The following is a 144,179-nucleotide window of genomic DNA, read 5'->3' as shown; positions in this document are numbered from 1 at the left end:
AGTCACTACCTGTAGTTAGTGTGTTAGTCTGGGTTCCCTAGGAAAGATGATTCCGAAGCAAGACTTTCTTGGCAGGTGTAATCACAGGACAGCCACAGTGAAAGGAAAGGCAGAGGAGTCAGGAGGGTGGGAAGAAGACGTGCACTGATGCACTGACCATACTGGAGACTGGTCTGTAACAAGCAGCTGCTTGGCTGGTGTTGCCATTTGGCCCTGCGGGGCACACCTGGACAGATGCAGTGGAAAACCATGACTCAGAACAGTCTATGGTCGGGGGGAAAAATAAAGAAGGAATTTATCTGCAAGCTCCATCCTGACTTCTACTTTTCACTAATCAAAGTTCATTCCACGAATAGCTTATTTCCGTGAACACCCAGGTTGCGGCCCCTTCAGCCACCAGTAGGGAAACAACCAATCTGGAAAGGTCAGAGCGACCAGAGGTCCTGGGCGTTCCTCTCAGGTCAGAGAAGTGCAGGGACCCACAGAGAGTCCTTCCCCACAGCGGCTACAGGGAAGATCCACAGCCCTGAGGCATTGGGGGTCAGGTGAGCTGCACAAATGCATACGGGATAGCCAATGTTAGCCAATGGTAGTGGATAGAAGCTTCTTGAATGCACAGCAATCACAACCACAAGAATACTAATATTTATCATTTTCTGAGTACCAGCTACTGTCTCAGAGTCTTCATTTACATTATTTCCTATAATTCTCATGATGACCTGCAAAGGCAGTGTTATTTTTTTTCCCCATTTTACAGATAAGAAAACTTCGAGGCTCAGATATTAACTAATTTGGCCAAAATTACACAGCTAGCAAGTGCACCCTTCATTCTGGACCCAGATTTCTTTCCACTGACCCAAACTCCTTGTATTGGCAAAGTACATTAAAGCTGACAAAAACAAATTAAAAAAAAAAAACTGACAAAACCATGTTTTTTCACACACACACTAGCTCTTTTCATCCTAATCATGACCTACTTTCTGGATAAGGAAATTGAGGCTCAAGACGTCGAGTTACCTTTTCCAGGTTCACACAGCTATGAACTGTCAGCGCTAGGAGTTGAAGCTTAGCTGGATTGTTGGTTTTTGGTTTTGTTTTTCAATCTCTGCCTCTCCCCAGAAACTACCAAATGCTTGGTTGAAACCCCGACTGTCTGTGTTCCACTCAGTGTTTGTTGATCTATCATCATGGACACGCTACCTAAATATTTGTTTCCACAAAATCCTGTTAAATTAAAAAAAAAATCACTTAAAGCAATTGGCTTCACAAGTTCCTATTCTGAATTGATGAGAAACCTCCATGTTCATCGAGATAAGTGGGATTTTATGTGCGGCCCTCGTGAGGATTGGAGAGAAGAGGGCGATGAGAGTGGAGGAAATGATGGGACCCATCCAGAGACGCCGAATGTGGGGGGATGGCAGCCCGGATCCCCAGAGTGGCTGCCGGCTTAGCAGGAGACCTGGGCGACTGTGGGAGGAGGGGAGATAGAACTCGGATGCTGGAGATGAACAGCGACGAAACCACACCATCCAAGCACTTGAATGGACTGAGAGGCACACGGAGAAAGTTTTTGTGAAAAGTTTGTTACTTTCTTCGAATATTTATTAGAACTGGGCTTGGCCGCATCAAACAGATCCAAACAACACTGGAAATAAGATTAAAAGTTTGCAACTCTCACACAGCAACTAGAAATTGGCCGTTCGAGGCTGGTATGGAGTCTACACGGTGTTAGAGACCCGGTACCCTCCCCGGCAGCCGCTCGGTGACTCGAGGCTTCCGTGTGCACCGGCACCTCGTGGCCCCGGCTGGCTGCTGGGGTTCCAGCCTGACACTTCAGGCCACAGGAGGAAAGAGGGGGAAGAGAAGGGTCTCCTCCCCCCCTTCTAATGACATTTTCCAGAAATAACTCCCCACTTCCTCTCATATATCACTGAGCACAGTGGACACCTCGTTGCAAAGAAGGCTGTCCTTGTGCTGAGTATATTGTCCCCCACTGAAATGCAGGTTAAAGGGGCATCTGGGGCTCAGTGGTGGAGCGTCTGCCTTCCGCTCAGGGCGTGACTCCGGGGTCCCAGGATCGAGTCCCCTATCCATCGGGTTCCCCGCAGGGAGCCTGCTTCTCCCTCTGCCTGGGTCTCTGCCTCTCTCTCTCTCTCTGCGTCCCTCATGAATAAATAAATTAAATCTTTAATAAATAAATAAATAAATAAATAAATAAATGCAGGGTCATGTTACTGAGGAGAGAGAAGGGATCTTGAGGTGTGCAACTAGCAGATTCTGCTACAAATAAGTTAAAGGATTAGTAATAATAATAATAGTGACAACAAAAATAATAAAACTCATTCAGCCCACCTCCCGGCCTCCTCAGACATGTCCACAACAGCACACTCCAATGCCAAACGTAAACTGGCACCACGGTACCATTTTCTATTTACAAAACCTTTAAAGTGAAATCAATTTAGATCCGTCTGTAGCAAGCTTGGTGGGGATGGATTGATTATAAAGCCAAAAGTGAGAAAACTTGAGTTTTGCATTATGCTAAAATCACAGTTTTCCTCTAATCTGGCAGTTGGCTTTTGTTCTCAGGCTGTGGTGGCTGGCAGCGTGTGATAAGACGCCTTTTACGGTCAATGTCATCTGTATGAGCGCGTTGTTGTGCTGCCGATTGCTCGAGTCGAACTTGCAGCCGCCTTCTTTTCTACTTAACTGTATTCATATTTCAAGCCAACACAGCTCACATTTCAGGGGAAAACTCTATCAGAAATGATATTCCACCCTTCTGCATTCAAAATACTGCGGAGAAGCTGAATGCTCACCTCTTTCTAAAATGGTATAGAAATAAGCCATCAACGGGAAGGAAATTGTGGGAAAAACAAGGCGTCTGATGCATTCCTGTGCAAAATTGAATGTTCTTTTCATTTCTAATAAATGATAATAGTAGCGAGCATTTATTGAGTGGTTACTATGTGCGGAGAACAAAGGGGAGCACGTTGCTCTATTCATTCATAAACTGTAAGAAGAGCCTCAAGTCTGTCTTCTTAAATTTTTGCTCCACAGGCTCTGCTGTTCGTTCATCCTTCCATAAACATTTGCCAGACGTTTGTTATGCACCTAGCACTACGCTGGAAGATAGAGACAGAGATTTTTAAAAAACAGAATTTTTTAATTAATCTAAGGACATTTGCTTTTTTTTTTTTTTTCCAAATGAACAAAAGGAGAAATAAAAGGAATACATTTCAATCCCTGCCCGCTTGGCTTTCCAGACAGGCCTTCGGGTTCACATCCTGACTCTGAACGCCTAGCCGAGGGGCTCACGGCAAATCTCCTGACTTCCCCAAGTTCCCGTTTCCCCATCTGAAAAATGGGACTAGCAGAGGACCCCACAAGACCAGCCGCGGCAGCCCTAACTCCCTGCTGGGTGAGGTAGGCACCCAGTAGGTGTCCGTGGTGATGGCTCCTTAGGGTCGCAGCGCCCAGGGTGCTAACGGAAGGCGCGAGGCTGAGCTCAGCCACCGGGCAACAAGGCCTGATGATAACACCCAAGGCGAGGGTCTAAGACGTATACCCCAGATATCGTCCTAAATTCTCAGCCCTCGGGGGGCAGCCCTGTCTCTAGTGCCCAAGTCGCCCTGACGCCCGCGCCCCTAAAAGCACAAAGTCTCCTCTCTCCGCGGGCCGCCCCTCAGGATCACAGCCAAAACCCGAGGTCTGGAGCTGTTTCAGAGGCCCCTGGGCCCCGCCAGACGCCCCCTCTACACGATGGCTCCACTCTGCGCAGGCCGGTCCCCTGTCCCCCGGCTGTCTCTGCTCCCCTGGCCCTGCTTCCGGCCCCAAGCAGGCACAGAGCCTTCTCCGTCGAGGCTTCAGGGCTCACCCAGGAGATGCCGTCCCTTTGAACAAGGCTCTGCTGCAAGAGTGGGGAGGACCCACGGGCTGGGGCTCTGGTCTTTCCCAGCGGGGGTAGCAGCCGCTGCACCCCGTGCACAGGACCTCTCAGCACCTCTATATTCCAACATCCAAGCTCCGTCTCCCTTTTGGTGCCAGGGAAGATGGAAAGCCTCTCTCCCCTGAGGCTGAGGCCCTTCTGTCTCCCACCTCAGGGTGGCAGGTGCATGGGCATCCAATTTCTTCAGGGCGCATGGCCGTCCACTCAGGGTCACAGGTGCACAGTCAGGTGAACCCACAAACATTGCCCCCAAATCGACATTATCCATCTTCGCCCCTAGACAGGAGATCAGCGGTTCGGTCCATCTGGTGCTGCCTCGAGGTGATCTGGGTCCACATCACAGAGGTGGCCTCGAGACGAAAGGAGGCCCAGGCCTGCATGAACTTGGTGGCTCCTCACCTTGTACACACGTGGCTTGGACAGCACTACACCCAACTCTACCAACACATCCCTCCAGGCAAAAAGGACACTGTAAATCCAGATTTAGGAAAATCCGCTTTCATTAATTTGCTTTACATTATTAAACAGAACATAATAGGAGCACGTGGATGGCTCAGTCGGTTGAGCTGTCTGCCTTGTTCTTTGGGCTCAAGTCATGATCTCAGGGTTCTGGGATCGGGCCCCACGTGGGCTCCAAGCTCAACGGGGAGTCTGCTTCTCCCTCTGCCTCTCCCACCCCCCACCCTTGTGCTCTCTCTCACTCTCTGTCAAATGAACAAATAAAAGCTAAAAAAAAAAAAAAGAAAAAGAAAAAAGAAAGAAAGAAAAAAGAAAGAAAGAGAAAGAAAGAAAGAAAGAAAGAAAGAAAGAAAGAAAGAAAGAAAGAAAGAAAGAAAGAACACAAGAGGTTACTCTGAAGGTTTTTGCATTTGGGGTTATTATCCTACTTTCCGGGCTTCCCTAAGAGAAATGGATCAGTGTTTGCCTTACAGATGCATTTACTAAAAAGAATTCATTCAAGTGGTCCATCCTCAAACAAATGGAAGTCTCACCGCAAAGACAAATGTTTACCTGTCAAATGTCTCATTTCCTCAGAGCCCTGCTCACAGACAGATTTTATGTTAGGTATATTTTGCTTTTCCATAAGTGTATGCTTCAGTCGTTTAGAACAGAAATAGCCCAGAGCACTTTACAAGCAATAAAGAACTTTCTTGTTAAAAGGCATTTTAGTATTCTATTACTAGGGAACACAATATTACTTCTTGGCCAGAAACTCTTTCAGGGACATTAGTTGTATAAGGTAAAGTCCCCATCTGGAAACCAAGGAGAACCACTTTTTAAATAGTCGAGAATCATTCAGCATTTGGACACGGACCCAAAACGATTTGTATTAATATTACTCAAGCAATCGTTTAAGAGTTAGTGACTCTTACATTCCTAGAATCATTAGCTGGAGTGTATTGTGCTAAGCAAAACAGAGAAAGACAAATACCGAATGATTTCACTCCAACATAGAAACAAAACAGATGGACATTGGGGAAAGGGAGGGACAGAGAGAGAGAGAGAGAGAGAGGTAAATCATGAGAGACTCTTAAACGATAGAGAACAAAAGGAGGGTTGATGGAGGGAGGTGGGCGGGGATGGGCTAGATGGGGGATAGGGATTGAGGAGAGCACTTGTGATGAGTCCTGGGTGTTGTACACAAGTGATGAATCACTGAATTCTACCCCAGAAACCAATATTACACTATATGCTAACTAACTAGAATTTATTTTTTTAAGATTTTATTTATTTATTCATGAGACACACAGAGAGAGGCAGAGACACAAGCAGAGGGAGATGCAGGCTCCCTGTGGGGAGTTCGATGCAGGACTCGATCCCAGGACCCCAGGGGTCACGACCTGAGCGGAAGGCAGATGCTCAACCACTGAGCCACCCAGGCGTCCCAATTAACTAGGATTTAAATAAAGACTTGAACTCAACCATCCAACCAACCAACCAACACATCTCTCCTCTGCTTTACATGGGCAAGTTTAGACAAGTTCAGACTTTCCCACCAATAAGTCAAGTTTTTTGTTTCCTCTCTGTGGTAGGGAATTTCAGAAAATACTTTTGTTGCTATTGTTACTAAATAACTGAAATGTTAAAAATAGTTTTTGCCAGGTATTCCAATGGATTGTTGGAAAAACCAGCTGGGCTAATAGGGTGACGCGTAGAACAACTTTTAGGAAACTGTAGACCATGTATGAGTTATTATCATCATTGCTTTGTTAAAATCAGAGGAAGGTGGATAAGTGATTATTGTACACATGGCTTTAATACCCGGCCTGGGGCGCTGGAAGTAAGAGGGGCTAACTCATAAGAGACCAATTCTGTAATCACTTAGTCTGCCTTAATCCTTCATTTCTAACCTATGAATTAGATATTTCTATTTTACTAAAAAAGGAAACGGAGGACAGGAGGGGTTAAGGGACTTGTCTTATGGCCCCATGACTCATAAGAGCCTGAATGGGACTCAGACTCAAAGGGGAGGGCTCACAAAGTGTTAGCAGAAGAGTAGCAAGAATGGGACTAACATGCATCTCACTGTTGCCCGGCCCAGCCTCACCTGATTCCCCTTGCCAGTGAGGAATGTGACCACCCTCTTCCTCCATCCCTTCCTGCTCAGCCTCAGCCCCCAAGATCACCCAACCAGGCTGAACCCTTGCCAGCCAACAGCGAGAAGAGGACCTGCACATGGAGTTGCTGTGTAGAGCGGCTGGTGAACCTGCCCCGAACCCCTGCGCATCCAGAGACCCACGGAGCTCTAGCTCTCTCCTGCCTCTACCATATTGCCCAGGTTGTAGAACTGGGATTCTTCTGGGCTTTCCACCCTTCCCATTTCCATGCTGGGGTTGCAGGCCTATCCTGAGTTTCAGGACACTACCTTCTCCCAGGGGGTTGAACTTGCCCCTTGGACTCTAAGACAAGCAAATAGGCCATCTTGAACCCATGCATTGTCCCTCATCAAATTTTTAGTATTGCCACCAACCAGGAACTCCTGTTATGCTGTCCCATCTATGAGACGATCTCCTCGGGCCAGGATTCCTGGCTACGTCACTTCTGCATTATTTGCTTTGGCTTTTGAGATGTTGCACGTTGGCTAACAGCTAACGCCTTTGGATCCAGACTAACCCCCTGCCCTTCCTTTACTCTCTGCCCAAGCTTGTGACGTCTCGGTGTGCCTCATGGCTAAGCCATCTGAGTTAGGGCAGAGCGAGGCTTTGCCTCATCATGAACGGTTTGCCATTAAGTGAAAAATGCCTGAGCTGAAAATGGGCAACATGCCGCAACCACCCAAGAGTGTCACAATCCACCAAGACATGGCCTGACTGGAGAGTCACAGATTAAGAACAGAAGTTTGAGAAGACGTAGGCATGAGGAGCTTGCTCCACTTACTAGCTCTGCGATCTTTGGCCTCCGTCCATAGTGTCACTATGCCTCACTTTGCTCATCTATAACATAAGGGCAAGGATACCTGTGTCACTAGGTTTTTATAAGAATTAGTTGAGATGATGTTTGTCAAGGATCAGGAACAGAGCCTGGTAATAGTAGACACGTAGCAAATGCTGTATATAATTGATCCTAAGATGCACGTTTGTTTTCACATTTTAACACTCTGAAATTGGAAGGAATCTTATATTGTGTCACAGTTTCATCAACAGATATTTTTTTTCTTCTTTTTTAATGGACATAAAATAACAGTGTATCTTAGAATCGGTGGCGACTTAAGTTCAATGAAATGCGGTCCAGATGGTCCCCAACTTACCACGGCTCAACTTACAATTTTTTTTTTTTTTTTACTTCATTGTGGTGTGAGAGTGACATGCGCCCAGTAGAAGCTGTACTTCACATTCTGAATTTGGATCTTTTCTCCAACTGGCGATGCGCAGTAGATATTCTCCATGATACTGGGCAGCGGGTCCATCAGCCATGTGTGCATGACCATGAACAACCCATACACCAACGAGCACTCTGTTTCTCACTTCAATAAGAAACATCAATAAGTTACTTCAATAAGTTACATCGGAGCCAAACTTAAATACAAAATAGGCTTGGGAAGCCTGGGAAGCCTGGGTGGCTCAGTCAGTTGAGTGCCAGACGCTTGGTTTCCGCTCAAGTCATGACCTCATGGGTCATGGGATGGAGCCTCAAGTGGAGCTCCGTGCTCAGCAGGGAGTCTCCTTGGGGTTCTCTCTCCTTCCGCCCCGTGCCCCATTGTTGTGCATGCTCACTCTTGCTCTCTCTCTCTCAAATATAAATAAACCTTTAAAATAAATAAAATGCACTTTATGCTGGATGACTTGCCTAACTGTAGGCTAGCGTAAGTGTTCTGAGCACATTTACGGCAGGCCGGGTTAAACTATGATGTTCCACCGGATACGTGTATTCAATGCATTTTCAACTTAGGATATTTTCAACTTACGTTGGGTATATCAGGATATAACCCCATCTTAAGTCAAGGAAGATCTGTACTATCTTTCTCTTGCCACTGTGGTCTCCAAGACCTTACTTTATTCCTTCCCAAACCTGACAAGTCACACAGCACTGTGATGGATGATGCCTTATAACCATTTAGAACAATTGAGAACAATTTTCCCTATTTCCCCTGACAATTCCACGCATAGGGCTGTGAAAGGAGCACTGAGTTCTTTGTGAAATAACAGGATCTTTAAAGAGGGCTCTTCATTTTTGCATTTTCCATGGACAGGCCTTGTTTTTCCAAAAAACAATAATTGCTAACTCTAGATAATGCAGCTCTGTCAGAAGAAATATGTTCTTCTTGTTTAAAAATGTTGCACTGAGGGGATCCCTGGGTGGCGCAGCGGTTTGGCGCCTGCCTTTGGCCCAGGGCGCGATCCTGGAGACCCGGGATCGAATCCCACGTCGGGCTCCCGGTGCATGGAGCCTGCTTCTCCCTCTGCCTGTGTGTCTGCCTCTCTCTCTCTCTCTCTCTCTCTCTGTGACTATCATAAATAAATAAAAATTAAAAAAAATTAAAAAAAAAAATGTTGCTCTGAGACCCTACTGGTTGGATCCACCAAATCACCAAACATTTCTAAACAGATTGAATTGTTTGGGTCCAAGTCCCGGTTCTAAAACTGATTCATATGAAGACAGCCATGAGTGAATGAGCCCCACAAACACACCTACTCTCTCACCAGTCACTGGTCCCTTTCTTCCTGGAATGCCCTTTCTCCTTGCCTCTCCATCTGCTGAATTCTTATCCAAGAGCCAACTAATGAAGCAAGAAACCATAGATCCTTCGAGCTAAACTGAAGCATTCCCAGATACCACCAACTCAGAATCAACTGCTCCTCTGTTGGGTTTCCATAATCCTTCAGCCTTATTTCCACTCCAGTATTTATCTGCCACAATTATGGTTTTAGGGAGTCTCTGTCTCTTTTCACTTCTCCTCATTGACGCTCAAAGTCCTGAAGGGCAGGGCCTTATCTTTGGCTTATCTGCATCTCCACAGCACCTTACAAAGTACCTGAAATACAGTCATTGTTCTAGCTTAGCTGAAATGTATTGAATTAAGTGGGACTTATGTATAAGTGCTTTTCATCAAATGCAATGGACTCTGTCAGTACTGTTATAATATGGATAACATCAGAGAACCCACATAATCACCAATATGGGTCCTGATTAAGGAACTGGACCTTCCCTGAAACTCGGTTGGTCTTACGTGCAAGACTATTCCCAGAAAACCCTAGATCCTCCATAAATATTGAATGAAGGAACATCTACTCTACCTTGCTTCTTACGATCATCTTATTTTTCCAAATATTCTTCTAGGGAGTTATAGCATTTTCCTTTTGTCTACTCAAGCAGAAAACAGCTGCCTTTCTTTAATCTCCACATCATGACCACTGTGGCTGTGACTGTCAGAGCCTGACACCTGTCCACAGTCCTCTTTTTGTTCCCTCTCACCCTCCAGTGCTACAGCTCTAGGCTGTCACAGCTGCTTATAAATTTTGCTAATGACCCTAACCAAGCCATGTATAGATGGATGATAGATGATAAATCGATAGAGATATATGGAAAAAAGACATATATCTTTTAAAAATATTATAATAGGGATCCCTGGGTGGCTCAGCAGTTTAGCACCTCTCCTCGGCCCAGAGCATGATCCTGGGGGCCTGGGATCGAGTCCTGCATTGGGCTCCCCGCAGGGAGCCTGCTTCTCCCTCTGCCTGTGTCTCTGCCTCTGTGTCTCTCATGAGTGGATAAATAAAATCTTTAAAAATAAATAAATAAATAAATAAATAAAATATTATAATAACTAGAAAAATGGAATAATAAACCCAAAAGTACAATTTTTTAAAATTATCTGTGGGAAAGGGAGAAAATGGCCTGAGACAGAGACAAAAGTTACGTTACTCCAAATACATTTTATTTTGTATATTGTAATTTGAGACCACATAAATATTTTATGTAACTATAAGACAAAATTAAATTTAAGGGTGCCTGGATGGCTCAGTCAATTAAACATCTGACTCTTGGTTTAGGCTCAGGTCATGATCTCAGGGTCCTGGGATTGAACCCTGTGTTGGGCTCCATGCTCAGCATGGAGTCTGCTTGAGATTCCCTCTCGCCCTCTGCCCCTCCCTCAACTCTCACACACATGTGCGGTCTCTCTTTCTCTCTCTCTCTCTCTCAAATAAATAAATCTTTAAAAAAATTAAATTTAAAAATTCCTAAAAACAAAGACAAAATCGAAAAGTTAATTAAAAAGTATTCCAAGTGATTTCACAACAAATAATTTGACTGTACAATTCTAGTAGGATTAAATGACACAGACAACTGTAAAATCATTTTCAGTAACTATAATGTCGGTATGATGTTGATACTGTTATTGTGTTGGGCATGTTTTGTGGGACAGAGCAAATGAGTAATGATGCTGATGTCATTGGGAAGTCATCAACTCTGGCAAGGGAGAAAAGAGATGAAGGTGATGTAAGACTGATAATGGTAAATAACAACTCTGTAATCCTGAGTTTGAATGGGAAGTTATCAGTGTGAATTCGTCATGCATTTTATCTTAAAACTTTTTTCCTGGCTCTGGCCCTTGAAAAAGACAGGAAACCCGATTGTAGTTTCAACGTGACATTTTTACTTGAAAACGCAGAGCTTCTTGGAGAAATGGTTGACTCCAGGTCTGGGGCAGAAAATGCACCAGATGAGGCTGGACGATCACATCATACCACGAGCAAGGAGGTTATAAAAGAGTAACAGGTTGCTGTTCAAAGACGCGGGGCCAACTTCAAGGTTCTCCCACTGGCCAGGGAGGGGACGATTTGGGCATCAGTAAGGATGGAAACCTATCAAATAAGTTTGAATCCAGAAATTCATAATACTTAAAAAAAAAATCCTCACTGGTCACATTTGAAGGATTCTGGCTAAACGATTCATTATTTTGAAAACAGACAAATACAGGGAAAGAAGCATCCATTTGATCTATTTTATGCAGATCATACCTCAGACTACAACAATCATCTTTTACATAAAGAAGTTTCTTCTTCTAGAAATAGTCCAGGTAATAAGTAAAGAATGACATAATTTAAATATAACCATTTCATAAAACATCATGAAATAATGGGTCTGGAAAAAAGAGTATTAATAACTGCTAACATCACACAAAAAAGAGACATTACTTTATCCAGATGGAAGTACCTAAGAGCACTTACAAAGTAGCCACATACCCAATAATCAAACATAAATCTCTCCAGCCTTGATGTTTAAATACCAAGTTACAGGAATAGGAGGAACAGTAGAACATGTTGAACAAAGCCTAGGGATGCAAGTAGCAAAATCCAGACCATGGATAATTCCACGGGACATAAAGACCCAATTTCTCCAACAAGTCAATTGTTAAGGAAAAAAAGGGAGGCGGGGCAATTATACATTAAAAGAGACTTCAGAGGCATCCCAGCTAGCAAGCAGTATGGAGACCTTGTTTGGATGGGGATTCAAACAAATTCGAAAGAAAGAAAGAAAGAAAGAAAGAAAGAAAGAAAGAAAGAAAGAAAGAAAGAAAGAAAGAAAGAAAGAAAAATTGAGACAGAGAAGTTGAAATAACTATTTTATAATGTTAAGAATTGTTGCTAAATTTTTAGGTAAAAGAATGGTATCTAATGTTTTAAAGATTCATATTGAAATATTTGCAGATAAAATGACATATGGTCTGGGATTTGTTTTAAAAGAATGTAGGACAGAGGAACGTTGAGTGGAGATACAGATAAAACTCAGTAGTGAAATTATTGAAGCTGAGTAATGGGTCCATAAGGAGAGGTTCCTTAGACCATTCTCTCCACTTTCAAATAGGTCTGAAATGTTCCATAACGAGAAAAGGTTTTAATGTACCACCATAAAAAGTACTACAACTCATTTCACACCTCAGGTGAATGAATCCTGTAGAATCGTCAAGAAGTACTAGAGATGGCACACATCCGTATACATAAAGTCCTGTTTCTTCAAGGTGGTCAGATATTTCGAGACACAGGACACCATAGTCTGAACGAAGTCCACATTTAGATCCACATAAACTCATTCAGCTCTACTTTTTATCCAAGAAAGGCATCTTTGGATGGATTTGGCTCCAAACCCACCAAATTTTTGTGCATCGTCACTTCCAGAAGATTCTATGATGAACTAACCGTGTCTGGAACATCTCAGAAACCATCATGGGTCCCCTGGCACTACTAAGGTTTTTTCTGGGCATCGGTAGCCCTGTCTGGGCCCCTCAAGTTTAAACATACCCAGGTCCCTCCCAGTTGAGGGCACAAATATCCCTTACATGATCTTATAAAGAAGATAAACATCCCCGGATCCTCTTCGCCAGGATTTTGCTCATCTTTTCAAGGCTGTAGGCAAACAAAATTACTGTATTTACCTGATGGAGGCTGTTTGGCCAGCACATCGGCCCAAATTGGCAGCAGCAACGGGGACACAGCGCAGAAGCAGGGGAGCAGCCCCAGGGGTGGCCCCGGCTGAAAGGGGGGGGCTGTGCAGGAGGCCCCATGGGGCCCCAGGGGAGGCTGGCTTGCCCCCGGCCCCTGGAGCCTGGCTGCGGTTCTGCACAAATACCAACTCTGGCCAGAGGATGGGAAGGAACTACCGGAACAGAGGCAGTAAACTTGGTCAGTAAATTATTACAAAATAAGCGTTTACACATTGACACTGCAAGAAAACATGTCAAGGAGTCTTCACAATCCTTTGGAGAGTTTAGAATCTCCGTTGCAAAAACTGCTTCCACATTGCCAAGCACATAGCCACAGACTCAGACACAGAAAAGACATGTAAAGACTCCGAAATTTTAGGACATTTGACCATAAAGCATACTGCACTCATCTTACCAATTATTAATGAGGCATGATCATTTTAAAATAACTTTTTCCTGGTAGCTGAAGATGCACTGACAGAATGCAGAAACCAGAGTTTTGAATTCTATATAAATCGTGAAGCCATATTTGATTTCTTGTACAACCTCCACAAGTTACGGGAAATGTCAGAGGAAACATTAAAATACCATTGCATAAATTTACATGTAAAATTAAAGTTTAATTTACACGAAACGATTTGTATGAAGAATTAAGTATTTTGAGAAAAAAAAATTGTTCCATGGGAATTATGTGCTCTACATGTATTACAATTTTTATTTCAAAATAATTTATCAGAAATATATCTGAAATGTTGCCACAACTGGTTAAATGCTCTTAACAGCTTCCAACGACAATTGCCTCAGCAGAAGGATCCTTGTAAGAATTTAAAATGACCAAAAATTATTTGCAATCCTTCATGTCTCAAGAGCAACTGTCTCCTTCAACTGTATCAACTAAAAATAAAGTTGCTAACCATGCCTACTTTAATGATCCAGTGCGTAAATTCACAGAAAAACAAGCCACAGAATGGTGTTGACTAATCAAGATATCACATTAATAATATGTTACTTATTGTATTGCATAAAGTCTTGACACCAAAAATATTTTTATACACTTTGTGAGTTATAGTGTAATAGATTTATAGGTAAATCACTATTACCTCTGCTGTATTTTACAAGCAAAATATTTTTATCTCTTCTTTTTGGTTGTTACAAGTAAAATACTTTTAAAGGAGAAGCTTCATATCTAATACTTTTAATGGCACTTCTTTCCTGCTTTTGCATTCTGCACTGCGCTCCTCCAACTATGAAGCTGCCCTGTTCATAAAAAGGCCTGATCTTAAAAAAAAAAAAAAAAAAAAAAAAAAAAAAAAAAGCCTGATCTTACAGGTCTCCTCCGGGGGAGCAGCTGTCCGCAGCAGGTGCCCCCGGGGCCAACGCTCGCCCAGCCGCACCCCCACCAAGGGACAGAAGCTTCTAGGTCGGGCGGGGCCTTAGCCATCAGCAGTTCCCCTGCATGCAACCGCGGCTGCAGGAGGTCCCAGGTGCGGTAGAAGCAGACCTAGAAGTCTCCAGCGCCCCTGACCTGAAACCGCGGGTACTCAGCGCTTCCAACGCGTCCCCAGGGCCCCGGAATCCGCCAGCGACCGCGTCCCGAAGCGCGAAGGGAGCGGTACGGGGCCGACCCCGACTCCGACCCCGGACCCCTGGGACCCCGGACCCCGGGACCCCAGGATCCCAGGATCCCCGGACCCCAGGACCCCGGGACCCCCGGACCCCAGGACCGCCAAGCCTAGGACCCCAGGACCTCAGGACTCCCAGCCCCAGGACCTCAGGACCCCAGGACCCCCAACCCCAGGACCCCAGGACCTCAGGACCCCCCAACCCCAGGACCCCCAGGACCCCCAGGATCCCAGAACCCCCGGACCCCAGGACCTCAGGACCCCAGGACCCCCAACCCCAGGACCCCAGGACCCCAGGACCCCCAACCCCAGGACCCCAGGACCCCAGGACCCCCAACCCCAGGACCCCAGGACCTCAGGACCCCAGGACCTCAGGACCCCAGGACCCCAGAACCCCAGGATCCCAGGACCCCCAGGCCTCCCCATCCCCATCCCCCTCCCTGTCCCCCTTCACGTCCCCCTCCTGTCCCTGTCCTCCTCCTCCTGCCCCCCACCTCCGTCTCCCTCCTTCTCCTCCTCCCCATCCCTGTCCCCCTCCCCCTCCTCCTCCCCATCTCCGTCCTCAGTCCTCGTCCTCCTCCTCCCCCCATCCTCATCCTCCTCCTCCCCATCCCCATCCTCCTCCTCCTCTCCATCCCCTTTGTCCTCTTCCTCGCCCATCTCTGTCCTCCTCCTCCTCCCCCCATCCCCCATGATGCAAATAGCATCATTCCTGGTAAAGTCTTTGCCAGATCTTATTTTCATGGATCCCATAGCAGATTGCTAAAAGAAACAGATGTTTCTTTTAAGGAACAAATTTTAAGAATTTGAGGATACAGATTTTTCTGATCAATCGCAGAATTCTTGAACTTCCTCACGGAATTATTATTATTTTGTTGTTGTTATTGTTTATGTGAGGTCCCTGTATAAGGGACTTTAGTTAGCCTGTTAAGTGGGCATTTTATTAAAATATTTCAATAGTATTTGGAAAGCATTTCTGTAGTATCTGTGTCACGATGTACAAGACTCTGTGGTACCTCTTTTACCATGAGGCCCTACTTTTATTACAGCAGTTATTTTAGATATCACGAAGGCATCTCATAATTAATGTATTTATTGCTTATTTGTTGTTTATTTTTAAAGAGTACCTAAGATCTTAAACCTCTTTTTATAGCAATATTTAAAAGTAAACTGTTTTAAAAGAATACTATTATATTACTTACTATTATATTTTAGTGATTTGAAATGCCCTAGAAAAGACCATACTTTAATCGTTTGCATAATTTGAACAACTGGTAAGGAATGGTCTTTATAAGAGAGAGTGGTCTACTTGTTGTAAAGGAAGCCTGGTCTTTTTCTTTGTGGTAAAAAAAAAAAGAAAAGAAAAAAAAAGAAAAGAGAAAAGAAAAGAAACATAACATAACTTACCATCGTAACCATCTTTAAATGGATAGTTGACTAGTCTTACGTGTATTCCCATTATTGTGAAACAGATGCTAGAACCTTCTCATGTTGCACATCTGAGACTCTATCCCATTAAACAACAACTCCCCTTGCCCTGTCCCCCAGGATCTGGTAGCCACCATCCCACTTTCTGTTTCTGTGAACCTGGCTACTTTAGATCTCATACGAGGGGAATCATGCGTCTTTGTCTCTTGGTGTCCGGCTTATTTCATTTAATGTAAGGTCCTCAACGTTCGTCCATGTCGTAGCATCTGATAGGATCTACTTCCCCTCAAGGCTGAATAATATTCCATTGTGCGTACACACCACAGTGTGTTTATTCATTCATCCATCAGTGGACACTCGGGTTGTTTCCACCTTTTGGCTCTTGTGATTAACACAGCCATGAACATGAGGATGCAAATACCTCTCTGTGCTCCTGCTTGCAGCACTTTGGGATATGTACCCAGAGCGGGACTGCAGGATCATATGGTAGGTCTATTTTTGATTTTCTGAGAAATCTCCATACTGTTTTCCTTAGCAATTGTACCATTTTACAGCCCCACCAACAATGCACAAGGGTTTCACTTTCTCCGCATTCTCACCGACACTGGTTTTTATATATACATCATTTACATATATTCTATTTTTTATATATCATATTATATATTAACTCCTTATCAGATACACAATTTGCAAATCTTTTATCCCTTTTCACTCTGTGTTCTTTGGTGCATAGAAGTTTTTAAGTTTGATATAGGTCATTTGTCTATGTTTTCTTTTGTTTCCTGTGCTTTTTTCCTTGTGTCAGACCCAAGAAACCATTGCCAGATCCAATGTCATGAAGTTTCTCCCTGTGTTTTCTTCCAAGAGTTTTATAGTTTTAGGTCTTACAATTAAATCATTAATCCATTTTGTGTTAATTTTTGTATATGGTTTTAGGCTTCATTCTTTTGCATGTGGATATTCAGTTTTCCCATCACCATTTGTTGAAGAGACTGTGCTTTCCCTATCTAGTGGTCTGGGCACCCTTGTTGAGTACCATTTGACCATATACATGAAGGTCTATTTCTGGCATCTCTATTCTCATCCATTGGTCTGCTTGCGGGTCTTCTTTTTTAGAACCATCAACAAACAGTATGGTCAGCATTTAGTATTACTTTTTATAAAGATTTTATTTATTTATTTATTCATGAGAGACACACAGAGAGAGACACACACAGGTGGAGGGAGAAGCAGGCTCCTGCAGGGAGCCTGATGTGGGACTCAATCCCAGGACTCCAGCATCACACCCTGGGCTGAAGGCAGACGCTAAACCACTGAGCCACCCAGGGATCCTCTAGCGTTTAGTTTTAAAGCAACAAAGAATATTAAGTCAGCAGTTAGTAATGGAGGGTCCAAATATTCTATTCTAAGCATGAAATTAATTATTCTCTATTGGAAAAGGGTAAGAGAGGTACCAAAATAAGAGTATGCCATTGCTGGATGACAACAGGAGAAAAAGGAAGCATCCATATTTTATAATTAGTTAATTGGCCAGCATAAAAATGCTGTTTTTCACTAGCAATACTTACTATATATAATATGAGATTTAAAGATGATCACAGTATATGATCTAAAGGGGGTTTTTTATAATAAATTTATGTTTTATTGGTGTTCAATTTACCAACATACAGAATAACACCCAATGCTCATCCCTTCAAGTGCCCCCCTCAGTGCCCGTCATGAAGGGTTTTTTTTTTTTAAGATTTATTTGTTTCTTTCTGTCTGTTGTCTTTATTTGAGAAGAGAGAGAGAAAGGAGAGAGAAAGAGATAGAGAGAGCACACGTGCATGAGAGGGGTGGAAGGAGAGAGATAAGCAGATGCTGTGCTGGCGAGCCCTACACAGAGCCTCATCTCACCAGCCCAAGATCATGACCTGAGCCAAACTCAAGAGTTAAACCCTTTACCAACTGAGTCACCCAGGCGTCCCTCTCTGAGGAGATTTTAACTTAATTAGTTGATACCCATAATTGTTTGAGGAACTGAGCTAAGCTTTGGCTACTGAATTAAGGGATCAGCTTTTTAAAAATATTTTATTTAAACTCAATTTGCCAGCATACAGTATAACCCCCAGTACTCATCCCATCAAGTGCCCTCCTCAGGGCCCATCACCCAGTCCCCCATCTGCTCACCCTCCTCCGCTTCTGCAACCCTTGGTGTGTTTCCCAGAGTCAGGAGTCTCTGATGGTTTGTCTCCCTCCCTAATTTTTCCCCACTCAGTTCGCCCTCTTCCCTTATATTCCTACTCCTTATATTGCACATATGAGTGAAACCATATGGTGACTGTCTTTCTCGAAACGACTTACTTCACTCAGCATGATCCCCTCCAGTTCCATCCACGTCAAAGCAAACAGTGGGGATTCATCTTTTCTGATGTTGAGGAATATCCCATTGTGCATATAGACCACGTCTTCTTGATCCAGTCATCTGTCGAAGGACATCGTGGCTCCGTAAGGGATTAGCTTTAATACACAATAGGTCTTAACAGTGCCAGGTAGGTGAGTGAAGACCTTTAGAGCATGGCCTAACTTTCTCATATTTGTACAGAAAATGAAGAGTTTATATAATCCAGAAATACGTTTAAGGACTCTGTTCTAATTATTCTACCTATGTTCAGGGAACGTTTTGCCCAGCAGAATTCTAGAACACAGTTATTTCTTGAGTGATTTTTTAAATCATGCATAGTGTAGATCTATTATGAGCCACATCAGCTATACTTTAATTGTGTGTGAGAAAATTTATGAGTTTAAAAAGTCATCTTTTTGCAGTTCCATTTGCAAAGTAAATCCCTAGCCATTAAATTTGTAGGAATTGTTTCACAGAAATGAAAAGAATGTCCTGATAATGATTTTGAAGTGTCAATTACAGGTTGGGACCTCAGAAACAATTGGGATTTTTAGAAATTTTCATTATTTTAGTACTTCCAGGAAAAAAGGCAACTTGTTTTTCCTGACGCCTTACGCAACGCACTGTATATCCCCAAATCTGTCTTTTGTTATCTTCTTTTACCATCTGGCACAACCAGTCAGTTTTACTTAGGGTAAAATTTCTGTTTCTTTCTTATTGAAAGTCTTTCTCAGTTTTTAAACAACTTTAAAATTTTACTCTGACAGATCTGATGTTCCATAGTAAAGAGATTAATGGCAGATGAGTGACTCCCGTAGTGGCGATTAAACTGCATTTGTCCCTCTGAAAGTGTAGAAGGAGAAAAAGGAAGTGTTGGGGCTTAATGTCACCATTGGAGTAGCATCAATAGACACATGTGGATAACTGTCCTGTTTCTTAGCCAGTATGGAACATTGGTTCTTTCAATGATCATTATATTTACAATATCTACATGTATCCTTATCCATAGTCTCCCAATTTTTAGAGGACAGTCTTTTTTAGTGATTTTTTAAACCAGTTGCCAAACACTCTATTGAGTTTCAGCTTATTTACTTCCAAAGTCTCTGGAAATGTCTAGCCACACATTGGATATTTTCTAGATTGGTAATTTTACATTTCAGTTTCTTTTTTATTATCAAATTTTCTATCTCCGATTTGATCCTGTTTGCAAGGGAAAACACATCTCTACTTTAGCTGTGGGTTTATTCCAGGCTCTAGAATATTTCCTGAGCTCAATTTCTCATCTTTTACCTATAATCTGAAACTTTTCACCATCTTTCCATTCAAATAATCACCTCTGAAATTACCTTACCATAGTAAATTTATTTTTATTGCTCCCTTAGGTCAGTTTTTTTAAGAGTTCATTTAACTGAATGATTTAAATCTTTTCTTTCCTATCTTTCTGCTTATTAATGATTTTTCCTATATGAGAAGCTAAGTGTTAGCTGAACAGATCTGCAGTAGAGGAAATGAAATATACAACAAAATATTAAATTCTGCAACAAACTTCTGCCTGAATTCTGAAAGTTTAAGAAAATCCTTAATTATGTTCCTTAACTTGGCTCTAGACAAAAATTCTAATTCAACCTTCTCGTCTAGAAATTTTACAATATAATTGTTCTTTCAAGAAAACCCTGAAAAATGAATAGCTCATTTAGAAGGTCAAGCTCTGCACTTTTTTAAAAAATGCAGAGTGAACAGTTTTCAAAAGATTAAAAAGTCTTCGAGAGAAACTGTCTTGAGTTAAAGGGGTTTTTTTTGGTTTCTGTTTTGTTTTGTTTTTGCTTTCTTAAGCCTTAACATATCAGTGGAAGGAATTGACTATTGATTATTTAGTTTGGCTCCTATAATTTTTAGAGTTTCTCTTAACGATATTAATTTAGAGATTTGGACGTTTCCTGAGAAAAGTGCAAAAGTTAGATTTGCAACACTTGTTAAAGGAAATGGAATCCTTACAGGAAGAGGATGAGACACTGGCAAGGATAAACCCATAACCCACAAGAAAGACAAGCCTTTTGGATGGTACATTCGGATTTTTGAAGGGTTTTGGGCTCCGTAGGCAGGCAGAGACGAGCGAGAGGCTGTATAGTCGATAATCGGACAACCCCTGATGCTTGAGTATAGGCAAAGCAAAGTGAGCCGCTCGCTTTCACAAACCAACAAGAAAGGGGGTACCCTCATGAAGTTTTTGTGGGGGACCCTAGAAAATGTTTGACAAACCCTTTTTTCACACCTTGATGCTGACCCAATAGACCTTTCCAATCATGAGCCCTCAACACTGGCCTGCCTGAGCTGGAAACTTAGCAGGCTTATGTTTCAGCTGTTCCCTTATACATTCGAAAGAAATAAACCAAGCCAGAACAAAACAAAAACAAGGCTTTGTATGTATAGATAAGCAGCAGCAAAAAACAAGGCAATCAGCAGGAGAACACAGATTAATGGCAAAAACATTTCTCAAATGGCACACCTCCAAAGCAAAGGTCTAACACTCTTGTACAAAGACATGGGTCTAATCATTTACCAAAGGGTGTACCTCTAAACCAAGAGGTCTCATTACCACACACGAAGACAAAGACCCATCTGGTTACAAATCCTAGACTAACAAAATAAGGTTAGCAGGATGAACCCCCTAAAGCTGGGAGAGACCAGATTGTTATGGAAACTGACTTACTTGAAAACATATCTGAAGAGTAAAGAGAAACTTGGCACAAGATGCCAGTGAATGCATGGGAAGGCTAGAATCTGGGATTGCCTAGAATGCCACCAAGTGAGAATCTTCAAGATGATTGTGGTGGAACCTCCAAAAATCTCCGATGAGACCACCATGCAACACCTGAAATATAAAGGCAAAACTACCTCACTGCATGTTATGGTAAGAGGTGCCCGTCAGACACGTGTACTCAAGTGGGACAAATTGCCAGTCTCAGGCAAGGTGTAGGGGGAAGCATGATGTTCGGGAGTCGGTGGAGTCCCAGTGGCATAAGTGGGTTGACGTCATCTGTAGAAGCTCGGTTATGCAAGTGAGACTATTGCGAGTTAGGTACCACTCAGAGGTGAGCCGCTGGAGTGAGTCTGTCCTTGACCGGCTGAGTTTCAGGAGACATGGACGGAGTGGTTGGCTTCTAGAACTGTGTTAACCAAGGTGAGTTGTTGTTTGACCTAACAGGTTAAAAGCAGTACGGTGGTCACTTGTTACATGACTTGTTGTTGTTGTTGCATGACTTTAGAATAAGCGGTCTTTTCCAACATTTGTAAGAAATTTTTTATCCTCAAGTTCAAAGATGAGATAAAAGAAGGAAGAAAAAGTAAGAGCTATATTGGAAGCTACTCATGATATCAAAAATGGTGCAATTTTCCACTGTGGAACAGGTGCTTGAGTTCAATAGTGGAGTCTGGTATGAGTGATACTTCTGTACGTATGGTTGTACTTTATATGATTGACCAGCAGAAGAAGGAAAAAAGGGATGATTCTGGAAAAAAAGAGTTGTGATTTCAGTCAGTACATATTAACATGATTTCAAATTTTAATTCCCTACTGTCATCAATCCTTATTGTACACAATAGTCTTCTTAATTAAATATATTTGTAAAACATACGTGTAAATTTGTTGAGAGGGTGTTCTGTATTTTGCTTTTGGATTCCCTTACTTGGTTTTTCTTCTTTATTTCATCATTATGGCAAGATTCTCTTCAGAGAACTCCGTAACTTCACGTTTTTTTAATATTCAATATTAATATCGTAAGCCACTTCTAGTTTTAATTTATGATACCCTCTTCATTTCCCAGGCAACCGGTTATAATGCTATTTGTAATCAGAGAGAACTTGATCATAGAGGTAAACAACAGAGAAGGAAACTCTACATTTATTTTTGGAAAAGAAGAGGAAGAAAAGGCAAAATCAGTATGATTAGCAGCTTAATCTCTGGTTTCAGACAGAAGATATAAGTCCCGACGCTTCTATTTATGAATCGTATGACCTGGGGCATGTTACTCAACTTCTGCAAGCTTTGTGTTCTCATCTGTAAAATGGTGATAATAAATAACACCTACTTTGTATGGCTATTGAGAGGATTAAAAGCAGTAAATTATGTAGAGAGTTTAGCATAGTTCCTGGCACATGGTAGACATCTAACAAGTGGGATATATTAGTTTTGTAATTAATAGGGAAACACATGAAGAACTGTGCTAAAATAGATCATTTTTGTGTTTTTCTCTTCTTGTTTCAATGTTGTGAGTTTTTACAAGTAAAAATACCTTGTAGTATTTTGAAACTCTTTTTCTGATATGTACAACACAAAACCCTACTTAGATCTCCACAGCCCTTTAAGGTAAGAAATATGTTAATGACTATGTTAAGATATTGATAGTAGGAAAGAGCTTTACTCGAGTAAGGTAACAAGGGTTAGAGTATGAGGCCAAAGAAATGTATGAGTTCATTAAATGTGGCTGGCATGTCCAGGGAAGATGGTAATTTATCCTCCTAAAGAACTTTCACTCCAGCCACACTCGGCCCATTTAATGATATAATAAATGGAGCCATGGGCAGCTGCAGGAGAAAATCACAGAGCGCCGGATTAGGACAGGGCCTCTGGATCCTTAGGAATGGCTCAAAGATACAGGGACCGAGAGAAGGTTTGCAAAGGCCAAGAAGAGCTCTTGATGTTGCTGGCTCATTCCATTGCACCCTAGGAAAACCAAAGTTCTGACCAACTCTGGTTGAATAATTATCCATTGAAGGAATGTACTATAACATATTTAACCATTTCCCTCGTGGAACGTGTAGTTTTCCCTCACTTTTTTTTTATAATGTGAAAGAGGATGCCACAAACATCTTTATATATAGAACTTTTTTTCTTCCGCTGAAGCATCATGGTGCAGCCATTATGAGTCCAAACCTGGGAGCTTCAAATCTCAAGCTCTGCCAGTCGCCAACCATGTGATCTTAAGCAATTTGGGCATCTCTCGGTTTCCTCATCTGTAAAATAGGGAATAATAGAAGTAGCTACTCCATGGGGCTACTATGAGGACTAAGTGAGTTAATTTATGTGAAGCTCTTAGAAACGTCCCTGGCACAAAATAACATTCTAGATGGTAATTACTATTCATGGTGAGATTTTGTCTTAGGATGAATCTTTGGTTGTAAAGGCATTTATATTTTTATGCTCTCACTATTTAATGCTATGTCACTTTTCAAGAATTATGGTTATTCCATCAGTTTATACTGACAATAGGAATGTCTGCATTATTATTTTTCTACAGTCTGTTCATAGTTTTATAATTACTTCTTATACTTTAAAGTTCATTAATTGTGAGATATTACCTTATTGTTGTTTTTAATGCAAATGTATTTGCTACTGAAGGTACTTTTTTAAGTTTCTCTTGTTTGAATGTTGTCAGTGCCCTTTTGTTCTATTAGGGATTCAGTGTTAGGCTTTAGCTTTGACTAAAGCCTGATCTATATAACATTTTATTAGCTTATCTGTCATATTTAGCACAAGCAATTCCCTGTTTTCTTTTTTGGCTTCCTTTACAAATTTTCATTCTATAGAGATCTAAAATATTTATATAGCCATATAGATCCATCTTCTATTTTTTCATTTCTGTTTCCTCTCCTGTTTTTCTTATTTTCTTACACTTTGATTTGTTAATATTTAACTTCCTGAGTTTTCTCCCAAAAAGTAGAGACTCAGTTAGTCATCATGGTATCTACATGCCGAGCCCAGTCCCAGCACATGGTGCACAACCCTTAAATATTTGTGGACTGAATGAAGAAATGAAGGGTCATGTAAATTGGCCATAGTAGTTCACAGACCACATAAATCTAGGACTACATACTATGGTCACGTTTCCTTTAGTAGCCAAATGACAATAACCATGAACCATTTCATAGTCTGTCAGAAACCCATTCTTCTTTGGGATTTCTCTCCCACAGATCTATTACATGGTCCCCTAAATCAGTCCTCGGGATCATTTATCACCACTGTTGAAGTCCAAAGTGTCCAACCATCTGATGACCAGCTTCTCCAGAATGCCCTTCTCCCCAACCAGTTTCTCTCCCAGGATGAGCTCTGATTTCTCCCTTAATTCACCAAGGGATGGCCAGGACAAGAGTCAAACAGTTAAAAAAAATATATGTTATGGATTCAGGGAGGCAATAATGATGTACAGGATAGATTATAGGCACTGCTAGAAGATGTTACTTTTAGAACAGCCAGTGTGGCAGTAGCCACTCACCTCCACCCCCAACAGAAAATCTCCAGCCATTGCCACATACTGGAATACGGCACTGAGAACCCCTATGGTGGGAATGGGTGTGACTGTGTTTGTGTTCATCCGTGTGTGTGTGCATGTGTGTATATGCACACATAAGAGAAAGAGAGATAGAGACAGAGACATTCAGTGAGAGAGAGGTCTCCGCTCCAAATCCATGCCCTGCCTTCTATGGCTGTTGTGAAGATGGAGTTAAACAAATTAAACATTTGAAAGTGGGAACACCCACACATTCATAGTGGGATCTGGTTCCCATGGCTCCTTCAAGGCAGTGATAAAAGTCAGCAGTGCATTTCTCAGGTCAGAGATATTCTGTTTTAAATAATACTCTGTGAAAGGCACCAGTGGTCCAAACCAAGTATTCTTGTTGACCAACTCCAGTCTGGCTGATTTCCCCTTTCATACTTTTTATCTCTAGCATAAAAAGACCAGGCCTATCCAACCTTCTTTGAATGGTCCAGTATGACACTCTCCTGTAAGGAATTAGATGAATGAAACACCTACGCCCTATCTATCTATTTATTTATCCATCTGCCTCTTCTAAAAAAAATAAACAGTACTTTGCAAAGACAGTTCAGCCTAAACTCATATTCTGGAGCACTCTAATTTGCATCTGCCCAAAATTCACATGTTGAATACCTAATACCCAACACAATGGTATAGAGCAGGTGGGGCCTTTGGGAAAGGGCATAAATGAGAAGGTGGAGCCCTTGTGAGTGGGATTAGTACCTTATAAACAGAGGCTGCAGCGGCCTTGCTGTTGTGTAAAGATACAATGGAAGGTCTGCCCCCAGGAGGAGGGCCCTCATCAGACAAGGCTGGCACCCTGGTCTGGGACTTTCAGGCCCCAAAACCGTGAGAAATAAACTGTTATTGTTTATAAACTACCCAGTCTGGTAGTTTGTTATGGCAACCTGAACAGCCTAAGTCACCCGGCTGTTAAGTTTTTCCCCGCTCTGATTTCAAAAGGACATACACCAGTCAATAAAAACAATTTATGCTTCGAATTCAAACTTGTCAGCTTAGTGGTGACTTCGGTCTCCTCCAAAAGCAACAATTGAGTACTTGTTCTACATTCATGTAATTACAAGGGTCTATTTTGGTGCTTTTCTCAAAACTAAAGGAGTGTTCTCCAAGGATGAATTGATGACTCCATTTGTACAAGAAGAAAACTGGAAGCTTTTAAATAATGCCAGCTTTCAGAAACAGTAAAATCCTGATGGGCAGCCTCTTGAGGAAGGGATAAAAAGGCAGGGTGAGGTGAAGGCCTAAGATGACTTTTCTTTATATATTAATATCTGGTATTCTTACTAGCTCTTAAATCATCTCCATCATTTGGGTAGACTGAGTTTATATGTTAAACATTTATATAAACTAGGTTTTCTCTTCCTTTTGATTACCCTTTCCTTCATTTTTTTTTAATTTTATTTATTTATGATAGGCACACAGAGAGAGAGAGAGAAGCAGAGACACAGGCAGAGGGAGAAGCAGGCTCCATGCACCGGGAGCCCGACGTGGGATTCGATCCCGGGTCTCCAGGATCGCGCCCTGGGCCAAAGGCAGGCGCTAAACCGCTGCGCCACCCAGGGATCCCCCTTTCCTTCATTTTTGAACTAATACCATTTCCATTCATTTCCTTTAGAAGTTTAGTATCTACCAAATATGGTTCCTCCTTATTGTTCCTTTTTTTTTTTTTTTTCCTAGAGAGTGCTACAGTTGACCCTTGAGGGATTAGGGTCACTGACTCCCTGCACAGTTGAAAATTCACTTGTAACTTTTGGATTCCCAAAAACTCAACCACTGGTATCCTATGGTTGACTGGAAGCCTTACCCGTAACATAAACAGTTGATTAACACATATTTTGTATGTTATATGTATTTTATACTGCATTCTTACAATAAAGTAGGCTTGAGAAAAGAAAATGTTATTAAGAAAATCGTAAGGGAGAGAGAATACATTTGCAGAACTGTACTATGTTTATTTTTTAAGTTTTTATTTAAATTCTAGTTAATTAACATATAGTATAATATTAGTTTCAGGGGTACAATATGTGTACTGTATTTGCTTATTTATTTTTTTAAAAAAATCCATGTGTAAGTGGACCCATCCAGTTCAAATCTGTGTTGCTCAAAAGTTAAGGGTATTTAATAATTCTGTCCATTCATTTTACCAAAACAGTTTTGGAGTCATTTTATTGAGCTCTATAAAGTATTCTTTAGTTTTTAATGAGAATATGTTGAATATATATATTAATTTGGGAAATATCATCTCTGCTATCCCCAGTCATGGTATGTCTCTACATTCATTTGGTTTTTTGAATTCTTTCATTAAAATCTTTTTAGAGTTTACTTTTTTGTGCCTTACACTTTCCACATTAATATCCATGTATTTTATAATTTACTGACATTCTTTATATGATCTTTCTAGTTATCTTTTTACTGATATATAACAAAGATATGTGCATTTATAAATTTATCTTCTCTTTGTCCATGTCACTGAACACTTTTAACATTTCAACATTAATATCCATGTATTTTATAATTTACTGACATTCTTTATATGATCTTTCTAGTTATCTTTTTACTGATATATAATAAAGATATGTGCATTTATAAATTTATCTTCTCTTTGTCCATGTCACTGAACACTTTTAACATTTCAAATAGTTTTTTGTTTAGGGTAGGAATGGCTTAATTTAGGTCTTCTATTTCTTCAAGTAATATTTGTTGCCCCTCCCCCACCCCAACAATATTTAGTTCTCATTTCTTTTGAAGATCCTATAAAAATAATTTTCAGGAGTCCATGGCTGGGTCAGTCAGTGGAGCATGCCACTCTTGATCTCGGGATTATGAGTTCAAGCCCCACGTTGGGCATAGAGATTACAAAAAAAATGTAGGTATATATATATATATATATATATATATATATATATATATATGTATATAATTTTTAACATTATATTGGAAAATACCGGTGACACAGAGCACCTTTGCTTTGTTCATTTTTTTAAGGGAAATATTGCTGGATTTGCTCTATCATTTGTAAAATCAACACCATTTTAAATTCTTAGTTTTTCCTTTTTTATGTAAAGAAAGAACAAGGTTTTATTTCACTTTTAAGGTGTTTAAGATTGGATATTGAAATTTATCAAATACCGTTTGGGGCTTTTATTGATAGGACTTTATGGTTTTATTATTGATATTATTGATATGTGCCTTTTGTTTTGATAATTTCCCTTTGATTGAATCATTTATTAATTCAGACAGAATTCCTTTGATTCCTCAGTCTTGAGTAGGCTTCCATCTCTCTGTCACATTTCTCATTTTATTCTCTTCATGGCAGTTACTTCTATCTGAAATTATCTTATTTGTTTATGTATTTATCATCTGTCCCCTATGCATTGGGCCCTTACTTGTATTGTTACTTTGAAATCCCTACTGGTCACATCGTCATTGCCATATTACATTGTCATATACCCTGATTTAGCATTGCAGTGAGATCATGGAGCTGATGAAATCCAAAGCTGTTTCATAAATCCTAGCTATTCCGACAGATCTGTTTGCAAGTCATCTCTGTGTAGAAGTGGCCTTTCACTGAGCAGAGAGCGCTGCATGGAACTGATGGTTTTCCATTTCTGAGCTCAAGTTCTAAGCTTCTGTTAAGTCTTGCTGCCACTGGACACAGCAACATCAGGGATTTATATATACTTTTATTCAGAGATTGTACAAATAAGAACACATCATCCTTAAATTTTTTTAGCAAAATAAAAACCATTTCTGAGCAAGTAATAAGATCAAGATATCAACACTGGATAAGAAATAACACTTGGACTCCAGCCCAGATATTTTCATTTATTTACCATGTGACCTTGGTCAAGTTATTCATCCCCTTATATTTCTCCTCTGTAGAATGAGGGAACTGCATTAGATTTATCAATGCCTTCCAGCTGCAATTGAAAATGAATAATTTATTAGAGGGAATTTATAAAATTGATATTAATACACTACTCTTTTTATATTTAAGTAGTTAAAATAAACCTTGGTGAGACGTCAGGTACTGTCGTTCTACCAGAATATGATGGTAGCTTAGTGGGATTATTTTCCCCAAACATCAAATTACCTCTTCAAATTAAATCACATGAATCAAATGATTTGGAGAGAAACTTCTGCAGTGGAAAACTCTGAGGTACTCTCCTGGGCCCCACTGCTTCATCTAGAAACTGCTCCTCCCTCTCTTTTTCCCCCTCTCACTGCATTGGACCCACAGCAGGGCAGCCCTTACTGTAACTTAACTCTTCTGGCCACAGTTAATTACCCATGGTCCAAGTTAGACACCTCATTCCTTAAGGACCAGTAAGCCCATCCTAATGAATTTGGGTCTTAGGGAGGAGAGAAATGGAGAGTTGGTCCCTAATGTTTGAAGGCATAAAAAGTAAAGGTTGGGTATACCAGGCAGCCATGTTCCCCATGAAAAAAGATGATTTACAGAAACGGGAGGCAAGCGGAGGATCTGACATTGCTGGTCCAAGGACAAACTATATTACTGTCCCTAGAGGAGAGGAGAGAAGATTTAACTCTTCTTGAGAAATACCTCAGTATACATTCAATAAGTTATTTTTGCCTTCGTTAGCCAAAATATGGTTTTGTGGCTTCCCCCGCCCCTCAGAAATGTAAAATAACACAATTTCTATCAGTCTCTTGTCTTCAGATAATCTCCCTGCCAAGGTTGACTACTCTTCTCATAGCCTTGTTTATCTCTGTGACTTCTATACCGTCTTGAGTTATCTGTTCATATTACTTCTTTTAAATTGAAAATCTCCATTAGCTTAACTAGTAAAAGATGTGCTTTCTAAAGTGCAGCTAAAATGACCTGTATGACTTAGAGATATTTTCACCCTGTTTCTTTCACTTCTGAGCCCTTCTCTTTCAGATTCTGTTGCACAGAGCACTACAGCTTCCTGTAAAAGACAATATGATACACACAGATCAGTAGGTGACCTCTATATCTGTCAATCTATATACTTCCCTTGCACCTTTAAGAAGCGCCTTAATTTTATTTGCTCAGATCTTGATGTGAAAGAAAAAACTAAAAGACACGTTAGAAATAATCATTTGAGGCAAAACAACTCAAGATGTATTAGAATCATGATAAATCATCCAAATGGCAGTGAGATGGCATGCTGCCTCAGCAACCCAAATTCCAGCATTACATACATTTTTAACGGCGTAATTATGTACTCCGTATACTGAAACACAGTTCTGAGGAAGGAACACAAAGTATTTGAGCAGAATTATTACTAACAGGCATAGAAAAAAATGGTTAATGAGGAAATAGGAAAGGTGTTAAGGGATATAAATTAACGGCTTATCCACAACTATTATTGAAATTTTCCTTTGTTTTGGTTTTTAAATGTCTTATCAGTTTATATGTTCCTCAAGATAAAATTCCTGAATGGTTTTTCTTTCTAATTTCTGTAAATATGCATCCCCTCAGAAAAATCTGATTCTAAGTTAGAAAGCTTTCCTTCTGTTTTGTCCTTAGAGACCGAGAGATAGATTTTCCCCCACAGGCAACACAAGTCCTGTGAGATGGAAGCGGAGCTTTTATATCTTGAAATTCGCGTATCTGAATGTACAATCATGACCAGTGTAGGCAAAGCAAACCCAAATTACTACTTCCACTTTAGGCCAACTAGAGAAGAGAGAGCCTTCATTTTAGATTTCTTTAAATTTTCCCTGACAGGAGTACGAGGAAAAGCATAACATATGGAATCACAAATTGGTCTTTTGACAAACTGCCAATCTAGTGAGTCTTAAAGGAAGGCCAACAGTGAGCACCAAGGACAAGACAAGAGTAGTAGCTGAGAGACGCGGCTGAAAATTGAACTAAAAATGCAGAGAAGGGTCGGAGCGGAAAGAAGCCAGTCCAGCTTATATGTAACTTCAGAGCCCCAAAGGAAAACTTCATAAGGAAATCTTTTATTGCTTTAAGATTTATGAATAAATATAGCATAAAGTCCCTGTGGTTTGGTGGAATGCTTCAATATTATAACCCCAGAATTTCTGGTGCAGAAATTAAAAGTTAAAAAAAGATTTTCCTATTTTCTGTCTCCAGGGATGATTTATTTGAAAAGATGTGCATATATATTTAGTTTGTAAGTTGTGCTATGACATTCTACGTCTAAAAACATAAATCTTGGGATGCCTGGGTGGCTCAGTGGTTGAGCATCTGTCTTTGGCTCAGGGAGTGTTCCTAGGGTCCGGGATCGAGTCCCCCATCAGGCTTCCTGTGTGGAGCCTGCTTCTCCCTCTGCCTGTGTCTCTGCCTCTGTGTGTGTGTGTGTGTGTGTGTGTGTGTGTGTGTGTGTGTGTCTCATGAATAAATAAAATAAAATCTTAAAAATAAAATAAAATATAAAAACATAAATCTTCCTGGACAGAATATCTTCCTTATATGAAAGGTGAGGATTCACTTGTAAATTGATTTTGTAAGGAATTTTCATGACACACAAAACATGAAAAATTATAAGGTAGTTTATTTGGAATGATTTAATGTTATCCCCTGTGGGCTATAATAGAATCATAACAGGACTCCTAAGGTATCTGGAATTCAGCCTAATTTTTTTTAATACTTAATTTCTAGTTGCTAACCTAATCTACCGACTCAAATTACATGCACTGAAAATTTTAATTTCTTACTCAAAATTTAAAATGAAACCATGTCCGGTGTATTATCTAACATTTATTTTTTAAAAGCAGGATCAAAAATTCTGGCTTAACCTGTTATATGTATTTTTCTCTCCTCTCTTGTATGAAATCCCCTGAAAATGGCAGTAAAGGAAATTTTCTAAAAGGTGTAAACCCACGAGCACAAAGAGGGCTGCAAAGACACCACTGGCAGACAAGGAATGTTAACAAATCCGTGAAGATGGAAAGCAGATGAAGAAGTGGAAACTGGCTTAGAAGAACAGAGAAAACTGAAATCTAAGTGCCTAATGCAGAACTGAAGCCTGCTGATTCTCTCCCTGGAACCAAGCAAGGGCTCGGGAAGTGCAGGGACTGAAACAGGGGGAGACGCAGAATCGGACAACAGGAGACGGCGCTGAAGTGAACCCTGGAGCCCTGCCTGTACCTGTGAAGCCAGGTAACGACTCTTGGCTCGCCTTAGAAAAATGGGAAGTCTAGTCTCTCTACTAACTGAACTAGAGAGGCCCTAGGGCAGGGATGAGGCACCAAAATGAAAATTAATCAGAGTTAGTCATAAGGACCATTGCGAGCTCCCCCTGCATCCCTGGAGCCCTTTCCAAACCGCGGAACCCCAGAAGGCCGCTTGGCCCTCCCAGTCAAGACATCAGAACTCTTGCCCACTTGAAAGTTGTCTCAATGCCCATCACACAATGAAGACGCCCACTTGTCCATAATTTCTCCATCACAACAGAGCCTCCAGTGCGCTTTTCAGTGCCCTACTCTTAAACATGCTTGAAGGGTGAGCAAAGTCTCACCAGACATTTAAGGAAAGCTCCAAAGTGAAAAGATGAAAAGAGACAAAAATAAAAAGAATCTGGGGGCAAAGGGGAGAATGCAGGAAGTAGAAGAAAACTTCATTTTTAACCTTTAATCAAAATCCTCCAAGAGAGAAGACTAACCCAGAAGATCTCCTGCCATGCTCTCCAAAAAGAGCTGGATTTGGGATTCCTGTAGGTGCCACTCTCCCTAAGTTCTGCCACTGTTTGCCACTATTTCTGCTTTGTTGGGACGAGGCAACCTCCCCAACTCATCTTTATCTTTAGTAGAGTATAACACAATTCCTCAAAGCATTTATCAAGACAGAGACATTTTCACAGGAAAAAAAAAGTTTGCATTGCTCCATTATATGGTTAATAATATTAGAGCAATGAGGATTATTTTCAGTTCACTTAGCAAAAATCATTCCCTGTTCCAAGCAGTAATAATAATAATAATGAGGAGGAGGAGGAGGAGGAGGAAGAGAGCTGGCATGTGTTGAGTGCTGGGCCTACTATGTGCTGTTCACAGCCCTAGGAGGTGGGTCCTGCTATTATTCTCATCCTACAGGTGCAGGAACCAAGGATCCTAAAGGTCACTCAACATCTCCAAGATGGCAAAGGATTTGAATCTACCTGCACCCAGCACTAAAGCTTTGCCTTGAACCTCCACATTCACTGCTTCTTAAAGAAGGAAGAGGAAATCAAAGTTGTATCATGAGGGTGCAAAAGGAAGGGGATTACATGGTCAGTTGGTGATATATGTCATCTGATAGACGTATTCCTCAAAAGTCTTACAAGTTGGGGGCACCTGGGTGGCTCAGTCGGCTAAGTGTCTGACTTCTGCTCATGTCATGATCTCTGGGCTCTGGGAGCAAACCCTGTGTCGGCCTCCACACTCAGTAGGAAATCTGCTTCTGCTTCTCCCTCTCCTTTTGTCCCCCCGCCCCCACTCGTGTGTTCTCATGCTCACTCTCAGATAAATAAATAAAATCTTTTTTTAAAAAGTTTTGCAAGTTGAAGATAAAAATAAGCCTAAAAATGTTACAGAGGAAGCAGAGCTGTTCTCCTAGACAGGGCCTCACACAGGCCCTTTACCTTGACCGGGTATTGATAGGGTTGCCATGGCCCAAAGTTAGGAGTTGTGACTGCTCTTCTAAGAAAAGGTGCCCAGCAAAGTCAGGGGTCACCTGGCAAAACTCTCAATCCAGCGGTAGGTCTGCTTCTCAGGAGCAAACTCCCATTAACCAAATGCAGGGAGACATATGCATTAAGAATCAGAATGTCAGTGAATGTCCCAACATGCCCAGAATGGTTTTTTTTTTTTTCTCCATTAATCAAATTTGTGTGGAAAGCTAAGTTATGATCAGAAAGTTGCTTAGGGAGCATGGAAATAAAGCCAGGGAGTTGGAGTCTCTTCACAGCTAGCTAGCTTCAGCAGGCGTTAGAAGGTAGAGGGGGTACAGCAAAGATTCCCCCAGAATGAGAAGGCACCTTGAGGTGGAGAAATGAAGCAAGCCCCTCCCTACATCGCGTAGAGTCCTGCTCAAGGAAATTTACTCCTGGAGAGCACGATCTGCTGCTACACAGCTATTCTCTGCCAAGTTCTGACCTTAATCCACAAATTTATAGAGCAAAAGGATGTGGTTCTCTAAGGTGGCATCATCCATGTGCCAGAGGAGAAGGAGGGGAGGCTAGCTCTCCAAGTTATCCAAACAACATTAGGGAAGGTGGGAGTAAGCCACCCTGCATTCTGCTCGGGGCAGGCATTAACCTCCAAGGGCCTGGAGTGTGCAGCCCCTTGCAGGAGGTCGTGGCAAGGACATGAGTAAGACGGAGGGCCAACGCCGGAGACAGCACTGCCAGCGCTCCTGGGCCGAGCTAGTCATCCCTTCATCCACTCGCTTAATACTGTTTATTTAGTACTTGATTTTAATGCTGAGGATGTGCTTGTTGATACGAAAGACCGACGTTCCTGTTCTAATGAAGTCGGCATTTTAATGCAGAGTTGGACCTCCTCGAGCAAATGCAGGGCCTGACGTTAGATACCGGTAAGCGCAATGGATGAGATTTCATGGCCAGCAGATAGAGCGCTGATGGGTTGGTTAAGAAATCTCCAGCCAGATGTTTGCGAACTGAGTAGGTGAGAGAGAGACCAGTGGTAGGTCCTGGGGGACAGCAAAATCCAGCGGAGAACGCAGCAGGGTGGAGAGCCAGAGGCGGGAGCAGCGTGGCTGCAGTCAGGTCAGCGGGAGCGGGCCGTGGGAGCTGCGATCGGGACGCAGGCCAAGGCCAGATGGTGTAGGGTGTCGGAGCTATGGTAAGGATTCCATCCCGGGAGCTATGGAGGCCATTGGGAGGTTCCCAGTAAAAATGACAGAAGGCAGTTTCTGAGAGATGCGCCTTGGAGAGGAGTGAGGGGCAAACTTGGACTTTCCTTTGGGAGTGGCGTGAGGCCTAGCCGCTAAACTAGGCGAGTGACATGGGAAGAGTGACAAAATTCTAGCTGATGATAATTGAAAGTGGTGTGTGCAGCTTTCCCAAAAGAAGGCCCTTGCACCACACCTTATTTTTTCCCTCCTTCCCAGTGGCCGGAATGTGACTGTAAATCCCTAAGGCAAAACCTGGGAGCTCACGCTGGACCACGAGAAGAGAGCTTCATGCCGAGGATGGAAAAGCAGTGGGACACAAGAGCCTCCGTCCCTGGTCCTTCTGAACCTTCCAGACCAGCGGCGAACTGCTGACGGTTTACTCCAGAGACGCGTTTCTACCTTGTTGCGAGTTTTCTGTTGCTGGCTACGGACTCGAATCCGAACACACTTGGTCATCGCTTGCATAAGACCACAGAATGACCAGAAATCTGGGGTCAGGACACTTACAGGCGCCTTCCCAGCAGCACGATGCGACACCCTGAACCCTACTCCTAGTTTATCATAGGGAGGTCGGAGCTGGGCAGTGGCGCCCTGCAGCACCCAGCTGCATGGAGGGAGCACCCGGTCTGTCCAGCATCTGCATCTCCTTTCCGGGACCACCCAAACGAAGGCTGTGTTTCTCTGACGAAAGATAGGCAAATGCACTCTCTCTCCAACCCTAGAATTACTTTTGAATTGATGGAATTTTGCATTTTCTCTTAATGTAGGACCCCACCACGCTGACACCTAGGAAAACCATTGCCCATTTAAATTAGGAAACGTTTTGGATCCAGTGGAGAAGGAGAGAGAGAGAGAGAAGGCTTGAGTGGCCTTTGCCGAAGACACCCGGGGCATAGGCCTGCTTCACTCAGTATTCTCTGGAAATCCATCCAGGTTGGTGTGTGTGTCAATGGTCTGTTTCTTTTTATTGCTGAGAGGTATCCCGTGATAACCATTTGTCCACCGAAGAACATCTGCATTGGTTCTAGTTTGGGGCTGTTACAAATAAAGCTGCTGTATGGGATCCCTGGGTGGCGCAGCGGTTTAGCGCCTGCCTTTGGCCCAGGGCGCGATCCTGGAGACCCAGGATCGAATCCCACGTCCGGCTCCCGGTGCATGGAGCCTGCTTCTCCCTCTGCCTGTGTCTCTGCCTCTCTCTCTCTCTCTGTGTGACTATCATGAATGAATAAATAAATAAAATCTTTAAAAAAAAAAAAAAAGCTGCTGTAAACATACAGGCTTTGTGTCAAAATAAGGTTTCATTTTTCTGGAAGAAATACTCAAAAGTGCAATTGCTGGATTGTATGGTAATTGCATGTTTAGTTTTTTTAGGAAAGTGCAAAACTATTTTCCAGGGTGGCTATTCCGCTTTACATTCCCAGCAGCAACGGGTGAGTGAGTTTCTTTGAATCTTCACCAAATTTGGGTAGTGTTGCCTTCTTTTTCTTTTTTCACTGGCCATTCAGATAGGTGGATAGGGATAGCTCATCTCTTGTGGTTTAATTTGCATTTCTCTGGTGGCTGATGATGTTGACTAGTTTTTAATTTTTGTATGTATGTTTTTAAAGATTTTATTTTTTTTATTTGAGAGAGAGAGAGCGCGTACTCTTTTTGTCTTTTTTCTTTTCTCTCAGTCTTGCTAGAGTTTTATCAGTTTTACTGATTTTTCCCCCAAGAAGCGTTTTATTTCATTGATTTTTCTGTCGTTTTTGTTTTCAATTTCAGTGACTTCTGCTCTTTATTATTTCCAGCTACTTTCAGCCTGCTCTTATCAATATATTTTAAATGAGCCTCTTGTAGACAACATATACGTGGCTCAAATTTTGATCCATTCTGTCAACCAAAATACAATGACATTTATACACCATTTATGTTTAATGTAATTATTGCTGTGTAAGGGCTTTAAGTCTGTTCCTTTACCTTCTGTTTTCTGCTTGTTCTATTTTTTATTTTTGTTATTCTGCCTTTCTATGGGTTATTTGCACAGTTTTTGAACTCCATATTGATTTATCTATGTTTTTGAGTGTATCTCTACATCACTTTTTTGACTAGTTGCCCTAGATAAGACATTATATATATGTACATATATAGTTAAAGTTATATATACTCTATGTGTTATATACATAATAAATATTATGAATGTATGTTATCCCAATATACTGGTAGTGTCATTTTACTAGTTCAAGTAAAGTGTAGGACCCTCAACTCCTTTTACGTCTCTTTACCTTCTCCACTTAATACTATAATTGTATTAAATATTTCCTCTTCATACATTTAGAATCACATTAGACATTATTTTTGCTTTAACTTGCATTTCCCTAAAAGCTACTTATTTTGAGCATCTTTTACCATATTTATCATACATAATTTGGAAAACTCAAGAGGAAAAGGAAGGGGTGCGTGGATGGCACAGTCGGTTAAGTGCTGGACTCTTAATTTACACTCAGGTCATGATCTCAGGTCTGGGAGACTGAGCCTCGCATCCAGCCCCACATGGAGCTCCGAGCTCGGTAGGGAGTCTGCTTTTCTCCCTCTCCCTCCCCCGACTCACATGCGCTTTTTCTTTCTATAAAATAAAAATAAGTCTTTAAAAAAAACAGAGAAGGGAAACCTATAATATTTACTCATATTTTTGTTTACCTTAGTCTTCCTTCCTAGTGTTCTTATATTCTTTATTTTATAATTTCCCTTTTGTTTAGAGACCTTCCTTTAGCCATTCTTTTATGAAAAGTCAGCTAGGTACAAAAATCTTTTACTTTTCCTTCTTCTGAATATGTTACGATTTCCTTTCAATCCCAAAGGATATTTTTGCCAGATATAGGATTCTGGGTTGATAGTTCCTTCATCTCCACACTTGAAAAACATACTGTTATTTCCTTTTGGACTCCATGATTTTTTTTTTTTTTTACAGATTTTATTTATTTGAGAGAGAGTATGTGAGCATGAATGGGGGGGCGGGGAGCTGAGGAAGAGGGAGAAGCAGACTCCCCAGTGAGGGTGGAGCCCACGTGGGGCTCTAATCACAGTACCCTGAGGTCATGACCTGAATTAAAGGCAGATGCTTAACCAACTGAGCCACCTAGGTGTCCCAGGACCCCATGATTTCTGTTGTGAAATCATTGTCATTCAAATGGCTTTTCCCTTATAGGTAAAATGTCATTTCTTATTCCTTGTCTTTAAAGCTTTTTTCCTTTATTTTTAGTTTTCAGAAGTTGAACAGTGGGTCTTGCCCACTGTTTATTTTTTAAAATAATAATTGCATTGAGATATAATTTATGTACTATAAAATTTGCCCCTTTAAAATGTACCAGAAAGAGGTCTTCAGTATATTCACAAGCTAGAACAATCACAAGCAAGAATAATTGCATTTTTTAAAATAATAATTGCATTGAGATATAATTTATGTACTATAAAATTTGCCCTTTTAAAATGTACCAGAAAGAGGTCTTCAGTATATTCACAAGCTAGAACAACCTCCACTATCTAATTTTAAACTGCTTTCATTGACTATCCACTGGAAAAAAGACAGTCTCTTCAATAAATGGTGCTGGGAACATTGGACATCCACATGCAGAAGAATGAAACTGGACCACTCTCTTGCACCATACACAAAGATAAATTCAAAAGGATGAAAGATCTAAATGTGAGACAAGATTCCATCAAAATCCTAGAGGAGAACACAGGCAACACCCTTTTTGAACTCGGCCACAGTAACTTCTTACAAGATACATCCACGAAGGCAAGAGAAACAAAAGCAAAAATGAACTATCGGGGCTTCATCAAGATAAGAAGCTTCTGCACAGCAAAGGATACAGTCAACAAAACTAAAAGACAACCTACAGAATGGGAGAAGATATTTGCAAATGACGTATCAGATCAAGGGCTAGTTTCCAAAATCTATAAAGAACTTATTAAACTCAACAGCAAAGAAACAAACAATCCAGTCATGAAATGGACAAAAGACATGAACAGAAATCTCACAGAGGAAGACATAGACATGGCCAACAAGCACATGAGAAAATGCTCCGCATCACCGGCCATCAGGGAAATACACATCAAAACCACAATGAGATCCCACCTCACACCAGTGAGAATGGAGAAAATTAACAAGACAGGAAACCACAAATGTTGGAGAGGATGTGGAGAAAGGGGAACCCTCTGCACTGTTGGTGGGAATGTGAACTGGCGCAGCCACTCTGGAAAACTGTGTGGAGGTTCCTAAAGAGTTAAAAATAGACCTGCCCTACGACCCAGCAATTGCACTGCTGGGGATTTACCCCAAAGATTCAGATGCAGGGAAACGCCGGGACACCTGCACCCACTGTTCATAGCAGCAATGTCCACAATAGCCAAACTGTGGAAGGAGCCTCGGTGTCCATCGAAAGATGAATGGATAAAGAAGATGTGGTTTATGTATACAATGGAATATTACTCAGCCATTAGAAACGACAAATACCCACCATTTGCTTCAACGTGGATGGAACTGGAGGGTATTATGCTGAGTGAAGTAAGTCAATCGGAGAAGGACAAACAGTGTATGTTCTCATTCATTTGGGGAATATAAATAATAGTGAAAGGGAATATAAGGGAAGGGAGAAGAAATGTGTGGGAAATATCAGGAAGGGAGACAGAACATAAAGACTCCTAACTCTGGGAAATGAACTAGGGGTGGTGGAAGGGGAGGAGGGTGGGGGGTGGGGGTGAATGGACGACGGGCACTGAGGTGGACACTTGACGGGATGAGCACTGGGTGTTATTCTGTATGTTGGTAAATTGAACACCAATAAAAATTAATTTATTAAAATAAATAAATAAATAAATAAATAAATAACATGTGGTCTATGTATACAATGGAATATTCCTCAGCCATTAGAAACGACAAATGCCCACCATTTGTTTCGATGTGGATGGAACTGGAGGGTATTATGTGGAGTGAAATAAGTCAATCGGAGAAGGACAAACATTATATGGTCTCATTCATTTGGGGAATATAAAAAATAGTGAAAGGGAATAAAGGGGAAAGGAGAAAAACGAGTGGGAAATATCAGAAAGGGAGACAGAACATGAAAGACTCCTAACTCTGGGAAACAAACTAGGGGTGGTGGAAGGGGAGGTGGGCGGGGGATGGGGGTGACTGGGGCACTGAGGGGGGCACTTGACGGGATGAGCACTGGGTGTTATGCTATATGTTGGCAAATTGAACACCAATAAAAAATAAATTTATTAAATAAATAAATAAATAAATAAATAAATAAATAAATAAATAAATAATAAACTGCTTTCATCACCCCTAACAGAAATTCTGTATCTATTGGTAGTCACTATTTTCTCTCTTCTATTATTTGGAAACCACACATCTACTTTCTGTCTCTGTAGATTTGCCTATTCTAGATAGATGATAGATAGATGATAGATAGATAGATAGATAGATAGATAGATAGATAGATAGATAGATATGGTCTTTTGTATGGATCTTTTCACTAGACATGTTTTCAAGGTAGCATGTATTGTATTAGTACTTTATTCCTTTTCAGTACCAATTGATATTCCATATATGGATATATTTCATCTATTCATTCATCCATTGATGGACATTTGAGTTGTTTCCACTGTTTGGCTCCTATAAATAATGCTACTGTGAATATTTGTGCACAAGTTTTGTGTAGATATCTGTTTTCATTTCCATTAGGAGTGGAATTGCTATGTTTAATTGTTTGAAGAAATGCCGAACTGTTTTCCATAGCAGCTGGAACATTTACATCCCCACCAGCAATGTGAGAGACTTCCAATTTCTCCACAGTTTTGGCAATATGTGGTATAAGCTGTCCCTCTTATAGCTACTGTAGTGGGTGTGAAGTGGTACCTCATTATTTTAACTTGCATTTCCCTAAAAGCTACTTATTTTGAGCATCTTTTTCCCATATATATCAGCCATTTGTATATCTTCTTTGGAGAAATACAGATCCTTTGCCCATTTTTTAATTTGGTTATTAATCTTTTTTATTACTGAGATGTAAAAATTCTTTACTCCAGACACAAGTCCCTTATCTGATAGATTATTTGCAAATATTTTTTTCTCATTCCGTGGATAGCCTTTTTACTTCCTTTTTTGACAGTATCCTTTGAAGCACATTTTAAATTTTGACAAAGTCCAATTATCTAGTTTTTTCTTTTGTTGTATGTTCTTGGTGTTATATCTAACTTGTCTTTGGTTTTCCTAACTGAAGGAAATACTTACTTTCATGTTTTCGTCTAAGAATTTTACAGTTTTAGCTCTTACATTTAGTTCTATAATTCACTGTGAGTTCATTTTTGTATATTATATGAGGTAGAGAGCCAACTTTATCCTTTTGCATGTGGATACTCAGTTGTCTTAGGACTATTTGTTGAAAACTATCTTTCCCCATTTATTGTTTTGGCATCGTTGTTGGAACTCTGCTTAACTTCTCAAGTCTGTAGGTTTACGTCTTTTGTCAAATTTCTGAAGTTTTCAGCTATCATTTCTTTATTTTTTAGTGTCACCCTCTTTCTTTTCTCCTTCCAGGACTCTGAGGACATGTTTGACCGTTTGTTAATTCCATGAGACTCTATTCATTTATTTTTTCAATTTATTTTCTCTCCATTGTTAAATTGGGTCATTTCTAATGGCTCTATCTACAGTTTCACTGACTCTTTCCTATCTTCTCCATTGTGTTGTTGAAACCATCCATTTTTTTTTATTTTGATTATTGTTTTAGTTCTAAAATTTGATTCAGCTATTCTTTACATCTTCTATTTCTTTGCTGAGACTTTCTATTTTTAACCTTTGTTTTAAGCGTTTTATTTCTGCTTTAAAGAAATGTCAGATAATTCTAACATCTCTGTTGTCTTGTTTTTTGTCATCTATCAGTTGTTCTTGTGCAGTTTGAGATCTTTTTGGTTTTTGATATGATGAGCAATTTTCAACTGAAACCTCAACATTTGGGGTATTATGTTACAAGACTGGATCTTATTTAAATATTCTGTCTTGGCTGTTAGAGGAAGTCGGGGTTGGGAACAGACACCACCTCATTACTGCCAGGTTGGAGAGTAGTCTAAGTTCCTCACTTGGCCTCCATTGACACGGAAGATGAAAGTCTCTCTTTCTCTCATCATTGGCCAGTGGGGATGAAAGTTTCGGCTCCCCACTTAACTTCTCTGACCCTCATAATATGGGAGATGGGGTTGGGCACCTTGTTACAGTCTGCTGAGGGTGGAAGTCTAGGCCTTCCACTAGGCCTTTGCTGACTTGAGTGGGGGATGAGGAGAAGCAGTCACGATTTTTTCCTGTGGTTTCTGCTTTTCTTTAGTTTCATCAGTTTTGTCTAAATGGTTTGTTGCTGTTGTTGTCGGTGGTGGTTTCTGTCTGTTATACTGCCTCTTTTCTGATTCTTCAACTTAACAGAGCGGTATTTTGTTGGGGATTATTTTTTTGTCTGAACCATTGGCATTTTCAGGCTGCGAGATCCTTCAGTTTCAAGTTTGGGATATAGGAGGCAAAAAAAGAAACAAAAACAAAGAACAAACAAAAAACCCAGGGAACTAACTATCCTGTCATTCCTTGGATCTTGAGATCCTTGCTGGTCTGTCTTCTCTATATTTCAGGGTCTTCTTATGTTTGTTTTATATGTAATGTTTAGGGGCTTGTAATTGTACTTACTGGGAGAATAGGGAAAAGTAGGTCTACTCTATCTTCCCAGAAGTAGAAGTCTAAGTAGACTTTTTTATAAATAGAATCATGTTTTTTAAAAAAATCATGTTTTAATCACAGAGACATTAATAGTTAAAGGAACTTAGAAGTTAATCCTTTCCCAGATGATAATAACTCTCTAATTTATCCTTTTTGTACATTCAAACAGTATAGTGGTTTGCTTTAAACGAAAAGTATCTCTAGATTATTTATACACTTTTAAGTATCGACCATAACTGTCCTCTTTCAAAATTTGAATTAAATTCTCCTAAATAATTACTTTTAGAAATTTTTTTTCCTTAATGCCAACCTGAAGATATTTCAATGGAAGGCAATTCCTTAAATTGTTTAGTATTGAAGGTTATAATGAGAATTCCTACATCTTTCCAGAAGTATACAGTGGGACAATTTCTCAGAGGTATTCTATTTTAGAAGATTGCCTGTATTATTTCACTTCTTTTACTGTGTTTCTATATATTCACAAACAACTGCCTATTAAAAATATTTAACAATTTTTAGGTTTCCAAACCTATAATTTTTTTTCAATCACCATTTCTCCTTCTTAAACATCTGTTCTTTTATATGTATTAATACCTAGTAATACTATATTTTATTGCCCTCTGTCTGCCAGGCACTCTGCTAATGAGCTCTTAATATACTTTATCTTATTTAATCCCGTTTAAGACAAGTGAAGCTCAGAAAGGCTGAACGGGAAGCATTCATAAGAGGTAAAGCTAGCATCTGCATACAGATGCCTCCCAGTTTCATGCTTGTTTTGACAATGCTACATCTGAGCAAGTAAGCATCTTTTTCTTCCAAGGGTAAAGCTGAGAGGTATGTTTCTCTCCTAATGCTATTTTGTAATTTCTACCATTCTTTCATTTTTATCTTCTTCAATTTTTTCACCTAAGAATTAATACAGAAATTTTAAATATAGAGTATCTGTAGTAGGTTTGGGGGGTTAAAATCTAAGTTATTTGCTATTTTTAACTTAACTCTATGACATTAAAAATACTGACAAAGTTTTATTACAGGAGCTATGCTGTTTTGTGTTTGGGTATAAAGAGAAAATATGACTGGATAGCTACTATGTCATGTGCAAACTGTGTAAATGGTAAACAAAAACAGAAAAAGTAAAAACCAGCCATGTTAATAAATCCTTGCTAATGGTAAGAAGATCTACTGTTTAAAACATGTATTTTTTTTAAATTTTTTTATTTATTTATGATAGTCACAGAGAGAGGGGGCGGGGTGCAGAGACACAGGCAGAGGGAGAAGGCAGGCTCCATGCACCGGGAGCCTGATGTGGGATTCGATCCGGGGTTTCCAGGATCGCGCCCTGGGCCAAAGGCCGGCGCCAAACCGCTGCGCCACCCAGGGATCCCTAAAACATGTATTTTTAATTTAACCTAGAAGGTAAAAACAAAAAGGCTATATGTATAAGAATATCTTCCATTCAAAGCCGAACTGTTTCATACTAAATTTTTAATTCACTTTCATTTAAATTGCATATAAGTATGGATATTAATTTGCTTAGTCTCAAATTCACAACATTTGAGAATCAATACTTTTTTATTCAAAAGATTTTGGTCAATAAATCCTCTTACATACACCAAACAATACTTCACTTTTTAAAGTTAATTTCAATTACTATATATAATAAAATATTATTCAGGTGAATTCCTATTTGCTTTGTCAGAAGTTCTTTACATCCATCATTATTTGTTGAACCTTTACATTTAGAAGGTATTCCTATTATTTTTCTTTAGCAAAGTAAAATACAGATACCACACATCCCCTGATTTGTACAGATCCAGGCTCCCCCGATGTCCCAAAACGTCCCACAATGGGACTTTTCACATGCAGAAATCAGCCCTTTTTGTTATTTGGGTAAATATACAGATTCTGGACAAATGTTCTTGCAGATACACTAAACTACCATTTCGGAAGGTTTACATTAAGTGTTGTTTTTTTTCTTGTAATCTCTTCCTATTGGGAGACCTCGTCTTGCTGTGTGCTCCCGTATCCAAGTGCTATCAAATTAACAGTAGGAAACACCTACCAAACAGTAGTAGGTGGGTTCATAATGACGAGAATTCTAGTTATTTAAAATATTTTTCTTATTATGTTCCATTTCCTAATGATATAGTCCTATACTCAAATATAAGTGAAATCAATTGTTTTGTAAAATAACTTATTGCAAGTGAACATCACTAGCAAGTTTGTTAACAGTGAAGCTATTTTATATTGATATATAAATTTTCAAAACTTTGTAGTATTGGTACTATAATCTTGCTTAGAATAAACCTGGAAGGCAACAACTGCTACACATTTTTGAAACATAATATATACAGCACCGGCCAGTAGGATAGCTGAAACTGCAGGCATTTTACACCCGCTGATCTTATGGGGAAGAGAATTCTCAGCGGCTTCATCACCATAGGCTGTGATGATTATCCAGCTATGCAAATTTAAAATATTCATCGATGGTAAACTTATGGGTAAGAATAATGCGGGGAGGGGAACTGTTAGTTATCGATTCCTCACCATTACTATACCTGAGTATAAAAATACCTACCTCTCCCGTTGTGAATTATGTTCTGTTTAGAAAACAGAAGGCGTTTTAATTTGCCGCAATGGCAGCTAACGGAGAGGAGGGCCTGTTATTTCTAAGAGAGCAGCTGGTTCTCTGTGCCTGTACACCGGGACAGGTGCAAGGCGGCCTGAGCGGGGCTGCAGTTTTCCCAACACAGCGGTTGGCGCCAGACGGGGCCCAGCTCCAGGCGGCCTCAGCGGGCGGCGTGGGAACCTGCTCCGGGGGCGCGCGGCCTGCTCGGTTCGCAGGCTCCCGGGGCGGGCTGTCACCTGGGGAACAGAGGTTCGGGGGTAGGGGCGTCACCCCAGCAGGCCCTGCACCGCCCCGAAGCGCCCGCACTCGCAGGGCCATTTGCGGGAAGCCTCCGGGCGCAGTGCGGGGCAGTGGGGCTCGAGCCACCGAGGTTGCGTGCTGCTGGGCGCAGGTACGCAAGCCCCGCAGGTACGCAGGCCCGGCAGGCCCAGGCCCGCAGGTCAGCAGACCCCGCAGGTACACAGGCCGGGCAGGTCAGCAGGCCCTGCATGTCCAGGCCCCACAGGACCGCAGGTCCAGCAGGTCCAGGCTTCGCAGGTCCGCAGATTGGCAGGTCAGCAGGTCTGCAGGTCCCGCGGGTCCGCAGGTCTAGGCTCCGCAGGTGGGCAGGCCCCGCAGGCCCCGCAGGTCCCGCAGGTCAGCAGGTCCGCAGGTGGGCAGGTGGGCAGGTGGGCAGGTCCCCAGGCCCCGCAGGTCAGGAGGTCAGGAGGCCCGCAAGTGGGCAGGTCCTCAGGTCTAGGCCCCGCAGGTGGGCAGGCCCCGCAGGTCCCGCAGGTCCGCAGGTGGGCAGGTGGGCAGGTGGGCAGGTGGGCAGGTGGGCAGGTCCCCAGGCCCCGCAGGTCAGGAGGTCAGGAGGCCCGCAAGTGGGCAGGTCCTCAGGTCTAGGCCCCGCAGGTGGGCAGGCCCCGCAGGTCCCGCAGGTCCGCAGGTGGGCAGGTGGGCAGGTCCCCAGGCCCGCGGCCGTCCGCGCCGCGCCGCCGTTGCTAGGCGACCTCCGCGGTCCCCGAGGCGGCCCCGCCCCCCGGCCCATCGGCCCCGCGCTCGCCGGCGCCCACCTTCCCTTTGTTCCGCAGCCATCTCGGGCCGGACGGGAGGCGGCGGCTTCGGCAGAGGGCCCGAGCGCCGGAGGCCTCTGGGATGGTGTGGGACCGGGTAGGTGGCGACGCGGAGGCGGCCCCGCGGGAGCGCGGCGGCGGCGGAGGCCCGGGCGGAGCCCCGGGGGAGACGCGCCCGACCCGCCGCCCTCCCGGCCGTTTGGAGCCCGGCGGCGGCGCGCTTCCTCGGCCAACAGCTGCGGGAGGGCCTGCGGGGCGCGGGGGGCGGGGCCGGGTCGGGTCGGGGGCCCCGGGGTCTGGGCAGGTCGCGGGGGTGGTCGGGGGGGCGGCTGGGGCGCAGGGGCCCGGGGTCGGGGTCGGGTCGCGGGGGGCCGGGGGTCGGGGCTGGGGCGCGGGGGTCCGAGGTCTGGGCTGGGGCGCAGGAGCCCGGGGTCGGGGTCGGGTCGCGGGGGGCCCGGGGTCGGGGCTGGGGCGCGGGGGACCCGGGGTCGGGGCTGGGGCGCGGGGGTCCGAGGTCGGGGCTGGGGCGCAGGGGGCCCGGGGTCGGGGTCGGGTCGCGGGGGGCCCGGGGTCGGGGTCGGGTCGCGGGGGGCCCGGGGTTGGGGCTGGGGCGCGGGGGCCCGAGGTCGGGGCTGGGGCGCAGGGGGCCCGGGGTCGGGGTCGGGTCGCGGGGGGCCCGGGGTCGGGGCTGGGGCGCAGGGGGCCCGGGGTCGGGGTCGGGTCGCGGGGGGGCCCGGGGTCGGGGTCGGGGTCGGGTCGCGGGGGTCCCGGGGTCGGGGCTGGGGCGCGGGGACCAGGGGTCGGAGCGCGGGGGGCCGGAGGTCGGGGCTGGGGCGCGGGGGGCCCGGGGTCGGGGTCGGGTCGCGGGGGGCCCGGGGTCGGGGTCGGGTCGCGGGGGGGCCGGGGTCGGGTCGCGGGAGGCCCGGGGTCGGAGTTGGGTCGCGGGGGGGGGGGCCTGGGGTCAGGGCTGGGGCGCGGGGGGGCGGGCGGCGGGGGCGCCCCGCTAGGTGAGCGGCCCGGGCCCGCACGCACCTGTGGGGCCCATGTGCGGGCCTCCCCGGGACCGGGCGGCGGCTCCCCCCGCGCGGTTTGCACGGCCGGCGCCCCCCGGCTGCACCTCCTCCACGCGAGCTTCCCGGGGCCGGCTGCGAGCCGACCGGCCAGCCCGCACTCACGCGGAAACGGCTTTCTTCCCTTCGGAGTGACCGCCTCTTGGCCTCCGGCCTGTCAGAAGCCCGCCGGCTGGGCCGGGAGCGCTCGCAGCCTAAGTCCCGTACCCTAACCAAGCCGCGCACCGGTTGGCTCCATCAGCAGACGTAGGAATTTAAACTTGGCAGCTTGTGCACACATTGATTGTGACAGTTGTGTCATTAAGAAGCTTAATCACAATCCTGCCTAGAAACAATGATGAGTTTATAAATGGGACTTTATTTTTCAGCCTAAAAAGAAAGAAAGAAAGAAAGAAACATGCTGGTTGTTTTGTTTTGTTTCATTTTGGGGTTTTTTTTTTTTGTTTGTTTGTTTTTGCTTTTTGCTTTTTAAAGAGGTTGTATGGTCCAACAGCTCTTTGGAAATCTGAGGTTGTAAGACGGCTGTCCTGACCTCCTCATTTTTTTAGGATAGCAGGAGTTCCTTTTGGATTCCAAGTTTCCCTGCTACATGAGACCTTTCCTATTAGAGTGGCAAATAGGTTATGCTTAGTGAAACGGAAGTGTTTTGGTTTTGGGGGGAAGCAGTTTTGTTTTCTACTTTCACCCTCGCCTGCACACCGTCTTAGAGGACCGCTTCACCAGGTTGAAAACTTGCAGCGGCAAAAGAGGGAATATTACTTGGAAGGCGCAGATTTTTTTTTTTTTACTCTTACTGCATATGTAGTCATAAATGCCTCACAGTTCAACAATCCAGTTCTTACTTCACCTAATTTAATGTTAGCCTGATGAACTATTAGTACTCCAGTTTTCTTTTTCCTAAAAGGGACCCCCACCTTGATCATCAGCCTTGATGTGTTATAGTTCTGCCCTAGGTTTTCAGGGAATTATTAAAATTCCTCCCACTGAACTACCTATAAAAATCTTGTAAAGTAATCGAGCTTACTACCATTGTATATTATGAGCAGGATAAGATTTTGGTAAAGATACAGATGATTCCAGTTGTAAATATTTCCATTATCAACAAGTGACACTGTATTCATTATTTTTATGACTAGTTTTTCTTTTTTATATATAATGTTTAAAGCCTGCACATGAACTCAGTTTTCCTAAATACTGTAAATGAACTGCATTGAAATGTAAATGTACTATCTTTAGAAGAATCACTTTTATCTGTGTTGGATTCTGCAAATACTGTTTTTAAGAAACCTGGTTAATAAAGGAAGGCAAAACAAGTGACATATGTCATGAAGTTTATCAAGTTTGAACCGCAGAGAGGAGCGGACCAATAAGTGGGAGTTACTTTTATTGCTCAGGGCCTAAGTTGTGAATATTCCTTCCTGGGATTAATAAATCGAATATATATTGGTGCCAAAAAGGTCTTGTTCCAGAGAAACCAATTTGGTTTACCAGCAAAAGGTTGAGAAAGCTGAAACAATCAAAGTGATTGATTAACTGATGATTGTTTTCAAAAACAATTGAGAATAATGCCATCTTCAAAAATAGGGATCAGAGGCAAAAAAAAAAATCCCCAAATGTTGGGAAGTCTTTCTTAGTTGGCCCCATTCACCCAGTGCCATGGTAGATAGCCATTGAGAGTTGGCAGGTGAGGGGTGTCTCCTGGGTTGCAGGGTGGACTTGATGATGGAGGACAGATGTTTGTGAGGGTGGTAACTAGACTTGTAGTCATGTGGATGGGTGTCGGTGTAGGAGAGTTTCCAGAAGCCACCTTTGGTTACCTCTGGACCTCCTCACTAGAATTCTTAGAACTATTGAAAGTAGGTGTAATGACTAAGAATAGTTAAATGAGATACTGGAACTGGAAATAGGGATGCAGATTTGTCTTGGAATTTTCTAGAGTAGATACAACCCATAGAGGAATGGTGGCCATGTCTTATTCCAAAATGGCCCCTGATGGCAGAGCAAATTCTTGAATTCAGCACTGAAAGAATGCCTAAAGCTAAAAGAAAGCTGGTAGCAAGATTTGAGTTGACATATGTCTTGTTAATGGTTAAAATTGTAAAGCAAAGCAAATCATTGAATGTTGCAGTTGGGAATAGGAGCTCTTGAGCCAGACTTCTTGGATTCAAATCAGGGTACCTTCTGAAATAGTGTGTGAACTTGGGCAAGTTACTTAATCTCACTGTGCCTCAGATTTTCTCATCTCATAATTCTTTGAGTTAAATGAGTTAATTGATATTAAATGATATTAAATTGATATTAAATATCAATTTTTTGATATTGATATTAAATATATTAATTAAATATATTAAATGAGTTAATATAGTATGTTTAGAACGGAGCCTGATGTAGTAAACACTCCATAAATAATAAATGCGATCATCATCATCATGATCATTGATGTTTTAGAAAACAACTCATAAAATTATAATCACTAATATTTACACTATGAGGTAACTACTGTAAACCCATTGATACATTTCCTTACGATACTTTTTCTCAGTTTATTTGATTTATACATAGTTGAGATTTTGCCGTACGAACAACTTTACATTCTGCTTTTTTCACTTAACATCATAAGCATTTTCTCATGCTATTAATTATTTGGTCAGCATCTTTTTAAATGACCACATAATGTGGCTTTCTCATAATTAAACATTTTCCTATTGGACAGTTAGCAAGTTTCTTTCTTTCTTTTTCTTTCTTTTTTCTTTTTTCTTTCTTTCTTTCTTTCTTTTCAGTTCTAAGAAACACTATAGTGAACATCCTTGTAGATGAAACAACTTCTGTGTTTTGGATTATTAGGATAGATTCTCCAAAGTGGAAATATTAGATTGGAGTATCAAAGCTCATGGTACATGTTGCCATATTGCTTTTACTTAAGGGAATTTAATAATGGGTGTAAAATAAACTGAGGAACACAGCATTTATTGCCCTTATTATTGCTCGAGATGGGAAGGAAGAAGGAGTGAATTAACATTTTTTCTGCATGATATACGAGGCATGATTTCTGGTATTTTCGTACATTGTTACTTTACATACATTGTGCTTTTTATCATAGCCCTGTGTTCTGCATGGGAGGAAACTACATATATGTGTGTGTGTGTGTGTGTGTGTGTGTGTGTGTGTGTGTTCATACACACACACACAGCTGTATATACTTTGCCCATAGACTCAGAGTGTTCCAGGCTGAATCTGAACCTAGATTTGCCTGATAGCAAAGCTTACATCCTTATTTGTAAAATTTCATGTAATATACATGTCAGAATCTTATAATGAATGCGTATACGTCTAATAAATACAGAACCTTATAATGAATCTTATAGTTTACTGTAATTTAGTGGATCTACTAATTGTAGATCATAGACCACATTATGAAGACAGTAAAACTTGACCTGGAAGTAATGAGTGAGCAAGTTACAGAGTTAAACCAGACAGGGCTTAAGTATCTGCATATATTTTACAAAAGGATAAAATATCCTTACCTGAATGAGAGGTGATTGGTAATGAATATATAAAACTGGTTTCTAAAATGAATGCAAAAAGTATTTGTGGGGATCCCTGGGTGGCGCAGCGGTTTGGCGCCTGCCTTTGGCCCAGGGCGCGATCCTGGAGATCCGGGATCGAATCCCACGTCGGGCTCCCGGTGCATGGAGCCTGCTTCTCCCTCTGCCTGTGTCTCTGCCTCTCTCTCTCTCTGTGACTAAATAAAATAAAAAATCTTTAAAAAAAAAAAAAAACAAAAAAAAAACAAAAAGTATTTGTGGTAAAACCCTCTTACCGTGAGGTAGTGTAACTACCTCAGCACAGATAGGGTAGAAAAAAAATCCATCAAATTTGGGGGATCTGTATAAGAAGTGACAATGGCCTATTACAGAACCAAATTGAAAAGTACATTTAGTAAAACCCTTGCCAAAGTTAGCTAAGGTCTTAATAGAGAAATAACCAAAAAAAAAAAAAAAAAATTAACAGATATACCAGTTAAGGAGAATAAGACTACCCACAAGCTATGGGAAATTAATTATATACTGAAAACTAAAGGAGAAAAGATTCAATTGGATTTTTTAGTTGACTTTGAAGCACTCTGAAGTCACTAGTCAAATAATACTCGGCGGAGCCCCTTAATCCTCAGATGCAGAAGTTGCTGCCATAGATAAAAAGGATCATCTCAGAAAGACCAAGATTTCATTGCTTTTGTCTTTACTAAGGAAGAAATTAAAGCAGAGAAATACTTTATCAAATTGTGAACATCCTAAATAGATGCAAATGAATGATTAGAAATAGATGGCATCCACCCAAACTGTAAATAGTAAAAAAATAATAATATGCTGCCATTAAAAACAATGTATTTTGTATGTAAGTATTTTGAAATAAATTGTTTCATTGTTCCTCAATTTATTTAAAACAATGAAACAATGTAAGTATTTTGAAAAATACTTAAGTAAAAATAACAATAGTTTTGGCTGGAGCATAGGAAAACAGGAAAATGATGAGAAAGATGGCAAATTATGAAGAATTTATTTTAGGTGCCATTTATTCATTCACTAAACATTAGTGCTGGGACTGACCCTTTTCATTAGGAAATGTATATACTACTGGAGAGAGAAGTAAACAAAACAGTACAACAAAGTGTAGTTACAGCTTTTACGATCTGCATCTGTGGAGCATCCAGCGGGTCTAGTAGTAGGTTCCACACAAAGAATGGGAGAAATGGCTCCAGCATTTCAGGGGATTAGGAGCAGCACTTCAGAGCTATGTCAGCAAAGATAAGGACCTACTGTGGTCCCTAATCTCCCAATAATTCAGGGGCCCTAAAAGGTACAGAGTACGGGTCCACAACGTTTTTCTGTAAAGGATTGAGGTAGTAAACATTTTCTGCTTTGTGAGCCATACATCTCAAATACAGTCAAAAGTAGTCCTGGACAGTATGGAAATTAAGGGGTTTGACCAATGGGACTGGTGGGCCTTAATTATCTCTAGTAGATAGTAGAGATTTGCGGGAGAGATAACCTGCCAGGCCTAGCATGAGCCATTGGAAGATCTGGAAACAAGAAATTTACGACATTGATTTGTGTGAATCATTACGAGTGGAATAAAATAGAAAAACAGTTTCTTTCTAAGCGCTATAAACCATTAAGAAAAGACAACTCAATTTCTTAAATGGCCAACCAATTTCACAGAAGAGGAAAGCCGACATGAAATAGTGCCCTGCCCCGCCAGTAGGGAAGTGCAGAGTAAAACAGTGAAATATTGTTTCCCATCATCCTGGCAAAAGTGGAAAAGTTTTGCTAGCAAGTGTTGGCAAGGTTGTACCGAAACTCATACATTGAATAAATCAGTGGAGCCATTTTCATTTTTTTTTTTTTTTTTTTTTTTGCCATTTTCATTTTAAAGCAAAAACCTTTTGACCCACGATTTCCATTTCTTGGAGAAGCGTGTGGGTGTACGAGGAGCCCTATGGGTCCGCGGGTGGCTGTCGGCAGACTTCCAGGTCGCCTTTCATCGCCTACACTCCAGTTCATAAAAGGGTCCATATTTGTCTAAAAAAAAAAAAAAAAAAGCAAAACCAAAAAACAGAGGCTCCTGGGTGGCTCAGTCAGATAAGCGTCTGACTCTTGGTTACGACTCAGGTCGTGATCTCAGGGTCCTGAGATCGAGCCCTGTGTTGGGCTCCACGCTCAGCAGTGAGTCGGCTGGCTTGAGGATTCTTTATGTCCCTCGCCGCTGTCCCCCCTCAAATAAATAAATGAATCTTAGGCAACCAAAACCCTTCTAACTCTTCATAGCCTTCCACTGTGCCCGCTGGAATTGGCATCATCTGCAGAGTCCGACCTCGGCCTATTCGTAAACATCACTTTCTTGCTCTCCTGGAAACCTGCCTTTTGCACTGTTGTTCTTTTCTGTAGCTCTCCTTGTCACTCTTCCTGGAGGTGGGAAAAGCATCTGCTGTCACCTCCTGGTTGCTCTTGGACTGTTCTCCCACCCCCCCACCCCGCCACACCCCGCTGCCCCAAAAATCCTCAGCGTCTGTGATCCATTTGTTACCAACTAGTCACAGCGTAATTGCTACCAGGGACTTCCAGGTCATTCCTCTTCGTTCCCCGTGCTTACTTTAGCTCCAGGCCCATTGCCCCTGTCTCCAGTACTACCCCAGTCTTTATAACAGAAGGGAAGGAGGACACTAACTGATGTGTTCAGTCCCCTGGCCCCCTCAACCTTGCCTCCGGCATCTGTCTACTCCGTCTCAGGCCCTCACTCCCATAGTCCTGCCCTCTTGCAGTCCTGCTGTAGTTACAGTTTTGTGTGTTCTACTCTGTGATCTCACTTTCTATTTTCGTAGTTCACTCCTTCCAGGATTTCAGCACCAACCATCTTTTGACCCCAGTGGAATCTCCAATGCATTGATCCTGCTCTGGTTTCCCTGCCACTGACCTTGATATTTTCACTCCCTTTCCTAACTCAGCTGAGATTTCATGGTTAATCATTTTCATCAACTCCTTTGTTTTTGTTTTGTTTTGTTTTGTTTTGTTTTTCATCAACTCCTTTGGATCCACTTCCTTGCTCTTTGCTTGTTTGATAGAAGCACAGCCCAGTTAAGACCAATCCTCTGCTTCATACTTGCTTTTCTGTAACTTGGTATAGCCGGGCAAACACACCCCCGTGCCTGACCATGCTCCTCAAGGGGGCCCTAAGTGCTGCCTGTTGTTGTACTGTATTAATCTGTTCATCCTCCCGTTCCTGCATGACTACTTCCTATCCTCTCTTCTTCAAACCTCTGGTATCTCTTTTCCCATCCTCACTTTTAGCTCCTGACCTTGCTGAGAAAATGGAAGCAATCAGAGAACTTCCACAGATTCCCAGCATCTTGTGTATCTCCCAGCCTCTGTGTCAATACATGCTGTCGTCCTGCTTGCTTAGGTTCACTGTTCATGTTCTTGTGTCTGCTTTTGTACTAGATCCCATCCTCTCCTAGGCTCAAGGGCATTGATTCAGCTTCTCTCCTTCCACATCATTCTTTTCCTTTATTGAATTATCTCCATCACCAAACAGACGTGCTATTATTTTTCCCATTATTTAAAACAAAAAACTCAAATCACTTCTCATCAACTTTTCCCTGTTTTTTTGTTTTGTTTTGGTTTTGTTTGTTTGTTTTTTTAGGTTTCCTTTTGCAGCATTATTCCTCAAAAGACTTGTCTGTACTTGGTAATACCAAATTTTTTTCCTCCCATGTAGTTTGCTGAACCCACTGCAATCAGGCTTTTCTCTGCACCAATCCCACCAAAGCAACTCATGTTCTCCCGTACCTTCCATCCTATCAAATGCCATATGCCATTGATTCTGTTCATCTTACTGGCCTATCAGCAGCATTTGACAGAGCTGCTTATTCCCTTATCCTTGAACCACGTCTTTGCTTTCCAGTACACCACACACCCCTGCTTATCTTCTTCCTCTGTCCTGGCCTCTTGAAATTCTGCGTTCCTTTACTCACAGTCCTTGCTTTTTGTTTTCTGTTCTTTGTTTTTCCTAACAGTACTCACTTGATAGGTAATTTTATTCAGTCTCGTGGCTTTAAATACCATCTAAATGCCAGCAGTGCCCAAATTTAGATCTTCAGCTCTTCTCCCTAATTCCAGTCTCATATGTTCAAGTGCCCACTCAACCTCTCTGCCTGAATGTCTAATGATTTACATAAAACTCAGCATGACCAAAACTAAACTCCTAAACTTCCTCCCCAATACCTACTCTACACATAGACTTTCCCCATTTCTGTCAGTGGCAACTCCATTCTCCTAGTGGCACAGGCTAAAATCTTAAGAGTTATCCCTGACTTTGCTTTTTCTTAACAATTCCTCAAATCCATGCTTTCAGGACAACCTATTTTTTCTACACATCAAAATGCATCCAGAATTATAGGGTGCCTCACCTTCTCCACTACTACCATCTTGATCCAAGCTACTATTGTCATGAATACTGTTTAAATAGGTTACTCTCTGGTCTCCTCATTCTACCCTAGTCCTTCCCAACAGTCTTTTCTCCATGTAGTAGTGAGAACTAGCCTTTTACAAATTAAGACAGTCCCTGCCACTTCTTTGTTCAGAGCACTGCATTGGCTCTCCTTTTGATTCAGGGAAAATCTAGTCCTTATGATGAGTGGCCCATTAGGCTCTATATAATGTGCCAGCCCCACTCCCCTTTCTCCTTACCTCCTTGACCTTATTTCCTACTACCATATGGAACCTCTGCTTCCCTACTACCGCTTCCCTCCTTGCTCACTGTCCTCCTTGTATCAGAAACATCAGTCATGCTCCTACTTTAGGATCTTTGCTTCAGCTAGTTCAGCTGTCTGGAATCTACTTTCCAAATATCTACTTGGCTCACTGGCCTTACCTTCTGATCTTTGTTCAGATCTTACCTCCTCTAACCACCCTTCTTAATACTGCATCCTACCCTCTCCCATCCCCCTTATCCTGGATTTTTTTTAATTTTTTGCATAGTGCATACCACCTTCTACAGTGCTATATCAGGGTCAGCAAGCTAGAGCCCCCACTGCCCTCTGGCCTGTTTTTGTACAGCCTGTGAGCTAAGAGCAGTTCTTACCTTTTAAAGGGTTGTAAAACAAAAAGAGACAATATATAGGAGACATGTGGTCTGCAAAACATAGAATACTTACTATTTGGCTGTTTGCAGACACAGTTTGCATTGTATATTCTGTTTATTGTCTTTCTCATCCCACACAAATGTAAGCTCCAAGAGGGCAGAGATCTTTGTTTTGTTTATTGCTCTATCTGCAGCAACTAGAACTAGAATGTAGTTAGGCATTCAGCAAATATTTGTTAAATGAGTGAATTGCTTGTAATGGTATAAAATTATAAATAGGTTAAGTATTCAATAACTCATACTGCAATAAATAATGAAATAGAACTATATATAATGAATAGGAAAGCTAAGGCATATTTTGAAAGAAGTTTTTTTAAAAAATTATTTTAAGTAATCTCTGTACCCAATGCAGGGCTTGAACTCATGACCCCAAGATCAAGAGTCCTATGCGCTTACCTAGTAAACCAGCCAGCCAGCCAGGCACACCTGAAAAGAGTTTTTATAAAACAGAAATAAAACATTGTTTCTACAGAAACATACTATTTAAATGTAGACAAAAAAAAAAAAAAAACTGCTCTATCAACTTATGTATCCAATCAGTATTAGAGTACCTTTGGGGAGGAGACCAGGATTAGGAGAGATACTTGAAGGGAGCTAGAATTTCATCCATATTGTTTCCTTTTTTTATACAGTGAGAAGCAGCCACACGTCACTTTTTCATTTGGGGAAAAGAAATAGGCACTAACTAAAGCAGTAAGAGGAAGTAGTAGTGGGATGTAGGGAAAAGGAAGAAAACATTGCCTTTCTTAAATACCGTATTTGGCAAGCAATCTGAATGAAGAAAAGGAGTGAGCAATATGAATATTTGAGGAAAGCAAAAGTAAAGAGTCTTAGGTGGGAATAAGCATAACATCAAGGAGCTGTGAGAAAATCAGCATGGAACATAGTGAAAAAGGATTTGAAACTGCTAGGAGATTAGTTCAGAGAGAGATGGGAGCTAAGATTAGGTACAATTTTGTAGGCTGTGCTAAGGATATGAGGTTTTATTTTAAGTGCGATGAGAAACTATTGGAAAATTTTGATGGTCAGAAGACTTGATTTAATTGCAGCTTCAATATTATCATTTTTGCTACTTCATCTCAGAGAATAGGCTGTTAGGGGAATGAAACAGAAAGGCAAGGGAACCCATTGTAGTAGACCATTGCCATGCTAGCATGTTTTATATACCTAGACTAGGGTAGGCTGGAAGGGATGAGAATTGGTCAGATTCAGAGTATGTTTTAGGATATGCTTTGATAGCACTGGCTGGTGTTTTGGATGTAGAACATAAAGGAGGTCAAGGGTGACCCCTTAGCATTTTGCCCTGAACAACTACGTGAACCTTAGTGGCCTAGGCAATTGGAAGAGAAGCAGATAAAATGGGATGAGGAAAAGTATCAAGGGTTGTGGTTTAGCCAGCAAAGTTTAAGATGCCCATTTCACAAACAAATGAATATGTCTTATAAAGTGTTGGTGCCTGAGCCTGGAGTTCAGAGTGCTATTCAATGGCACAGACTAGATGAGATTATATAGACCGAGAAAAGAAAGGGAGCTAGGATATGTAGGGGCAGGAGAGCCAGCAGAGGAGACTGACACAGAGCAGCCAGCGAAATAAAAAGAAAACCAGGAAGATGTGAGGCTAGAAAGGAAAAGAGTGGTTGCCTGTGTTCAACACTGTGGAGGAATTGTGGTAAGGCCAAGAAGAAATCATTCGGTTTGGCAGCAAGGAAATCTCAGTCTCACTGGAGTGCCATAAAGATGGGGACGTGGTGACTGTATACAACTTTCTTTTTTTTCCATTTTGTAAGAGCTTTATTTTTTTTTTTTTTTTTTAGCTCAAGTGCCAAAGCCAACCTGATTGCTTAAGCACCTTTTATTTTTTTTTTAATTAATTTTTATTGGTGTTCAATTTACCAACATACAGAAAAACACCCAGTACTCATCCCGTCAAGTGTCCACCTCAGTGCCCGTCACCCATTCCCCTCCAACACCCGCCCTCCTCCCCCTCCACCACCCCTAGTTCGTTTCCCCGAGTTAGGAGTCTTTATGTTCTGTCTCCCTTCCTGATATTTCCCAACATTTCTTCTCCCTTCCTTTATATTGCCTTTCACTATTATTCATATTCCCCAAATGAATGAGAACATACACTGTTTGTCCTTCTCCGACTGACTTATTTCACTCAGCATAATACCCTCCAGTTCCATCCACGTTGAAGCAAATGGTGGGTATTTGTCGTTTCTAATTGCTGAGTAATATTCCATTTGTATACAACTTTCAAGATGTTTCTGTGAACAGAAGGAAGTACAAAATTGAGTAGGGAATGGAGTCAAAGCTTTTTTTTTTAAGATAATATTTTAAAATAACTTTAAACTTAGGAAGATGGTGAAAATAATTCAGACAATTCCCATATATACCTTACTTGGATTCACCAATTGTTTACATTTTGCCACATTCTTTCCACCTACTCCTACACACAGTTATATTTTTGATCATTTGAGAGTAGGTTTCCTAAGTCTTGTCTCTTTACCCCTTAAATACTTTAGCATGTGTATCTTAAGAGCCAGGATATTATCTTCTGAAACCACATATAGTTATCAAATTCAGAAATTTTCATTTTTTTACAGTCAATATTATAGTTTTGTCACTCATTCAGTAACATTCTTTTTGTTAAATAAAGATTTATTTATTTATTTATTTATTTATTTATTTAAGAACGAAAGAGCATGCATGAGCAGTGGGAGGGGCAGAGGGAGAAGCAGGCTCCATGCAGGAACCCCGATGTGGGACACAATCCTGTGTCTCCAGGATCAGGCCCTGGGCTGAAGGCGGCGCTAAACCGCTGCGCCACCGAGGCTGCCCAGCAATGATCCATATAACGAAAGGATGATTGCAATTTTCTAGGCTCTGTCTTTCAAAAAAGAGTTTATTTAAGCTCCTAAAATGCTGCATGTCAGACCTTTATTAGAAAATCTTATGAGACTTAATTTTGGGAAAAAAAGCGTTAAACAGTGAATCATTGAAACCAGAATAGGAATTAGAATGCTCCATTGGATTTTTCTCTTTCTTTCTTTATTTATTTGTTTGTTTGTTTGTTTGTTTGTTTGAAAGAGAGCACAAGCATGAAGGGGCAGGGGGTAGGAGGAGGTGCAGAGGAGGATGGAGGAGGAGGGGGAAAGAATCCCAGGCAGACCCTACTCTGAGTTCGGAGCCCAGCCATCACAGGGCCATCTCATGACCCTGAGATCAGGACATGAGCCAAAACCAAGAGTTGGAAGCCAAGCTGACTGAGCCACCTAGGCAGCCCCACTCCGTTGGATTTTTAGTTGAATAATGCTTTACATAGTTTCTCCTACACCATTCTTTAAAAAATATTTTTTATTTATTCATTTGAGACGGGGGGGGCGGTACGAGCTGAGGGAGGGGCAGAAGGAGAGGGAGAAACAGACCCCCACTGAGCAGGAAGCCCTACATGAGGCTCGATCCCAGGACTCTAGGGATGACCTGAGCCTAAGGCAGACACACAACCATCTGAGCCCCCAGGTGCTCCTCTCTTACATAATTTTAAAGGGATAATGGGTAAAGACTTTTGTTGGATAGAAATCCAACTTATGATAAATAACGTTTTCAACTAAAGATTGTTCTTGCTCTGGATGCCTAGGAGGCTCAGCGGTTGGGTGTCTGGTTTTGGCTCAGGGCATAATCCCCGGGTCCTGGGATCGAGTCCCGCATCGGGCACCCTGCATGGAGCCTGCTTCTCCCTCTGCCTGTGTCTCTGCCTCTCTCTCTGTCTCTCTCATGAATAAATAAACTCTTTAAAAAAAAAAAAAAAGATTGTTCTTGCTATTGAATGTGACTTCTGTAAGAAGTGACCTAAGCCCGGCACAAGAGCTCCGCATTTGCAGAAAGAATCAAATGACGTGCAACTTAGTAGGTCCCGTAACTACATTAGAACAGTTGAATTGAATCCAAATCTCACTGGAGGCTTGGAGAACTCCAGTAGCAAGTGTAAAGAGGAAAGGCTGGCTTTTGTGTGTGGAATATGACCAGACTGTTTATAATCAGCAAAATGGTTCATTTCTGGAAGCTGAGAGGACCAGGGTCTTTGGTTGCTTTATAGCTAAGGGAATGAGCCAAATGACTCAAGCGATTTGTGCAGGATTGTCAGGCGGTCAGTCTTCCTGTAGAGTAGAACTGGGACAAGCACCCCAGGTCTCTGACGCTCCTTTTGTCCTGGTGCTATTTTGGCTCTTCACAACACCGAAGACTTAAAGACCCATGGTTGGAAGCATTTTGTCCAAAAGCTCCATGAAGTTACCCGGAGTTGGTGGCTCCAGAGAGGCTGTGGCCGTGGTTCAAGTGTCAGGCTGCCCATCCTTCTCCCGGATGGGGATGGATGACACTTCATCCTTCCTAAAGTCAAGGATCAAACTGGAAAAACTGTGAAGGGAAGAGGTTTTTCAGGAGTCTTGTTTTAGAGCAAATATAAGCTCAGATTCAAGAGCGTGGTAGGGTGGTTGAAGAGTAAGTGTAGGAATTTGATAGGGAAACGTCCAAGCCAGTAGAGGAGTACAAGGCTGAAGCATGAAGAGGAAAAGACTCTAATGAAAATGCCAGCTTTACTTTCCCCTTTCATCCTAGACGGCTAGAGGCTTGTGTTTTGGTGTTGGGACTTGCGGATCGTACACGGCAGGCAATTTTTAAATTATCTGTAAAACAGGACTGATAACATTCATACTCCCATGAGATCCTAGTAGAGTTTCAATTGCTTGGCAGTCAGTGCAAAATTGTGATTTCAGGTGAAATGATCATTTTCTGAGTCTTGGAAATACAAGCTCCTAGACATCTCAGATGTTTTCAGTCATGTTCCTCAAATGCCTCATAACACATTGAATTGTTGGCCTAAATAACATAAAGAAATCTTAGGAATTTGCGTTTGCAGTTTCCAGCTCTAAAATCCTGCATGTATCAGTACTTAATGAATGTTTGCTTATGGATTTAATTTTTGGAGTTCCTTCCTTCTTGAGTATGTGTACTATTCCTGTAAGAAAGCATAATGAAGAGTTGACTGGAGATATGTCTTTTATGAACTGTAAACAATATGGATTACTTCCTGTATGAAATTTTTTTAATTGAAATATTTCATGTGACTTAAAGATTTGCTTTCTTTGCACCCAACCAGACTCTAAGAAAAAGAGGTAGGAAAAGCTTTTTTTATAATAAATGAATTTATTTATTTTTCTAAGAATCAGTTTAGTATAATAGAAATAATGGGTGCTTTTGAGACATTTCATTAGACTCCTGTGACTACCAACTACAAGTGTTATGTTCGTGGACGATGTCTCTCTCATAAACCACATTGGTGCATAGAACTATACCATTGACTTCAAGTTAAGATGATTTATAAACATATTTGTTTTCCATCCCTTCTTAGTTATTACACTGACTTCCTTAGGCAGAACAATATATTAAGAAGATTCCACTGATGATTCTAACAATGTTTTTTTATCTTAGTTTTTATTTACTATTTTCTAAATGTTTTCATTTTAAATGATTTATGAGTTATTTTCTTAAAGAGTAAAATAGTATATGACACAATGATTGATTAGCAAAATGAAAAGAACCAGAACTCTAACCTTTGTTTAGTATATATTAAATAGCAAATTTAAATTATTTGTAGTATGTACTCATGTATTTCTGCAGTTGAAATTTTCTTAACATACATTAGTAAGTTTTGCTTTAATATTTGTACTTATGATTACTGAGAAAATCTGTAGAATGCATTGCCACAAGTCTTAACAACTATTGTAGAAGAATTATATACCCTCTTTTCTAAGCTAAAATTTATTTTAATTTGCTTTTGGCTTTTACATTTTCATGGAATTTTTTTCTTCTCATTCTGCATAGGGTTTAATCAAGCTATTTATTGATTTTTTTTTTCTTAAACGATACTTCTGGAATTATGTGCCAGTGTTTTGGAAAATTATGAACTTAATGAGAGGTGATTGAATTTTTTTTTTTTAAGTAGTCTCCAGGCCCAACATGACGTTTGAACTCATGACCCTGAGATCAAGCATCGCATGCTCTACTGAATGAGCCAGCCAGGAGCCCTGAATTTTTTTTTTTAAGATTTTATTTATTTATTCCTGAGAGACACAGAAAGAGAGAGAGGCAGAGACACAGGCAGAGGGAGAAGCAGGCTCCATGTGGGAGCCTGATGTGGGACTTGATCCTGAGACTCCAGGATCACGCCCTGAGCCTGGGACTTGCGGATCGTACACGGCAAGGCGCTAAACCACTGAGCCACCCAGACATTCCCTTTATTTTAAACAAAATTTTGGTATTCTTGTTTTAAATTTTGTAGTAGTCTAACTTTTCTGTATATCTTTACTTAGTATTTCATTTAAACATTAAATAAATCCTAATATTAATTTGTCATCATAACATTAATTTTTCCATGTGTATGATAAACTATAATCTAAAAAACTAATCAAATATAGAAACTATAGTAATTCCCATTATCTAAGTAAAAGTAAAACTTCCATTCTTTCTCTGAGACTAGGTCTCTGGGAGTATAAAACACCTTCTTTGGTATGATTCTTTTGCTTTGCAGAAACTGAGTTTTTTTCCATTGCTATAAAGATTTTTTATTTCCAGTATCCTCTTTTATATCATTGTGTTTACTCATGGCATAATCTGGGAAAAACTTCTGCAAGTACTTCAATTTTCTATAACTAAAATTTAACCCTTTAAGTACCATAACCTTTAAGCATTTTCACATAAAACTTTCTAACCTATATTTCACACCTTTTTAACAAGTAAAAAAGGTGTAATTTAAACTTTTTAATGATTCTGTCATTATTATGAACATTCTGAGGTATTTTTCCCTGTCCTATTTATGACTTCAAACAATTACACATTTGGAGATTTTTATTACTTATTTTTATTTTCAGGGTAATATAACTGCAGTATTGAAAATTTTTTAAAAACCAAAATGTCCCATAATTTTAACACTAATCCAGTGCTAGCTTTTCATTGTTTCCTTCTAGTCTTTTTCATTTAACAATTCTGTCTTTATTTTATACATATGTTTTACTTCTTTGTAATTGTTCTCTACATGCAACTTTTTATCATTTTTTTCACTTTCTAACCATAAACATTTTCCATGTCATTACAGAAATTAACCATCTTTTTGAATGACTACATAGTAACCCAGTAGTTGAATGTTTATCCATATAGTTATTGATGTATTAGAAATAATCCCAGGTTAAAATCTTTGAGAATAACAGTTTTTTCCCCTCTACTTCGGATTCTTAGGATACAGTCTAAGAAGTGTAATCATGAGGACAAAGGGTATAAAAATGCTTATGGCTCTTGATACAGTTGCTGAGTTGGTTTCCGATGGGTTGTATTAGTTTACCTTCAGCAATTTGTTGTAGTTGATTCAAAGATATATCTTCAGCAGCATAGGGTATTATTGTTATAAAATTATCTTTGCTAATTAGTCTAAAAATATTACTTCATTGTTATATTTTTTTTATTACTAACAAGGTTCAGTATTTTCCCATGTTTGCTCTTGTATTTTGTGAATTTCGTTTCATGTGTTATCAATTGGTTCTAAAATAGTTTTCTAGATAATTAATATATTGCTCTCTTGTTGCATCATCTAACTTTCTATTGTTGTGATATGCTAGGAGCTCCCTTTTATATTTGTTCAAATAAGTCATGTGTTTATCCACACATTTGTACATTGTAATGCCTCCTGGAAATGTGTAAGGGATATTGTAGGTTCTTCGACATGTGGACTGCCCTAGTCTGGGGAAGCTGGTATCACTTGAAAGCTAACGTCATAGTAAGGGTACATCTCTCACAGGCATGAGGTGTTAGCGAAACATATTATGAGGCTTTTTTTTTCCCCTTGATGGCAGCAGAGACAGTGATTGCCAGTGTTCAAAATCAAAATGGTATAATTCGGAAAAGGCAGGGGAAAGGTAGAAGTAGATGAGTAAAGAGGATGTACACCTGAACTGGCAGCTGGCTTTATTCTTGGTTTTCTCTCTTCTACTCCATTTATTCTATACCCATTTGGGTATATTCATTATACTCCATATCCCTCAGAGACCTCCGTGTGAGCGTTCAGGTTTACTCTCGTTGTTCAGGCTAATAAGGAAGTTGATTTCCACAAAAGTCATCAGCTTCATTTTACCAGTCCTTACTGTTCCTAGAGAACTCCCTAAAAAGTTTACTTCTTGCTGCTTAAAAACAGTTTGGGAATAGTTTGTTATGATATAACACTTAACATATGTAATCTCATGATTATATGAGTCACTTAATATTTCTTTTATAATTAAGTTCTTTTGGTTCCAAGGAAGAGGAACACATTCAGATTGTCTTAAGAGAAAGGGACAGGTTTATCTTAAGTCATTTGTGGAAGTAGAAGGCCATCAGGAAGCAAGGCGGCTCCCAGGAGTAGTTGCTCTCCATCTGGTAGACCATGTAATCTTGCTCTGTGCTTCCCTGCTTCTCTCAGTGCCGTCCATTCTCCTCTCTGCTCCCTTAGAATCTCTACGCCTTTGTCTTGCATGGACAGTCTAATGATGACCCCCCTGCCTGCCACATCATCACATTCTAGCATCTTCTTTGAGAGCTGGCAAATGGTAAATGATCCTAGTACTTTCTATTCATATTTCTGAGAGGGGAAATCCAGTTGATTTAGCTCATTTTTTTCTTTTTTTTTTTTAATTTTTATTTATTTATGATAGTCACAGAGAGAGAGAGAGAGGCAGAGACATAGGCAGAGGGAGAAGCAGGCTCCATGCACCGGGAGCCCAACGTGGGATTCGATCTCGGGTCTCCAGGATCGCGCCCTGGGCCAAAGGCAGGTGCTAAACCGCTGCGCCACCCAGGATCCCAGCTCATTTTTTTCATGCCAGGATTCATCATATGGAGGGTCAGGTCACCCAAGCTTGGTGTCATCAGTTAGGAGATGCACTCACAAAGTATCGGCCTTGCCATTAGACCGAACACTGAGGCATGGGCTCTGAACTACCCAGTTCCCTGTAGAAAAAGCTTTGGGTTTATTAGTAGAAATTTTCAGAAAATTAGTGTACTATGAAAAAACAAAAGGGGTAAAGAATTTAATAATATAGAACTTTTAATAATATAGAACTGAATCTTCTGTGTTTTAAAAGTTGAAGTCAGATTCTTCCTCTTAATTCATTTGTAATGTTTCTGAGTCTTGATTCCACCCCCTTCTTTTTTTAAATAGAAGGATTGGATAGATGTTGTCTAATGTTTTCATTCTGAAGATAAGATGTTACGATTGCCATTCTCTAAGTTCAGTTAAAGTTGATGAATTCCCTTTCATGGGCTGAAAGGGTTGAAATGGTGATAAGGACATGATAAATCAGTTGGCTAATAATTCAGTATCTCTATTTGGAAGAGGACAATGAACTTTTTGAGCCAAGATTCCATTTTAAGTGTATATTTCTTACAAGCTGAACACTTGGTACGTATAGTAGATTAGCATTATTCTTTGTGTCCAGGGAGTTCCTTACCATCTCATATTTCATTCTCGGTTTTATAGTCATTAATGTTTTTTAAAGGATATATTTTTTTAAGATTTTATCTATTTATTCATGAGCTACACACACAGAGAGAAAGAGAGACAGAGATACAGGCAAAGAGAAGGAGAAGCAGGCTCCATGCGGGGAGCCCGACGCGGGACTCGATCTCGGGACCCTAGGATCACACCCTGGGCTGAAGGCAGGTGCTAAACCACTGAGCCACCCAGGGATCCCCATAGTCATTAATGTTTTTATGCCTCAATCTTAGTTGAGTCTCTTTGTCATAGTAAGAGAAAAACAGACTTGAACACTCACAAAATATATGCTGTTGTTTTTTATGCTAAATGGTTAGTTGTATTGTACCATCTGTCATACATTATTTCTTGATATTTTTTTCCATTTGTGGACTACCTCTACAGAATTTGTTTTGTGATGTTCTTTTCCCATCTCTACATACTGTGAAGAATACTCTCAGTCAGCTACTTAATTTTTGCCCTTAGAAAATTTTCAGATTGGGGATCCCTGGGTGGCACAACGGTTCGGCTCCTGCCTTTGGCCCAGGGCGCGATCCTGGAGACCCGGGATCGAATCCCACGTCGGGCTCCCAGTGCATGGAGCCTGCTTCTCCCTCTGCCTGTGTCTCTGCCTCTCTCTCTCTCTCTCTCTCTCTGTGACTATCATAAATAAATAATAAAAAAAAGAAAAAAAAAAGAAAATTTTCAGATTGATTACATTCATATCTAATTTAATTATTTAACATTTGATTTCTGATACTTTGTTCTTATTCCTTCAATATTTCTGTTTTGATTTTTATTTCTTTAGACTATCACCTCATTTAAATGGCAAGTCACGCAGCCTATTTCATTGCATATCCTTTGATCATGCAAAAATAATCTCATCTTTGGGTGCCTGGCTGGCTCAGTCAGTGGAACATGCACCTCTTGATGTCAGAGTTGTGAGTTTGGGCTGAGTTGGGTGTGAAGATTACTTAAAAATAAAATCTTAAAAAAATAATAATAATTTCATCCTCGTCTTAATGGTGTCTGGTGGCACTAACTGCTATTGGTAAATCTGTTTTAGTGATAATTTTAATGGGAGGTGAAGTGCAAAAGGAATGAACATTACTCAGTGTTCATACTCAAGTACCTACTATTGCAGCATTTTGCATTCTCATTTAATCTTCTCTTCAGCCCGTTTCACAGACAACTAAACTGTGGATTAGAAAGTTCAGCTACTTCTCTCAGAAAGACAATTGAGAGAACTGAGGTTTGAACTCTTGTACGTATGATTCTGGAACCCATGCTTCCTTTATCTTCCAGCCTACTAACAATAAATAGCATAGAACAGTATTCATCTTAGGAGCTAAAATTGCAAAAATTGATTTCCTTTCATAAATTATTTCTCCTGTCTCTGCCTTAAATAATTGAAATCTGAATGATATGTGCCTGTTATGTATGAGAGAGATTTCAATGAACAAAGATTAGATAAAAAACTAATGATTAGATCAGCCTACTAACCGCTTACCATTTATTACCTTTCTAAATTTTATTGGCGAAGGCACTCTAACCCTTTTCCAGTTAAGCCCTGGCCAGTGAGCATAGTGCTCTGTTCCTTTTTCTCTTTACACTTGAAAATGTGAAATAGTGAGCCAGTTCATTCACCATAACAATCAAGGATATAGACATGAATGAGAAAATCTTAGGGCCCTGTCACTTCAGAAGCAATCTAACCACAGTGAAACGGTATACTTGTAGTTACCAAAATGATCTGTAATGGTTGTCCTAAGGTGCTAATTTTCCTAAAAATTATCAACTTAGATTTCTATCAATTGTACAATCAGTGTCTTACTTTATAAACACATAGATTCTAAAATACTCACACCTTGTATTGACTTTATAATTTCAGATGTGTTACACAGAAGAGTGTTTGACTGTTTGCATCATAGCCCTTTTTTTTTTTATCAGTTCCTTAAATATAATAAATGTAGTTACAACCAGTAACTTGCCTGGTGCTAATATATTTTAAATCGTTCAATACCAGGATTTTACTGAGAGCTATCATAGCCTTGCTAAAGTGCGTACAGATTTTTTTCCATCTTGCATATATGTTCACACTGTTATTTAAAAACAAGCTACTCTTTTAATTATACGTACATATATTATGAGCCATAAATTAAAAGGAACAGTTTAGAGTAGAAGAAACATTGGAACAAGAATAGAAAGGCCTAGGGCAGCCCCCGTGGCGCAGCGGTTTAGCACTGCCTGCAGCCCAAGGCGGAATTTTGGAGACCTGAGATCGAGTCCCACGTTGGGCTCCCTGCATGGAGCCTGCCTCTCCCTCTGCCTGTGTCTCTGCCTGTCTCCCTCTCTCTGTGTGTGTCGCTCATGAATAAATAAATAAATAAACAAATAAATAAATAAATAAGAATAGGAAGGCCTCCATTCCAAACCCAGGTCTTTCTTGGGGGGGCGGGGGGGAGGAAATGGTAGTAAAATTTTCTTATCCACTTAGGTATTTAAAAAATTTTTTTAACCTATTGAGATATAATTGACATATAGGACATTGTGGAAATTTAAGATGTACAACATAATGATTTTATATAATGTATAGATAGTAAAATGATTACCACAGTGAAGTTAGTTAACATATCCATAATCTCACATACAGTTTTTTTTAATTATTACTATTTTTATGAGAATTTTTAAGATTTACTCTTTTAGTAAAACTTTCTCTTATACTCTTTTAGCAACTTTCAAATATACAATACAATATTGTAGCTATAGTCACCATTCTATACATTACATCCCAGAACTTAATCAGCTTATAACTGGAAGTTTGTTATCCTTTGACTCTCTTCATCCATTTCCCCTCCCGATTTTTACCCCGGCAACCACCAATCTCCTTTCTATGACTTTGGAATTCTCTTTATTTCTCAAATATGTGGTTCATAAAGCTTTTGTCTTTCTAACTTATTTCACTTTCCATAAAGCCCCAAAGTTTTATCCATATTGTCACAAATGTCAGGATTTCCTTCTTTTTTAATATTAAATAATATTACATTTTATATATATATATATAAATACAGTTAACATGGAGGTTAGTCGTACTGACCACTGTGCAGTTCCAATTCCATAAATAATTTTAACTCCCCTAAAACTTAATTACCAATTGCCTACTGTTGACCAGAAGCCTTACCAATTACAGAAAAAAAATTAATACGTATTTTATATCTTATATATATTACATACTTTATCCTCAAATCTAGAGAAAAGAAAGTGTTACTAAGAAAATACATTTTTAGTATTTGCATCAAAAAAAACTTTTTGCATCTAAGTGAACCCATTCAGTTCAGACCCAATGTGTTGTTTAAGGGTCAACTGTGTATCACATTTTCTTTATCCATATATCTGTTGATGGACATAAATGTATTTCCATGTGTTGGCTATTCTAAGTCATGCTGCAGTGAACATGAGGCCCCAGTTATCTATTCAACATAGTGATTTAATTTCATTCTGATAAATATGCAGGAGTGGAATTGCTGGATCACATAGTAGTTCTATTTTTAAACTTTTGAGGAATTTCCATCCTGTTTTTCCATAGTGGCTGCGCCAATTTACGTTCCCATCAGTATTAGTTCCCTCTTCCCCACATCCTTGCCAGCACTTATTATCTCTGTTCTTTTTGATAATAGCCATTCTAACAGGTTTGAGGCATTATGTTATTGTGGTTTTGGTTTGCGTTAGTGATGTTGGCATCTTTTTATTGGCCATTTGAATATCTTCTTTGGAAAAATGTATATTCAGGTACTTTGCCCATTTTTTGATCAAATCATTTGGGTTCTTTGCTGTTAAGATGTTATGAATTTCTTTTATCTTTTGGATATTAACTGCTTGGTAGATAATGGTTTGTAAAACTTTCTCCCATTCTGTAGCTTGCTTTTTCATTTTGATGGCAATCTCCTTTGCTGTGTGGAAGTTGTGCAGTTTGATGTAGTCCCACTGTTTATATTTGTTTTTGGTGCTTGTGCTTTTGTTGTCATACCCATGAGATCATTGCCAAGACCAATGTCAAGAAGCTTTTTCCCTGTTTTTTCTTCTAGGAGTTCCTTGGTTTCAGGTCTTACATCCAAGTCTTTCTTTGATCCTTTATGAGTTAATTTTTTAGTAGTGTAAGATAGGGGGCCAATATCAGTCTTTTGCTTGTAAGTACCCAGTTATCCCAACACCATTTATTAAAGAGACTGTCTTTTACCCATTGAGTATTCTTGACCTCCTTGTCAAATATTAGTTGACTGTACGTGGGTAGGTTTGTTCCTAGGCTCTCAGTTCTGTTCCAAAAGTCTGTGTTTCTGCCAGCTCCATACTGTTTGGATTGCTATAGCTTGGTAGTATACTTTGAAATCAGGAAGCATGATACTTCTAGCTTGTTCTTTTTTCTTAGGATTGCTTTCACTATTCAAAGTCTTTTTGATTCCATACAAATTTTAGGATTCATTTTTCTATTTCTGTAAAAAAATGCCATTAGAATCTTGATAGAGATTGCATTATCTCTGGATTGCTTTGGGTGGCATAACACCTTAGTAATATCAATTCTTCCAATCCATAAACTTAGGATATCTTCCCATTTGTTTATGTCTTCTTCAGTTTTGTTCATCAGTGTCTTCGGGTGCATCAGAGTTCTTTTCAGAGTTCTTTACAGATTTTTCACTTAATTAAGTTTATTCCTAATTATTTTATTCTTTTTGATGTTGTAAAAGGAATTGTTAATTTCTTTTTCAGATGATTTAGTGTTCTTGTATAGAAATACAGCTGTTTTTTGTATTTTGATTTTATATCCTGCAACTTTCCTGAATTCATTTATTAGTTTTTTTAACAAAGTTTTTAGGATTTTTTTAAGTATAAGATTATGTCTTCTGTGAATAGAGACTATTTTACTTCTTCCACTCTTACTTGGATGTATTTTATTTTAATTTAATTTAATTTTATTTTATTTTATTTTATTTTATTTTATTTTACTTTATTTCCCGATTGCTTTAGCTAAGACTTCCAGTACTGTGTTTAATAGGAATGGTGAGAATGGTTGCCCCAATTTTGTTCCTGATTTTTTTAAATCTTTTTTTGTTTTGTTTTAAAGATTTGACATTAATTTTTCTTTAAATGTCTGATAGACTTCACTAGTGAAACCATCTGGTCCTAAGCTTTTCTTTATTGGAATTTAACTTGATTTCATCTCCTTACTCACTATTAAGTCTGTGTAGATTTTCTTTCTTCATGATTCAATTTGGTAGGTTTATATTTTCTAGGGATTTATCCATTACTTCCAGCTTGTCCAATTTGTTGGTATAGAAGGTTCATGGTAGTCTCTTATGATGCTTTGAATTTCTGGAGTATCAGTTGTAATACCTCCTCTTTCATTTATAGTTTTATGTATTTGGTTCCTCTATTTTTTTTCCTTATTCTAGTTAAGGGTTTGTCAGTTTTATCTTTCCAAAGAATAAACTCTTAGTTTTGTTGGTTTTTCTATTGTTTTCTTAATCTCTATTTCATTTATTTCTGCTCTCCTTATTATTTCCTTCCTTTTTCTAACTTTGGCCTTACTTTGTTCTTTTTCTACTTCTTTGAAGTATAAAGTTACGTTTGATATATTTTCTTGATAGATGAGTGTGCTAATGGCTATAAACTTTCCTCTTAGAACTGCTTTTGCTGCATTCTTAACTTTTGAGATATTAGATTTCCCTTTTCATTTGTCTTAAGATATTTTTTATTTCTCTTTTGCTTTCTTCTTTGATCCAGTGGTTGTTCAGGTGTGTGTTGCTTTAATTTCCATGGACTTGTGAATTTTCCATCTTTCTTCCTATTACTGATTTCTAGTTTCACCATTGTGGTCAGAAAAGGTACTTGATAAAATTTCTATCTTGAATTTGTTGAGACTTACTTCATTTCACTAACACATTATCTGTCATAGAAAGTTTTCAGTGTGTTCTTGAGAAAATGTGTATTCTGTTCTGTTGGATGAAATGTGTGTTAGGTCCATTTGCTTTATCGTATTGTTCAAGTCCACTGCTTCCTTATTGATTTTCTGTCTGGATGATCTATCCATTGTTGAGAATGGGATGTTAACAGTCCCCAACTATTTTTGTATTGCTGTTCATTTCTCCTACTTCTGTTAGTATTTACATTATATATTTAAGTGCTTTTGATGTTGGATGCATAAATATTTACAGTAAATATGTAACTTCTTAATGGATTGGCCTTTTTATATTAATATAGTGAACTTCTTGGTCTGTTTAGACCATTTTTAGTTTAAAGTCTATTTTGTCTGATCTAAGTATTGCTACCCTGCTTTGTTTTTGTTACCGTTTACTTGAAATACCCTTTGTGGTCTCTCTTCGATCTCAATCTGTGTGTGTCCTTAAAGCTAAAGTGAATCTCTAATAGGCACCGCATTGTTGGATCTTGTTTCTTACTCTGTTCTCCCGTTGTCTTTTGATTAGAGAATGTAATCCATTTATATTTAAAGTAATTACTGATAGGTAAGGACATATTATTGCCATTTCAATATTTTTTTGACTGGTTTAAGGTTGTTTTTTTCTTCTCATCTTGCTATCTTCCTTTATGATTTGATGGCTTTTTGTATTGTTATGCTTTAATTCCTTTCTCATAATCTTATCAGATTTTTCCTCTATAGTTACCATGAGTCTCACATAAAATATAACATCCTATCTTAAGCTGATGAAAATAATGTGACCAAAAGTTAAGGGAATGTATGGAAAGTATTACTGCTGTCTTTTATTTGATTGAAATGAAAAGTTTAAACTCTCTGGGGTGACTCACTGGCTCATTTGGAAGAGTGTCTAACTTGATCTCATATGATTATGAGTTCAAGCCCCATGCTGGGTGTAGAGACTACTTAAATAAATGAAACTTTAAAAAATAAGAAAAGTTTAAACTCTGAAAAGCAAGGTGCAGTTATCACACCAGAACTGAAGAAAGCAGATACTCATCAAGAGAGCTATTGAAATTTTGGTCATGCATGGAATAGAGAGGAAAAGAAGTCTACTCAAGAAGTCTACCCAAGAGTTCTGTTAATGGTTAGTCACATGTTCATGAAAGTGGCACAATGAGAATAATACAACAGCATGGTTCAGTGGACAGGCTCTGAAGTCAGGTACATCTGGGCTTAGGTCCTGCCTTTGTTCATTATGACCTCTGTGACTTTGGACGCACTACTTGTTTTAAGGCTGTTTCTCTTCTATAAAATAATAATAGTCCCTACTCATGGAATTCAGTGATCTCATGCATTTAAAGCACTTAGTGTAGTAACTGGCACATAGAAGTACTCCGTAAATGATAACAGGGTTGCTGTTATTACTAGGCACAGTCCAGACTCTGAAATCACACAGATTTGGTTTTGAGTGCCCCATCTGCCCCCACACTGGCCAGGAAAGTACTTAACCTCTCTCAACCTCAGTTAATATAAAATAGAGTTAATATCTACCTCATACTGCTGCACTGAATATTAAATGAGCTGTAGTATATGGGAAGTACCTGGTTGTAGGTGGATTGGGTTGTGAAATCAAGTTTTCCTTCTTAAAACCTGCTCACTTTGGGGCACCTGGGTGGCTCAATGGTTGAGCATCTGCCTTCAGTTCAGATCATGATCCTGGGGTCCTGGCATCACGTCCCGTGTCAGGTCTCCGACAGGGAACCTGCTTCTCCTTCTGCCTATGTTTCTGCCTCTCTCTCTGTGTCTCTCATGAATAAATAAGTAAAATCTTTTTAAAAAGACAAAACTGCTCACTTTGATACTAGACTCTCTTTTTTAAAAAAATTTTTTGAATATTTCTATACTTGAGTATTTGAGTCACATAGGCCTAGTCATCTTTGAAGGTCCTCCTGGAAGAGCACTGAAAGAATATATTTATTTAAATTTTCCTTAGTCCCTTTTTCCATTTTCTTTTTGTTGTTGTTGTTGTTAATCTTTTTTGCTTTTAGATATTAATAAATTGTAATGCCTAAGGATTATAATTTTAACCTCTTAGCATAATTCTTCCAAGTGGTGAACTAAATCATTCACCCTAATCACCTATTATGTGCCTCGCACCTTGTAACAGCAGAGGGTTCATATGCTGTGATCCCTCCCCTTTAATCTATTTGAGCTCCGTTCGAGTAGGTTGAGCTGAACAGTTGGGTTTTGCTTTTCCTACTTTTTGTTCTTGAGCCTTAATCTCTGATTACTTTATAGAATCTCTTAAAAAACTTTCCAGTTTCACTGATAGCTATAATTTAACAAGCCTGTTGACATTTTGATTCTTTGACATTAAAATACCTCATTTTTTTTAAGTTCTTAATAATCAGCTACCTTTAAACCTTGCCTTTTTTCTTTTCATTCTATTTCTCATCAAACTGAACTTTGATTCAATTTCTCCTTAAAGTTTTATTAAGTAACTTTAAAAGACATAAGAATCTCTTTTTAGCCCTTCGTGTAGCTCTGATTTTTTTCTTCCCTGTTCATCATAGCATCTTTTTGTAAAAAGCCAGTATAAGAGACATTGACTTTGAGAGTCTACAAATCTGATTCACATTCAGCAAATGACAAAAGCCGTATTTTGTTTTATCTGTTTGTCAAATGAAGATAATACTAGCCACCTAGTTTCAACAAGGAATGCTATAAAAATTCAATTTTGAATGTCTTGAATGCATGTACTCAGAGCTATTGAAATATCTCATTTTTATATGTTCCCAGTATACATACTGCTTTATTTTACAATAGTGAAATTTGACTTTTACTTTGTTACCTCACTATAAAGGTAACAAATACTTGTTATTTCTTTAAAATACAAATGGTCTTATTTATGATTAGTTTCCCAGTTTACAGACATTGATATTTCTGTGAAAAAAGCAGTATATCAGAGGCTTAGAGGTTGGACTCTGGAGCCATATCAGTTGGATTTGAATCAGGGCTTCATTTATTATGTTATGTAAGTAAACTTGTGCAAGCAACTTCACTGCCTGGTGCCTCAATATACTTATCTGCAAAATATAGATTATTTTATTATTTATTTGTTTATTTGAGAGAGAGAGAGATAAGGAGACAAAGAGATAGAGCATGAGCCGGAGGGCGAGGGAGAAACAGGCTCCCCATTGAGACAGGCAGGAGCCTGATGCAGGGCTCCATCCCAGGACCCTGGGATCATGACCTGAGATGAAGGCAGACACTTAACTGACTGACTGAGCCACCCAGGTGTCCCAATATATGTAATCTTAATACATCATAGAGTTCTGAGGAATAAATTAGTTAACATAGCATGTGTAAGTGCTTAGGACACTGCCTGGGACTCAAAAACATTAGCTATTGTTACTATTGACAAATAATAGATGTGTTTATCCCTTTAATATTTAAGTACCAGATGTTTTTTATAGTATTTTGGCTGTCTGTGAAAGACGACAGGCCTTCCCCTAACTGGAACTCCATTTTATTTTAAGTTTATTTATTAAAGTAGTCTCTGCACCCAGTGTGGGGCTCTAACTCACAACTCTGAAATTGTAGCTCCATTTTATCTATCTATAGAGAGCGAGAGAGCTTGACTGGGGAGGAGGAGGGGCAGAAGGAGGGGAGAGAGAGAATCTTAAGCAGGCTCCACACCCAGCATGGGGCCTGATGCAGGGCTTGATCTCTTGACCCGAGCCAAATTCAAGAGTCAGCTGAGCCACCCAGGCTTCTAGAACTCCATTTTAAATTCAGAATGCAGTTAGGTCTTCTGTGCCCTCCTGCCCCTCCACTGATTTCCCACATTGCAGTCTGATGGGTTTTATGTATAAATCATTTTTTGTTATGAAAATATTATGCTTGTTGTGAAAATTAACATAATACTGAACAGCACAATATTTTCTCCTTTCTCATTTCTGCTTCCTAGGAAGAGTAATTCTCTTCCATACTTTTATTTGATCATGTCCTCTATTAGTTTATAACCCCTTCCACAAGCTTTCTGTGACGCTCAGGATGCATTCCAACAGGGTCTGCAGGGTCCTCCTAGCCGCTGCACTCCTCTCACTTCCACTTTTTGGTAATTGCTGTTAGATTCTCAGGTAAAGAGTCACTTCTTCAAGGAGGTTCTTTCCTGACCTCCTAGATGGGTAAGTTTAATGTCCCTCCCAGCCCTTGTACTTGTTCTACCATAGTGCTGCTATCTGGACCTGGGCGGGGGGGGGGGGGGGGGGGGTGCTAGAATTGGTGAAGTGCTCTTGGCATTTAGTGGGTGGGGCTGAGGGGTTCTGGGTGGTCACCGGTAAGAATCATCTTAAGCCCTGAGTGACTTTTGATGGTCACATGGGTGAAAAAATGTCAGCTAGAGCCTAACATGATTTTACACATGCACATGGAATTTTTTGCAGGATTTTAATTAAATGCTGAGTTTTCCAGGAATAAAACTGCTATTGAAGGAAGAGTATGCCTTGTTTTGTTTGGAGTGGTTCACCATTTGGGGAAACCCTGTCAAGCAAGGCAACATTTTTCACATCAAAGTAACTTACCGTATAGGTGGAAACAGCTGACTGCTCAGTAAATTTTTTTTTGAATGTAATTGAAATTAGAAGGGGAAGAAAAAGCTCTGAACCAAAGAGGGATAAAGCACTTTTCTCTTTCTTGGCAGAGTATATTCGTGTTCCTCTCCCCTCCTATCACACCTTTTTCATATTCTTCATTCATAGACCACGCATCTGTCTCTCTCATTAAAGGAGAGCTTAGTGGGGGCAAGAACAATATTTTACTTATCTTTGAATCTTTCTTGCTCATTGAGCACATGGTAGTTGCTCAGTTCAATATTCAGTTGAATTAATGGCAGCAGCAATAATATTTATTCAACAAATATTTATTGAATCAGACTCTGCTAGGCAAAGAAGGCAGAAAGACACTGTCTCTCTTCTCAGGGAACACGATATATTGCTAAGAGCTGGAAATAATTATAATATGATAGTTTCCGAAATGAAAATATCTATAAACTTTAAATTTGAAATGAAAAAAAACATGTAAGTCTTGTGGGGATAAAAAAAAAAAAGTCTTGTGGGGATATCATGGAAGAAAAATAGTATCCAGTATCAAAAATGATGCCAAAGAAGACTCTCAATAAATATTTAGAAATTGAATCTATGAGCATAGCTCTGAAGAGTGAGGAGTTTGCAAAAGGGTCACATGTAGAGAACCTTCCAGTCAGGAAATCCTATTCAGAGGCTCAGTTGGTATTGGTGGAGCATAAAGCTTGAGGTTAAATCACAAGAGCTGTTTCTAGAGGTGATGGACCAGGTCGTGAATGGCCTCTTCCTTGAAAAAGAAGTTAGATTGTATCTTGCAGGCAGTAGGAAACCAATAATGTGACAATTAAAACTACTACATTTCCAACCATACCATATGCCAGGCAGGTACAGCAGCTCTCCTACCACAGAGCTGATACGGTCTCATTTTATAGTCGAGAAACTGAAGCTCAGTGAGATGAATTAACTTGTCCAGATTTTCATAGCTACCAAGTGGAAGAATTAGGACTTAAACTTAGGTTGGCTGAGTCCAGACTTCCCATCTGCTTTTTAAACAATATTACAACCCCTCCAACAGGGAAGAAACTAGATTTATTTTTACTTTTTTCAACTAGTGTCTTTACCTCACACGATTTTTAACTCTGGCAAATTCGAACTTTTTATGGACATGCAAATTCTTAACAGTTTGGAACTCTTCAGTTTGCTGAAGGCCCCAAATGGTATTGTACGGTGACTTAGCAGGCAACTTTTTATCCTGGTGTCATCTTCTATTCAGCGAGTTCACATTAACTGTCTTGGCTGATGAAATGCCTTTGGTTGAGGGGTGTTTACCATGGAATGCCATGGACCAACCAGCATGATTTGCAAACTCTAAAAGAGAAAAACTTGAAGTACTACTTTCCTTTTTTGAAACATTTAGATCTGAGTCTTCCACATGTAAAAAGAATAGTAATTACTTCAAGAACATCCAGTGTTAATCTTGATATTCTATTTATTATAGATGTAGTTTACTATTTAAATAATGAGTCCCGCCTTGGAATTCTGGTGTCCTTGGTTAGCTTGCAGTACTTCAGATGTTATCCAAATTACCCTGTGGTCCCTCTGGCTACCCTAGCAGAAGATTCCTCCTAATTTTAATGGCTGTTAAAATGTGGCAAGTTCTGGAGAACTGGGATGGTGCTGATTGCACAATGAGGATGTACTGAAATACCATTAAACTGTACACTTGAAATGGTTAAAATGCTAAATTCTATATTATGTATATTTTACCACAGTAAGAAAAAAACAGCATTTAGAAGTTCAGAATGACCTGACATCTCTTAGCTAGCAGTTACCAAATATTTTTGAGAATCTGTTCCCAACAACCTGAGTGAGGTCTAAGGGAATGGTTTATCTTTGTTCTATCTATCCCATCATCATAGACTAATCAAATTAAATGTTCTTAATACTAAACTTTGGGGAAAAAAATTCTACTTACTTGGGTCCAGGGATAGAAGTGTGATAATGATATTATGGGGCACTCCTCATCAGGACAGGTGTGCTAAAGATGTCTTTGGGACTGACCGCTATTGGCGCCAACTTCACTTTATTCAAGAGGGCAGCTAAGGAGTTAAGTAGGTTATCCAGATGGCACTTCCACTGGTGTGATGTGCATGGTAGTAGCTCCAACTCGTAACTAAAGTTCAGATTTTTAGGTTCTCTCCTGTTAACCACCCATGTTCCCTACTCTTGTATTAGGAGCAATTAAATTTTTACCCATTAGAGTCACAAAAATTAAAAGAATATGCTGGCAAAGGAAACATTCATATTGTTGGTGAGTGTGAATTGCGTAACTGTTTTTAGAAAGTAATTTGGTAATAACTGTTAGAAAGTTTTAAGCGTGCATACTTTTGGCCTAATAATCCCACTGGGTTGCTACTACTTTGTAGACACATTAGTGCAAGAATGTTTTTCTGTGACCTGTTCGTTGTGGTGAAAAAGAAAAAAAAGTAGAAGCATCCTAGAAGCCCATCAAGAAGTGGTTGAACAAAACTATGTTTTATCCATTCTAATGATGGATATGCGACTATTGAAAAGTGATTTAAATATATATGTTAGCTGGGAATGATGGTCTATTATGTTTTACAGGTTGTAGCATTAACAGAGTGTAGTTTATAGTATGATCTTAAACAAAACCAAACCAGAACTATATGTATGTTTGAGAATAGAGAAAGGTGTAGCAAGATTCTTATCAAATTTAAAACATTCTGTGATGGACATAAGCTTGGAGGTAGGATTGAATTAACTCTATGTGTACAACCATGTTGTTTGGTTTGTTACAACTTTTGTAATTTTAGACAAGTTTCCGAAGTACTAAGAGGGAATGAGAGATCTGTAATGATAGATATTAATAAGAGGGATTACTTTGGATAACTGAGAAGTGGTTACAGTGGAAAATTTGGTACTGGTAATGATTTATATTTTGGTGTGGGCATTGGTTACAGAGGCATCTTCGGTTTGTGAAAATCCATTTAGTCGCATGCATATGATTTGTACAGGTTGTGTATACGTCAAAGTGTATTTAAATTCTGTCACAGCAGTACAAGAGAAGATTATCCTGTTTTTAAAAAACACTTTCAATAAATAATGATACCTGAAGTTGGGCAAAAAAAAACAGGACAATCCCATTATTATAAAATATAGTGTACATATGAGCACACAGAACGAAGAGTGGAATAAAAACGCTACAATATTAACAGATACGTCTAGATAATTATTGGTGGGGGGGTGGTATTCACTTTGGGTCATTTAGGAAGTAAGAGGTGGTGAGCAAAGCTGCGTTACAGGGTATTACCCAGAAAACAAGGTGGAAGAAGGAGAGAGGAAAGGTTTAAAAATAAGGAAAGAAAGAAAAACAGTGCTAACTAGAGACATGCGGTAAGGTCAGGTAATTTTAACCCCTGCTAGGAAGTGCCTCCTACTAGGAAGGGACTAATTTCATCTGTCAAACCATCAGGTAGTAATAAAGCCATGTGTAATATCCTGTCTTTCATCATACTCAATTTGGTCTTTACAAATAATTCATGCTTGATACTGAAGTTGTGTTTTCAGCCTCTAGTTCTATTGAAACTGTGTCATTGGTAGAATAGTTTGAACTGATTGTAGTCGACACAGCTCTTCCTAGCCTGAGAAACCTGCGCTGGGCCCAGCCTTGGCTAATTAACGGTGGTAATTTTCTCCGATCTTTCTGAGCCCTGGTTGGCACATGCGGGCCGGTAACACCTGCCCAGGTTGGGCCTGGAGGGAAATCAGGAGAGGTCTGTGACAGCGCTTTAACAGAATTCAGCACGATCCACTTACAAAATCACGTTTTTCTTGCTTTTCCTTCACCCCAAAGTCTTCAGTTGTGAGATGTGGTATTTCAGACAGAATCTATTTCACTTACAAGTTCAGGAATCAGGAGTCTATACGAGAACGCAGTTTTTTTTCAGTCCCGTTGTGCAGATGTAAATGCAACCTTTTGTGTTTATTGCGGTGTGGACTGTGATTGAAATACATTTCAGATAGTGGAGACTAAATATTGGAGCTATGCATCTAAAACTGAAATGTAAACTTTATGATTTTTTTCCTCCTAGTATGGAGCTGTCCGGGGGAGTGATCAGGCCTCCCCCCCCCCCCCATGTCAGTGGTTCTATCTAAAACTGAAATGTAAACTTTATCATTTTTTTTTCCTAGTCTGGAGCTGTCAGGGGGAATGATCAGGCTCCCCCCGCCCCATGTCAGTGGTTCGATCTAAAACTGAAATGTAAACTTTATCATTTTTTTTTCCCCTAGTATGGAGCTGTCAGGGGGAATGATCAGGCTTCCCTCCGCCCCCATGTCAGTGGTTCGATCTAAAACTGAAATGTAAATTTTATGATTTTTTTTCCCCTTAGTATGGAGTTGTCGGGGGTAGTGATCAGGCCTCCCCCCCCCCATGTCAGTGGTTCTCCACTGCTCGCCCTGGGGACTCGGAGTGACTAGTGCCCCGAGTCCGACCTCTGTAGGTGTCCCGCGGGGGGGGGGGGGGGCCGAGGGGGGCAGGGGGGGGCCGAGCAGCCGGGCCTGGCCCCGCGCCCTAGCGTCGCTGGGCGGCGGGCGGGCGGAAGCCGCGCGGCACTAGGACCCAGGGGGCTCCCGGGAGCGGATCTAGGGGCCAGATTGCAAATTCGCGGTGACTCAGTCTGGTCGGCTCCTGCTCGGCGGCCGCGGCGGCAGCGGACGCGGACGTTGGCGGCCGAGCTGCGAGGGCCCGTCCCCGGCCTTCGCCGTCCGAGGCTCCCCGGGCGCCCCCGGCAGGTGCGCGGCGGCGGGGCGCGGCGGGGTCGCGGCGGGGCGGGGGCGCGGGGGGGCGCGGGGCCTGCGCGCGGGACTCACGGCCGCCGGCGCTTCCTGTCTGGCTTTCTTTGCAGCAAACCAAGATGGAGTACGAGTGGAAGCCCGACGAGCAGGGGCTGCAGCAGATCCTGCAGCTGCTCAAGGAGTCGCAGTCCCCGGACACCACCATCCAGAGGACCGTGCAACAAGTATCCTTCGCGAGGCCTCCCCGCCGCCGCCGCCCGCGCGGGCCCCGCCGCCCGGCCGCCGCCCCTCCCCCCGCCCTCCCGCCGCCGCCGCCGCCGCCGCCGCCGCCGCGCCCGGATCCCTCCGCCCTCCGCGCACGCGGCCCGCCGGCCCGCCCGCGCCCCGCGCCCCCGCCTGCCCGCCCGCGCCCCCGCGCCCCGCGCCCCCGCCTGCCCGCCCGCGCCCCCGCGCCCCGCGCCCCCGCCGCACGTGCGCCCGCCGGCCTGCCCCGGGGCGCGGGGGGGGGGCGGCCTGGGGCTCCGGGGCTCCCGGGGTGGAGCCGGCCCCGCGCCGCCGCCGCCCGGCCCCGGAGGCCCCCGAGGCCCCCGAGGTCCCCGTGGCCCCGGCGGCGCGGAGGCGGGGGGCCCGGCCTCGCACCTGTTGCGGCGCGGGCGGCAGGACTCGCGCCCGCCTGGCCCCCGCGCCCCGGCTACAGAAATTTAAGACAAAAACAAGACACTTAACGTCTGCGGTTTTCCGCAGAGACCCCTGTGGTCTCTATTGTTAGCCCCCAGCGACCCCGCGGAGCCGGTAGGTGGGCGCCCCGGGCAGCCCGCGGAGCCGCCGAGGAGGAGGAGGAGGACGAGGGGGGGGGGGCGGGGAGCGCGGCCCGGCCCTGCTGCACCCCGGCCCGGGGCGGAGGCACGTGGCCGCTCGGCTCGCCCCGCGTGGGCAATTCCGGGGGGCAGGACCCCGGGGGCAAGACCTTGGGAGGGGCAGGACCCCGGGGGCAAGACCTCGGGAGGCAAGACCTGGGGGGGCAGGACCTGGGGATGCAGGACCTCGGCGTGCAGGACCTGGGGTTGCAAGACCTCGGGGGCAGGCAGGACCTCGGGGGGGGCAGCACCCCGGGGGCAGGACCTCGGAGCGGAGGCCCGGAGCTCCGAGCGTCCTCCGAGCCCGCGGGGTGCAGGCCCGGGCCTCGCCCGCCGTGGCTGTGGCCGAGGGGATGAGACCAGTTGATGGTACTTGGTGGACTCGCAGGTGATCGTACGGCACAGTTAATTCTCCACTTAGCCAAGCCCGGGACCAACCTTGCAATCCCATCCGTAGCGCTATAGAGGATTATTCCCTGTTTCGGTACGTGTTTATTAAATACCTTTTACACGCCTAGTACTGCGCTGGGGCAGACCATCCATGTTTGCAGTCCGTTTTGTGTGCCTGGAGCATAAGGAACAAATTAAACTTCAGTAGGCAAACCGTATTTTAAAAAAAATAATAATAAGCTTTGCTTTATATTCTCAAAGTGCCTGGTGATGGATGACCTTGTTCTTTTGTGTGTCCTAAGGAAAGCGTTTATTGCATTGTCGTTTTTGTATGGGCTTGAGACTTAATAATAAGGGTAGATCCAGCCCAAGTTGCAAGAAGGTAAATCTTACGAGGAGATGTTGATGAAAAATTAGCGCATCGGCTTTTCGATCTTGGCCATTCGCTAAAGAAAGAGACCGCTGGGTTTTACTTGAGCAAGGAAACACTTTGGAAATTTTTTAGAGACCGCCCTTTAACTAGTTAATTTACCTTCTCACCACTAACTGTTGAGGGTATTCTAGTGAGCAATAGCTGATACCTAAGAGTTTTGCACCATGGTTTTAATTTCAGAACAAAACAACTTGATCTGAGTAAAGACATTTGAATACTTCTGTCTAGTAAAACCCAATTACGAGTATTATTAAGAAGAGTATTAGAGGTTAAGAGGCCGTGAAGAAAGATATGATACAACATTTATGTCACTGTTGACTGCCAACAGAATGAAATACCTGCAGACTTAAGTCCCTAGAAATGTTAGATCTTGGGGAGGGGGGACAATTGTAGAACTATTGCAGTTCAGTAATTTCATACTGACCTTATGTAATAGGACTTGATACACAGACTTGTGTATAAGTGACATTTTATATTCAGTTTAAGTATAAAAAGCCATTTTATAAAGTTGATTTCCCTAAGTGATTTTTAAAGACCTGTTTTCATTTCTTTGGAATGCTTTTCATTTTTGTCATCATTTTTGTATCTAAGTACCTTTCTGATTAAGGTTTTTAAAGTTCAAATCACAAATTCTGTTTTGATAATTTTTTTGCTATGTTGAGCCTTCTGAAGGTGAAACTTATGTTTTATTGAATATAATTATTGATACAGGTACTAAGTTTACTCTTTCAGTCATAAAGCACCTAAGAGATTTAACATAACCATTAGTGTGTTCTTGGAATAATGTATTGATGGTTTTAATAACTTTATTCTTCTCAAGAAAAAAGTGCAAGGTTAAAAATGACACAAAAGAAGATTCTTGATTTTACATTAAAAACACTTGATTTTTTTTCCTTAGATTACAATGAGAAGTTTCCTTAACAACTGTTTGTTTTAGAAACTGGAACAACTCAATCAATATCCAGATTTTAACAACTACTTGATTTTTGTTCTTACAAAATTAAAGTCTGAAGGTAAGTAAGGTTTGTATTGATTAAAAACTACTTGGAAAGATCTTCAAGACCTGTTAAAATAGGCTGAGTGATACTCATATCAAAGGCTTGCATTTTGTAGTAACCACTGCTTTACATTGTGGAATGAGCAAAGTATTTAGATGTTTAATAAGCATTAGGTTGTTAGGTGGGTGTTTTTATAATAAGTTCCCTCGTATTTTGTGAATGAAAAGGGTGTTGCAAAGTTGGCTTTGGTGTTTTAGCTTGAATTCTTGTACATGAATGTCATAAATTTAATATACCGATTGAATGTAGGATTTACTAAATAACCGAATGTATGTGGATTCGTAGAAAACCATCAAAAGTTCATATAACCAAAATGACTTATAGTCCTATCACCCAGAGAGATTTATTATATTACTCTTGATTAATCCTACAGTCTTCTATGGCTGTATACTATTTTTAAAATCTAACTAAAACTGGAGTCATTCTCTTCATAAACTTTTGTGACTTAACTTTCTAACCGTATACTGAACAGTATAATGAAAACAACAGAGTCAAGTTTAAATTACTTTTATGGCAATTCAGAGCCTGAAAACTAGTTTTATTTTATTTATTTTTAAATTAGTTTTATTTTTTTAAATGATAATGGTCATTTGATTGTTTCTGATACAGGTCATGTGTCCCAGTAGACTTTATTCGTTTCACAAATACTATTGAGTACCACTTCGTGTCCAGGCTTAGGGACAATAAAAGTAAACAAAATAAGAATCTTTGCCCTCATGGAACTTATATTGTAGTGAGAGGTGTTCTTCATAGTATTATTTGAGTATTGAAGATTCCCTTCCTGGAACATTGTCAGACACCCAAAAGGCACAAAAATACGATTGAGCAATTGATTGGACTCTAAATGAAAACACTATATACCCTGTTCAGTGATGGGTGTTTTAGAAGCCGTGGAGCAATTAGTTTTGTTTGTTTGTTTGGTTGGGTTTTTTTGTTTTTTGTTTTTTGTTTTTTTTTTTTGAAGAAGAAGAAGAAGAAAAGAAAAAAAAAATCAGGGCACTTGGGAGTTGGGAAGTTAGTCTTAGACACAGATGCTGATTCAACTGTCTTGCTTTTTTTCAGCTACATAATGCCTGCATTAGACTACCAGACCATCGTAAGGGTTCAACTCCAAGGCTCTAGGGGTTTAATGGCCTTCATGTGTAGTAAAATCACACTAATTTTTTTTAAAGATTATTTCGTTTATTTTAGAGAGTGTAGGCGCATGAGTGGAGGGAGGGGCAAACGAGAGGGGGAAAGAGAATCCTTAAGGAGGCTCTCAGCTGACCACCCAGGGCTCTATTCCAGGACCCTGAGATAATGACCCGAGCCAAAATCAAGAGTCAGCAGCTCAACTGAGTGAACCACCCAGGCGCCCCTCACTGATCTTGTATTTATTCAGATTTTAGTGATTTATACAGTACTGTGATTTGTTTTTAATTTTTAAAATTCTAGTTAATTTTAGGGATTTTAATTTTTGATGATGGGATTAAACCTAAATCTAGGTTTTAAGAAACGAGGAGTTTCTTCAGCGTATATTTAAATTGAGCAATTAATATTCCTTGTTTGTTAAATATACTTGATACTTTGTTTCTTAATACGGAGATTATTTTTCCCACATACTAGTTTATAATCAAATTAGTGTTTACTCCTTTTTTTAAAATTTTGATATTTAGTAAATGAGTTTTTCTAACCTAATTGTTTGACTTGGAAATTTTAAACTTACTTTCACCAAACCATCTACTCTGTGGTCAGTGTGCACATCCTAAGTTCCAAATGTTAAAGATTGTTAGACTGCTTTATTCTTTCTTAAAGGGTTTTGGGAATGTCAGAGTAAGTCAGAAGTATTTTTGAATTCAAATAGCAAGAGGTTGGGTGTAACTACCTCTAAGTCATTAGTCATTATTTCTCAAAGGACATAGTAGGAGCTTAGCATTAGTATGAGAGTTAATATTTATTCTTGTGTCTTATTTGGAACACAAATTTACTGTGTCTAGTTTTCTATTAAAACTGGCATTGGGGTCATCATATTAGTGTGGGAACGTAAATGACATCTTTAGATGGAAATGCTTATTTAGTAATATCTTCGCCATCCCCTCTTATGAATTTGTTTACACTGAATCATGGAATAAAATTTTAGATCTGGAAGAGATCTCAGAGATAGCAAATTGAGGTCCAATAAAGTAAATTAGCCTTAACCTTTTTTTAAAAAAAGAATTGGTGGACTGGTGGCTTCTTGGATTTACGGCAGGATATTTCATAACTACAACAAATATTTTAATATAAAATAATTGATATTTTTTATTTTAAGCCACTTCTGTTTTGTATTGTGACTTATTAAGTCTTCATCTCATAGCATTTATTGTAAAAACAGTGTGTATCTTTTAAACACGTACCATTTAAAATAAAATTGTATGAGTGAATTAGTAAAGGCTAACTTAAGAAAATAGGATTATTACTTAAATATCTGGTTACTTATTTATTTTATGGTAGTTTTAAACTTGCAAGAGAACTTAGAACTGTTTTTGTTTCATTTTCAGTTACTCATTGGGATGGGTTGTAATTGAAACCGTTTTTAGACAGTGACATAAAAGGTTTTAGGGTATGTTGTTGTGGTGGCCCCAGTAGGGTTTATGTACAGAGAAACTTTGGTATCCTCTTGTGTCTCTGTATGTTTCACCCTTAAATGATTCAGTACCAATCAGATTCTAGGAACATACTGCAAACTAGAACAGGCTGGGAGTATCTTTTTTTTTTTCTTTTTTAATAGGGTTTGTAAAAAGAGTAGTGCTATAAAGCCTATTCCGTTCACCGCTCCAGCTCTTCATGTCTTCTAGTCCTTTGTGGAGGGTGGCGATACTGTAGAATGCACCAAGTGTAGGCTTGAGCCAGACTCCTAAGGTTCATATTTTGGCTTCCCCACTTAATAGCCTTGTGTGACTTTGGCAGAGCCGTCGGTTTGTTCATTTGTGCAGTGGGGATAATAACTCCTGTCTCAAGAGGTTGTGAAGATTAAAAGCACGCTAGTTAGAATGCACTTAGCAGTGTTCAGTACCTAATAAACATTCAGAAGATATTAACTGTTATATTGGGGTGATATCAATCGGTAAAGCATCAGTTACATTCTACTGGTATTATTAAAGTTCTTCTTAAAAATTTGTTAACACCCGTCTGTGGACTGAATTTTTTTTATGTAAATTCTGTTTTTCTGGAAATTTTAAAATTGTTTTACCCTTTTTTTTTTTTTAGCTCAGAGTCAAGTGAAAAACATGATATAAATGAACGCCATTTATTTTTATATGAAGGTGATCCCGTATATTCTTTGTCCACTTAATTTTTTTAATAGGATACTTTTAGTCACTAATATTTTCAGATCTGTAATTTGATGTATATATCAGGTTCCAATAAAGCTTGAGTACAGTGGCCATATATAAACTAAATTAACTCTTAAACTAAGTCAGTGGTTCTCAACCAGGTGCAATTTGGCCCCCCTCCCCTTGCCACCCGCCCCACCCCTCCAGCAATCCGGACACTATCTAGAAACATTTTTGTTGTCACAACTTAGGAAGGTGATACTGGCATCTATGGCCAGGGGTACTGCTAAACATCTTATGGCGTGCACAGAACAATACCCAACAGAGAATTATCTGACCTAAAATGTCAGTAAAGCCAAGGTTGAGAAACCCTGAACTACAAATCATGGAGCTAATCTTTTGATAATCATTTGTGATACTTTTTTTTTTCCTGGTTATCGCAAAATTACTGGAATGTTGCAATCAATTCTTTGATAGAAGTATTTGAAACGTTAACTACACTTTGAAATGAAAACTACTTTAAAACTCAGTAGTATTATTTTATTACAGATGAACCCACGAGATCATTGAGTGGTCTCATATTGAAGAATAACGTGAAAGCACATTTTCAGAACTTCCCAAATGGTGTAACAGACTTCATTAAGAGTGAATGTTTAAACAATATTGGCGACTCCTCTCCTCTGATTAGAGCCACCGTAGGTAAGTTACAGTGTTAGAGTGGTATGGCTTATCCTGTTTTTAACTGGGTGGTTTTTTGAGATGATAGATTATTCTCCTAGGAACTTTTGTCATCCCTTTCATGTTGGATTTTGAAGGGGGGACTTTTTCATTGCCACTTTTAAATAAATGGAAATAATACTCGTTATTGTAGTGAAATCCCATAATTAGTGAGTCTAGAGTCACTGATAGTCGCTTAATCAATGTTTATTAAAGTGGGGCATTAACAGATGATACTAATTTAGGATTACTGCCTTTGAGTTCCCCATTATCTGACTTCCTTGTGTAATGCATGGGATATAATTTTCCAGTTTCACTTTCTTTACATGGAAAGAAAACTTTGTAAAACAACTGGAGAATAGGATCTTAGGTTTCACTATCTCCTACCCTTGTTTTTAGTATTTGCCTTGTCTATATCTAACAGCAAGTTTTGAGACTTCTGGGTGTTCAACTTGAGTAAAAACTACTATCGGTTTATGTAATATTGAATTAAAATGGTTAATTATGATAGCTGGTATAAATAGCTTTGGGAGTCAACACAACTGACTGTTGGTAATTCCTCTTTGTGGAAGCAGAGATAGGCAGTTGGAATCAAGTGGCCTACGAATGGACAGCCGTTAGTACACCATGGGACTTTACGCAGCTAAATTTTATGGGGACCCAGAACACTTGTGTTAATCTGGCAGGCTGGTTGAGTGGAAGTCAGTTAAGAACATCCATAAGGATTCAGTCATTTTCATTGAGAGTTCCTCACTTCTGTATTTTTCTATCTCATGGTGGGCTTGAAAAGGACCCACTTCATCTTACATTGCAAAGGCTCTCTGACATCTCTCAAAATACACACGTCTTAAACTGCTGTTAACTAACACTGATTTATTTATTTTTTTAAATATTTACTTATTCCTGAGAGATACACAGAGAGAGTCAGAGACACAGGTGGAGGGAGAAGCAGGCTTGATGCAGGGAACCCGACGTGGAACTCGGTTCCAGGTCCCCAGGATCATGCCCCAGGCTGAAGGCGGCGCTAAACCGCTGAGCCACCCGCGCTGCCCACTAACATCAATCGATTTTAAATGGGATGAACGGAGGGGAGGGCATTTGTGATTTAAGGAAAGGGAATTCCTGGTTCATTCTGTGAACCTGCACATACCTTCCTAATGCACTGCCATTCTTGGCAATGGGGAGAAAGAATGGTGAATGTGTGCCAGACACATCGATATAAATTTTTAATCTTACCTGTACATATTAGGGAGTTTATTTGAAAAGACTACATTTCCTTGACTGTGTGGTAAGCCATTAGACAAATTCTCCTGTTGAACAATATATGGTCGGTTTGTAATTTTACTATTTTAGTGACTATCCTTTATGTGTGTTTATATAATAAGGGAAAGCTGCTGTGGAATTCCTAGAAGTAACATTACTGGGTCAGAGTGTGGTGTTTAAATATTTAAAATTTTAGTGGGTATTGCTGAGCACACTGATTTTTCACTCTCATCTTTGTTGTGTACACAGAATTACAATTTTTCACTTTTTGCACGTATATTAGGTAGTCAAAGGTCTTTGGGGAGGGGCACCTGGGAGGCTCAGTTGGTTAAGCACCTGACTCTTGATTTCAGTTCAGATCTTGATCTCAGGGTTGTGAGCTCCCTGGACATGGAGCCTACCTTTGAAAAAAAGAAGAAAAGGGATCCCTGGGTGGCTCAGCGGTTTAGCGCCTGCCTTTGGCCCAGGGCGTGATCCTGGAGTCCCAGGATCCAGTCCCACATCGGGTTCCTCTGCCTGTGTTTCTGCCTCTCTCTCTGTCTTTCTCCCTCTCCCTCCCTCTTCTGTCCCTCGAATAAATAAAATCTTAAATTTTTTTTGGAGTGGATGAAATTATATGGGACAGTTACATTTGAATTTGTTGGTCTATTAACATTCTCTAGTGCTCTTCAGAAGAATGTCAGCAGTCTGTTAGTGACAAATTATAGCTTGGCATTTAATTTTTATTACTGCTTATTTTAAGACATTCTTTGTTTAGGTAGTCCAGACCTTTCTTCCCCGCCCCCGCCCCCAATTCTTAGAAATTTTAACTTTAGGAAAGAATAATTGGCAGGAAGGAGTAGCTCTACCTTTAGCATCAGTGCTTTTTTATCTTACTAGAAGACTGTTTTAAGGGGTATATCTTAAAAATGCTATCAGTCCATTGACCCTTACCATATAGTTAAGATTTTTTTCTAGTGCGTAGTACACATTGGCCAACAACTTTACATTTTTTTAGTTCTTTGCCACTGGGAGCAACTTTCTCAAAACTAACTATGGAAAATTCTAAGGTAATTTATACATAAGCAGGATTCGCTGCTTAGTAATAATCATTGATTATTTACTGTATACTATATGCCAAGCATTGTGTTTGGATATCTCACAATTCTCAAAAGAGAACACTTTTTTTTCCCCGCTTTTACAAATTAGTATTTTAGAGTACATATAATTTGCCTACTATATAAGAGTTTATATAGATCTTAATTACGGTACTAAATGATCTGTAATCATCAAACTGTTTTATCTTACTCATGTTGAATTTGCTAAGGCAGAGGAAAATATTAACACAAACCCTTTGCGTTATTACTGTTTGTATAAACGCAAAACTTTTGTGTTATGTATTCATACATTTGCAAATTCATTAACTGCCACAACTCAACTACACAACACACTTGAAACAATCCAGTGGGAGTGTGACATGATCAGTGAGCATGTGCCCCTCAGCCTCTTGGATCCAAGATCACCTTGCCAGTGATTCATCCTTGATCCTGTCAGTGGGAACTGGTGGAGGAGTTGTGTGGGTCTTTACACCACCACCACCACCACCAGAAGGATTGTTGCACACGGAATTATCATCAGATAATGGCTCATCTGCTTTCACTCTCCCTGCCATGGTTTTGGTGGTGATCCTAGCTTAGGTCAGACAGCTGATTTTAGCTTTATGTATTTTTGTTAGCAACTGACAGACTCCTACTCATCACCCAGTGATAAGCACTATTAATGTTTTGGTCCATTTTCTTTCTTTCTACTCTTCTGTATATAACACTTCTGACCCTTGAACTGTGTGGGTCTGCTTATATAACATTTTCTTTAGCTTTACTGTAAAAACCGTATATAATAAATATAATACATAAAGTATACGTTAATCGAAAATATGTTCATCGGCCATGTTATCTTATCCCTAAGATTTCCAGTCAGCTATTAAGTTTTGAGGAGTCAGCAGTTAACGTGTGGATTTTCGACTGAGGTGGGGCCAGCCTCTATATGCCCCCTCCCCATTATTCAAGGGTCAGCTGTAATTTTAATGAATGGGACTATTGTTGTTATTGTTGTTGGAAAAGAGCAAGTTGTAGTCTTTTTAAACAGATAATTGTTAAAAATACAACATTTCTAAAATGTTGGAAAACAAGATTAGAAACCTGATTTATGCTGTGGTTTTTTCAACCAACGTGCTATGGCCAAAAGGGGGTCCTTGGTGAATACTTTTATTTACATGTTTTGGAGGTCCTGGGCTGATTTGTTGGACCATTTAAATGAATGTGTGTGCACGCACGTGTGTGCATTCCTGTGATAGTTTCTAACATAAGATTTCCTAAAGATAACGTGTTTTCTTTCAAGGTATTTTGATTACAACCATAGCCTCCAAGGGAGAATTGCAGAATTGGCCTGACCTCCTACCAAAACTCTGTAGCCTATTGGATTCTGAAGATTACAACACTTGTGAGGTAAAGAAATTTGCTTCTTTAACATACTTACTCTTCTCTTTTTTTCTCGTCATGTTGTATATTTGTAACCTTCCAAAATATAATTCCTCTGAGACCTACAACTTAAAAACTTAGAAGCAGAAGCCTCAAGTCATTCTTATTTACGTTAGTGACCATTTATCTTCCCTGTTTTCTATAAGGATTGTTAATTCATAAAACCTCTTTACTATAATTGCTACAAAGAATTACAGTCAGTTAATCCATTAATGTGGTATTTTTCGAAGATAGGCTTAAATTTACCAACCATGAGTACTTTTTTGCCTTCCCTAAATTGTTTTTGTTCCTCATACTTTATGACATGGCTAAAGTGTATGTAATCTAGTTTTAATCATGTAGTAATTATGATCTTCTGTTTGCCACTGATAAGTGGTAACCTTTCCATGTGGAAAAGGGAGTCTGTATGGAGTTCTCACTTGTTACTGAGTATTTTTAAGAATCTCTTTGATTAGCAGGCCTCTAGTTTGTTTAGAAATCTGTTTTGAATGGAAACCATTTTAGTATTTTTTTGCCTCTTTAAAGAAATAACCTAACAAAAAAAAATCAGATGGGTCTTTTTCTTTCTTTCTTTTTTTTTTTTTTTTTTAAGATTTTATTTATTTATTCATGAGAGACACAGAGAGGGTCAGAGACACACAGGCAGAGGGAGAAGCAGGCTCCATGCAGGGAGCCCGATGCGGGACTCGATCCCAGGTCTCCAGGATCAGGACCCGCGCTGAAGGCAGCACTAAACCACTGGGCCACCCAGGCTGCCCCAAAAGGAGTCTTTAAAATCACACTTCTCAGGCAGCCCCGGTGGCGCAGCGGTTTAGCGCGGCCTGCAGCCCAGGGCGTGATCTTGGAGACCCTGGATCAAGTCCCATGTCGGGCTTCCTGCATGGATCCTGCTTCTCCCTCTGCCTGTGTCTCTCTGCCTCTCTCTCTTTCTCTCTCTGTGTCTCTGAATAAATAAATAATCCTTAAAAAAAAAACCAAAAATAAATAAAATAAACTAAAATCACACTTCTCCTTCCCTAAAAAAAAAAATCTTTTCTCATATATACATTTTCCAATAATGCCTTTAGAAATACACTAAGATTACAGAAAAACTAAAATAATATGTTCAGCCATCAAGTAAGAATTGAAAAAAATTTAAATTGTGCTTTGGTATAGTGGTAATAACATGAAAGGAGGTCAAAATTAAAAAAAAAAAAGCATTTATCAAGAATTACAAAAAATTAAAACTGCAGTAAACATGAAATTATGGAGCTTCTAATAAGTCATATCTTAAAGTATTCTTCAGCTAACTGTACCATGAAAATAAGCACTAGGTTTCTGCTGCTGATGGAATTATAAACAGTAAATTAGATGTTTGAGGTAATTAGTAGGTTGCATATTATATATAGGAGCTCTGGGTTGGCCCCTTTGGTGTAAAAATGGTTGTAGGGAAGTAGTTGGTAATTTGAATTTTCTGCCCTTCTTACGGATTTTGTCACCATTATCCAGCTAATGTTTTACATATAAGGAATTTTTTAAATGATTTTAAGATTTCTTTCTGACTTAAAATTGATAAGAATATTTTAGGAGAAGTTAACTTTTTGAATTAGATAATATTTATTGCAGTCTCTGCCAACCAGAATATTCTCTAATTTTAAGCCATTAAATGCTAAAAATGTACTAATATATATAAACTGAGATTTTAGATAACTCAGTGGCATAATGATTTCTGTCTTAAAATTGATGACTAAATTTATGGACTTTATGAGGCAGTATTTTATGTGGGCTGGGAACATTAATTCATACAAATGAGTCAATATTCCTCAATTTCCTTTTAAAATGGTTTCTTTTTTAATTAATCCTAATAATATAAATGTCTTCCACAGGGAGCGTTTGGTGCCCTTCAGAAGATCTGTGAAGATTCTGCTGAGATTTTAGATAGTGATGTGTTAGATCGTCCTCTCAACATCATGATCCCCAAATTTTTGCAGTTCTTCAAGCACAGTAGTCCAAAAATAAGGTATCTATGTAGCCAATATTAAATTAATTTGTAAACTCTAAGCCTGACCACTTTAGTTTGCATTACCTAATACATTTGTGAGTGGCAAAAGATACTGATATTCTACAAAGGTGAACTTCAGTAGTTGAAATTTATTCTTTTAATAGCAAAACCATGAAACATTAACTTTTTCTGATGAAATTTTCATTGTATACAGTAGTTCTCTACCTTCTAGATGGTTAATGACATTTGTTAATGATTAACAGGCATGCGTTTCAGGTCCTTTATGTAACAAGGCTGAAATTCATAGTGTTTTGTGGTGGTTGTGTTGTTTTTAATTTATGGATCTTGCCATGTACAGATACCTTCATTTGCAACTGTGTTCAAAATTGCTCCAGTATGACATCTGGATTATTTAGTAATTGTAGATGAAGAGGTTTTTGTTTTTGTTTTTGTTTAAGATTTTATTTATTATTCCTGAAAGAGAGAGAGAGGCAGAAGCAGAGACACAGGCAGAGGGAGAAGCAGGCTCCACGCAGGGAGCCCAACGCGGGACCCGATCCCGGGACCCCAGGATCACGCCATGGGCTGAAGGCGGTGCTAAACTGCTGAGCCACCAGGGCTGCTCTAGATTAAGAGTCTTACATCTAGTTAATGTTTTGAGCATGAAGGTGGACGATTTTTGAATACACTCTGAAACCAGTAGGCCTGCTTGGCCAGAAATTAACCGTGGCCTGTTTTGTTTTCCTCTATATTTGTAGTTTCTTGAATAGTACCTAGCATATAGTTGTTAAAATATTATATTTAAATAATTAACCTTTGGCCAATTTGATTATCATCTATTATCCTATCAAACTATAATTACGATAATGCTTTCACACTATCAAAGTATGTAAGACTCCTGTTACTTCACCAGAAGTTCCCCCAACTGTGCCGTATGTTTTTTCCCTCCTCTCCAATTAACATATTTTAATCTAACTTGTCTTTTTTGTTATTGTGAAAGAGTCATTGCTCTTTTTTTTTTTTTTTGAGTCATTGCTCTTGATTGTTGCTTTGATTTTGTTGTTTCCAGTTGTCAGTGCTTTGTGCTTTTATGTAGAATAATCAAAAACCATATTACTATTTAAAGTAGAAGTTGTGCAGAATCCTAGAGGCAGTTTTAAGGATAGCCAACAGCAGGAACCTAAATGCATACGCCATTAACTGTTAGTTTAGATGTCCTTTGGAGCTTACTCCCAGATTCCAAGCTGTATTCAAAGGATTATTATTTCAAAAGGGTGAACAGAGAGTAATCAAGAATCTTTTTCTTGCTTAAATCCTCTCTTTAGCTCTTTTTCTTTTTTTCTCAATTTTATTTTAGTTACTTTTTATCTTAAGTAGTACTTAATACAGTGTGGTTCTCAGAGAAGGAACTTAATAGCTGGTCATTTATGGTAGTGTCATTGAAGTAAATAGTAACATTTCCAAAATAAAATGTTACTCCTTCTAAAATAGTTAACTAGATAGAGTTCATGTTCCCTAGGAAGTTGTCATTTAATCTTTGAATTAAGGTGATGAAAGAAAGTGTAATTTGCATATTTCTGAGAAACTCAATTTTTGGTGACCAGTTCTTAGTATTAAAAGTAAACCTGTTCTTTCATCTCAAAATCACTGCTGAACTTTTTTTTTAATTTTTTTTATTGGAGTTCAATTTGCCAACATTTAGCATGACACCCAGTGCTTATCCCGCCAAGTGCCCCCCTCAGTGCCCATCACCCAGTCACCCCAACCCCCCTGCCCACCTCCCCTTTCACTACCCCTTGTTCATTTCCCAGAGTTAGGAGTCTCTCATGTTTTGTCACCCTCACTGATATTTTCACTCATTTTTCTCTCCTTTCCCTTTATTCCCTTTCACTAATTTTTATATTCCTCAAATGAATGAGACCATATAATGTTTGTCTCTTTCCGATTGACTTATTTCACTCCACATAATACTCTCCAGGTCCATCCACGTCGAAGCAAATGGTGGGGATTTGTCGTTTCTAATGGCTGAGGAATATTCCATTGTATACATAGACCACAGCTTCTTTACCCATCATCTGTCAGTGGGCACCGAGGCTCCTTCCACAGTTTGGCTATTGTGGACATTGCTGCTATGAACAGTGGGTTGCAGGTGTTCCGGCATTTCATTGCATCTGTATCTTTGGGGTAAATCCCCAGCAGTGCAATTGCTGGGTCGTAGGGCAGATCTATTTTTAACTCTTTGAGGAACCTCCACACAGTTTTCCAGAGTGGCCGCACCAGTTCACATTCCCACCAACAGTGCAAGAGGGTTCTCCTTTCTCCACATCCTCTCCAACATTAGTGGTTTCCTGCCTTGTTAATTTTCCCCATTCTCACTGGGGTGAGGTGGGATCTCATTGTGGTTTTGATGTGTATTTCCCTGATGGCCGGTGATGCGGAGCATGTTCTCCTGTGCTTGTTGGCCATGTCTGTGTCTTCCTCTGTGAAATGTCTGTTCATGTCTTCTGCCCCATTTCATGATTGGGTTGTTTGTTTCTTTGCTGTTGAGTTTAATAAGTTCTTTATAGATCTTGGAAACTAGCCCTTGATCTGATACGTCATTTGCAAATATCTTCTCCCATTCTGTAGGTTGTCTTTTAGTTTTGTTGACTGTTTCTCTTGCTGTGCAGAAGCTTTTGATCCTGATGAAGTCCCGATACTTCATTTTTGGCTTTTGTTTCTCTTGCCTTCCTGGATGTATCTTGCAAGAAGTTGCTGTGGCCAAGTTCAAAAAGGGTGTTGCCTGCGTCTCCTCTAGGATTTTGATGGAATCTTGTCTCACATATAGATCTTTCATCCATTTTGAGTGTATCTTTGTGTCTGGTGTAAGAGAATGGTCTAGTTTCATTCTTCTGCATATGGATGTCCAATTTTCCCAGTGCCATTTATTGAAGAGACTGTCCTTTTTCCAGTGGATAGTCTTTCCTGCTTTGTCGAATATTAGTTGATTTGTTCCAACTCTCTGAAGAAAGTCCATGGTATTTTGATAGGGATTGCATTAAACGTGTAAATTGCCCTGGGTAGCATTGACATTTTCACAATATTAATTCCTCCAATCCATGAGCATGGAATATTTTTCCATCTCTTTGTGTCTTCCTCCATTTCTTTCACAAGTGTTCTGTAGTTTTTAGGGTATAGATCCTTTACCTCTTTGGTTAGGTTTATTCCTGGGTATCTTATGCTTTTGGGTCCAATTGTAAATGGGATTGACTCCTTAATTTCTCTTTCTTGTTAGTGTATAGAAATGCTCCTGATTTCTGGGCATTAATTTTGTATCCTGCCACACAGCCGAATTGTTGTATGAATTCTAGCAATCTTGGGTTGGAGTCTTTTGGGTTTTCTATGTACAGTATCATGTCATCTGCAAAGAGGGAGAGTTCGACTTCTTCTTTGCCAATTTGAATGCCTTTTATTTCTTTTTGTTGCCTGATTGCTGAGGCTAGGACTTCTAATACTATGTTGAATAGCTCACTCATGAATTTTAAGAATATAGAATGAGGCAAAGGAATGACCTATTGAAAAATCAGAACTATTTTATTTTTTAAATCGTACCACAGGTACACAAAGTTGGGTTATGATTTTTATTTTTTATTTTTTTAAAGATTTTATTATTTATTCATGAGAGTACACAGAGAGGAGACAGAGAGGCAGAGGCACAGGCGGAGGGAGAAGCAGGCTCCATGCAGGGAGCCTGACGTAGGACTCGATCCGGAGTTCCCAGGGTCACGCTCTGGGATGAAGGCAGGCGCTAAACCGTTGAGCCACCCAGGCTGCCTGGGTTATGATTTTTAGCTCATAACATTGTCATTGTGGCCCACTTCCATTTAGTCTTCAATTACTTATTATTTTTAACAATAAGCACTCAAATCTGCCACCCTGAACAAGAGCTGAGGTCTTGAGGACCATAACCCACATCTAATCCCAACTTTTTCCTTCTCTTACATTGCTAAAAAATAAGTTTATTGCGTATAGATATAAAGGGTATGTATGCCTTTGTTTTTAACTTTATAAAAAATATTTTACTGAATTTGATCTGACTTCTTAAATTTAATATTATGTTGCTAAGATTCATCCATATTTTGTCATTATAGCTCATTTGTTTTGACTATGGCATACTACTAGGCATGACGATTACACTATTTACTCATGCTCTTCCTCAACCCTCCTCTCCCCTTCTGGCCTTTGGGTGGCTTCCAGGTATTTGCTCTTGTGGATAGTGGTGCTGAAAGCATTTATTTGGTTGTCTCCTTTGGTCTATTTGCAAGAGTTTCTCTAGGAAGACATAAAATTTTGGGGGAGGAGCTTCTGGGACATAAGGCAAATAACAAGGAGAGAACCACCAGAATTGTCCAGAGCGGTTGCATCAAATAGTACTATTAACAAAGCACAAGATTCTCGGGATGCACACATTCAGCCTTTAGTATTGTCATATATTTTAGTTTTTGCCAGTCAAATAGATTAAAAATTGTGTTTTGTTATTAATTCAGTGGTTTACTTTTCTGTCATTAGTCATGTTGAACATCTTGTCATAGGTTTATTGGCTAGCTGTGGTACCTTTTTGTCTTTTTCTCTTGGGTTATCAGAAGAGGCAAACAGGACAGACGATAAAATTCCATGATGAATACTGTGGGAAAGTAATGAGACTAAGGGGTTAGACTGTGATTCACAGGTATCGTACATAGGTTTTCTCTAAAGGTAGCATGTGCAGAGACCCTGAACAAAGTAAAGTAGCACATCTTCGAAAGGTCAAGGAGGAGGACATTTAAAACAGGGAACAGCAAGTATAAAGGCTCTGGAGTTGGGGACAAGCCTTTTACAGTGACAAAAGAAGAAAGCTTTGTAGTACAGTAAGAAATGAAGTTTAGGAGAGCAGAGTAACCACATTATAATGGAATGTCTAGGTCTGTAGTCTGCAAACTGTGACCCATGGGGCCAAATTCAGCCCATAATAGGAGCTAAGAGTGATTTTATATTTTAAAAGGTTGTGTTTGGGGAATGGGGGATGAAGTGCCACAGAGCTCTTAGAATATTTGCCATCTGAGTTTCTGTAGGAAAAGTAGATTGTGGGAAAAAAAAGAAAAAAAAAAGTAGATTGTGGTGGGGTTTTTTGTTTGTTTTTTGGAGTAATCTGAACAATGGTGTGATGTGATATTCATGTGTATCTAAAAGGTTGTGGTAGGGTTTGGTATAGCAGAAGTTAGCCAGTTAGAGCCCGTTGGAGTAATCCTAGTAGGAAATTATAGCTTGGACTAGGGAAAAAATGAGGTTGGTAAGAAGTGATTGGGTTATGGGTGTGTTTTTAAAGGTGGTGCCATTAGGAATTGCTGTGGAGTTGAGTTGGCTAGATCTAAACATAAAGATCGGAGAGTTTTTCTCATTTTTAGTTTTAAAAGGAATAAATATAAACCCACTATGTTAAAATCTGTACGTATATAAAATAAATTTCCATTATGTTTCCATCCGCCTTCCCACTCTTCAGAGGTATCCACTATTAAAAATGTGCAGTGTCCTTTCTGACACATTGTACTTTCAGAGAAGTACTAACAATGTTCTAGAACCTGTGTTTTTCACTTAATATTCATATTCTGTGTTGAATATACAAAGTTTATTCTTTTAAGGTTATGTATTTGTGTATATATATATGTACATATGTATTTATATATACATATGTATTTATACATAAATACATATATTTATAGCTATATATACACCATAATTATTTTATGGAGGAGTATTTTAAGTTCCTGTTAGTCTTCTGTAAATAGAAAAAAGCTGCAGTGTGCATGTGTTAAATTTTAAATTTTGTTTCTAGGTCTCATGCTGTTGCATGTGTCAATCAGTTTATCATCAGTAGGACTCAAGCTCTGATGTTGCACATTGATTCTTTTATTGAGGTAAGATTTGTCTCCCTCCCCCCCACCCCCTTTGCTTTCAGGAAAGTTAGATGTTAAATTATTTCTGGTGGTATTAAAATTGGATATAGTGTAGACTTTGTGACTTTTGTTGACTTATATTAAAACATTTTCCTTCTGTTAAACTTTTTAATGTACAATACAAACATTGATTATGGTATGTGGGTGTTTAATATCTTGACTAGATATTTTTTTTATTTGAATATACTATTCAAATTCCAAATATAAATTGAATCTCCCAGTTCACTTTAGTATTTGAAATATAAAACATCAGTGAGTCTGAATAATCTTAACAAAGAATCTGAAGGCACAGACTAAACCATTGTAGAATTAGAGGTGTCAGGAAAAAATTGACTCTTAAATCTCAGCAAGTGTTTCTAAAGACCCTTTTATACCTTATACTTTATACCTAAAAGCAGAAAGACAACGTAAGCATGTTTTTCTTGCCATAAACCCTAAGCAGTAGAATTCTTCAGAGCTACTACTACCTGGTAACAGCAATCGTAAACAGGTTGGTTTTGTTGTTGTTGTTGTTGTTGTTTAAGATTTTATTTATTCATGAGAGACACAGAGAGGCAGAGCCATAGGCAGAGGGAGAGCAGGCTCTATGCAGGGAGCCTGATGTGGGACTCGGATCATAGGACCCCGGGGTCACGCCCTGAGCTTAAGGCAGACGCTCAACCACTGAGCCACCCAGGCGTCCTGTGAACAAGTCATTAAAATTCTCTAAGCACTTCACTTATATTTTCATTAAATGAAAGTCTATTCCTTCAGCTTTTTTTTTTTTTCTTTTAAGACTTATCTATTTATTTATTTTTAGAGAGCCAGCTTGGGTTGGAGGAGGGGGCAAGAATCTCAAGCAAACTTCCTCTGAGTGTGGAGCCCAATGTAGGGCTTGATCTTACACCCATGAGATGATGACATGAGCCAGAATCAATAGTCTCACTGACTAAGCCATCCTAGGCACACACTCCCCACTCCCCAGCCCCAGTTCTTCTTAAAAATTTTGGAGGCCATCCTGCTAGTATTCTTGTTGGGACAATTAAGAGAAAAGGGGGGGATGCTGTCATAATTTTTCCTCAAAACTTAAATTGACCAGCTTCTTTCTGAGCATTTCTTACTGGTAGACTAGGAGTAGTAGCCATAAAGATCCTCTAGCCATTTAAAAGTTGAAACTAAAACATGAGTCTTCAGTGTATATTTACTGAGTCATACTCTGAATCAGACACTGTGCTTGGTGCTAGGGATACATAAATTTTATGCCTACACTTTGATGTAGAGGGTAGTGGATAATGTTAGAGGTCTTAGAATAAGACTACCTGAGTTCAAATAAAGCTCAGCCCTACAGCCGTTAACCTTGGGCACATAATTTAACTGATGTTTTCAGTTTCATCATCTGTATAATGAGGCTAATAATAGATCTATCTCTTGGATTGTTAAAAAGATATTTGCTGTAACTAAATTAGAACAATGCCTGCTACAGAATAAGCAAGTGTACAGGTTAGCTACAGCTATTATTATTTTTAGAATTCGTAATTTTAGTAGTAGCTCTTCTTAGTATTTCACAGCTTAAAAAGGGAACAAGGATAGATATACCAAAATCTTACACAGAAATATAATTTAGAATAAAAGAAATAAAATTCTCTTCTGAAAGCTTTTGCATTCCACATGAACTTTAGCACTTAGCAAGTGGAGCAGAAACGTTTACCAACATTTTAAAATATTCCCATTGGTGTTAAATACCATGTTAACACTTCTTTGCTTCTTGGTAATCCTAAAAGATTTGAGCAGTTTTCCATCCTATAGGAGGAGCAAACCTCCAGACACATCGTAGGCCCTCAACCCATTTGCTAAATGAATCGTTTATTTAATTATTTTTTTTTCCTCAGGGGCAAATATTAAGTCTGCTGAGTCTGACAATATTGAATGAAAAGTGTATTGGTTACTAACAGTGGCTAAGACCTACCTTGGCAAAGATAGATATTGTACTTAAGACAAAGACATCAGATTAAATAAAGAATGTGCATATAAAACATGATTTAAAAAGGAAGTACAGAGTGTCAAATGCAGAGGCAGGACTTGGGGAAGTGAAGTTTTTAAAATTTTGCCACAATACTTCACATGCTGTCACATTTGATACTTGAATTTCTCCATTGTCTTACCTCCCTTGTAATAAGATTTCAGGTTCATCTATTTGGAGATGGTCTGTGATTTTTGAGATGGGACACATTGGATTTTTCCTGTCTTTTTAATGATCTTTTTACTATTTTGAAGTCTGTGCAGTTAAAGAAAAATTCAGAAATGAGAGGGGGAAGGCTGTTTTTTCTTCTCACATGTCCATTTTGCAACCCGTACAAAAGAGAACTTGTTCTCCTAGTGGAGGCTAGTTGGTACAGTGAAATGAGTGTGGACCTAAAATTCCATGAAAACCATTTTCAGATTCCCCCTGCCTAGCAAGTTACATAACTTCTAAACTTACTTTATCTGTAAAATTGAATCATAATGTCTTGAAGATGAAATGAAATAGCCTGTTGTTTATTCAGGCTTTTTTCCCCCATAACCTTGGTGACAAACTTGTTAAGAACAGCTTGAGACCAGTGGCTGCTTTTGCTGTTTCCTCAGTAGTTGACTTGGTGATGAGCAGCAGTTTGGGGTTAAGGCTATTTCTCCATTGTTGATGCTTCTTAAGAACTTACACCTGTTACTACCTTAAGACTCAGGATTGGTAGAAATAATCTCTTGACAGTTCCTCTGAAGGAAAATCAAATTGTGTCTTAAAGATTATCCTCTGGGTGAGCTAGATGAATGCCCCGTGTCCTAATGACACTATTTTATTCTCACAAACTAAAAGTTATCTTAAAACACAGCCAATCATTGTTTCCAAAAGAATGGCGTTAGATCATTTTATCAAAATCACAGTTTCTGGCAATTACCATCCTACATTTAATTAATTGTTTTTACAACTTAATATTGCAGTTCAGTTGATTCAGTCTTTATTTGTACCTTATCTTAGAGTTTCTTTAAATGTTACTTACAGATGACTGGTTGTTATGTATAAACCTTTCTAATATATTGGATGCTTAACTAGAAAACAATGTTTCTTATGCAATAGAATCTCTTTGCTTTGGCTGGTGATGAAGAACCAGAGGTACGGAAAAATGTGTGCCGGGCACTTGTGATGTTGCTTGAAGTTCGAATGGATCGCCTGCTTCCTCACATGCATAACATAGTTGAGGTAATACAGGGGACTTAAAAGCTCATTCCTCCTTTTTCCCCCCCAAGAAAAATCTTGGGAACAAAATGTATAATGTTAGATTTATTTAAGACATTTGGCGGCAGATAACTGAAAAACACTTCATAATGGTCTTAAAAATATGGTGACTTTCATGAGATTAAAGAGGTTTATAAAGAGGGAAATTTACTTAAAGGAAAAGAGCTGTTAACCAGAAGAACACAAAATAATTTAAATATTTCTATGTTAATTAGATATGTGTTAGACCAAATGATCACTAAAACTGTTAAATTAAGTGGCACATTCTTATGTCTTTGGAGTTTGGAATTAAAGTTAAGTGTTTGCTTTCCATCCATTGCTGGTAATATTGATCTGACCCACTTAACGATTTATGGTAAAAGTGAAATTTCTGAGACGAAAATACATAATTGTTATAGTTAGTTCCAGCAAACCATTTAGATATTAAAAGACTGTTTCAGTCCCTCTGCAATTAAAATAATTTTACTAGGAGATTCTGAGTATACGTTGATCAAGAGTTAACCATATTTAAAGGAAGTAATACATAGTAACAAAATAAAATTATTATTAGAACAAAACTTGTTTGGACAATAGTCCTGCTAGAATCAAATTGTATGACCTAATTTTTATATTACTGGCTATAGTTGTACATTAGTATATAGCTTGCAAATGTATTAAATAATATGGTGGTGGTGTTTTTTTTTTTTTAAGATTTTATTTATGAGAGAGAGAGCACGAGCAGGGTGAGAGGCAGAGGGAGAAGCAGGCTCCCCACTAAGCAGGGAGCCCAATGTGGGGCTTGATCCTGGGACTCGGGATCATGACCTGAGCTGAAGGGAGACACTTAACCAACTGAGCCACCCAGGAGCCCCTAAATAATAAGGTGTAGATCCTTTTTTCACTTCCAGAGATTTATATGGTATGCAGAAGGAAGATCTTTTTTTAAAGAATGGGGGTCTGACACTTGTAAGAAAAAGGCCAGCATCTACAGTGTACAGCAACTCCTTTTCCAAAACCTAAGGAAAGATCATTGTAGAGGTAAAGATAGGCAGCAGGATTAGGTGGGAATAAGTGATGAACCTGTTCTCCCTGAAGTGCTTAGAAGAATCAGGTTGAGTTGGTTGAAAGTTCAGTGCAAGTTGGAGCTAACCAGAAAGTTTTAGCATTTGCTGGGGTCGAGTCACAGCTGGGAGCCTAACTTACAGGGCCACAGTTAGTTAGCAGTACTCAGCTAGGTAGTAGGACACCACGTGGAATGTAATAGCGGCTGGCCTATCACGACTGTTGCGTTGCCACATTTTGCCACATGAGATGGCAAATTTTTAATCAGGCAAAGGATAAATACAAAGACTTCATGCAACACTTGACCTCATTTCCAGGCTTGGGTACATTGGAAAAACATATGTGTGCCTTTGATTAGATTTATTTGTTTTAACACAAAGTTTGTTTTTGTTTTGTTTTTTTTTAAGAGGGGTAGGCGCTGCCTTTGGGTAAATTTAAGATCAGTTATTCCTACAATTAAGAGTGAATTTGGTTTGGCGTGTTGGAAACTACAGTTGCACTAGGAAATGTCCCTACTTCCTTCTAAATATTAAAAAATTTACTTTTGTATTTGTATAGTATATCACTTTACATATGTGAAAATATATACAAGAGACAGCTTGAGTTATGTTATTAAAAGATTCTTCATTTTAAAGAAAGATATAATGGAGTTTTTTATTTTGATCTTTCTAAGAAGACAATTTTTAATTAATACAGGTTTAAAATCTCAAGGGTTTCATAAAATACACCTGTATAGAAGCAGATACACCTTTCGTGATTTGAACACTTTTCATTAGGCAGCATTCTAAAGTGGTGGTTAAGTTTGGCTGCATTTTAGAGTTGACTCGGAAACTTTTTGAAAAATCCAAACCCTGGGTTGAGAATCACTGTAAAGTTAAAGCAGTAGCAGAGGACCTTTAACTTGCTAAAAAAATAATTAGGTTTATTTTAGTTTTATAACTTAAATTGATTAACATTAATTCTTTGTTTTCAGTACATGCTACAGAGGACACAAGATCAAGATGAAAATGTGGCTTTAGAAGCTTGTGAATTCTGGCTCACTTTGGCTGAGCAACCCATATGCAAAGATGTACTTGTCAGGCATCTTCCTAAGTAAGTGTTCCTTCTTTTGCATGGTACCTTGTTCTTAAAATTAACAGTAATTGCTCATTTTTACATTTTTTAGATGACATTCTTCTGCCATCAGGGAATGAAGTTCTAAAAAGTCAGACTTAATTTTACTTGGCATAACTTGGTTATAACTAAAGAGATTTTTCAGGAAGCCATTGTTTTTTGTTTTCGGTGTTTTGTGTTTTTTGTTTTTTTAACTACGGATGGTTTATTCTAAATCATAATTTTGGATAATTCATGGCACAGTTCTTTTTTAATTATTTCAATTTGACTGGACTCTGATGGGGTTTTTTTTTCCCCCTCAAAAACTGATTTTCCAATAGTTATAGATGTTTTCTAGTTTTTTTTATTAGCCTGTTATTAAGCCCATTTGTAATGCTGTTACATCGGGTTTTAAAAAATACTTTTTTCCAATTTTATTGAGATATAATTGACATAAAACATATTGTGCTGGTTTTAGGTGTACAACATAATGATTTGATACATATATTAAAATTACTTCTAAAAGTAATGCTTACTTTTTTCTTTTTATTTTTTTTTATTTTTTTTTTTTTTAATTTTTATTTATTTATGATAGTCACAGAGAGAGAGAGAGAGAGAGAGAGAGGCAGAGACACAGGCAGAGGGAGAAGCAGGCTCCATGCACCGGTAGCCTGATGTGGGATTCGATCCCGGGTCTCCAGGATCGCGCCCTGGGCCAAAGACAAGCGCCAAACCGCTGCGCCACCCAGGGATCCCTACTTTTTTCTTTTTAAAATAAATACAGCCTCGTAGAAAAACATTAAAATTGGAAATTTTCAGGAGTACCCAGGTGGCTCAGTTGTTTCAGTGTCTGCTTTTAGCTCACTCAGGTCATGACCCTGGGATTGAGCCCCATGACAGCCTGTTGAGTGGGCAGTCTGCTTCTGCCTCTGTCCCCACTGTGCTCTCTCTCAAATAAATAAAATCTTTAAAAAATAATAATAATAATTTTCACCACCCTGAGTGATCAGTATGAGTAGTTTTGATATGTTGTCTTTGATTTTTTTTTTCTGTGTTAGTGCCATACACCAAATAGCATTTATTCAGAGTATTGGGGAGGGAATTAAATGTAATAGTCTGTAAAAAGTACTTCATGTGGTGTCTAGCTGTATTTAGTGCTTAAAATTTTGATTATACTATTTTTTTTATTCTTTTCAGTTCTGTTTTATGCAGTTTCCTCTGTATCATCATTTTTTAAATTTTGAGTACTTTTCTCTCATGGTGTGCATACTATGTATATTAATTGACTCTTCTGTTATTGAATATTTAAATTGTTTGCCCTTTTTTTAAATCATAAATAATGGTCGAGTCAGCATCTTTCTTTGTCCATAAGTGGTTACTTCTTTCAGGTAGAAATCTCATTAGAGAGGAAGAAAGAGAAAGACAGTGGGGAAGGGCAGAGGGAGAGGGAGAGACTCTGAGGCTGACTTCATGGCCAGCGTGGAGCCTGACCCGGGGCTCAACCTCACAACCCTGAGACCATGACCACCCAGGTGCCCCTCAGGTAGAAAGCTTTACAAGTGAATTTTACCAAGGTCATAGGGGCATAAATACTTCAAATTGTTGTGTGGTAAAGTCAGCACCAGTGTCCCAGCCTATTGCATGCAGTCTTAGCCATCTGGATGAGCAAAAACCAAAGCCGCTTGTTTAGTTTGTTACAATATTGGTGGGGTCACATTTTTTCAGATGTTTACATTGCTTGGATGATCTCATTTTCATGTCCATAAAGTTCTTTTTCAGTAAATCCTTTTTCCACCCAGAAAGCAGCAGTTGCTTCTCTATTTTGTTCTACTCTCTGGAGTTTATTTGGGAATAAAGTGCCAGGTGTTGTGCTAAATGGATTTTCTCTCTTTAGGAAATCCATATATTAATTTTTTCTCCCTAACTTATGCCACTTTTATAATATGCTGGATATCTATCTACAAGAGAACACAGCAGTGGAGAGAGAGAAGCAGGCTTGCCCATCAAGCAGGGAGCCCAATGCAGGGCTCAACCCCAGGACCCTGGGATCATGCATGACCTGAGCTAAGGGCAGCCGCTTAACTGACTGAGCCATCCAGGCACCCCTATATGCTGGATTCTTACTATAGGACTGTATGACTCTAAAAGTCATATAAACATTGATTCACATAAACTGAAGAAATTCTGTTAATTTAAACCCAAGCTATAACATTAGGAAGTAGTTGATAATTTGCAATTTTAGCTTCATGCTCCTACTCGGTCATTACACTAATAAAACCTAAATATCTTTAAAGCAAGCAAGAACTTGGTAGCAGGTTATAAGAGCAGAACTCAATCATTTTGCTGTGCTAATTATTGCTGACATTAAATAACCCAAGTCCGTGATAACTGGCTTTTATTTATATGTCTTCCAAACCATTGGTTTGGGATCCATTTTTATATTAAACAAGGCTTTTATTTTTCATTTGAATAATATATTTTGAGAACTGGAGAATATCAGCATTGATCTGATGCTAAGATAGAAAATATAATAAAAGATACTAGTTTTTCCTAGTATTGTTAACTAGACTCGTTTTTATTATGAGCAAAAATTATTTGCTTAGGAGTAAAAATTGTATATGTAGTGAGAACTATCTTATTAGTGTGAACTCACATACAAAGCACCAAAGTGACAAGGGATGATGGTAAGTTCTTTTATCTGGGGGCACCTCGGTGGCACAGCAGTTGAGTGTCTGCCTTCGGCTCAGGGCACAATCCTGGCGTCCCAGCATTGGGCTCCCTGCAGGGAGCCTGCTTGCTTCTCCCTCTGCCTGTGTCTCTGCCTCTCTCTGTCTCATAAATAAATGAATAAAATCTTTTTAAAAAAAATTTTTTTTTACTTGTTTCTGGGCTCTTGGTCTTTTCTTTTTTTTCTTTCTTTTTTAGCCACTATTATCTTTTGATTATTAAATATTTAATCATATATATTTTCCTATCTGGTAGAGCAAGTCTTCATTTCTTTTTTTATCCCAGTTATTTTGGCTTTTCCTCACCTTTATTCTTATGCAATAGTATCTCCTGACACTGTTAAATGGATTAATCCACATAAAATAAGTAACCTAATGCCTAGTCCATATTTTAGGTCTCAGGATACATTCATGGTTGCAGTTAACATTATTGCCTTCCCATGATGTTGCATTAAAAATTCTCTTCCTGTTGGGACTCCTACGTGGCTCATTTGGTAAAACATGCGACCCTTGATCTCAGGGTTGTGAGTTCAAGCCCCATGTTGGGGATTGAGCTTTTATTTATTTATTTATTTTTTAAGATTTATCTATTTATTCATGAGAGGCACACAGAGAGAGGCAGGGACACAGGCAGAGGGAGAAGCAGGCTCCATGCAGGGAGCCCGCCGTGGGACTCGATCCCAGGACTCCAGGATCACACCCTGGGCTGAAGGTGGCGCTAAACCGCTGAGCCACCCGGGCTGCCCTAGAGCTTACTTTTAAAAAGAAAGGGAAAAAATTTCTCTCTTTTTTTTCCCATTGGTTACATGAGGCAATTAGACCTAAAAATAATAAACTGCCATACAAGATTGGAATTCATCAGACATGTGGCACATTGCCGCATGGTCAGAGTTAATTTCCATATCTCAGTTTCCAGCTTCATTTTCTTGACCAGCTTAGCATTCCCTTATTTCCTGCACATTTTTTCGTTCTTTCTTTCTCTGGCACAGACATCATAATCCACAGGTCAACTCTACTGACCATAAACTTCCAGCTACCCTGCATTTCCCCTGCTCTGCTCTAAAAACTGTCTTTGCTTCTTGTCTTGTGTTTTTGGGAAAATTACACCACCAGGAGAATTGATGGCTATAGAAATCCATGGTTTTTACTGTCACGTGGACTCTTCACGCTGCCAACTTTTCTTTTTTCAGATCCTCTTTTATCTTCCATTCACTAGAGCAACTGTTCAAACCTTCATTGTTCTTCTGAATTCTCTTCTTTCATCCTGAGCACTTCTGCTTTATAGGGAAAATAAATGACCCTTCATCTTGCCCCACAACTTAAAGATAGATTTTCACGTGGGTTGTCTTCACCTAACCAGTCTTTCTCCTGATGGTCTTGGATAGCATAATCTTTTCTTCAGGGACCTCACTCTATCAAATATAGATACATTCTCTCTTTGAACGTGATCTTTCACTTCTTTCTCCATAACTTTACCATTTTTTCCATCTTAAAAGGAATAAAGGGTGAGGCGCCTGGGTGGCTCAGTGTTGAGCGTCTGCCTTTGTCTCAGGGTATGACCCCGGGGTCCCGGAATCAAGTCTCACATCAGGCTCCCTGCATGGAGCCTGCTTCTCCCTCTGCCTGTGTCTCTGCTTCTCTCCCTGTGTCTCTTGTGAATAAATAAAATAAAAATCTTAAAAAGGCGGGGGCTCACTGTCTTTACAGTCTGCCATCTGTCCTCCCTATTTCCCCAAAGTTCCAACGATGATTTTTTCTTTAAAGATTTTAGGTAGGTATTCATGAGAAACAGGCAGAGGGAGAAGCAGGCTCCCTGCGGGGAGGCCGACACAGGACTCGATCTCAGGATCCTGGGGCCACTCCCTGAGCTGAAGGCAGATGCTCAACTGCTGAGCCACCCAGGCGTCCCAAAGATGAATGATTTTTTTTATTGGTGATGGAAATGAATCTGACTCAGCTGCAAAATGCCTATAGCTTATGAAACTGGGTTTTATTATAAATTTTATATAGTCGTGTTATATTAGCTATAATGTTAAATTACTATTAATCTGTATTTTAGAATTTAGAAGGACTTTAAACATAAAAGTGTCACTGTCCCCCCTCCCCCCTTTTTTTTATGTATATATCTCTAGGGAATTTTAAACCCCACTGCTTTCTTTTCCCTATTACTATTCCTTTAGTTAACAAGGGTTTATAATATTCTCTCCTTGGTGACAGAGTTGTACTCACAGTTGGTATTGCACATATATTTATTTAATTGACATTAAAGGATTTAACTCTTTGAATAAAGCCTCTACAAAGGCCTAACACATGAATGTAGAGAGTGAGCATTTCTTATGTCTGGTATGGGGGAAGAAAATTATTTTTGGTGTTAGGCCAGCCTGATTTTGAATTCTGACTTTCCCATTATTTAAAATTAATGACCTTGTGAAAATATTGTAACCTCTCTAAGCATTAGTTGACTCCTCTGTAAAATGGTGATCATAATACCTTTCTCAATAGGTTTTCAGGGAAGTGCTTATTAATAAGCCCACTGCTGGTGGTCATGAGTATGAACTTCTTTTGTCTATTCACACTTCGCAAGCCACCACAAACAGTGAAAGGTAGAATTCAGAAGCCAGAGAACTGTGGACTTTTTTTGTTTGTTTTTTAAGATTTTATTTATTTTGAGAGACAGAGCGCATGTGAGCACATATGTACCCTCGGAGGCAGGGTAGGAGCGTGGGAGAGAAAAGAATCCCAAGCATACTCAGGTTGAGCACTGAGCACAGAGGTGTACGTGGACTTGATCTCCTGGCCCTGAGATCATAAACTGAGCCTGAACCAAGAATTGGATGTTCAACTGACTGAGCCACCCAAGCGTCCCTAGAACTGTGAACTTTTTAAATGCTTCCCAAGTGTTTTCGTAACTTTTTATCCCCAGTAGACTCTTAAGTGTGTGACGAGCCAGTGAGAAAGGAAATCATCAAAACTTAAGAAACTAGTCAGGGGCAGCCCTGGTGGCGCAGCGGTTTAGCGCCGCCTTCGGCCCAGGACGTGTGATCCTGGAGACCCAGGATCAAGTCCCACATCGGGCTCCCTGCATGGAGCCTGCTTCTCCCTCTGCCTGTGTCTCTGCCTCTCTGTGTGTGTCTTCCATGAATAAATAAATAAAATCTTTAAAAAAGAAAATAAAAAGAAACTAGTCAAAGTTTAAAATTCTCATAGCTACAAAAGGAATTGAAGTTAGTATTTTGACCTTTTCTTACATAAACTGGTAAATTTTTTTAACTATCCCAGATACCTGGGATCCCACGTTTACAGACATCTTGATTGTGTCTTAATCACTACATTAATACTTCAGATTGGATATGATATCCCAATTTCAATAATTTTTTATTGGAAATGTAAGTTCTTCATTTCTTAATACATTAAAATTTCCTATGTTCTTTATTGAAGACTATAACAGACTATACCTTTGTTGATAAAGCTCTTTCATTTTTGCATTATTTAGGATAAATTACTTTAGACCTAATATATTTTACATTTTAAACACTATCATCTCTCATTAAAAGGAGTGCAAATACTGAATGTAGGCTCATTGTAAAAATGTCACAATATTTTGAAATACATGATTAATTTTATCCCTTTTTCGCCTATTCAGTTCTCTCTCCAAAAATACTTTTTTTTTTTTTTTTTGTATTTTTTGTATATCATTCCTATATAGTCTTTTTATACAAGTAATGACATGGGTAATCTCATGTTTAACTCCAATTGAACCGTGCTATATGTGTTTCATTTTTAACCTATTTCTAACGAAGCCCTAAATGATGGATATTCATATTGTTTCCAGTTTTGTTACTTCATCAAGGAACATTATTAATCTTTAAGAATTGGGAATGTGTGTTAGCATATTCAGGATAAATTCTTAGAGGAGAAATTGTAAATTTTTTGCTACTGGTTTTATTTCTAAGTGTTGACAAGCTACTAAGATTCCATCCAGTAGATCCCATGCATGAGCATGTAAAAGGCCTCAGGTTTGTATTAGGAATACTCATCATTTGGGAAGGGCAGACATTATATGGTATGGTCTGAGACCAGATTAGCAGTGGTGGTTGTCTCTTTGGTGTTAGTAGTATACGTAAGGTCACTAAGACTTTTTAATAATTCTTAGGAGATCTTTATATATTTCATGGTTTTATTTCTTTATAGATTGATTCCTGTATTAGTGAATGGCATGAAGTACTCAGATATAGATATTATCCTACTTAAGGTAAGGAAACTATTTTCTGGTGAATAGGCAAGGTTGTTTTTTAGACTTTAGAGAATCTTTGAATTTGACTAACAGAATATTCATTTAAAATAGACCCTGTGTAAGTAAGGTTTTTATTTATATATATATATATGTGTGTGTATATGTGTGTGTGTGTGTGTGAGTGTATATAAAATATGCTAAAGAGTTCAAAGATAGGAGTACACAATGAATTTGGGGGCTAGTGTATTCTAACTTCATTGGAACCAGCTGGTGACACTGGCAGAGTTAGCATTAATTTCCTGTTGATTCAAATTATTTATAGTTTATTTTAAAATTTATTAAATATAGTCTGAATTTTATTCAGGTACTCTGGGTTATACTAGCTGATGGGAGGCCATATAACACAGTTAAAAGGCCTGATACCTACCATGAGTTACAGAATAGTTTCTTCTCCTCTTAATAAAGAACTGTTTTCTGCAGAGGGCAGTGGTTCTTAATGAAGAGGTGTATATACCTTCATCTGCATGGCATCATCTCTCAGTATTCTGATTCTTTAATTCACGTATATATTATTATAACATTTTAATACCATCAAAACTTTTCTTTAAAAAAAAAAACACAACAGGGTGATGTTGAAGAAGATGAAACAATTCCTGATAGCGAACAGGATATAAGGCCACGTTTTCATCGATCAAGGACAGTGGCTCAGCAGCATGATGAAGATGGAATTGAAGAGGAAGATGATGATGACGATGAAATTGATGATGATGATACAATTTCTGACTGGAATCTAAGTAAGTCAAAAGGAAAAATACGGTTGCCCGCTTTATTGAGAGCTAACTCATATATCATGTAGTACCCTCGTGAAACGGCACAAATCAGTAGTTTTTCATATATTCATAGTTACACAACCATCACCACAATAAAATTTGGAACATTTCATCACCTTAAGAAGAAACCCTGTTTTTATTAGTGGTCACTCCCCATTTTCTTCCAATCCCTCAGCCCAAAGCAACTACCAATACCTGTTCTGTCTCTCTGGATTTGCCTATTCTGGACATTGCCTGTACATGGAGTCCTTCAATATGTGGTCCTTCATGACTCTGTTGTTTCACTTAGCAGGTTTTCAGTGTTTGTTCAGGTTACAGTATATATCAATATTTCATTTCTTTGTAGTGTGGAAAAATTATCCATTATATGGGTATCCCACATGTTATTTATCTGTTCATCAGTTGGTGAACAATTTGTTTCTCTCTTTTGGCTGTTGTGAGTGATGATGCTTTGAACATTTATGTAACGTTTGTGTGTGGACATAGGTTTCACTTCTCTTAGAGATAAAACAGGAGTAGGATATGATAAGTCTTTGTTTAAACTTTTGAGGAACTGTTTAGGCTGTTTTCCAAAGTGGCCCCACCATTTACGTTCTTACGACACTGTCTTAGGGTTCCAGTTTCTCCATATGCCTGCCAACTTCTATTATCTTATTATAGCAGTTCTAGTAGATACGATTATCTTTTTGTGGTTTTGGTTTGCATTTTCCTGGTGGACCTGTTCTTATATTTAATGTTCATTCTATTGCTTAAAGAATTCTTACCTCAAACTGCCATTTCTCAAAAGGCCATACATTTTATTTGGCATTATGAAACAGGAACACTGGACACAGGCTACCCCTGTTTTCTTAACATAAACTTATTTTTCATGATAATTTGCATGAGTGTTAGTTGATCATCAAGGATAAATCTAAAATAACATAAATTGTTTTGTCATACTCAAAAGCTTTTAGAAATGTCTTGTTTTCAACCTTAGCTGCAAATCGTATCTGTTGAACTGGCATTCTAGGCCACAGTCTAATGAGATGAGGAACTGAGACGCATGTTTTGTTTTTGTTTGTGTGCTGATTTTTAAAGCTTTGCTGCTCTATTTAGGGTTTCTCAACCTTCAACAGTTGACCTTTTGCTACATAATTCTATGTTGTGGTGGCTGTCATGTACATTGTAGGATGTTGAGCAGCACCCATGACTCTATAGTAGATGCCAGCAGCACCACACACACACAGACACACACAAACACACACAGTTGTGACAACCAGCAGTGTTTTCAGACATGGCCTGTTGTCCCCTGGGAAACAGAATTCCCCTAGTTAACTGATAAAGCAGTTAGGGACATGAATCATCAGGCCGGACTGTGTAATTCATTTGGTTAAACGTTAATTCCTCTTGCCCCTTTAGTTTCCTGTAACAGTTCCTTAGAGTGCCCAGTGTGCCCAGCACTAAGCCAAGGACTTGGCATGCACCTCCCGTTTAATCTTTACAACAGCCTTAGGTTGGTAAGGAAGCTGCAGAAAGAGAAACTTGCCCAAGGTTGGTTACCATGGCTAGTACTAATGGCACACTTAACTTTGGATCCCAGCTCTCTCAAAGTAAGAGAGCCCTAGGTCTTCACTGCTATCACAGATCACAGAGCCAGCCCCCTGTTATCTGCAGACAGTGGGTACCTGAAATCACACACAGTACCAAACCCTGTATGTATGGTTTTTTCTTACACATACATACCTATGATAAAATTTAATGTATAAACTAGGTACCGTAAGAGATTAACAATAACTAATAATAAAGTAGAGCAATTGAACATACCATAATAAACATTATGTAATGTGGTCTCTCAGGATTTCTTCCTGTGCGACATTCACCCTTCTTGTGATGCCATGAGATGATAAATGTCTGCATGATGAGCTGGGGGTGGGGTATGAGATAGACATGATGAGAACATTAGGCTACTATTAGCCTTCGGGTGGTGAATCAGGAGGATCATCCGCTTCCAGACTGCACTTAACCAAAGGTAACTAAAGCCATCAAAAGCAAAACTGCGCTGTGTGGGGCTACTGGACCTTCTCCCAGGGTGTCCCTACTTTGAGGCTGGAGATAGGATGGGTTAAGATTACAGTACAGGGAGCGCCTGGACGGCCCCGTGGTTTAGTGTCTGCCTTGGGCTCAGGTCATGATCCTGTGGTCCTGGGATCAAGCCTCTCTCGTCATTGGGCTCCCTGCTGGGCGGGGAGTCTGCTTCTCCCTCTGCCTCTCCCCTCCCCTCCTGCTCTGTCTCTCTCTTTCAAATAGATCTTTTTTTAAAAAATGATTATAACATAGTTAACTTTACACAAGCTATAACATATGTTGAATTGGGGAAGGGAACTACTTCTTCACATCCCATTTTTATATCCTTCCAGAAGTTTTTCTATGAACATGCAGGGAAAAAAAAAACCTTGTTTTTATTTTATTGGAGAAAAGACTGACTTTCTAGAGATTAAATGTACTTATTGGTTGTTTTCCATATATCATGTAACTCATTTCTGTATTAGTACATAAAGATTTCTTTCTCTTGGGGATCCCTGGGTGGCGCAGCAGTTTAGCGCCTGCCTTTGGCCCAGGGCACGATCCTGGAGACCCGGGATCAAATCCCACATCGGGCTCCCGGTGCATGGAGCCTGCTTCTCCCTCTGCCTGTGTCTCTGCCTCTCTCTCTCTCTCTCTCTCTCTCTCTCTCTCTGTGTGTGACTATCATAAATAAATTAATTAATTTTTTAAAAATTTAAAAAATTTTAAAAAAAGATTTCTTTCTCTTTTGTGGCGATGTAATACTCATTTGTATGGATTTACCGTGCAGTACAACAAAGACCCTTCTTGAGTAAGGTGTCACTTCTAGTTTAACAGCCTTTTTTCAAAAAGGATTTTTTTTAATATGAATTTTAATACTGTGTAACAATTCATGACCAACTATTTAGTATGCCTAATCACATTGGGGAAAATTTTTATACTTAACTATATTTTTGGTTTTAATTTTTTTTTTTTTTTTTTTTTTTTTTTTTTTTTTTTTTTTATTAAATGCAATCTGAATTGATACCTAGTTCCATGGCTAATAGGTTCCTTTGTCTGGAAAGAATGTTTTCTGGCATATTTTATGCTTCACGTGTTGGTGACTTGGTGAGATTTATTTGCTTAACCTCCTCCTGAATCATTATGTATTTGATCCTGAATGATCTACCACTAAGAAATATTAAGTAGAAATAATAAATGTACACATTTTACTGCAGATTTGTAGAATTGGACATCATATTGTAGAAGCATGAAATTGAGTGGAACAGTATTTGTTTCGGTTTTTCTGGATAGATAAATCCTGTGTGGCAGTTATATACAGAGTAGAAGATCTTCGTAATTAGTTTGCTAATTCTTGGTCATAAAAAAGTATTTCTTGTTAATAGAGACAGACTACCTGCTATTTAATTATTTTAAACTTTAGATATATGATTAAGGCGGTACACATATAATAAATACTCATGATAATAGAGTTTAATGTAATATTCCTGAATTAAATGTTTCTTTAGGAAAATGTTCTGCTGCTGCCCTAGACGTTCTTGCAAATGTGTATCGTGATGAGCTTTTGCCACATATTTTGCCCCTTTTGAAAGAGTTGCTTTTTCATCACGAATGGGTTGTTAAAGAATCCGGCATCTTGGTTTTAGGAGCAATTGCTGAAGGTAAGTCTTAAGTCAAAATTAAACTGTGAACTCCTTGATGGACCCTAATGTAGATGGGCCGCTTTGAGGAGTAGTTATTCTGATAAGCAAAGACCATTCAGTTTGGAATTCACATACTTTTTTTGCTCTCTTGATGTTGCTGATGTGAAATAAAGGACACCATGATCTACACTAACCTTAAAAAAAGATGTTTGAATCCAAAAGCTATCTTAGGATAAGCTTTTACCTTCAACCAGTTAACTCTTATTAAACAGCTATAGGCTTAACTTATAACCCCTCCCAGATATTTTACAAATGCTCCTGTTACAATAAAGGGAACAGAATGAGAGGACTGATGTCAGAAGCATCCCCATTGCTAGAAAAATAATTTTCTCCCTTGCTAAGTATAAAAGCCAGGTAGGAGAGTCTCATCATCCTCTATAGAGGGTTAATGTGTCTCGACTGTTAGGCTTGTATATACAAGAAATCGAAGTATTTGGTAGGTACTTTTGAAAGCCATTATTTGTGTAACAGATGTAAAGTGAACTTTCTCAACCCTACTAGAAGATACTTAGGAGCAATTAGCTTTTTTTGTTTTTTGTTTTTTGTTTTTAACTTGGAGCAGATTATTGTACTATATTTATTGCAGTGGAGATGACTGGATATTTTTTATGGATATGTTTATTTAGTATTCAGCTGAAATAATTTTGTTTTAACCGAATTTTAGCACTTTCTGAGAGATTTGTTACCTTTTTTCCAGGTTGTATGCAAGGCATGATTCCATACCTGCCTGAGCTCATTCCTCACCTTATTCAGTGCCTCTCTGATAAAAAGGCTCTTGTGCGTTCCATAACGTGCTGGACTCTTAGCCGCTATGCACACTGGGTAGTCAGCCAGCCCCCCGATACGTACCTGAAGCCATTAATGACAGAGTTGCTAAAGCGAATCCTGGACAGCAACAAGAGAGTACAAGAAGCTGCCTGCAGGTGGGACAAATCCATAACATTGTTAATTGTGGCGGGGAAGGGAGGGGACATTTTCCGTGAGAAATTAGTTTTCAGCTTTGTGGTGGAATGTTGGTATTAAAACCATTAATGGAGCTTTTATTACCTGTATTTTTTAATCTGATGATTCTGTAAATCAAAATGTGAGTCAACTATGCATCAGTCTTTGCTGTTCCTTCAACTCATTTCTTTTTTTCTCAGTGGCTATGGTAACAGTAGAATTCTCTTCCACCCTAATTCTTGCAGACATCGGAGCAGTGACGGTGGAAGTCTCGCTTTTGAAGGGATAACAAAGTTTGAGCAAATTCACATCATTAGTGTAAAAACCAGCTACCACAACTCCATTAGAAAGCCCCACAGTGACTTGTCCTCCGTCACTTAGTGAATCTGCTCCAGCAGCTGTTCTGTCATTTGGGTTTGCTGCTGTGTTTTTATATCAGATCAGCAGTTAGTTTCATTACTATAAATATTCCAGTTTTCTGGAACAAACCTTTCTGTTCTGAAAAGTCCTGACACACTTACGGCTCTTAACTTTCTAACAAGAATTGCTTTATGGTTGACTTTGTTAATAAGAAATAGTTGAAAAAGAGAATAAATTTAAGTGGAATTGTACTTTACCATATGTGAAGCAAAAATATCTAGATGCATTCTCATTCTTAATAAAAGAAAGTTGAACTAAAGGGGCTCTGGTGATTAATAGTACTACCTTTTGTTTTTTTTTAACGAGAGAAGGATACAGACTATGTTTGGCATCCTGCACATTTGTTGTTGGTTTTTGTTTTTGTTTTTCTAAACTCTCTATTAGTTGTTAGGGATATATTAAGTGCTGAGTTTACAGTCCCTGCCATCTTTAAACTTCGAGGCTAGTATAGAATACCAAACATCCATATAATTATAATTCATGGCAAGTGCTGTAAAGGAAATAAATAGTTTATAATTTAAGGTAGGGTTTTCACTAACAAATAGCTTAAGCCTATCATTTTAGAAAATTCCTGAGTGGTTAGAATAGAAAATAATACAAACCTTAATTTTAGAAATGAAAAGCCAGGTACACCTTAGAGTCCGGATAAATTTAGGTCTAGATTGAAGTTAATTCCTCAGACTCGGGAGTGTTTGCCTTTCATGTATATTTGTCTTAATAGATAAGCCATAAATGAGGCAGATTTGTCCTCACAAACACACTGTGCATTCTAATGTATAGTGTAGGACTCAGACCAACATTTTTTAACCTTTACCAAGGAAAAACTGACAAAAATAATCCATATATTTAAAGTGTACTATGTGATGACTTGCTAAACATGCACATTATGGAACAATTGGCAAGATCAGGATAACACATCCATTACCTCAGAGTTGACATAAGTCTTCTTTGTGTGGTGAGAATGGTTAAGGTCTACTCTCAGCAACTTTCAAGTATACAACACTATTATTATTTATAATCACTGTGCTGTACATTAGATCCTCAGAATTTATTCTTGTAACTGAAAACGTGTGCCCTTTGACCACCTGCATCATCCCATTCCCCCCTCCTGCTAACAAACATTTAGGAGGTCATGATACTGTGTTTGATACACCTCAAACACAATTAAAAATGTTTCTGTGTCCTTTTGTGACCCTTAGCGTGTAATCTGAATGGTGATTAGAAGTAAAGTTTTTTTTTTTTTTTTTTTTTTAGAAGTAAAGTTTTAATTCTGTTTTCATTAATTTGGAACAGCCACTAGAATTTAAGCTCCCTTTAAGCTTGTTTTACTCATTGCTATAGCCCCAGCACTAAGTGACTAAATAAAAAGTAAATACCAAATAAATGTATTGAATGACTGAACATAAGAACCAACAGCACTTTCAGATTTTACTTTTGCCGTGAAGCAAATGCCCATAGGTTCCAGCATTTTTGAAAGAAGTGGTAGGAAATGGGGAAGAAATAATAAAAATAAGCCTCTGGTATGGTGAAGTAAGGTGATAGACACGGAAAGTGTAAATAAATGTTCTATAAACTATGGACTTAGTTTTCTGTCTCTATTATAAACTACAACAGTAATAATCTCTCTCTTTCTCTCTCTCTCTTTTTTTTTTTTTTTTTAACTGTAGTGCCTTTGCTACCTTAGAAGAGGAGGCTTGTACGGAACTTGTTCCTTACCTTGCTTATATACTTGATACCTTGGTCTTCGCATTTAGTAAATACCAGCATAAGAACTTGCTCATTCTTTATGATGCCATAGGAACTTTAGCAGATTCAGTAGGACATCATTTAAACAAACCAGTGAGTATCTGTGATTAACTATTTAAAAAAATAAATATGTACCACAGTTAAAATCAATACATTAACATATATCTGGAAATGAAATTGGGGAGATGTGAACAGTTAGTGTTGTACTTTAAGAATGTATCTGAAGAAGGCAGCAAGTATATTTACTTTCTAGACGGTATTAAAAGTAAATAGGTGGGCAGCCCAGGTGGCCCAGCGGTTTAGCACCGCCTTCAGCCCAGGATGTGATCCTGGAGACCTGGGATCGAGTCCCACGTTGGGCTCCCTGCATGGAGCCTGCTTCTCCCTCTGCCTGTGTCTCTGCCTCTCTCTCTCTCTCTCTCTCTCTCTCTCTCTCTCATGAATAAATAAATAAAATCTTAAAAAATAAATAATTAAAAGTAAATACGTTCTTGGTGTGAAAATCCTATCATACCACATGAGTGCACCAACACTATCTAGGAAAGGATTGAGGTCTTATACTGTGGCTTTCAGCTTTTACTTAATTCCAAGTATTTTTATATCTACCACTTCATAAATATTGAAGCTTTAGAATACCACATCTAGACATACTTGTTTTCTCACTGGAACATACAGGTATGGAGAACGTATACTAAGATAAAACAATTAGAAATAGGGATAATAAGTTAAAAATGCTAAATACTGGTATGGAAGAAGTATGTATGGCTAAAGATTCAAATTCTGTTTCCCGTAGGGTTAAGAGGAGGATAGAATTGCATTTGTCCAAATAGGACTTAAATAATAGAATTTCAGTATAGTTCGAAATTCCCAACAGAAGAATAGATACATATTTGTGATTGCTATATGAAAATTCTTAAGAAATTGTGTTTATAACTTATACTTAAAACTTGGTACAGGACATTTGGTTTGTGGGTTTGCTTTGATGTTAGTTGGTTTTGTATTGTGTGCAGGGGAGTGGGGAGTGTTTCTGAATGTCTTAGACCCTTTGGAATCTGTGCCTCTTGTTTACACAACTATTATTTAGTATTTTGTGGATTTTAAAGTTTAAATAAAAACACTTAAATGATTGTGAATCTTCTGTAAATGCCTCTTTAAATTTATCTGTCATTTATAACATTCTAGAGCAAGGGCCATGCTACATGTTATAAACCCCAGGACAGAAAAAAATCAGAGTAAAACTTAAGCAAATTATCCCTGATTATGACCAAATAATTTTTGTGTAGTGGTACATTTGTATACATTTTATTTCAAAAAAGGGTATAAGATGACTTAAAAATAGAACAAGGTTATATAAATGAAAAGCAGAAAAAAAAATTTTAAGGTGTTAAGTGGAGCAGACTGAGGCTTAAAATGCATTCCATAATGATTTTACACAATTACTTTAAACGGATTTTAATTTTCATAGACCCAAAATGGACTTATTTACATATGATAGTGGAGCTTTATGTGTTTTTTCATCATTATAAATAGGAATATATTCAGATGCTAATGCCTCCGCTGATCCAGAAATGGAACATGTTAAAGGATGAAGATAAAGATCTCTTCCCTTTACTTGAGGTATGCTAATCTGGTAACCTTTAATTAATCTAATAGTGTGTTTAATCAGAAACACCTGTGTAAGTATAAAATGTGGGTATATGTGATAAGTAAAATATTAATAGATGTACATTTTGAAGCATTCCTGTTAAAATGCTGAATAAGTATGTTAACTGCCCTTACTTTAATTATGGGACATCCAGGGACGCCTGGGTGGCTCAGCAGTGGGCATCCGCCTTTGATTCAGGTTGTGACCCCGGGGTCCTGGGATCTAGTCCCACATCGGGCTCCCCGCAGGAAGCCTGCTTCTCCCTCTGCCTGTGTCTCTGCCTCTCTCTCTGTGTCTCTCATGAATAAATAAATAAAATCTTTTTTAAAAATATAATTATGGTACATCCATACTAAGAAATACTGTAAAATAGAAAAACCATAATGGATATGTTAGGTTGGGTTTGTATTTTTAAGGTCATCAGGATTATATTACATGTTTTCTTGATTGCTTTGCTTCACTGGTAATCAAATATCTTGGAGATCTTTTTGTATTAGCCTATTAATATCCTATATTTAATCGCATTTCTTTATATGGAAACATAACTATGCCACAATAATTAATATAGTTCAAATTATTTTATGTGTTATATACCTATTGTGTAAATACACACATACAGTCAAATGTGAAGTAGCATCAAGCCTTGGTGCTAATAAAGAGGGACTTACCCTTTTTTGTCCAGGTTGAGGCTTGATATTTGATAAGTTATTCAAATAACTGAAAGTAATTCAGTTATGTTATTACATAATCAAATGTAATAACTTAAATGAATTGGTGTTGGTAGAGCCATTTCAGTCATTATCATTCTTCTTTCCCCTGTCATTTCAGTGGTCACCACTTATGCCATGGTTTGTCCGTAGCCGAAGTAAAAACTTCCATAACTAAGAGCTTTGGCTAATTCTGGGCCCAACAAAACAAGGATCATTCTGATTAAATAGATTTATTTTCAGGCAGGGCTCAGAAGGTGCCCATTAAAGTCGCCTACATCATTGAGCAGGTTGAGAGTATAAACAAATACCTCTTATATTTGAGGGAAAAAATAGGAATACATAATACTTAGTCTGGTTCTCTAAGGATAATATTCATTACAGAAACTTTTTTTCTTGGAGGAAATCTCCCCTTACCAGCAGCAAACTAAACAACAGTGAGTCGCATCCAAAGAGGAGAGGTTTGCAAAGATGACCTATTATAGAATAGTAGAACGAGCTCATAAATGACCAGAATTTTACTGAGTACACTCTTAAGCATTTATCATCATTTTACGTATAACCAGAAATTTACATTTGTACCTGATTTTTTTTTTTTCTAGTGCCTATCTTCAGTTGCCACAGCCCTGCAGTCTGGTTTCCTTCCATACTGTGAACCTGTGTACCAGCGCTGCGTAAACCTAGTACAGAAGACTCTTGCACAAGCCATGGTATTTTTAAAGACTATTTATACCTGCCCTCCTTGGCATCATAAACATTTTTCTAAGGATAGACATAATGTATACAAATCTTTTCACTTAACTGATCAAAGTAAGTTTTTTTAAAACCCTTTGTCTAATTTCAGCTGAACAATGCTCAACCAGATCAATATGAGGCTCCTGATAAAGATTTTATGATAGTGGCTCTTGATTTACTGAGTGGCCTGGCTGAAGGACTTGGAGGCAACATTGAACAGCTAGTAGCCCGAAGTAACATTCTAACACTAATGTATCAGTGCATGCAGGTGAGACTTGTTAAATTAAAATGTATTAAAACCGGATTCTCTGTGTCACATTGGGTTAATTTCTTCTTATTCCTTGTAGGATAAAATGCCAGAAGTTCGACAGAGTTCCTTCGCCCTATTAGGTGACCTGACGAAAGCTTGCTTTCAGCATGTTAAGCCTTGTATAGGTATGAGTATTTCCTACTGCCATGATGCACTTTTTTAAATTAGTTTTACATCAATTATATTTCTGTATCCTTAGACTGAAATGTCCTGGAATCCCAACATTTATAAATGTACATTTTACTACTTAAAGCTGCCCCGAGTGAAGCAGGTAGGATAGGAACCCCCTTGCTCTGCTAAATTCATTATCACTCCAGCAGCTCATTAGGCACTCACTCATGTGACTGGAGAAAAGCTGGAAAAGTATTACTGTAGTGTGAAGGACAAGCCACCTATCAAACCTTGGTACCTTTATGCTAGTTTCCTGGTAATTTTTGAGTAGCCTCTTTTTGGGGGGTTAGAGGTACCCAGAAGTAATAATAGTCTTTGTAATGATAAACCAGTGTGCTTCTTCAGCCATCATAGGAAACTCTTCAAACAGTTTAAAGTAATGATTTGTTTTTGTTCTAATAGTATAGCATTTGTCTTAGCCTTTTGTGATGATACTAAGGGATTCCTTGAATAACGTAAACTGTGAATTGCTATCAGAATCATGGATTTAAATGGGTTTTTGTTTTCTTTCACTTCTATATCCCAATGTTTTGGATGATAGTTTCTTACAATACACAGTTTAGTGGACCATGGTTTAAAACATGGACTTGAAATGGTTTTTTCATTTGATAGAGGTATACTCTGGGTGTTTTAGCTTTCCCTCCCTGCCCCCAGTTTTATTGAGATATGATTGACATACAACATTGTGTAAGTTTTGGGTGTATGACATAATAATTTTATATAAGTATCTATTGCAAAATGACAGTAAGTTTAGCTAACATTCATCAATTCATGTACTTAAAAGAATTTTTTTCCTTATTAAGAGAACTTTTAAGATCTCTCTTAGCAACTTTCAAACATAAAATGTCGTTAACTACAATCATCATGTTGTACAGTGCATCTCCAAAACTTATAATTGGAAGTTTGTACCCTTTGACCAATTTCACCCAATTCTCAGTTAACAAGTGTATTTCTGAACTTTGGATAATAACATTAATTATGCTATATTAAACCCTCATGTTTAAACATACTACTATGAATGAAACTAGTGAATTCTTATGAATAGCTATTTTATAAATATTTACCACATGATTTAGTTTTTATGAATTTAAACTTCTATGAAGGGATTTTTTTTTTTTAAAGACTTCATGAACCATGTGTATCTTTTTCAGGAGGTACACTGTCTAGTTACCTCTCTCTCTCTCTCTCTCTCTCTTTGTTATCAACCATGGTTATTATTTTCTAGATCAGAGTTTCTCAACCAGGGACAATTTTGATACCTTCAACTCCAAACACTTGGTAGTGTCTGGAGACATTTTACTTAACCCTGGGGATGTGTTACTCATATTTAGTAGGTGGAGGCAAAGAATGTTGCTAAACATCAGACAATGAGTGATAAAGTACCCTCCCCTCTCCATATGCCCCCCTCCCCCCATGGCAGAATGATCTGGACCAAATTATTAGTATTGCTGAGGATATAGAAACCCTGGCTTAAGTCTACTAACTTATTGGGGTTTTTTTTTAAAAACGATAATACTCTAATTATTGATTTAACAGTGAGAATACATAAAGACATTTCTCATACCAGTATTATTACCGTGAGGTACAAACCATATAGGGGAGGCAGGATAATTACTTGATTCTTTCTCTTTGTTTACCAGTTTTCAAAATAATGAAATGATACCCAGCATCTTCCACAGGTATCTATATTGTGTTTCAGAGTTTAGTTTTTGTTTGTGTTTGGTTCTTTTTGAGTGTCAGTATGAATTCATGATGCTCAAATTGTCCTACCACTGGCAGTGGGAGCTTAAGCCAATTGGCTTCTTGGTCCTTCCTGGTATGACAAAATAGTCCAGGCTTGTTTTGTACATTTCCTGCTTTGAGCCTGCAATGAGACATTTCTCCTAAAGCCCTCATTCCTTTTAAGTGGAAAATGATATTTAGAGACCACCATCTGAGCACTAAGGTAAAAGTCACTTTAAAAGCCAAAATCATTGATTTATTTTTTTTTAAGAAATTTGTGTGTGTGAAAAACTAGCTTTGAAGAAAGTTGTATCATGTTTTCCTCATTTTTAATTTGAATTTTCTCCATCTGATAAACAAGAGTGATTACTCTGACCAACTCGTTTTAATGATACCTAAAATAGACCAAAGCTGATGTTTCCTGGTCTACTTCATAAAAAGTTCAGTGGCCAGATATTGGCCTCTTTCACTTTCTTAAATATTGTGAAAACCTTTTAAAAATTGCTGTTTCTTGCCTAGATTTCAGTTTCTACCTAGTAGATTTCCTTTAAAGCACAATACACTGCTGTTGAAAAGTTTACTACATAGTTGTTAAAAAATTTTTTTTCTAGCTGATTTCATGCCTATATTGGGAACCAACCTAAATCCAGAGTTCATTTCAGTCTGCAATAATGCCACATGGGCAATTGGAGAAATCTCCATTCAAATGGGTAAGATCTTTTTCCCCTTTAAATGCCCTGTAGTTTTTTAGACTCCTTAGTATTTTTGTAATTGCTTTTTCTTTTTAATCTAAATGAGTTATTTACATATGTTTATAAACTTATATCACAGTTAATAAAGGCAACAAAAAAGTATTTTATGTTGATATATTTTAACATTGAAATTTTTCTTTCTTTGTTTTCTCTTTTGGGGTGATTTAGGTATAGAGATGCAGCCTTATATTCCTATGGTGTTGCACCAGCTTGTAGAAATCATTAACAGACCCAACACACCAAAGACGTTGTTAGAGAATACAGGTACCACATGACTGAACTGTTATGGTGAAGAGAAAACTATTTGCCTTTTAAGGTTAAGATGCGTAGAGAAACCAAAGCAAAGCTAGCTATAGAAGCACAGCTAATTATTAACGGCTATTTGAGATTCTCAGTAATGATATGTACTGTTTTAAGTGTATTGCATTACCAATTGTCAGAGACTTTAAAAAACACTGTTCCTCTATTCTATGTGTTTTAACACTCCCTAGAATGGACCCCAGCTAAAATAACTACTGAACAATATGAATTTTAATTTTATGTTAATTCAGAGAGTAACTGGCAGCTGGGAAGTAATTTTTTTCATCTACAAAAATGTGACCAAAAATAGACATCAGTATAGGGGCTATAATTGGTTAACAATGCATGTGTATTTCATATTTCACTGTATATTTTCCTTCAAATTGAGAACTTAGGCAGTATTTTGTGGGATTTTTATTCAGGAGGCTTGTTTCTCTTTTGCATTTATAGAGAGCATGTTGATATTAAAGAGTACCTTCCATACTATAGAACACATTTCAGGGTGATTTCTTCCCACCCTCCCTGAATTTTGTTAATAATGATAAAAGATGTGAATTTTGTTTTCAAATCAGGCACATCCTTTTCTTTATGTAACTAAGAGAATTCCAGTAAATATAGTCAGGGATTTACTGAAATACTGGATAAAGTTTAAAATAAGATTTCTTAAATAAGAAAATTTGTTTTCAAAGACATTTTAATTTTATATTTTTTGAATATAGAAAGTTTTTTAATGTGATTAAAGTTGATATGTTTATTGGTATGGAAGGAAATCTTTGAATTAAGAAACAGTTTTATAGCTGTTTGGCTGTATGGGTACTGTTTATATCATAAAGTGAATTAGATTGTCTTGCTGAAAAGTACAAAAATCTGTGTATTAGGATGGTTATGAAATCTTGTCAGGTTTTTATCTCTTTAGAATGCAGTACCTATACATGACATTCAGATTTGGAACACTTGCCATTATAAAATTACTGTTGAACCTAAAGAAACTTCCTATTTATTTTTAAATGTGAATGCATAACTGCAAATAAATGTTGAATGTAATGTATATTAAAGTTTCTTGTGGGATATCAGCTTGTGAATTTGTTATACAGTTCCTTTAACAAATTGGCTTTATTTATAAGTTTATATTCTAAGTATGATTTTACTCTAAATCAAAAGTAGTTGATAATGCCCATCAAGTTGACAGATTAAATTGATATGATTGAAAAAACACTTGGGATTCACTGGATTAATCTTATCACAAGTGGCTGCAGAAAATGTTTCCATTTTTCCTTATCCAAAAGGCGGGGTGGGTGTTAATTACTAAAATAAGATCATTGTTAGTGGCTAATGTCTGTAGATTTTAGCAGCTCTACATTTTCTTAATATTTCATAAAGCCAATTCCTTAGTGTATGCGGTTATTTGCTCTTTTTCCAATTAGTATATCCTACACTGAACTTTCTCAATGGACCATCATCTGCTTTATCGCATGTTTCATTGGATTGTTCATACTTGCCTGTTTAATGAGAATGTTGCATAGTTTGTGTCTTTTGAACATAGGTTTTCTTTCTCTTGCTTCATATGAATCTGCTGGATTTTAGTATTATCTGTGTAGTTTGCTTCAAGTAATCCTTAAAACATTTTTCTTTACCCCTCCCCCCCACCCTTTTTTTATGAAAGGTTAACCTGTAAGTTTTTGAGAGAACACCATTAAAGCACCTTATGGTTTGTTTTCTGTTTGTATTTTTTTTCCCGTTGTGTATAAATGTATTTATATGTATGTACCTTTGAATTGCAGAATGCAGTTCTGAGTTGCAACTTCTTTTAGCTCTTCGTAAGTTTAAAAACTTCCTGAATTTTGATGGTGAATATGTTTTGAGTAATTCCCACTTCGAAATTCTTTTTAAGTAAAGTACTAGCATGTGATCAGTATAATGTCTTATTATCTATTTTGTGCTATGCCTTTTATAGCAAAGACAGATTATTTGTTCCGTCCACATATCACGTCATTACAGTGGACTGTAAATTTCCTTCATGTCAAATACGGTTTGAAATTAGTGGGCTATTTGAGTTGTTACCATTGGTCATCACCATCAGAGGTTTATTGGAACGGAATTTGACACAGCACCAAATGATTGACCAATTGATTTATTCAGTGTATACTACAACACCTAAAATTTGATGGTTGATTTTTCTATCAGGCAACAGATAGTCCACTGGTTTGTTTTAGAAATGTTAACAAACAAACAAAACAACCTAAATTGGGATTAAATTCCTAGATGATTTTAAAAGATTGAAAATCACTTATTTAAAAAGACATAGAGAAGTAAAGAAATTTTAACTGTTTTAACTTCTGAGAACTGTGTTTGAGTAAACAATTCAGAAATGTAATCATTCACATTTACTAATATTTCTTGGGGGAAAAACATAGATTTCATTATTAAATTCTGAAAATTCAACTGGTTCTGAATGGAAAATCTCTAAATCCATGCATTTAATCGCTCATCTTTTTAATAACAGTATTTTCATATTAGATTGAGCGAGAAAAGCAATTCATCATGGTTTTTGGTGTTCTCTCAATCTTTAAAGTTTTTTTAATTCCTTTTGTTTTCCTTTTTCCAAGAGTATGCCATATATGTTGCTGCCCCTTATTTTAGGGGGTGGTAATAAACAGCACTGGTGAAATCTTATGTTTATTATCATACACAAATTCTGTTGGTTTCTGTTTCTGAGTTATTTGTTGTTTTTTCTTTATTTTTTCTCCTTCCCCCTCATTTGCTCATGTCTTGGTTGGCGTTTGGTGGTGTATAACCGTGATTGCGTTACCTTAGCAATAACAATTGGTCGTCTTGGTTACGTTTGTCCTCAAGAGGTGGCCCCCATGCTACAGCAGTTTATAAGACCCTGGTGTGTATTATTCAATCTTTTTTTTTTAATTCATTTTTCTTCACTCTTTCTTTCTCTTTCTATCTCACTTTTAGATATATTTTCAGTTGGTTACAAAAATCACAATCCTTAATCATTGCCAACCATGTGACTAATCTTGTCCTATCAGGTTTGTGAGGTTTTTCAGTAGCATCGTCATGTATATTTATTTTATGTTGTGGCTAACGACTAATTGATGCATGGGATAAGATTGTCACATGCTTGCTGTGTTAAAAAGCTTGATTATACATGAAAAGCATTTAAATATCCACCAGTAAAATAAAGATGCATGCAAATTCTATAAATTTAGGTTTTTGCATTGTTTCTTTTTTAGAATTAATTTGAAAACTTGGATTGCATTAAGAAATACATGTTTAAATTACGTTATGTATAAAAGCCTTATTTGCTTGTTAATGTAAAGTTAAACATCTACACCATAAGTTGTATAACAGTAGTTTATATTGTGGCAGTATATCCTATGTTCTGCTTCTTTCAATTGATAATCTTTCAATTCAAGTCATTTTTAGTAGTGTTTAATGGAATACAAGTCATAATACAGTTTTAAAAATTCATAATTTACTCTTGGCTCAGCCTCATTAACAGTTTAGATAGATTAAAATCAGCTGTCCATTTTATAGATGCAATCTATTAATAAGAAAATGTGAATTTCAAGGCTTCCACTACATTGAGATTAGATGGGCCAGACATGCAGGAAGAATGAGAAATGTGAACTTGATGAAAAATTCCTTAACTCTAAACATTATCTATACTGTGGTGCTTATTCCATTAAATACTGTCCATTAGTATTGTGATTGAACCTGCTTTTTACTTAAATGCTAAACTCAGTTCTATAATTTAATAGGTGCACCTCTCTCAGAAACATAAGGGACAATGAGGAAAAGGATTCAGCATTTCGTGGGATTTGTACCATGATCAGTGTGAATCCCAGTGGAGTAATCCAAGTAAGATGTCACAAAGATTTTCTGACTTTTAATGTTATAAATAATGAAATTTTAAAGCATGAACTTTTAAACACTTTAATTAGGAAAATGTCACATATATTACATATTTTTTCAAAGACACTAAAAACATTAAGTTCTTAAAAAGTTGTATATTTTCTAATAGTTTGAGATGATAATGCTTGTTTATGATTTCCTGAAACTTTTTTTGTCATGAAATAAATAGCACTGGGATACTAAAGTTATTATTCTTGTCTCAAATTAAACCAGAGCATATTTCATCCCCATTATCTTTTTTTGCACACGCCTCCTTCCATTGAATATTAGTTTGTTGAATTTGCAGATATCTACACTAAAGAGAGTGACCCAAGTAGTAGGTTACTTTCTGTTACTTAGAAATTCATTAGTGCACAAAATAGAATACTGAATTAGCCATTGAAACTGTTTTAACTTGGAGGGCTTATGATTTATTCCTCGTTTCTTAGTTCATATAATATCTAGACATTTTTAGCATTTAAAAAAATTATTTGGCAAAAGTATCAGATACGAAATTTGCAAGACACACAAAACAGAGGAACATGTTGATTGGCGCCATGTGTACGAGATCAACAAAATAAAATGCAGGCGGTGGAACTCTAGGTTAAAGTATCCCAGGTTGCTCAGCAGATGAATTGCAAGGAAAAGAAAGTATGGGAGGTGTTTCCAGCAAAATAGCCTTTAATTTCCAAGACAAACATCTTTTAATTAATACATTTGATACCTCCCCTCTTCTGTTAATGTGACTGTGTTATTTGTTAATTCAGGTTCAGAAACATTATTAATTACTGGCTTGTAAGATTCAAATTAATGTGGTGTTAGGCATTGAAAACTTATAAATCAGAAGTGGAAAAAAATCTTTTGACCGACTTCACATTTGTAAAACAATAACTTAGTATTAAACCGGAACTATCTTTGGAAATAGTCCCTAGTTGCAAAAATCCCATTCCTGGCATTAAGTTTTCTGTTTTTTTTTCAATACTCAAGAACTTTTTGTCATCTTAAATGTGTTTTTTTAGAGTTGTCTGATACAATGTATACTATATTAAGAAGAATCCTTTTCCCATCAGGATTTTATTATTTTGTTTTTGAATTAATATTAAGACTGTGAAAGGAACACATAATATGTGTGGTCATTAAATCACTTAAAGAGTTGGTTAGAAATACCTGCTTTTTATATATTTTTATTTGAATGTGGTTAAAAGAAAATATCTTCAGTTTTATTTTTTATTAGTTATGTTTTTAATCACAAATTATAGATGTATGTGTACACATGTTAAATTTTTAACATCAGACTTTGATGTTTGAAAGACAATCATAATTCAAATGAACCATGAACTTCAGGCACATGGAATTTTATTTGCTTCAATATTTTATGCACATACTTCAGTCACTAAATTTCAAAATTAAGAAAGCGCTTTAACATTTGTAAAATCTTAAGTAGTTGACATCAGAACATAAGCGATGTCTTCAATGCTCTATTGATCTGTTTCAGTATGATAGTCAAGATTGAAAAATACTTAAACGAAACATTTAAAGCATATACCTGTTGTCTCTTTGTTCTTGTAGTGAGAATAACCCAATTTATTCTAGTAATTGAACAGTGGATTTTTTGTTCCCGTTTGTTTGCACTGGGTTGGGTTGAATTAGGCATTATTTATAACTACATAATTAATTTTTCTTCTAAGTTTTTTTCCTTTTAAGTTTCCATTTGAAATTTAGATCTGTTCATTCCCATAGTTCAGATCAAGCTTATTTGGAATATACTTAGGTAGCTTTAAAATTATTTCTAGGCCAGTCAGAACTGTGAGATTATTGAATTTATGTGTTCAATATATGAAGTGTTTTTAAGTTAGTTGCTCATTTGATAGTTTCAGTCCGCTGCTGGTGTGCTACATGCTTGCGAGATTGGGATTTTGTGATGTAAAAAGAAATACAAAAGGGCCTTAAATTCCAATATAAACTGAATGAGTAGAGGTTCCTTGATGGTGGAACAATGAAGACAACCGTTATTTTAAAATTCTTAAGCATAGTTGATTTTTTTTTTTTTAAGTTTTTTTGAGGCAGGATTCTGTCATGAATTCATTCGTTTTGCTGTTTTTGACTAATAACAACCTAAGGTGTGTTTCCTGCTTGTTACAGGATTTTATATTTTTTTGTGATGCTGTTGCATCGTGGATTAACCCAAAAGATGATCTGAGAGACATGTTCTGTAAGGTAAGGTAACTAGAAAGTCTTTATGATGAACATATTGGGACTATTACAATCCTAGTTGGAAAGTGTAAATTATTTTTAAAGCTCATATGAAACTTAGACTCTCCAAATCAATATTGGTAGACTATATAACCTTTGTTTTTGGCAAAGAAGTTGGCTTGATCTTAAGGTACGGCAGTGACTCAGTATCGGCAGCACACACACCTCAAAAATCTTTTCTCGGGCAATACCACAGATTCATGTGGTCCCATTATCACACCTTAGACAAAATAGCACATATTTTCAATGACAGCTGACTCAGATTTGGAGTATAATGTAAACTGTTGAACAAAGTAAATCTGAAGTGGTTTCCACTTCAGATCAAATCTGTTTGATCCACAGGGATCAAATCCACAGGGATCAAATCTGTTTAGTTCTTTGTTTTAGTCACGTCCCTTTGGATTAACTCCAACCAGTACTCATCTGTCACAAAATAAGAAATCAAGTGAATCACTTGAATTCTCTGATACTGAAGTTAGTCACCTGTGGTTGCAGACATGCACCTAAAGCTTTGTATATTTCTAATTTGAAAAAACTTAATGTGGCATGGAAGTTTTATGCCTTGGATGAATTCTGTACTGTTGTGTTCATTGTTCATTACTATTAGGTCCGAGTTTGCTTAGCATACACCTGTTAGTGGGACCCTTGCTGAATTCTAAACTTTTCAAAGCAAAGCTTAGGATATATTATGAGGTGCTTTTAGGCAAGACATGGACAGAATGTTATAGAATCCAACAAAGTTTGAGAATTATTGTTTCAAAAGGGATAAAACTTTAGAAAAAGAAAGTCAATAAGTAGTGTTTTACTTAAGAAGCAATGCAAATTGTTGTTTTTCTCTTGTTACTGATAAATTAACGATTTTTTCTTTTTACTTTTTGCAGATCCTTCATGGATTTAAAAATCAAGTTGGGGATGAAAATTGGAGGCGTTTCTCTGACCAGTTTCCGCTTCCCTTAAAAGAGCGTCTTGCAGCTTTTTATGGTGTTTAATGTCATACACTTAAGCTGCAGTCCCATAATTAGGGGTAAGTTGCAAGAAGTTTGTGGAGTTTTTCAGGGTGAAGAGACTACAATCTAAAATCACTGAGCAGCATAAAAGCTATACGTTTTCCACAGATATTAAATAAAACTATCTCATGCTATATTAGACTTGAAATTTGAAATTACTTAAGGCTAGAGAATTTTTTTTTTTTAGAAACTAAACAAACTAATCTTTTTTTTTTTTTTTCCTCCTGTAAGATTTCACCCAAATTCACCGGCGGGATAAAAATTATTTTGAAGCATGAATTTATAGTCCCTGATGTATCAAGGACTTCTGTGTTGTGAGCTTTAGGGAAGAACCCACTAGTATTGCTACAGTTTGGGGCTCAGTAGATAGGAATATTTAATACTCATTTTTTTTTTCAGTTTTTATGTTATTGAGCATCTACCATGCGGCCAGCACAGTATTTTAAAATTGTCTGGACAGTGGATGAGTCTTTTTGGATTTGGGGTGGTAGAGGGGTAAGTCCGTATGGACTCTTGTTCCTTCGGTTCTTCTGTACTGAAGTTGAACTAACAGTCCTGATCTCTTAGCTTCACTTCCTTCTTTGAGCTATTTTGTAAATATTGAACTATATGTGATGCCAGAATTTAGCATATTGCTAAATTTATTTTACTAAATTGAGCTTAGTAAAGTAAGCTCAATAAACGTTAGTTAGGAATTCGGATCAGTACAGTGAACAGGGATACACTTCTTTAGGTCCTGAACATGAGGTGAGACATACTTGACTGGAGGGCCAGAGTGTGTACTCGGTGTGCATCCAGAAGATGTCCCCCAAACTTAATCATCTTCTCAGTTGGAATTTTTGTTGGTTCCCTTGCTTATTTACTTAGAGCTAGTTTTTAACCCTGGAAAGAGTTCCCCATCCAGGCTGTGTAACCTACAAGGCCGTGGGAATGGACTTGCAGCCCCTGGACTATCTCAGAGCCCTGAATGTGTTTTTTCCCTGTAGTTTTGAGTCTTTGTGGCTTTGGCGTTTGGGAATAGTGCTTCATTGTCTTTATGTTAAATCATGAAAGTGGAATAGATGAGAATGACTCAACATCAAGGCCTGAAAGATAGAACAGTGAGTGGAATCTTCAATTAGCACTTTCAGCTTTATTATCTTCGTGATCTGTACCAAGTTGATCATGTTCTAAGACAAAGTATAAAGTAATTACCAGTTTGCTAATTAGAGATAAAAGTGGATCAGTATCTTCTCTTCTTTTTTTATACTCTTTTTCTCAGAGGCAGAGAAAAGTTGCTGCTTGCACTTTTCCACAGATGGGCTAATCGTCCTCTGTGAATTCATATCAGTCTTCATAAATGTCCAGTGTTTGGCATGAGTGGTTAGTAGATTTTTGTTGTGAAAGGACCACTATCGGGCACTGATTACAATATCCTAGAATCTTATTACTTAATGTGTTTCTTACCATTAAAACTGCTAGTGTTGAAAAAGTCCTCAACAGGAAAATCGGGTCTGAGAGCATAGGAAATGGCTGACTAGGATAGGATCCGAAGAATTATTAATAAATATCAAGAAGGCAGGTGTTAAAATTTACTTTTTGCTGAATGTAGTGACCTTAGTGCAGTGTGAACACCTTTAGTGCCTCCTAAACTAGAACTCACCAGACAGCCAACACACAGTAATGCTCCTTTATTTTTTTATGAATTAGATTTTTTGTTTGCTTAATATTGGGCATATTGTGAACCCCCAAAAGGTAATGTTTTCATTCTTACCAAGTAAAGGATTATTTTAAAAAAGAAAACATTCTTTGATTTTGATAAAAGTACGGCAACTTGTTAAATAAGTGAGGAATAACCAATTCTATTCGAGGCTCCTCATGCAAAGGGGGAGAAAAACGAGATGGATAGCATCCTACAAGGCATCCCCCGGAATTGCATCTATATGATGTAGAGCTCCACACCTCTCTCTGCATGTCCCTAGCGTGGTGTCACTTTTCACATCTGATGCCATGGCCATTGAAAACCATAGGGGAGGGCAGTCCGGGTGGCTCAGCGGTTTGGTGCCACCTTCGACCCAGGGCATGATCCTAGAGACCTGGGATCGAGTCCCACATCGGGCTCCCTGCATGGAGCCTGCTTCTCCCTCTGCCTGTGTCTCTGCCTCTCTTTCTCTGTGTTTCTCATAAATAAATAAATAAAATATTTTTAAAAAGGGGGGGGGGGAGAAAACCATAGGGGAAGGTACCAAATGGGTTATCAGTGACTGCCGGCATGATCTTAGGCAGTTTGTCCCGTTTCTCATTTTCTTTAGTTAGAGATAGCATTCTTAATTAGTCTTGTGTTTCACTGGCTTTAAGAGAAACAAATGTTAAAATATAAAATTGTTTTGTTTTCTTACAGGTCCTTCAGTCTTGGAGACTATGAGGGAGCCTCTGCACCCAGGGAAAATGTTACCCTTTACAGGGGGGAAGGGTAAACCAGTAGGGAATACAGTACAATCCCAACCCTACTGGGAGGGGCGGGAGGGAGGTGTTGCCGTCACTGTATTAAGTCGATGTTGGGAAACGTTTTAACATCTGGAGCCTTTGTGGGTGGAAATCTGTCTCCAATTACAACTCCGCACTGGATGTGAAGAAGCAAAAAACAAAAAACAAAACAAACAAACAAAAAAAAAACCTATTCAGTCTACTCACAAAACAGTACATCCTGCAATATTATGGGGAATTGTACCAAAACAAGAACCACATAAATGATGCATAGGGATGAGAAAGAGGAAAAATTCTATAGCGCACAATAAAGGAAACCTAAGAATGGGGGTTACAAACAGTAAAGAAGCTTTTTTTTTATTATTATTTAAAAATTTTTATAAATTTTCCCACATGTTGGGGCCTTGTTTTTGCATGCTGATGAAGAACTACACAAATGAAGCTAATAGAATTAAAATCAGCTTGCCTACCCATAGCAGAAGCAGGTTCTTGGAAGTTACAATTTAAGGTACCCCCAAAAAGTTGGAAATAAAACGAAACAAATTGAAACAATGAAGCACCCTGTGAAATGCCAAATGAGTCACTCCTTTTACCTTTGTGGGGTGGGCAGGGAGGGAGGAATAAATGGGGTTGGGCGTATCAGACTAAAGATTGACATCTTGATTTTGCATTAAAACATTAATGTAGTGGATATAATTTGATGGTTGTACTTCATTAGATTTAATTTCTAGGCCAAGATGTTCTTTTTTAAAGTGCAGTTTAAGGTTCAGGCATGCATTCTGGCTCATAGTGATTGAAAGTACTTTAAATTAGTGGGAAAGTAGCATGCTTGCATCACATAGAGTGAGATTGGTATTCATTTACCTCTGTTGCGCCAGTTTGTGTTGCGGTTTACCAATTCAATATAGCCCTGCATTTAAAATTCCTTTTTAAGATTTGTGGATTTTTTATTTTTATTAAGAATATAGATATAAAGTACTGTAGTTTACAGCTAGGCCTTGAAATATCTTTTTAGGATCTTGTTAGGAGTAAGATTGATATTGTATTGTGTGTAACCCGCACAATGTGGAAAGCTGATATACCTGTGCAAAATCCTTGCCTCTGTGCTGTCAGTGTGATGTGCTTTCTGCATGGTTATATACTAGTGATTTTATCGAAACTTCTAAACCTTAAAATACATGGTAAAAGATCTGTAAGAGGCTGCATAAATGTTAGTTGGCACATAAAGACAATTGTAGAAGTTGAAGACATGATTGCTCTATTTCAATGTTTATTCCCACTCAACATATTGCCTTCTAAGCTTTCTTTTTTTTGTTCAAAGCATGATCTTAAAGATATGTTTAAGTTAATGGATGTAATGCAGGGTTCCTACACTGTATTGGCGCATGTTGGTGGCCCTCTGTGCCCTAGATATATATGCACACAGGGTGCAAGTAAAAAGCTACAGAGTGAAAGTTGGTTTGGATCCTCTTCATTTCATTTGTTTAGCTTTTCTGTTATTTTTCTCTACTTACATGTATTCCTGTGAATAAATCCTTGTTAAGTTAACCCTTTACTTTTCCTTCCATGTGTATTTTCTTATATACTGTGAATGTGAAAACCTAACTGGTACACTTGATCTTGTGTCCATATGAAAGTGCAAGTCTTTATTAATTTGGATTGCCTGAACAGTGTATCCCATGATGATGAAGGAAAATGGAGAGATTTTTCTTTTTAACTCTGCTGGTCAGAGATGAAGCCACACCTTTCCATTTTTCAATGCTGCATATTTAATCTGCAACAAAAATGTTAAGCCATAACAACCTTTTTATATTTTAGTTTGTCACCTTTGCATTGCAGAATAAATCCTGAATAACCATTTTTATAAGCAGTTGCTCCTCTTTGCATGGTTCTGTTCTTCTAAAGGTGTTGAATGATACAGCCATTGCACCGAAGTTTGAGCTGTATGCGTGTGAATTTTAAAATACCGTTTCAAAAAAATTTCAGATGCATGGTAGCATGCAGAAAAGGTTTTTGTTATTGTGTGTGTGTGTGTGTATATATGTGTGTATTTTTTTAAACATGTTCTTTCACTTTTTTTTCCTCTACTTTGGCTTTGCAAATTTCAGTCTGTAGAGCCTGAAATTAAATCCTATTTTATAATGTCCAATTTTTTTTTTTTTTTAATTATAAGTTGGATCCAAAGGGTATGTAGCATTTTGCTTTCTAGTACCTTGCTTCACTGGGAGCTCAAAATTTGCTTCATAGTCTTGAAAACCTGATGAGAGTAGCTGTTTTATCCTTAAATCCTACTGATATGCTATAGTTTTTCAAATATTTTTTAGAATTTAACATGAGAGATATCTTAGTATTCTGGAATAAGTAAAATTTAAGTTGAAAGAAATGGCAAAAGTCTTCTCTAAACACTTGACTAAGACAAACATATAAAAACAACCTTCAATAAAGGTATCTGGACCTGTGATTGACCATTTTATATTGACTGAAAAGCAATTTGTCACCTATTCGGTTAAGAATTGGTTTCCAATTAAGCAGATATGTAACACAAGAATGTGCCCATTTTTGTCCCTTAACCTGTTTTTAAATTAAAAGGAATTTAATTTAAAAATAGACGGTAAAACTAATAAGTAAATACGACTGGCAACCTGATTGGGGTTGGATGTTTTGTGTTTCTCCCCTCCCCCTCCCCCCAGGTTATTGTTTCTTCCTAATTTATATTTCAGATGCATAGTATAGCATAGGAATTTGCAGAAGCCATTTGAGTTATCTTTTGAGGTAAGCTCTGATTTAGCGTTTATTATTCTGATAAAACTAAATACATCATGGGATATATATATAAAGCAACTTAATTCTTGTGGTGTAGTCTTACTAGTTTTGAATGTTGACTGAATGTCTATGAACTTGTGTTTGTCTTTGTTACATTCCAGTGTTTTCTGCCTCTTGGCATGCTTAAAGCACGGCTTACTTCATCTGCTCCTTACACACTAAAGTGCTGTTAGTGTGCTCAACTACAGAAATAGCCGCTGCTAAGTGATGTAGATTTTCTACTTGAATATTTTTATGTTGTAGGAACCTCAGGAGGTCAGTGTTTACTGTTTTATATATGCCTTCTTTTTCCTGTTCGAGCTTCTCTCTTTGAAGGATTCTAACAGAACAAAAGCTGCTGATCAACCTAAGTTGGAAACAGAAAGTGTATTTAATATAATTTAAATGCATGTTTGGCAGTTCAGTGTTGTAGTCAGTCCATTAGCACGTGAACTTAGTGCCACAGAATTCATTTATTCAGGAAAGAATTTTGCTTTTTGTATTGTCTAATCTCTTTAATAACTTCATACTGTGTAAAAAAAAATCACTTTTTTATATTTTTTAGTTGGTTATTTCCCAAATAATCAACATGTAAATAATCTTTAAGAGCCAGTTCTGATGCTTTACATTATTGCTACTTGATTTTGTGACGCAAGTTAGGTTCCAGAAGAATAGATTTTAAGACACTTAACCAAGCCATTACATCTTAAAAATGAAATAAGTAGCATACATTTTGTAATTAACATATTGATAAACACTGTGATTTTTTTTGTTAAGACTTTTTCATTGATCTGAATTGCTTAAATTGCATATATTGTAAAATAGGATCAGATGTATATTTTAAAATAATTTCAACTGACTTTCCTCTATTGAAATGCTTTGTCTACTCAGTTATGGAATATTCAGATACAAGTTTTATCTCAGGTGAATACTCTTGTATCCTTTTTGCTTTGGTGACATATGCTTATAAGGGGTCATCATCCTTTGTTTCTTAGTGTATTTCATGAAGAATCTTTACATTTAGTCAGATTTTCCAGTTCTTATCTAGCAGACTAGGGTGATATAGACCCCTCCTGGCAAGCCTTTTGCATGCAGGTTTACCTTGAAAGTGAGCTCAATTTGGTCCTCCTTTTCTCCAAACCTTTAAGTTAGGGAAATGGATTTTTTTTTTTTTTTTGTCCTGTATTAAATCACCCTGCATAGCTGAAATGCAAGAATTAAACTAATTATCTCTTAAGCCCTTTAGTCTAAATTTAACTTAAGCCCTTTGCCATAAGAAAAAAAAAGTGGGTTTTTTGCTTCATATAATTAATCTATATTATTCATATTGAATGTATTAACAGATAACGGTGCAAAAGACATTCTTCCCAAGAGAAGAGTGTGCCATGCATAACTGCAACTTAAATCCTTCTTTAGTAGTACTTTAAATAAAACACACACAGCTTTGCTTATTGAGTTTTTGTTTTTGTCTTTTGCAAATATTACAAGGGGGAAAACACTAACTGTTGCTACTAGTACTGTTACTGAAGTGTAGGCATTGGAATCTTAAAACTGTGGTCTTCAGATTAAGGGATAATCTAGATGAAAAATCAGATCAGTAAAGCGCTGTGTAACAATATCATCTAGTAATTAAACCGTGCAAGAGCGTTGTATACCTACTTAATACATTTCATACTGTGTTAAATACGGAGATATTTCTAATGCCTCTGAAATTTTGCATAAAAGTTTCATTCACTTGTACACTTTCCAGGTGACTTGTGACTAATTTTTTCAGTCTAATGTAGACCTTTCCCCCATTGGTATTACTTATATGTAGAGGATTCTTTATGCCTAATTATTATACATGTTAATTTTAAGATATACATTTAAATTATAGCAACTGTTTATTGTGATTTGTATCCCAGAATGTATTGTGTTAAAAAAAAAAAAAAAACTGTATGCATGATTTTGAGGGAAGTTAAAATGGTGATTTTTTTTCACCTCTTGTACATTTTAAAACCATACCAAATCTATTTGCCAAGCATTGTATCGCTAATTAGGAAAATAGTATTTTCCCTCTCATTACAATCTTTGTTCATCTACCTTAGAGTCCCCTTTTACTATGGCTTGGTATTACGCAGAATTAGCTACTTTGCAAATCTAATTATCTTCCTCAAAGCCTACTATAACATGGTTAGCCTATAAGGCAGTGTTTGTCCCCTCCTAATAATACCAGCCTCCTGAAGGGGTTTCACTCTACTTTCCCCATATTACCTTATTGATGTTTTCCTATGTGGATATATAACCAAATTAAGATTGGATGATTTTTATGGAGATAATAATTAGACAATACTGTGTAATTAATTTTGCTTAATAGATTATCATCTGTGAGAAGAGATGTTTAAACGTGGTTAATGACTTCACTTCATATTATTAAAGCAGTTTTACAATTAATATTCATGTTAACATTGGGTGCAATAATTTAGTAGTTTTAGCTTTAGTTATAAATAACTGGATCTTTCTGCTGACAACTTAGGTTGTATGAGTTATGCTTAAAAGCTTTAAATCTGATGTTTCCTGTACCTGCCACACTATGTTAGAATGTGTCCTTCAAATATATCCTCCTGCAACTTCTCAAACTGTACTAAATTGATATTTCTTGAAGTCTAACTCTGTGCTAACAGATCTTCATTTTAAATAGAATATGGTTTTAATTTTTGATAAGCTGCTGAATTTTAAAGAGAGTTTTTTGGGGCCACCAAATATTTTGGATCATGCAGAGAATATATATTGTACTGTAGTAATTTTGTATTTACATTTGTATGATGTGACATAATAGATGTGAATGTTAATCACTGCTTGACTATGTTAATAAAGTTGTTTAACTATAGATGTTTCACTCTGATTTTTAATGAAAGGAAATGAGCTTTCTTTTCCTCCCCCCACTTTGGGTCCTGATAAGTCTTGTGTTGTTTTGAGGGTTTGGGGTTTTTGTTTGAGGGGTTTTTTTTTTTTTTTTTTCTTTTCCTTAGCTTACACGTAGAACGCTCCTGTTTGACAACCATTTTTAAATTAGTTTTTTATTTGTATAATGTAAAAAAAAAAAAATAAGGAACATTTGCCCCATGTTTTACTTTAACTGCTGTCGGTGGTGTGTTTCCTAAACAGCGGATTGTAGGTTCAGTTCTTGGTGGGCGAGGAGGGAAAAATACTGCTCTGTAAAAGGAAAGACGAAGTCCTGAATAAATAAAACCGCGTACGGATAGATTGCATGAATGTGTATGAATGTGTGTCCTATTAAGGCTCCCTATTTATCCTTCAAAAAATTCAGGCTTGTGAATTTGGAAGTTAATATGACCGTCTTCTCTTCAGGTTGTAATCCAGTTATTACAGTTGCATGTGACTAATTCAAATTAAACATATTAATACATTTCAGGGGAAATGTGTGCACAGCTGTTGAGTGGTCTTTTTTATTTGAGATTTTAGGACATCTCAGAACAAGGGAGGAACCTGAAATTAGATGAGTGCAACCAAAAAAAAAAAAAAAAAAGAAAAGTTAAGGGAAATGAGGCTCCTCCGATTTCTTTCCTTTTGTTACCTGCTCATGGAATATTAGAACCTCCGTCCTGTTGCAGAGAAGAAGAAAAAGAAAAACAGCTTTGAAATTTGGGTGGTATCTTACTCTGAAATACAGACCACATCTTCAAGAGAGATTCCGGAACCTAGGACGTGGGTTGTGGGCGAAGATGCCCCGAAGCCGCCGAATTACTTCTCAGGATCCCCACTTTTGCGGCAATCAATCGCAAAAGAAGTTGTACCCGAAGCTTAAAAAAAAAAAAGTCCTTTTTTTTGGTAAGTCTCTAACATTTTAGGGAAACTGAAATACAGACTTGATGTTTTCACTCCCTGCGCAGGTCGTGGGCCGCGGGCGCCTGAGGGGAGCCGCCGCCGGCCCGGGCCCGGTTTCCTTCGAGGCCCCCCGCCCCCCGCCCCCCCCGGGTTCGCGTTGCCTCCTGGGAGACACACGTCCTCGTCCTGGGAGCCGCTGGCCTGGGCGCCAGGAGGACGCACACCGGGCGCGGCCGGGCAGCCACCTGCTGCGGGACATCGGGTCCCCGGGCTTCCGGGGCACCTGCGGGGCCGGGGGCCGAGGGCCGCGCCCTCCGTGCGCTGGGGGCTGCGGGGTGACGCGGGGGCCGCGGGGGGACCAAGGTGTGACGCGGGGGCCGAGGTGTGACGCGGGGCTGAGGTGTGACGCGGGGGCTGCGGTGTGACGCGGGGGCTGCGGTGTGACGCGGGGGCTGCGGTGTGACGCGGGGCTGAGGTGTGACGCGGGGGCTGCGGTGTGACGCGGGGGCTGCAGGGTGACGCGGGGCTAAGGGGTGACGCGGGGGCTGCAGGGTGACGCGGGGCTGAGGTGTGACGCGGGGGCTGCAGTGTGACGCGGGGGCCACAGGGTGACGCGGGGCCGCGGGGTGACACGGGGCTGAGGTGTGACGGGGCCACAGGGTGATGTGGGGCTGAGGTGTGACGCGGGGGGCCACAGGGTGACGCGGGGCCGCGGGGTGACACGGGGCTGAGGTGTGACGCGGGGGCTGAGGTGTGACGGGGCCACAGGGTGATGTGGGGCTGAGGTGTGACGCAGGGCTGCGGGGTGACACGGGGCTGCGGGGTGACGTGGGGGCTGCAGGGACGCGGGGGCCGTGGGGTGACACGGGGCTGAGGTGTGACATGGGGGCCGCAGGGTGACGTGGGGCTGAGGTGTGACGCGGGGCCGCGGGGTGACACGGGGCTGAGGTGTGACATGGGGGCCGCAGGGTGACGTGGGGCTGAGGTGTGACGCGGGGCCGCGGGGTGACGCGGGGCTGAGGTGTGATGAGGGACCACGGGGCGAGCGGGGGCCGCGGGGTGACGCGGGGGCCACAGAGTGACACGGGGCTGAGGTGTGATGCGGGGGCCGCAGGGTGACGTGGGGCTGAGGTGTGACGCAGGGCCGCGGGGTGACACGGGGCTGAGGTGTGACGCGGGGCCGCGGGGTGACGTGGGGCTGAGGTGTGACGCGGGGCCGCGGGGTGACGCGGGGCTGAGGTGTGACGCGGGGCCGCGGGGTGACGCGGGGCTGAGGTGTGACGCGGGGGCCGCGGGGTGACACGGGGCTGAGGTGTGACATGGGGGCCGCAGGGTGACGTGGGGCTGAGGTGTGACGCGGGGCCGCGGGGTGACACGGGGCTGAGGTGTGACGCGGGGCCGCGGGGTGACGCGGGGCTGAGGTGTGATGCGGGACCACGGGGTGAGCGGGGGCCGCGGGGTGAGGGGGGGCCGCGGGGTGACGCCCGCTCCCTCTGTCGGTGTCCAGCCCGCCCTGCCGTGTGTCCCGCGCCCCCGGCTGCCGAGGGCGCCGCAGGCTCCTTCCGTGCAGGTGCCCGTGGGGGGCGGCCGTGGCGGCAGGGAGGACAGTGCAGACGGTGGCTGTGGAGCCCGAGCCTGCAGGAGGAGCCCATGGCGCTCCCGCCGAGCGCAAGCCAAGGGAAGCGGCAGGCGGGCCTCGCGGCGGTCGGGGCACGTGTAGGGCGACTGTCACCCGCGACGTCACCAGGCCGGGCACAGGCCGCGTGCGTCCGGGGACCGCGGGGGGCTCCTGGAGGTGCCTTAGGGGAGGGGTCGGACCGGCCCGCGGACGGGGGGCGGGGGGTGGGGGGGGAGCTCCTCCACCGGGTTGGGTTTGGGGAACTGAGGCCTGTGGACACGAGGCTGGGGGCGGGAGTGGAGGGCAGGCCCCTGGGGTCCGGGAGGCGACCTGGCCGCAGGCGCAGAGCTGGCAGCGATGACCCCAGACCCCCACGCTGAGGTCCTCCGCGGTGGAGCGGGGAGCGCCCCCGGCCGCCCTGGTCCCCGAGCAGCTGCGCTCTTGGAACCTGACGTCGCTCAAGGAACGTGGGAGCTTTCCAAGAGCATAGAGGTAACAGGGCTTCCCCGACGATGAGCAGCTCGTGTGTCTAAAGTTCAAATAAACTGGCCCAAAAGATGAGCAGCGGGGGTTTGTCTCAAGGCAGGAGCGTCCCAGGGCTGCTGTGAAGGAGCAGGAGGTGCCAGCAAGGCCAGGCCGTGCCAGGAGGCTGGGCCCGTCCCAAGCCGCTCACTTCTTTTTTTTAAATATTTTTTTTTTTATGATAGTCACACAGAGAGAGAGAGAGAGAGAGGCAGAGACAGGCAGAGGGAGAAGCAGGCTCCATGCACCGGGAGCCCGACGTGGGACTCGATCTTGTCAAATAATCCATCTTTTTTTTTTTGTCAAATAATCCATCTTTTTTTTTTTTTTCACTTAAGTGTCCGTCCTGTTGCACTT

General features: G+C 39.4%; 1 protein-coding gene across 4 annotated transcripts; it reads left to right on the top strand.

Annotated features, from left to right (window-relative positions):
- Positions 1–80,318: 80,318 nt before the first annotated feature.
- On the top strand, positions 80,319–140,723 carry TNPO1 (transportin 1). 4 transcript variants are annotated; one of them, XM_072745350.1, is made up of 25 exons: positions 80,319–80,571; positions 80,685–80,798; positions 83,192–83,267; positions 87,155–87,304; positions 90,962–91,068; positions 92,967–93,100; positions 98,934–99,015; positions 102,146–102,268; positions 104,319–104,437; positions 111,355–111,415; positions 112,023–112,191; positions 115,779–115,931; positions 116,671–116,896; positions 119,003–119,174; positions 120,612–120,698; positions 122,036–122,143; positions 122,278–122,436; positions 122,516–122,603; positions 124,983–125,081; positions 125,292–125,387; positions 128,238–128,313; positions 129,194–129,293; positions 131,469–131,543; positions 132,461–132,603; positions 134,967–140,723. In XM_072745350.1, the coding sequence occupies exons 2-24, from the start codon at positions 80,694–80,696 to the stop codon at positions 132,566–132,568; spliced, it is 2,673 nt and encodes an 890-aa protein (XP_072601451.1). In that variant the 5' UTR covers positions 80,319–80,571; positions 80,685–80,693; the 3' UTR covers positions 132,569–132,603; positions 134,967–140,723. The 4 variants fall into 4 exon arrangements, 3 of the variants coding, with proteins under 3 accessions (XP_072601451.1, XP_072601453.1, XP_072601452.1); XR_011999152.1 differs by lacking the exon at positions 128,238–128,313 and having other exon boundaries at positions 80,424–80,571; XM_072745352.1 differs by lacking the exons at positions 80,319–80,571; positions 80,685–80,798 and adding an exon at positions 81,216–81,366 and having other exon boundaries at positions 83,153–83,267.
- Positions 140,724–144,179: the final 3,456 nt, after the last annotated feature.

This window comes from Vulpes vulpes, unplaced genomic scaffold (assembly GCF_048418805.1).
Source record: "Vulpes vulpes isolate BD-2025 unplaced genomic scaffold, VulVul3 u000000652, whole genome shotgun sequence".
NCBI classification, from domain to species: Eukaryota; Metazoa; Chordata; class Mammalia; order Carnivora; family Canidae; genus Vulpes; species Vulpes vulpes.
The sequence above is the reverse complement of the archived record's forward strand: the minus strand, read 5'-3'. Positions and strand labels throughout refer to the sequence as shown.

Bases quoted from the DNA above. Each gene is read 5' to 3' on its own strand.
- TNPO1 (XM_072745350.1), top strand. From the start codon at position 80,694: ATGGAGTACGAGTGGAAGCCCGACGAGCAGGGGCTGCAGCAGATCCTG. The intron at 87,305-90,961 runs GTAAGTTACAGT...TTTTCTTTCAAG, and splicing joins TCTGATTAGAGCCACCGTAG to GTATTTTGATTACAACCATA. The intron at 104,438-111,354 runs GTAAGTGTTCCT...ATTTCTTTATAG, and splicing joins CTTGTCAGGCATCTTCCTAA to ATTGATTCCTGTATTAGTGA.